The sequence below is a fragment of the Myripristis murdjan genome, chromosome 19 (assembly GCF_902150065.1).
Source record: "Myripristis murdjan chromosome 19, fMyrMur1.1, whole genome shotgun sequence".
In the NCBI taxonomy this organism is placed as follows: Eukaryota; Metazoa; Chordata; class Actinopteri; order Holocentriformes; family Holocentridae; genus Myripristis; species Myripristis murdjan.
Window position 1 is genome coordinate 14971579 of NC_043998.1, and position 143822 is coordinate 15115400.

At 40.8% G+C, this 143822-nt stretch overlaps 9 protein-coding genes across 12 annotated transcripts; 4 read left to right on the forward strand and 5 right to left on the reverse strand.

The window, feature by feature from the left end:
* Positions 1 to 4059: 4059 nt before the first annotated feature.
* On the reverse strand, positions 4060 to 15883 carry chatb (choline O-acetyltransferase b). The gene is made up of 15 exons (XM_030077312.1): positions 15789 to 15883; positions 15059 to 15186; positions 13995 to 14186; positions 13050 to 13168; positions 11125 to 11178; positions 10766 to 10946; positions 9413 to 9590; positions 9145 to 9314; positions 8958 to 9058; positions 8746 to 8874; positions 8527 to 8649; positions 8213 to 8354; positions 7886 to 7948; positions 7508 to 7645; positions 4060 to 5075 (listed from the first exon to the last, which is right to left on the reverse strand). The coding sequence occupies exons 2-15, from the start codon at positions 15104 to 15106 to the stop codon at positions 4809 to 4811; spliced, it is 1905 nt and encodes a 634-aa protein (XP_029933172.1). The 5' UTR covers positions 15107 to 15186; positions 15789 to 15883; the 3' UTR covers positions 4060 to 4808.
* An 888-nt stretch (positions 15884 to 16771) lies between these two features.
* On the reverse strand, positions 16772 to 19617 carry slc18a3b (solute carrier family 18 member 3b). Its single transcript, XM_030077308.1, has one exon. It carries the CDS (start codon positions 19136 to 19138, stop codon positions 17570 to 17572), a length of 1569 nt encoding a protein of 522 aa, XP_029933168.1. The 5' UTR covers positions 19139 to 19617; the 3' UTR covers positions 16772 to 17569.
* Positions 19618 to 24785: 5168 nt separating this feature from the next.
* rgrb (retinal G protein coupled receptor b) lies at positions 24786 to 29552 on the reverse strand. The gene is made up of 7 exons (XM_030077310.1): positions 29345 to 29552; positions 28523 to 28679; positions 27275 to 27396; positions 26660 to 26813; positions 26319 to 26436; positions 25481 to 25594; positions 24786 to 25358 (listed from the first exon to the last, which is right to left on the reverse strand). The coding sequence occupies exons 1-7, from the start codon at positions 29418 to 29420 to the stop codon at positions 25218 to 25220; spliced, it is 882 nt and encodes a 293-aa protein (XP_029933170.1). The 5' UTR covers positions 29421 to 29552; the 3' UTR covers positions 24786 to 25217.
* Positions 29553 to 32843: 3291 nt separating this feature from the next.
* lrit1b (leucine-rich repeat, immunoglobulin-like and transmembrane domains 1b) lies at positions 32844 to 36747 on the forward strand. The gene is made up of 4 exons (XM_030077306.1): positions 32844 to 33108; positions 33459 to 33919; positions 34253 to 34558; positions 34699 to 36747. The coding sequence occupies exons 1-4, from the start codon at positions 32975 to 32977 to the stop codon at positions 35760 to 35762; spliced, it is 1965 nt and encodes a 654-aa protein (XP_029933166.1). The 5' UTR covers positions 32844 to 32974; the 3' UTR covers positions 35763 to 36747.
* Positions 36748 to 37379: 632 nt separating this feature from the next.
* LOC115377506 (leucine-rich repeat, immunoglobulin-like domain and transmembrane domain-containing protein 2) lies at positions 37380 to 41510 on the forward strand. The gene is made up of 3 exons (XM_030077307.1): positions 37380 to 37827; positions 38052 to 38833; positions 39171 to 41510. The coding sequence occupies exons 1-3, from the start codon at positions 37601 to 37603 to the stop codon at positions 39956 to 39958; spliced, it is 1797 nt and encodes a 598-aa protein (XP_029933167.1). The 5' UTR covers positions 37380 to 37600; the 3' UTR covers positions 39959 to 41510.
* Positions 41511 to 42154: 644 nt separating this feature from the next.
* LOC115377502 (cadherin-related family member 1) lies at positions 42155 to 53919 on the reverse strand. 3 transcript variants are annotated; one of them, XM_030077301.1, is made up of 18 exons: positions 53722 to 53919; positions 53480 to 53482; positions 53267 to 53362; positions 52762 to 52907; positions 52606 to 52656; positions 52345 to 52434; positions 52069 to 52155; positions 51406 to 51522; positions 49695 to 49838; positions 49477 to 49555; positions 49179 to 49279; positions 48860 to 49063; positions 47823 to 47975; positions 47525 to 47689; positions 46720 to 46787; positions 45569 to 45797; positions 45193 to 45447; positions 42155 to 43876 (listed from the first exon to the last, which is right to left on the reverse strand). In XM_030077301.1, the coding sequence occupies exons 1-18, from the start codon at positions 53780 to 53782 to the stop codon at positions 43340 to 43342; spliced, it is 2586 nt and encodes an 861-aa protein (XP_029933161.1). In that variant the 5' UTR covers positions 53783 to 53919; the 3' UTR covers positions 42155 to 43339. The 3 variants fall into 3 exon arrangements, with proteins under 3 accessions (XP_029933161.1, XP_029933160.1, XP_029933162.1); XM_030077300.1 differs by having other exon boundaries at positions 53480 to 53497; positions 53722 to 53918; XM_030077302.1 differs by lacking the exon at positions 53480 to 53482.
* A 4327-nt stretch (positions 53920 to 58246) lies between these two features.
* Positions 58247 to 64488, reverse strand: ghitm (growth hormone inducible transmembrane protein). Its single transcript, XM_030077309.1, has 9 exons — positions 64365 to 64488; positions 63855 to 64008; positions 61906 to 62008; positions 61591 to 61702; positions 61354 to 61495; positions 61032 to 61140; positions 60540 to 60728; positions 59141 to 59312; positions 58247 to 58947 (listed from the first exon to the last, which is right to left on the reverse strand). The coding sequence occupies exons 2-9, from the start codon at positions 63990 to 63992 to the stop codon at positions 58860 to 58862; spliced, it is 1053 nt and encodes a 350-aa protein (XP_029933169.1). The 5' UTR covers positions 63993 to 64008; positions 64365 to 64488; the 3' UTR covers positions 58247 to 58859.
* A 918-nt stretch (positions 64489 to 65406) lies between these two features.
* On the forward strand, positions 65407 to 71574 carry LOC115378326 (uncharacterized). 2 transcript variants are annotated; one of them, XM_030078546.1, is made up of 10 exons: positions 65408 to 65576; positions 65689 to 65840; positions 66242 to 66361; positions 66894 to 67046; positions 67246 to 67368; positions 67642 to 67820; positions 67998 to 68203; positions 68538 to 68776; positions 68964 to 69139; positions 69580 to 71574. In XM_030078546.1, exons 1-10 carry the CDS (start codon positions 65423 to 65425, stop codon positions 70394 to 70396), a joined length of 2319 nt encoding a protein of 772 aa, XP_029934406.1. In that variant the 5' UTR covers positions 65408 to 65422; the 3' UTR covers positions 70397 to 71574. The 2 variants fall into 2 exon arrangements, with proteins under 2 accessions (XP_029934407.1, XP_029934406.1); XM_030078547.1 differs by lacking the exon at positions 66894 to 67046 and having other exon boundaries at positions 65407 to 65576.
* Positions 71575 to 72784: 1210 nt separating this feature from the next.
* On the forward strand, positions 72785 to 79485 carry chst3b (carbohydrate (chondroitin 6) sulfotransferase 3b). The gene is made up of 3 exons (XM_030077989.1): positions 72785 to 73070; positions 76831 to 77046; positions 77263 to 79485. Exons 2-3 carry the CDS (start codon positions 76967 to 76969, stop codon positions 78488 to 78490), a joined length of 1308 nt encoding a protein of 435 aa, XP_029933849.1. The 5' UTR covers positions 72785 to 73070; positions 76831 to 76966; the 3' UTR covers positions 78491 to 79485.
* The last annotated feature ends 64337 nt before the right edge of the window (positions 79486 to 143822 follow it).

Genomic DNA, 143822 nt, shown 5'->3' on the forward strand with positions numbered 1-143822 from the left:
CGCTTGGTGTTTTCTGGGCACTTGGTCGACCTGGTTCAGTGGTTTAACGGATGGAGAATTAAATTTGGGTCTTTCCCTAAAGACCTTATCAGATGCCAGTGAAACGAGGCCATCTGTTGGGAGTGGGTTAGTGAAGTGGCCTTGCAGCAGCTTTGTGCAAATCAGGCCAGTTGTTTCTCTAATTACTGTTGTGCTTGACACTGACGTTCATCAGAGAAGCCAAGCATGGTGTATCAATGATTACATGGGTCATAATTTGGGGTTCAAGCCCACAGAACTGAAACCGTTCATTTTTTTTTTTTTTTTTTTTTTCTGGTGAGGGGTTCTAGCCTATGAGGCTGAAATCTTCCTGTTTTTTTCCCCTTTGGTTAGTTATTATTTTCCTTTTAACACTTTATATTAAGCTTTGTCACTTAATATTTAATTATGTAATTATTTCCTCATCAATTGTAGTAGATTCTAATTGATAAATAACTTAGCTACACAGTACCTCTTGGTTACTGTAAAGGAATATACACTGATAAGTGATTAAAGTCAAGACAAAAATCTATTTAATTTAGCATTTTGTTAAAGTTTCTGCATTGTTTACCTATCTGGTAGTTACTGTAATTAAGATGCTAATGAGATATGCAGCATTTATGGTTGCTGATGGGATGTGACATGAGAATATAAGCAGGTACATCTTAGTTACTCTAATTACACTAATTATGTGGCTACATTTGTTCCTCCACTGCGTGCCATCTCGTGGAAGACAGGCCTGAAGCCAGCCTCACAGTTTCTCCACTGGCTTGGTGTGGACTTGGTGAATGAAAGTAGTAGGGGAATAGGTTTTGTACATTGTGGCCTGAAGGTGGCACTAGAGGAAAGGTTATGAGGTCATCAAAGTTGAAACTGTTCATTCTCTGGCTAGCATGAATGTGCTTTCCAAATTTCATGGCATTCTATCTGCACAATAGATTTTGTGATATCAAACTTGACATTTTGGCCTATAGATGGTGGTAGAAGGAAGGAGATGGTGACACCAAAATTGAGAGGGTTCATTGCCTGGGAAGCATGAGTACGATCATCAAGTTATAATCCATACATATTGTGTACAAATCAAATGTTATGCCTTATGATGGTGTGAGAGTAAAAGTAATAGGGTCACCACATGAAGAGGAATCTTACTTTGGGGAGGATGAACACGCTCACCAAAGGAATATTCCTCTTCATGTAGTGACCCCATTACATTTATTCTAGCACCACCATAAGGCATAACATTTGATTAGTGTGCAACATATCTCCAAATATAATGGGTAGATTGTAATTTGCTGAGCATACTCATGTCTCTCAGGCAATAAATCCTCTCAATTTTGGTGTCACCATCTCACTCCCTCTACCACCACACTTTGTAGCAATTATAGCAATCTGCTAATTAGATATAGTGATATGTTGTGCACAAAGTTGACATTTTGGTCTCAAGTTGGCATTAGAGGAAGTGTCACAATGTCACAAAAATAGACGGGGATCATCCTCTTGGGAGCATGAATGTGATGTCTCGACATGGAATGTTCTCATCAAATTTCATGGAAATCTGCCCAATAGATTCAAGATATTTTGCCCTGGAGTAAAAAGTTGGATGACACAGCCATCCTTATGCCCCAGCTGCCAGCGAGGCAAAAAGTGGGCAGCATGTCCCGTCCTCTGCCAAAATGAGCTGTCGATTTATTTGGGCCCAGCAAGAGGATGTGTCCAACTTTTCATTATAGTGTTTCTGATGCCACACAAGGATGCCATTGCCAAATTGGAGGCTTGGAAGAGCTGCTGGACCTCTCATAGCTCCTCTTCATCTATCTCTGTCTGTTGCTACACCTCGGCCTGTTTCAACTGTTTCTACTGTTCCTCAAGGCAGCCCAAATTAAATAAACAAAACATGCAGCCCTCGCAATCATTCCATTCATTCAGATTCCAGTAATTCCACTGATACTAGTTCTAATCAATCTGAAGCAATGACCTCAGAAACCAAACCTTAGATTCAGTCTGTTGGACATGTCTGGATCTTTCTCTTTAACGTAAATTCAGAAGCAAACTGTGAAGTCTCATTAAATAGATGGTCCTAATCACTTTCAAACTGATTGTACGTATAAAATCTAACCTCTTAACTTCCTATGCATTTGTATGACTTTGATATATTTGTATCTCTTAATCCGTTGAATGGTGATCAGGGCCTTGAACCCTCGGATCAGTGGAGTGATTGTAGATACATTCTGTTCTGGTTTGATGGATTTGAGTTTGTTGTCCATTTTCTTATTGAGGCATGTCTTAGAAAAAGAAAACACTGACGATTTACATAGTTTGGGGTCCATTTTATTTCTGGACTTTGATGTTATTTATATCGGTTTTCTCTATAGGACAGTTTCAATATAGTGTATTATTTCTCACACACAGAACAGTTAAAACAGTTCTCATAGATATCTCATAGATTCTGATGAATAAAATACTGTTACAGCCTATAAAAATAAATTAGCTTTTTTTTCTTTTGTCACGACAAGCATAGTTAAGAGTTTTCACCGAACATTCATCAAATATCAAGTGACTTGATGCAACACAATCTGCTCACTTTATCAATGAAGACTTTAACATTAACGGCCACTGACTTTTACCATGAGATGAGTGCAACAATAACTCGTTACGCTGCCGTAATGCTATAATATTATGCTATAATTGCCCAATTTCTCCACAGAGACCACTGCAATTCATAAGAGACAATAGAAAGCCATTAAAAACCCATTGAAAACTAATACAATGTTTTGCTTTTGCACATACCTCACAAACTAGACAACAATCATTGGCTAACTGTAGAAACACCGCAAATTACCATTAAACAGCATCAAACAATTCCGTATTATTATATTTGGCAGCAGTTACAGAAAATAATTTGCATCACTTGAATTTAAGGCATTAAATTATGTATGTGTACCCCTACATCATTTTACTCAGTCTTTATTTTATCATTCCCTGCATTTTTATCATTCCTGTATTGTTGTAGCTTTGATATCCCCTGCACATAATGTACATATAAAAATACAATTAGTAAATGAGAATAATTGAGTGTGTGTTTTTGGTGGTAGTGTGAGAACACATACAGTCTTTTGTTGACATGGCTTTTGAAAACATAGTGCACATTCACATTGTCTACTGATAAGTTACATAATGAACACTGATGTGATTTGAACATAGTACAACAAATACTTTCACATTTTCATTGCTGACTTTGAGCTAGAGACCACTGATCCAAATTAGTGACATGAACCACCACAGATCCAAATAAGACCCACAGTACACATTTGTCTACAAATCCAAGTAACAGTACATTTGAAGAGACATTTATGATCAACACATGCATGACATTTCATCCTACAGTTACTACAGTATCACTGAATATCAAAAATAGCAATGATTATGAATTCATTTCATTTTACATGAACCGCATGCATCTAATGAATTCATTTGATTTTAGATGGATTGCACATATACCCTTACATTACAAGCTATTTTGTTATTGCACAAAGTACAGCACTACTCTTCTTCTACCACTAAAGGTGAATAAAAAGCAGTAGTATAACACAGAAACACAGTGGTTTGCCTCATACAGTCACCACTGCATTTTTCTTCGACGGTATTACTGTTCATTTCACAAAGTATTGCTCATACTGGTTGACAACATCACAAGTGCCAATGAAGCCATATTATCATAAACCTGTTTTCCCTCCGCACATCGTTACTGTGCATCTCTAAAACAAACAATGAAATGAATAAATAATAAGAAGAAGACAGTTTGTTTGTATAGAACTAATGAAAACCAGCGTTAGAAAAGTGCTCTTCAAAGAGCACATAAAACAATAAAAATCAAACAATAAAACACACAAAAATGGAAGTGAAGATCAACTAACAAGAACAAAACAGGCAAGCAGGAAAACTGAATTAGTGGGAATAAAAGATAAAAAAAACAAAAAAAAAAAACAATGGATGAGTCAATACCTAGAGCCAATGCAACACAATAAACCACCATAGTTAAAATAAAATCATAAATCCTATGTGATCCTTAGCTTTTACAGTTGATTCTTCCTTCATTTGTATCTTAAAGTGTCTCATTAGCCAGACTTCAAATATAATACAACCTCTTTGGCGGACTAATATTGTCTCTACATGTCACTGTACATATCTACTGTAATGCGACAACAGTAAAATTGACTATAGCACATAAAAGTGGATCTGGTAGTGCCATGGATCCAGTCCATACCAACAACAATAGCACACGTGTAGTGACGCATGTTGGCACGATGAGGTTTATGCCATAATTTTCATAAGTCACTTGAATATAGTGTAGGTATATTATTTGCAGATTCCTCTCAAGTCTAATACACTAGGCTACTCTACATATCAGACATACACTGAGATCATTCAGTTCAATCATCCTCTGGCAGAGGAGTTGTCCTTCACATCAGTGCTGAAAAGCAGGCATGGCTTCAGTTTCCTAAGGGCAGCAGGCCAGTTGTTTTAGTCTGCTGAGTCTAGCAGAGTCACTGTAGACCCGAGATCATTCTGATGTCTACATAGACCCAAAATTGAAAACCTTCATAGTTCTCCATTTTCCATATATAATTTATATGTACATATATAGTTACATGAGATTTTTAAGGCTTTTAAAAGGGTCATTCACTATTGCACAAACAAAGACACACGGAGAAATCGCAACTAGTTAGTCTAAAACTAAGTCTAATAGTGCTGAGAGGAGCAGCTGAGTGGGCGTGATCTCTCAGTATGGCTTACTTCCCTGTTTTACGAGGCTGGCTGGCTCCCTGGCCGCTATCAGCCAGTTTAGAGGCTGCAGCACTGCTCCTATTGCACAGATCCCTGATCTCCAGCAGGCCCTCCTCCAGGGCTTTGACGAACACAGCCGAGCTCGTCTCGGTGCTCTCCCGGAAACTGGACACGCAGAAGATGATGTGGTCTGCCTGCGGGTTGTAGCAGGCCCCATAGCCGTTGGGCACCACCGGGCCGTAGCAGCAGAACATTTCCAGTGTGGTAGGGACCTGAAAAGGGAGCGGGCCACAGCAGGGGTTAGATCAGTTCAGTTCAGCACGAGAGCAGCTGTGTTTGACTTAGTATTAGAGTAGATTCATTTGCTTTCCACCCAGGGAATTTGGCTTTCATTATTCGGGTATCTGTTTACATCCCACCACTAACAAGGGCTACTGCTGCAGTCCGACAGGTGTAGAGATGGAAATCTTTCATCTGGGCTCAGTGGTGCTCACACTCCTGCACTTTAAAGTGGTAATCTGTAAGATTCCTATTTTTGTAATTTTGCCGACATGCTAAGTGGTCACTGTTGTGGTGGTTTTATACTTTACCTCCCAGAGATCATCGGCCAGTCAAACTGTACTGCTAAGACTGGTAGATTGGTTTCCTTGGATCTCCTGTTGATTAAGTTACTGTTCTGTAACTGTTACTGTTCATGCTGTTACTGTTCATGCTAAATACTCGGATCTTGTTTCTACTGGAAATGTAAAATACATCACCTTCCATGTGCTTGAACATGAACTGTGTTCATAACATACAGCAGATCATTACTTTAACCTTATGAATTTGAGGAAATCACTGAAACAGCACAGACTGTATATATCTCTACCATCGGATTAAAAAATCTGAACCAGTATATGAGAATTGTTGCACATCATTTTAAGTGATAGCACAAGCATTCCTTGGTCAGTCAGACCACAGCTCTAGCTTTAGGAGTAAAGTTAAATGCAGATGATCTAGAGAATAAACGTAATGCTAAGCAGAGCATTAAGTCTGGCAAGGGTTCCAGTCAGTTACAGACTATAAGACCAAGTACACAGGCCTTAATGAAGACCCCTAACTCTGTGATAAACTCCTTTAATATTCTGATAAGCAATCAGCAGAATGTACCAAGCACACTAGAGCACACAAATCCACACTTTGTGATAAAAAATCATGAGGTGAGAGTCATGCGCCTCAAACAAAATGGCCACAGTGTTTTGCTTTAATTGGTGTTATGAATCATGTGAAGTTCTGGGGTGTTTGGAGTGCATTGTTACTGTAAGTCCAGAAGAAACCCACTGTCAGTGACCAGAGGCCAGTGACTTGTGTTTGTTTGAGAGGTTGTTAAGCAGCTACAGTACTGCCGGTAGTCGAGTTGTAAAAAAAAAAACAGGGGGGATGGTCAATTTTTTTGACTTGATGAAAAGTGAGGGTGGCAGTTTTACAGGGGGGGATGGTTTTGACCGGTTCTATTTCAGGGGGGATACCATCCACCCTCATCCCCCCTCAACTCGAGTACTGAATACTGCCCATTCCACTATCAGTGTAGAGCTACTGTAACAGCTTTAAAAAGCATGCTGCTGTCTCCATTTGCATCCATTCGATCCTCTAGCACCAGGAGGCCGCCCGTGCCCAGACACAGATGCTCTTTATTGACTAACGCTCAGCATTCAATAAAGCCCTGCCTTTGAAGTTGTTCGATGAGCTACACACACACCAAGAGACCGGTGTTTACGCTATCACCAACATGGCCTTCAAGTCCAGGAGTCTTATTTGGCACTCTCCAGGGGCGTACCTCATCACCACTCCTCCTGTCCCTACCTACTAAAAACTTTGTGCCAAACTCAGAATCTGCTTTTGGAAGAAACAACCACAGCAGAGTTGTTTTAGGAATAATTAGATGGTTGTAACTATAACCACTGAACAATTTATAACTAATGTAATTAATTTAAGCTGGAGAACTTCCACGTTTCTGATCCCCATCACTTCCCATACCCTTAAATGTAAAGGCAACACCAATATCATTTTATAAAATCTCACCAGTATGTGTATTTTCTGTTCAGTTGGGATGGATTTTGTACGTACAGCAGGAGAAACTGACAACTCCACTCCTCCCGCTCCCTCCGCTATATTCTCTATCCACCTGCAACAAGTTATTTCTCTTTCAGTCCCTATGGGAGAAGCTCTTTTTTTCCAGTGTCATCACAGCAGTTATTCTGAGACCGCACTGGTGTTCAACTTGATATGTTTCAGCTCCATAAATCTTTAGCAGTTTATTTTATTGCTTTTAACTCCATTTTGATTGTTTTTATTTTGAAATTTGCAACTTTTTGCCACTTCATTGGCCTGTTAACCTGCCATACCTGACTTTTCTGTGTATTTATTGACTTTTTATGTGTAATTGGTATTTGGTATTGTGTGTGAGAATACAGACAAACTCATAGCAATTATAGGATTTAGAGACTTGGCCGGCACTCTTGAAGTGATAGGATTAAGTCAAATGTGCAAACACCAACTTGTTGCTTCTCCAGGCAGAGAAAGTTTTAAGTCAGCGAGGTGCAGATAGAAAATATTTAGCAATAACTCAAACGCAAAATTAATGCCAGTGAAATTAAATTAAATTAAATTAAATTAATTAATTAAATGCCAATTAATGTGTAAATACGACGGGATCATAGCTTACCTGACTGGTAGAGAGGATGAACTGATTACTTTTCACATATGTCTCATCAGAGAAGATTTCTGGCTTCCCCATGTTGAGCTCCTTTGCAATCTCACGAAGCCCGAGGAGGTGATTGTCTATTGCCATCCCTGTAATAGCCTGAAAAACAATCCATTATGTTTCTTTCCTTTGTTTTGTTTGTTTTCTTAGCTCAGATTCAGCTGAAGCCTTTCCAATATTGATTTTAATCAAAGACTGTATGTATTGGTAAGAATGGGTTTTAAAAATGTTCGGCTATTTGCCCATCAGCTCAGTAACATCTCTATCAGTTCACATTCAGATTCTGGTTATGTTTATTCAAGGCCAATAAAATGTCCACCCCTGGTAAGAGATACTCACTGCAACTGTGTAATCTGTCTGGGCTTTGATTGCATCCCAGAATCTTTTCATTTTTTCTGAATCCTATAAAAGAAGCAAGAAACAATATAAAGAAAAACACTGTTAGGCTTTAAACATTTATACAAGGAGAGGCAGTGGTAGAGCCACCAACCCTTTCTATTTTGCTAGATGTTAAGTCTTCTGGGAGATCATCTGTTAGTTGGAGAGGGGAGACTGGACTTGGTGTGAGGAGGTGGCCAGTAGCACCTGTTTCATCTAAGCAGGCCAGATGAACAGTAATATGGGAGTTGTTCAGTGATTGGGGCCAAAGTGAGAAAAATGACTCACGGTGAAAATGGCCTTCTCATCCGTCATGGACTTCACAAAAGCCAGGGCCTCAGGGGTGGCTGAGCGGATGTTGTCTACCCGACCCTCTTGGAAACGCCGAATAGAGGCACTCTCGTAAGTGGACACAAGCCTTCCATTACATCTAAGCACACACAAAAATTATTTCTAGGTTTCCACACAGCTGTTTAGCTGAATAAACTCCATGAAATAAGTGTTTTATTCACAAACCATGTAACATAGAATACTTGCTAATGCTAATGAGCAAGAGCTTTTTTCACAGCCTTTTAGAAATATTGACAATCTATGTACTCTACCTGTAAAATGCAAGTTGTAAGGCAACTTGTATAAATGCATCTGGACTCATCTTCTGTTTCTTGATGAATTCTTTCCCATAGAATTTGAACTTGTATGCGTCCATGTCAAGATTATTCACCAGTCTGGAAGAGAAACCACAGTGGGTTATGAGATCTGATATTTTGTTTGTGTAAAAATTCGAAATAATCACTGGGTGTGTATGTTTGTGTTGCTCTTGCCGTTGGAGCCTTCCTGTCGAGGCGGCTAAGAGTCCTTGGATGTGCGAGTTACATTTCCAGAGCAGCCTTCTTGGTGGAGGAAGATCTGCGATGCTGCTGGACCTCGTCAACTTGGAGGGGCTCGTTGTTCTGTTCACAACAACGTTCATGTCACTTTTACCATTTCTTTCAAGAGCACTGACTGCAAAACAAGAGGTGAAATGCTGACTTACAGGTATTTCATGAGATATTCAGAACACTGCACCAGGACTATCCCCTCGAATGGCGAATGCTCACACACCACTCCACATACCCCGTCCATTCCTACAACAAACTGAGAGAGAGTTGATTACCTAATGGATCAAAGTCTCCATTTTGTGCCATTAGCAGAGGACTGCAGTGCCATTAGAGTGGTCCTACCTGCATTGGCTTGTCATACCAGCGGTTCGCCCCATTCTTCTCCCGGCCTCCCCCATGTAGCATCAGCAGGGCCCGATTGGTATCACTGGGCTCCAACCCACTGGGCTCATCCAGACACACCACAAACAGACAGCTCTCTATCACCTCCAAAGACTTCCTGTTGGTCGGGTCTGGACAGGGAAGTGCGGGAGACCTGTTTAGCTCATGCTGATATATAGTTAGATATTTTTCGTGTTATACTCTGAGTTTGACATGTTTGACATGAGACCTTTTATTAGGACATCTCTGGCTTGCGCCCATTCCGTTCTCCCGTCGGATGTCAGAACACCAAAAGGAGGGAGTCTCTCTTCAGCATTCTCTGCCATTTTCACAATTTTTTCCAGCTGGGATAAAATCTCCATCTCGTTGAGCTGCTTGTTCTTTGCGACAACATCCAGCACAAAAAACTAGTGGCCGGAAAAAAGAAACAACAACACAGATCAGAAAAGGCTGTTCTGTCATTTAGTCTTGTGTATACGAGGTTATTATAACTGTGGTACAATACAGCTGAGAGAACACAAGTACCATTAATAATGGCGGGGGTTATCCATGGCTTTGTTCCTATGGCTATCTAAAACATGGCTCCTCTGCTGCAATCAGTTCAACATGCGACTCAAGGCTCTCAGACAAAGTGGCAGATTCAATCAAGTGTAATTTAGTTAGTGGTCTGTGTCTCCATAGGGATGGGCCCTTATGTGCCACAGATTGATAGTTCCCAGAAACATGTCCAGGTGAACCCTCCTGCAGCGCCCTCTGGCATGTGTTACAGGTCTAACAGTAATGCTCTTAGGTGTTTCTTGTTCAGACTGAAATCTTAATGTTGTGCCTGCTTTCTCATACAAAGATGCGTAGATGCAATCACCCTTTCAATCAATCAGTCAGTCCCAGAAATAAAAAATAAATAAACATTAGGACACAGATATGAGGATTCATTGAGCTGGAGTTCTGCATCAGTTTATCACAGTTGTGAAAGCATAGTGTGTAATTTCTGCACCAGAAAAACTGAGGTCTAATCCTGACTGAGCAAATTTAGCACCAAAGGAGTCACTTGATCACCTTTTGTTCCTGATTTGGTCTGCAAGAGTAGCAGCTATGTTCAGAGGATTTGTTACACTAGATAATGTGATTCCTTTCATCCGCTATTCTACTGGAGTTTGAATACTGAAACTGTGCTAAACTGTTACCATTCTAGGCATTGTAAAATTAGTCATAGTTTATGGTCCTTCTGCTAAACTAACGACACCTTTCATAACAAACCACCCACTGATTCAACAGAAGTGCATATCTGACACCGTGGACCTGCAGCCTTTGTTACCGTGCAACTTGGACTGAGGTCAGTTATGTCTTTTGATGTCTTTAATTGTAATACAACATGTTCAAAGATGACACTTCGGGCCAGAGTGGACATTAAAATGGACTTTTTAGCCAGGTATTCAGACTTTATCTTGGAAATCTCATGTTCATGTTCTGATTATTATGTCTTTTATATTCACTTTCAGTTGTGCCACTGTGGACTGGATGCTTTCATTAGCTGGAACTATGTCGCCCTATGAATAGCCTCCTCAGCAACCAGCGTCCTGACCTGGTTCTTGCATGCCACAATGATGTGCTCTGCCTCAGAGGAGGCCGCATTGGTCTGGACCTTCAGCGTGTCTCTCTTTAGTCCCGGCAAGCGGTAGGAGGTGAAGAGGCGGTAGTACTGCTCCATGCACAGGGGCGTCCCAGCCAGCTGGCCCCGAGCATAATCCACTGGCAGTGCCCGCCTGATAGCAGTGGAGACATAATGATCCATGTCAAATGAACTCTGAAGACTCATCTGGCGTCTTTTTAAGACAACAAAGTCCTCAATGGCTTCATGCTTTTTGGGCTGGAGAAATGATCAAGCTGAAGCTGAAATGCAGGTAATCCATTACATTTACAGTACAGGCAGGTTCAACTTACGTATCAATGAGAGCCTTATATTGCAGTGCTCCTGCGATGAGGCGGGCAGCAAATCTTCAGAGAGCAAAAGACAAAATAGAAAAGGGCACTGGGTTGGCAAAGGACAAAACATGAAAGGGCATAGTACTGGCTATAAAACGTAAAAAACATTATAGCTAGTTATAACCTTTTTTTATACACTATACAAATTTTAATGAGCATATAAGCAGTGGGCCAACCAGTGATCATGATTGCACACACATATTTCAGTGGAGCGGAGGTAATCACATTGAGGTAAATTACAAAGATACAGTGGGTGAGCTCTGTGTGTGTGTATGTGTATGACAGAAAGAGCGAAAGCGTGTGTGTGTGTGTGTGTGTGTGTGTGAGAGAGAGAGAGAGAGAGAGAGAGAGAGAGAGAGTAGGCGGTGTGGGCAAATAGGGAAAACACAGAGCCCTGTCAGGTCCTGTGTTGTATGTCATTTGTCTTGGTGTTATTACGTCCAAACCCAGATCAATACAGAGGAGGCGGCCTCAGCGCACCACACCCCTAAATGAGGCCTGACTAGCAGTCTCTACGGAGAGCTTGGCCCTGTCACTCCCAATCTAATAAGTGGCCCTGTCAGTAGATTACCAGCTGCTTGGGGTGCTCTGGAAACATTCACTTAGTGCGCCGCGAACCGACAAAAGCTAATGGTGAGTTACAGGGCTGGACGGACTGGTGTAATGTCTGGTGGACCACAGCTCATTTAATAATGAGCAGAGATTTAGCCAAGAGATGACGCTGGTGGACAGTGATTCTCTCCATGTCTGTAATTCTGATCTTAATCTGGGCCCACGCTTGCTGAAAAAAAAATCATAAACCTCTCAGCAGCTACAGAATTTAATGTTGTGTGCATTTTGAACTGGATGGGTGATGGGTGATGAAGCATTGTGGCTCGGAAACTAGAATTTATAATGTTGGGATGTGGCAGCACATGTCATTTAGTGGATGATTTCACTGAAAGTGCCTCAGAATTGTGTTATTAGTGTTATAGTGGTCACAGGAAGACTCCTATCTCCTGCTTGCATTAAAAAAAAAAAAAAAAAAAAAAAAAAAAAAAAATCCACCCTTTGATACTCTTATGCTGTTTTGACATTAACCTGTGACGTTCAGTACATCCCAAGACTTATTTTGTGATGCCTATTTCTGTTACTGATTTCCTGCATTTCCCAAAAAGCCTTTAGATAAAACGTAGAAAACAGGTATGAACTTGTCACACTCAGCTGCTGGTTACAGAAGCACTGACAGTGATAGCAGAGTGAGAGTTTTTCCAAGATGAGAATAAGTGAGAGTCATCCCTTTACTCAAAATGCAACGTGTCTCATGGCTGCATTGCATTCTGGTTTATTGAGGCTGCTGTCAGTGGTGGTCTTTCTGTATGATTGTTGGATGTTGGTGCAAAACAGTGAGTCCAGAAAGACGCCTTTGCTCTTTGATTCTGAGGGACTGAAACCAACCCCTCACCTTTAGCACTGATGTTTCAGATAGTTGTAAAACTTCCTGTCGTTAAACTCCAGTTTAGCTGCACTGAAAATATCTTGATGTAATGTGACGGTGAGATATGTTTGGCTGCTCATCCACAGGAATAAGAAAATTACACCATCAAACGACAAATGAATGGTAAAGGTCACTACATATAGTTGCTTTTTTTTAAAACAATGTTAAAGTGGTTAAGGGTGACCTTTCTTATAATGCCACATTCTTCCCATTGACCTGCAGTATGCAAGACTGTGTTGTTTAACAGTGGCAGCTCCTGTCTAATTCATCCTCATTGGACAGCCTCATCATGGATTCTGGTGTGTTACAGCTCACAAGTCTTAGAGGGAGGGAAAATAAAGCTTACACACCCTGCATACAAAAGTTAAAGTATGAGCTTTAACAGAAGTAAATGTGCAGCACATACCTGAGGGCATCTTTATGATCGCTGAACGTCTGCTTGGGAAACACCATGACAGGACTGGAGTTGACTGGTAGGGCCAACCTGTTGTTCAGATACATATCCTCAAGCCAATAGTCATAGACCTGGGAAGCACAAAGACGTATTCTTCAAATGCTGAAGACTTAACACACTTGCTTTGTTGAACTTTCTGCACTCAACTCGTCACTTTGCAAGATTCAACCTCTGGTCAATGAAGTGCAAAACCATTAGAGTGCATCACTGCCAGATGAAAAGGAGTGTGGGTGAGAGCCGATGTGAGAGTGGGGGTGTGATAGATTTCACTGAGCGGCATGAATTGTGGTCTGACTGATCACCCGAGTGCTTGAGGAGAGATTGAAGCGACAAATGACAAGTGGAGGCTCAAATAAATCTATATTGCCAGTTGTTTCACTTTTTGTCACATCTTTTATAAATGGGTTTTACAATACTTTTTAAAAAAAAAAATATTATCTTGATTGCATCATAATGGAGACTAAAGTTGAGGAAATGGGGTTTTCATTTTTGTACTTAACAGAGCAGAAAAAGGGATATATTTCAAAAAAATGCTATTAACCATTTAAAAACATCAACAAAACACCATTAATAGCACACAATCAAAACCGGTTGCACTTGTTTAATAAATTAACAGGTATCTTACATTTAAAGACTGGGCCCGCTTTAGAGATAGCCTGACTGAATTAAGTTTAGTACTAGCTCTTTATCTCTTTACAAACACTTTACAGCTCTAAACAGCTTTTATTTGTTCAGAAAGTTTATTCTTGCAGTCCCGATGGGCATGTTTTTTTTAAAGTGTGTTTTGTCCATAGGCCTTAAAGAGGAGCCAAATTCATGTTCCTTTCCACCTTTTTCTAGTTCCTTCACTTTGTTTGTAAGGTGAGGTAACACTGGCAGTTTTTTCTCAGAATTTACCCAGTTGGTTGTTTTGTCCCTCCTCTCGAGCAGTTTCTTCTGGAGAAACTCCCCGGTGCCTTCAGGAGCCCCGAACTTCTCCACGATGGCCTTTGTCTTCTGAAAGTGCTCATCCTTCACCAGGTGTTGAACACACCTGAGGTACAAGTCGAGGGTTTGCTTCAGCGGTGGCACAGGCACCTTGGGCAAGGCCTGGTGTCATAAAAACCATAGACTGGTATAAACACCAATAAGGAGTCATGAAAGGACCACAGCTATTCAGCATTTGAATATATTTTCCATGTTTTGGCGTCATTATTCATTAGTTAGAGGGCTAAAGGGGTAATTTCCCCCAGATCTTTTCTTTAATGATTATATTATTATAGAGCCTTAGTTAATAATTCATTGTAAATGCTTGAAGATATATTTGAGAATAAATTCCAAAGCCTCGTGGGACCTAAAAATGCCCTTCTTGTTAAGGAAAGAAAATGCAAATTGATTGTCTTCCCTGCATCCCTGATGTTTGATCATTTGCATGCTCGCACTGGTAGTTAATATTGTCCAGTACGCTGGAATTGATTAAATAAGTTGTCTAGTTGTGGGTTCATGGACTTTATGGGGACTGTGCAGAAATGTCTGGAGGGTATTTGTTCAGTGCACAGCAGTTTATGCAGCAACATAGAAGATATTTCCTTGGGAAAAAAATACAATAGAAATTGTGTGTAAATTGATTTGGTCAGCCAAATCCCCATTTAGAAGAAGGGATGAGTGGAAGTTCAGTACCAACCAGCCAAACCTCACAACACATAATGGTGAACTCCAACATTACTAGATGATGTATGCAGTAAAGTTAGCTAGACACTTAAATCTTAATTATGCTGCTGGTGATGGTTAATTTTTGCCCCTAGCGGTCGGTCGCTACAAGGGAGACAAACTGAGCCCCTGAACTTCAGCACCATGGACAGCAGCACCGCCCGGTTGAAAACTCGACTAAAGAATAAGTAGACAAAATGTGTGCTGGAGATGATATATAAAATGTAACAAAAACATTTATCCACTGAGAAAACGGTTTGAGTTTCTCATACCTGGCTGTCTGTGTGACCTTTAGATGTCTCTTTGTCCAGTATGGGCATCCTGGCATTCCAGTTCAGTCCAGTCCAGTGAGGGAAAAATAATGTGGAAACCCTCTGGAGTTGGTGTGAGTCAGCCTTACCTGCACAAAGCATGTTGAAATATTTGAGGTGGGATAAAAACAACACAAAACTGACTGGAATTCAAAATTAGACCAACAGAGAAATGAAATTTTGTAGTAGCCTATCAAACTCAAGCACTAGTTGACGTCCATTTTTCATGATCTGAAATCCTAATGGAATTTCCTGCATGTCCTTTCGAGTCCTGTCGCCCATCACTGCTAAAAATGTCCAACTTTAAAAGTCTCATGTTATTCTCCTAATCTTTTTTTTTTTTTTTTTTTTAATCTACCACTGATGTTTGATAGTTTTATGTTTCCAATGCAACTTCACTTTTCTTACCATAATAAGTGACAACATGTAATTGATACATCCAAGAATAAGAAATCACTGTGTTAGTTGATTCAATGACTTTCTTAAAAAACAGATTTCCATTGAAAGCTAGTGAAATTATCTCACCAAGTGGTATACTTTTAATATTTATTCAAAGAAAAAAAAAGACTGACTCAATCGTTAACTGACTTTTTAAGAGGGATATTTTATTGCAGTGCGCCAAGTTTACGCTCAATGAATAGGATATCTATTTTCTTTAATTTCTCATAAGAGGAAAAAGGGGTGATCTTACCTGGTAAATGTAGAGAGGAGGTCAAAGAGGCGTGTGGAAGATCACATTGCCTCCCACGTCCATTCCACTAAATCCCATATTGAAGTGTATCTCCGTTTACGCTCCCACGTCCCCACGCCTCGCCATAAGGCTGTGCCTCCACATTAAAGCGCGCCTTGGAAAAGATGCTGAAGGTGTTTGCGTCTACCTACCCCCTTGAGGCAAGAAACTCCTCCCATCGAAATCTATTCGCGGAACATATTATCTGACAGCTTGCGTCCCCCTCCCTGTCCACCTCTGTTAAAAAAAAAAAAAAAAAAAAAAAAAAGTATGTAAGTCGGGTTTTGGTTTGTCCTGCGCTTTCTCTGGAGTTTGACAGCCTGGTCACAGAGAATATGGGTCACACTTTTGCGCCTAAACGTACTTCAAAACTGTTGCCGTGGCTTTGCAGTTGTGTTTTCCAGCACCGTCAATCACTTGGATCCGTTCATTAAGCTTTTTATTTTTCATGTTGACATCCTGTGCATATGCGCGCTCCGTGTCTTATTCGCGCGCGCGTGTGTGTACTAAGTGGTTCTGCATTTTCCGTGTGTGTATGGGGATCAACTGTGCAGGTATAAGTGTGTGCGTGTGCGTGTGTGTTTGTGCGTGACAGTGAGACACAGAGAAAGAGTCTCGTTTTGTTTGTGGAAATTAAAGGTGTGAATGACACTGGAATTTACTCGGTCTCAATCCCCGTCAGCGCTATATTTCTTGGTTTGTTTTAGGAACTTAAAACAATGATCGTAATTTACAGAATATAAAGTTACCTGACTAAAATCTTTTCTCCTATTTTTCCCCGGTTTTATTCTAGTGTTTCTTGAGGTGCTAGATGCCAACTTAAAAAGCTTTTATGACCTTATTTCGTTATTATATTCGTCATTATAACGAAAATAAATTCAGCTCATGTTTTATTTGATTGATGTGAAACGTGAATAACAATGAAATGACTCCTCTCACACGGATCCAAACAGAGATTTATTAAAACGACAATTGATAAATGAATACATGTTTGCTCAGTTTAAGGAGACTGACTTCATTAGGCTACATTTTGACAACAAAATGTTTCGGCACACGCGCGTACGCACACACACACGCACACACACACGCACGCACAAGCACGCTCACACAAACTTTGCAGAGGTCCACGTATAATTTAACAATTTACATAGTGCATATCCACATATGTACAAAAGCAATTCATTATGATACAGTTCATTTCAAACAACATAAACTTCTAAAATAAAACAACAGGCCCAATAAATATGCTTTTACAAAATTAAAATCCACAAAATTTCGAAGAACCAGAAATGAAAATTTGGCCTTTGATGTGCAAGTAAAAAAAGTTTCATCAAAGACTAAAAATATAGGCTATTTTTTGTGGGGGAAAATGTGCTGTTGATAGTTGGTCCCTTATTTATATTTTCAGCATAATCTTTTACGTACATTTATCTATTTACCTTTTTACAATACTCTGTTATGCACACATATTCAACAGTAGCTGATAGATCTCTCACAAAACTCCAATTATATGTCCATGACAAACGCTACATATAGACTTATTCAACACAATGAAATTACAGTCAAAGAAAAAAAAAAAGAAACTTTGGAAAACAGGTCACACCATCATGATTTTGGTGACTGGGTGTTTATATTGCACATCAGTACTTACATAAAAGTTTAAATGACTATATCTCTTGTGCTTCCTCTCCAGTCTCTCTCACGGAATGTATCGGGAGGGGAGCGGTCAGAGTTTAGGTGGACTAAGTGTACTCTGGACCGGACGACTCGTCTGAGAAGGATCGCTGTGCTCTGAACGGGTCGAACCCATTTTCGTCTACAGGCAGGCAATTCCCTGCCGAGCTATAGCCCTTCTTCTTACCTTTCCTCTCCTCCATCTTGATAGTATCGTACAGCCCCTGTGGTGCTTCCTCTAACAGGTTATCCCTCTCTGAGTAGGACGGTTTCATTTGGCACACGTTGCGCAGCAGCAGCAGAGCCGGTGCGTAAAGCACATTGACGAGGCCCATACCCAGATTGAGTTGCACAAAACCGAGATTGTGCACTATCTGACCGGCTACTATAGGACCCATGGCATATGCAACTGAATAGGAAATATCCGCTATAGCATAAACACTACCATACACAGAAACGTGACGCACGTCAACCAAAAAGGCAAGCGTCGGCAGGAGGGCAGTGTCTACCAGGGCGATGCCAAAACATATGCCGCACAACGGGGCAATGAGCTGGCCAAATGTTTTGCACGCTGGAACTGTGCAGGAGCTTGCCCCTATTATAACCATACCCAAAGCTCCATAGAACCACTGCAAATTTGGATTCTGGGCTGCCAATTTAACTGTAATGTAAACGCCTAGAACATGAGGAAAGAAGGCGGGAAGCCAGGTCAGTCCCATCTCCCACTTTGACGAGTGCATGGTGGTCTCCATCCAGTTGGCTATGGTCGGCTCTAGAAAGGCCAAGGGGATGTTGCACACTGTCAGCGCCCCGGCCACCACAGCTATGTACGGGTCAATCATGAGTCTGTAAATGGGGGTGCCGACTGGCATGTTCTCTCTAGTCCTGTTGGTGAACGGCTTGATCACAGTCAGCAGCAGAAAGCCGTCCGCCAGGCAAATGGTGGCAAGCACGATGAAGGGCACCCTTTTGCCCGCAAACTCGTACAGGACACCCCCGAAGGGAGGCGCCACCAGGCTCCCGAAAGAGATGAACGCCAGCGCAATGCCAAGCGCCTTGCTTCTCTCTGCCTCTTCGGTGTATTTGTCAGCTATCATCGCGATTCCAGAGGTGTCTGCAAAAGCCGATCCCAGACCCTGTAAACTTCTGGCTGCAAAAAGCGTCCCGTAGTTCTCCGCAAAAGCAAATATGCAGGTGGATACGAACATGACAGTCAGTCCAATTAATAGAGGGATGTCATATCCAACCCTGTCTATAAAAGTTCCCGACAGGGGGTTGACTAACAGCTGCAAGATTGCTTTAGATGCAAAAAGTACTCCTATTTGGACGTCTAAATTGTCCTTGTTGCTTTTGGCTTGGTTTGTGCTGTTGGCGGAGGTGTTAGAGTGTATGACTACGTGGACGTGCTCTGACTGCTCACTCTCCAGATCAGCAAGGTAATCTGGAATAATTGGCACGATTACCATGTACAGCATATTGTCTAGCAGGAGAGCCACGCAAACAATCACTAGAATGATCCGTCTCTGCTGGTGAGGATCCCTCATCGCAGTGCCAAACTGCTTGGTTCTTTCGCCCATCTCGGACAGTTTTACGGCGGCTGATTTGGCCAGCCCGGAGGATCCCCCTTCTGTTTCCATGATGTGCTTTTATTGTTTTTCGATGCAAAATTGCAATTGTGCTTCTCCTGTCTTCTACCGAGTTTCAGCACCTCAGATGACACATTGATGTTTTCTCTACATTGATGTGATGCTCCCCGTTCTCACCTCGCCAGTGCGTGAAGGGAGAGGCGCAGAGGAACTTGGCTGCTTCATCGGTGGAGATGGGTTTCCTCAGCTTCCTCAACTTGTCCTCGCTTCAGCCACATCCGATGTTGTTTCATGATCTCCCGAGAAGTGACGTGGTGAAATCGTCGATTTTCTGCACCGTGCAGAGGCTTCGGTTACTAATCTTACATGGCAAAGTTTGTTTGGAGCAATTTGGCTACTTGTTTATAACACCTAGGATACCTAAAGTCTCTGATCCCGGTGTTCATTCCTCCTATCACCTGTGGCACTTTGCGCTCAGCTCTGAGACCACGGACGGCTTCGTGGCCATTGGAGCACATTAACCCGCAGGTTTGGCGATATTTTAGTCCTTTTTTTCTCTTCTTTTTCACCGAGAGCTGTGACGCATCACCAGCTTGCCCCCAAGTGGATCCCTTCGCCAGTTGCGTCCTTTATGTTAATTTCCAACCATGGCAGCAATCACTTTAACCAATAAGAGCCAGTGAGCGCCATCACGACTCTTGTACACGAGTGTGGAAAAAAAAATCTACCTCCTACTGCCCAGTGTGTGACTCTTGGCTTTTGCACTGGAAAAGATGATAACAGAAAAAAATGTATCAACATTATAATAATTTCTATAGAATACGCATATGCAGAGGTGATATGCCTGTGATTATACACCATTTCAGAGAAATAAGTTTAAAGACCCGATGTTACTTTTAGGATACAATGCAAATATCACATAAACACGCAGATGCACATCTGTATACACTGTAGGGAGCTAAACCCTTCATGTGTCTTTACGTGTGTATTACAGCGAGAGGACTGAAAGTTTAAAGTACTATAAAGAAGGACAACGATAGCCTACTGTAAAGTCATTGTGATGCATTGGAAGTCCTTACAGGAAAACAGTGCTGTTTTGTTAGGACTGTAATGGGTTAGTGAGTAAATAAATAAGTGTAGTAAATGAAGTATTCTAGCCAGTTTCAAGTATTCGTCAACAGAGTATTCCCTGAAAATATTATAATTTACTTCTTTAAATTGTACTGGAATATCCAAAGCACTATTTCCTAGCCATAGACGTGCAAACGACCTTGTGGAGTTGGAGGCATTTCAGCACCAAACTGCGGTGGACAGCTCCCCTTATCAGAGACAGACATGAGAAGCTGGACAGTTCATCTGTCACTTTTCATGATTCCACGGTTAAAACGTAGCAAGGGTAGGACAAAAAAAAAAAAAAAAGAGAAGATTTTTTTTTAAATTACTATTTTTTGTCATAACCAGATCACATGTATTAGTGAAACGCTTTTACATCCAGCTTCAGCTCTCTGTCCTGCCAAACAGCGCCGAAAACCTAGAAGAACCTTTTAAATTCTAGCACAAGACAGTGGCGACACCTTGTGACGAGTTTGTGCAAGTACATCCAGTCACTTTAAAGCCCTATCCAGTGATAGCATATAGGCCGGTGAACTTCCTTACGTCTTTATAATCTTGTTGATGGTATGCCTCCTCAAAATGACCATTTAGTACTTCTGAGGCTTTTCTTGTGGATTCATTTCTGTTTAAAATCAGCTAAATGTTTTGGGCCTAAAAACAGGATACTTAGCAGGATATTATGTCGGTTTATGGGCATGGGTTCATGATTCCCTTCATCCATTTTTTCCTCTTAAGGCTTATTATACGTGCCCACTAGAGGGGGCCGATGACTCATGAATAGCAAATAAGGGCCTTTTTCGAGGAGAGGTTTATTAGGAGAGGCTATTCTCACCACCACCACCACCACCACCACCACCACCACCACAATAATAATAATAATAATAATAATTCCATTCATGTCCAGACTGTATAATTTGCATATTTCTTTATGATCTTGCTAGTAAGTGCAATGCAGATTGCACTACAGTGATTAGTGTTAGTAATAATACTAGCAAACATTATCATTTTTGGTACAAGATAGATAAACAGACCTTTATTGTCATTGCAACAACTACAACAAAATTGGACGACAATCTTTCAGTGCTAAAAAAAACAAAAAACAAAAAAACAGCATTATTAAGTAGTGAGTTAAAAAAGTAGTGATTAAAAAAAGATATATAGATTCACATACACACAAAAACAAAACAATCATACAGTATATTGTATTAGGTGTTTACATATATTAAGATTACTGGAATGGGAAAAAAACAACAACAACAACAATGTACTGGTCAGGCAGTAATGCCAATATTTGCAGTAATCCTATGTAAATATTGGCGTTTTCCAGTATTTGCAGAGGATTACAGGATGCAGTAAAGGTAGTTCAGATGACCACATTAACTGCACATGAACAGGAGGATCAGCACATTGTAGACAGCAACAGCCTGGCGTCACTAATGAGAGTGGCTCAGCACAGCCACTCCATAAATTAAACCCTTTTTATATTGCAGTGCCACAGCACAGCCGTGCTGCTCTTCTTTGATCATCATACTGACTCACGAGAGTGACTCTGCACTTCCAGGAGCCAAAGAGATGTGACTGTGTGGATAATCTACACTAACTCGCTCACTCTAGTAACCTGACAGCAGGGTGACAAAATCAGCTGTAATCCAGGGTGTGACTTTGCTGTCTGCGTTGAGATACAGCAGCGGCATAGCCTCTGTTGTGAAGAGGATATATGCCAATGATTTCATGAACTTAACTGGAAGGAAGGCTGCCTAAAGGCCACTGACGTAAATATAATCTAATCCAGATTATACCCCAGTGCTAATCCTTTAAACATGATCTCAAGAAAAATATACCATGGAGATGGCACATCCCATGACACAGTTTGCATTTGAATAGAATAAACAGTAATGATGGTGGCATTACTGATGAACAAAAACATTTTCTTTGAGTATCTCACGTTAAACCTGTCTCCTTCCACCTATCAGCTGCTTTTGCCTGTGAACGGTAATGTGTAATGTAGGATTAACTCTGACCTTTATTCTTTTCTGATAAGTATCTTGCGCCTTTGGCCTGGGTGTTCTTTAACATAAACAAGTTGACTGGACATGTATATAATTGTGGTCAACGAAAAATCGAGAAAAAAAACATCCAACATTGCACTTATTAGGGCAATCCAAGGTCAATCATTAACTGAAGGTCACCAAGTGCAACCTGCTAATCAAATATTTTTGGTTGCTCTGAGGAAAATGCACACCTTCAGGGATTTTCACACTGCACTTTAAAAAGGACTTTGCTCATTATTCATGTCACTATGATCTGTTATGCACTGTTTTTCTTGCAATTCTTGCTGTAACTCAACAACTGATCACATGAACTTAAACAGATCATCCATGGGCTTAAGATAACGCACTCTTCAATCGTAATCCTCTTTTTAGAGGTCCACATGAATTTTATATTTGTGTAGAAATCTAATCCAGGTGCAGATAATAGGATTTAAACACTGCAATACATGACGCACAGGCTAAGAGTTGCAGTATGGTGAGGCTGTAATGATTGGAAGTATGTAGGAAGAAGTTCTGTGAAAACAAAGGCTGCTGACTTTCAGGCTTTTTGTCATTGTCAAGGTGACGGTGTATTATTCCAGAAATCCAAATCATAATGTGTTTGTAATATCAGAATCTGACAGAATCTGATTAAATAAATCCTGGTGGGTCTGAACATGCCACATGTGCATATCCATGTGTCATGGGACTGCTGCATGTGCCTTTGCTGCTGCACTGCATGAGATTGTTAGCCTATAGAGATCACAGATTTTTTGCAACATCTGTTTGTGACTAGCAGTGGCAGATTGGCACATGTATCATTACTGCACATGCACAGGCAGAGCCATTTTCACCTCACCTTGTGGTTGGCAATCTAAATCCTTACTACTCTATAAATGAAAAGGCTTGGACTCAGATAGATTTAGTCGCCTTTGTAATGCGGGGGAAGGAAGCTGAACACTGGGCTATATATGTCTCTGTAAAGCAGTTCCTCTTTCTTCTTTTGTTGATGGTTCTATGAACAGCTCTGGTAATTGAATTAGATCACTAGTTCACACACACACAGAGGCTTGTGATGCTTGTATTCACAGCACAGCACCCTTTGTCCCAGCCAACAGGACAGCCTTTTTCTAAGAAGTCTTTACTAATCTGTTGGATTTCACTCCTCAGCCTGTCCTGAAAACCAGCAGAATATCAGTCCAGGTGGGTAAAGTACAACCGAATGTAGAGGAAGCTACATCATTACAGCTAATTTGTAATATCTGCAGATGGAGATGCAGGATTGAGCTGCAAGGACACAAGTGCTACTACTGATAAAACTGAATTTTATTGAAGCTGCAGTCTGCGCTACAATAACCCACTTTTTTTCTGCAGAGTATGGGCAACGTCTGTGTCGCAAAAGACAAACACTAATTATTACTGTCACATTAATTTGCACTGAATAAAACATGTATTTTTAATGCCTTGTTTTGGCATGTGTCTTAATGAGTAGATAGACACATTGTGCTGCTCAGTAAATAGAAGAGCAAAGGTTCTCTGAGCATTTGGCTGCATAAAAATCTTCAGCGATTAATCAAATCTGTTCCGCCTTTATCCTGATTATTGCTAATCTATCTGGAAATCTGTTGTCTTCATGTTACTCTCCCATCAGAATTACTGGCAAAATAAAAACAGACTTGCATTGTGCTAAACTAAATAAAAATCTAGTCGTGTACAACATTTCATTGCAGTCCCTACTGTCAGTGATATCAGTAGAGTGAACTGATCATTTTGGGTGACATGGTCATTATAAAGCTGTTATGGTAGCTGGTGCACAATGATGACTTTGCAATTCAAGCCTTAAATACTATATCGCTCCGTACTAAGTAGGGAACAGGACTATTTCAGGAGTCTTAAATGGAGTCTCTGCTTAAATGCAGCCCAGAGCGTGCCGCCTTCAGCTCCTTCCTCATCAACACAGTCTGCTATTGACATTTAGAGGATTTCACCTGCTCACCGCTCCCTGGCACGACAGCCTGCCAGATAGTCACCACTGAGGTTACTGTGACAAGGACTTGGAGCAGTGTCTCTCTGTGGCTTGTTTCAGGAGTTCAGGTGTGTCACATATTTGGAAAGATGTAAATCTAGACCAGAGATGTTGCTAATACAACACAAGAGTGAAAAATGTAATGCTTTTGTACGTTTCTGGATTAGGTTTCTTGAACTACCCTATCTACATACACATTTCCCCACCTTTCCAAAATGTTTCTGTATTTATATAATCAACTACCATCTGGAAGCATAATTAAGTCTGTTTTGCTTCAGGTGAGTCAGAGCAGAAGCCTGTTGACTGCGGCTTGCATAATACAGTCTTAACACAGTGAATGCATCCTTCCTATAGATGGAGGTTACATCACCTCCAACTCTGTCCAGCATAGGCAATTAATCTGCTTAGTAAATGCCTCAGACAAGCATGCATGGCGGGATGGATGTTCACGTCAGCTGTAGAAACTAGACTGCTTGCTTTTAGCAGCGAAATGGTTTCTCAAGGACCAGAGCACTCCTAAATAATCAGGGCAAGTCAAAGACTGGCAACCCAGCATATTTATTGGAAGTGGTTAAACACAGGCAGAGAAACAGTGAAGGTTAGAGACACATTGAAATAGAAAGCATGCAAGAATTGGTCTTATGTGGCATTTCACAGACTCGCCCTGTAAGAATGCATTATAATGTATCATACCTGCAACACACACTGTGTGTCCAGAGGCAGCCTGCTCTGGTGACTCCAAACTTGGTTAGGAATTGTCCTGAGTTTCATTTACTGACTTAATGTTATGAAAATAAGGCATTTGTACAGTCTCTAGAAATAAGCTAATGGACTGGTTCTAAATGGCAGAGTGACACTGACTTCACAGCATTCGTACCACAAGTATTCTTCCAATGTGGAACCTATCGTGAGAGTGCATGGTGATTTTAGGTTTTGGCCAGAACGCAGCAGGAGTTTCCTTTTATTTGGATTTCTTAAGAACTGGATCGACGATCTTTTGTCCAGTGAGGAAATGCCACACCCCGCCCCGGTAGAACTCATTTCCAAAGGAGTAGAGGATAGCGTTGAAAATGGGGTTTGTCTTTGCGAGAACCGGAAGCACCTGTGGGCAGAAACAAGTCGTCTGTATTTATTACTTGATTTAAGTAAGATGACTGTTATTAGTTTTCAGCACAGTATCTCCATGTTGACGCTTATACTGAATCAAATGAAATGAGCTCTCACCATTCTCAGCTTTGGGGATATGACTTTCACATTCTCAAAGCAGGCGTAAATGCACATGAGGACGTAGGGGCCCCAGCACATCAGCATTACCCTCAAAGGCAAACTTGTGTTAAACTGGAACAAAGTTAATTATATAAGTGTTACTGCAGATATTACACATGCTGCATAATGCACTTAGGATAGACTTTGTACAGCTTGAGTTTGAGTGACCTGAAAACAAGAAAAAGAACATTTCAACTCTGTCCTTTACAGCTTAAATGACTTGGACTTTGTTAACTCACACTATAAATTTAAATTAAAAATATATTCCTACAGACTTACGAGGGCAAAACAAAATAAAGCACTGTAATTCCTAAGCCTAGTTATGTTTCATAGAGTGTGTGTATAGGGCAATGACGTGATCAGAAGTAAACAAATGTCTGCTTTCAGCCTGCCTGACATTTTTATCACCTGTGCTGCATTTATTTATCTTCTTATTTTTATGTTTTTGACATTTAAATATCTAAAAATATGTGTTCTCCACATTGTCACAGATTGCTGGATGAGTCTGGCATGTATCCATTGCACACGGTGTGGAAAACACAGATCATAATTTCTCCTGACACTTGATTCATGGAGTGACAACTTCAATAAAGTCCCATTTTGCCCACAAAGAACTTTGAACAGCCATCTTTTCCTGTGATTATAAGACCATCAAGGTCTCCTTTGTTTGCAGATTAGCTTACTCATATTACAGATTTACAACTCCTAGTTTATGCAATAGTTTATGCAACTTAAATGGGATTTGAAAGCAGCCGTGGCTATTTGTTAAACCCTATCAAACTCAGTGTGCATTTACCCTGTAGTGATGGATCTTCTTGAAGTGTTTGTTGATGGCATCATAGGATGACATCATGGTCATGGCAGGGAACAGCAGGTAGAGCAGCACCAGAGTTAGCATGTAGGTCATGTAGTCCCTGTTGAATAGAGGTAAAGATGCTAGCTTTACTGCCTTATTTTCAGCTAGTATGAGTACTGAGCTATCAACATGCTGCCAAGTAGGGCTTCAGGATCCTGACAAAAATAACAACTACACTAAGTACTGGATAACAGTTATAAGTCTCTTGTCGGCGTAAAAATCAATACTTTGGATTAACTCATGGCAGCATTATGTCATAGCAAAATATCATCTTACCGTACCTGTCTCCTTTGGTGTAGTCCAGCGTGCAGCAAGTCCTCATCGGCTCAAAGTCATAGACTCCCCACCCATAGAGAGGTACGGCAGCCCAGAAGATGGACAGACCCCAGATAATGGTGCTCATGGTCACAGTTGTACTCCAAAAGAGCTTTTGTCCTACACAATATCAACATGCATAGTATGTGAGGGGAAAAGTAAGTTTGCCTGTCTTTAAAGTGACTTCAAAGAGAAAAAGATTGCTATTTATCAGAAACGAAAGCAGGTATGTCCACCATGTATCCCATCTCTAATGCACTATTTCATTCATTCATTCATTTTCACATATGAAATCAATGCATTGTTTAAGTGCCAAGTGTAAGGTCAGAGTCACTGTGAGGGCACTGATACAACTGACATAGCATCTCATTCATTTCACTTAGTTTTCACATTTGCAAGATAAATGAAACAGGGTTTATTTAGTTCAAGAGTTTTCAATTATCACTTTTTCAAAAAATGCATGTTTTTTTTTTATCTTGGAAATTAAAAATGAATATATTAAGTAAGGGCATTACAACCATTACCATTTTGTCAATTTATTTTACAAAATGTTGCAGTAGGTTGTGCTTCACTGTACTCACTGGTGCAGTACTGGTGATATCTGTCCCAGGCGATGGCAGCCATGAAACTGATGGAAGCCAGGACTGATATCATTCCCTGGAAACCATGAAAGGCACAGCCATCTTGACCGAATGGCCAATGTCTAGAAAGGATAAAGAAACATACAGTGTATGCCATGTTCCAATAGCCAATACACTGACATGTCCAACAATACCCAATATTGATATTATAATATGATATGATTTATATTATCAACTAAAAGGAATATTTTAGCCATAAATAAAAATCTGGTCATCTCCCTCATGTCATTTGAAACACAGGTGCAGTTTATGTATCAGCTAACACTGCTGCTGTTTATCAGCCTTCTGCAGAAAACTTAAAATAACAGGAAAATGGTCCTTTTTTTGTAACTCCAAGTTACAAAAAAAAGAAAAAAAAAAAAAAAAAAAAGAAAAAAAAAAAGAAAAAGAAGAAGAAGAAAAAAAAAAGAAACATAAAATGCCTCCAGGCAGCATGTGGAAGTGTTTTGAAGCCAACTGCTTGCACTGTGGGTCCATATCCAGTATTTACCTCATCATTTTCTAGATTTTTAAACAGCTGTTCTGCATTGTCCAGCCATCACAGCTGTGCAAAGCAGATGCTGCCTTCAGATACTGCCAGAGATATTATAACTGCCAGAGGGACACGACTGTAGGAACCAATAAAGTGGTGAATACAAGATTTTGGGTAAGTCAGATTTTACCCAAAATGCCAAGACGGGACATCACATTTCCACTCTTTAATTTTTAGATGTCACACATATACAACAGCTTTTAGCCACTGAATTAAACAGGCTTACCAATTACAAACTAATGTGAATATTTTCCTCCTCATTCTGCCATTGTAGTACAAAGTACCACTTGGTTTCTAAAATAGTTACCAGATGACGTCAGTTTTCTCTCAGGGTTCATTTTCTTATGACTAAAAAACACTTGAATATACGACCTGTGCTTTGACAAATTGTTTGGCATCAGAAAACTTGGATTGTATTATTTTTACTTTTTTTTTTGGACATTAGCTCCAGCCACTTCAGTGCTTGTGAAGGAGGTGCAAGCCCGTGTTATGTAAACATCTCTTTTTTGTCACTTTTTTTCACACATATTGACTTAGACGCTTAGCTTAAGTTTCAAAATATCTAATGTAAGGATAGACCAATGTATCCTTAATTTTTGACATTTGTTTCATTTAATTTCCACAAAGTTTAAAATGCCAGTCCGGTCTTTTGGTACCTGAGATAGCTGGCATACGCAGCTGTTAGTCCGTTGATGTTGAGGCTGATGTCAGCCAGGGCGAGGTTGAACACAAAGAAGTTACTGGGGTTTCGCAGCTCCTTCACTCTGAGGAAGGCCAGGATAGTGATTAGGTTGAGCAAGAATCCAACCATCCCTGAAAAAAACAGCCCACAGTTACAAACAAAGCGAGAAATTTAAACACATTCTGCACATATATCCATTTGCATCACTTCTTCAATCACCCTTACTCAGAATAAAGTCATTCTTAATAATGAAAATAATATATAACAATTGACCATATATGAAAAACATAAGGGAGTTTGTTGTCTTATATGTCCAAATTAAGACATTATACAACATGATTTATACTGGTTGATGGAAAAGACACCGTATAAAAAAATGGCCCAACTATCCAGGACATTAATTACCTCTGACTCTAACATTATAATATTAATCGTCAGTGTTTGCAAAGAAAATATACACAGAGATCTTCAGTGCATTTAAGATCAAAATCACTGCCCTCAGTCTACTGGCATTAGGACAGCTGTGGATATGAGTAAGAAAATAAACACCATATGAGGCTGCTATGGTGTGAAGGTTTGAGGAGCTGGACTTTTCTGTCTTCCTGATGCCTGGGCCTCTATAAGGTCGTCAGCAAGACACTAAACCCCTGAATGTAAACTTTATAGAAGTTTGTATAACTTTAGTTGCCTTTAGAGTGAACTGTTTCTTTAATGGCTGCAGTCCATCCCGGGGCCCCAGCTCCAGCATGTCTCGCATTTTGAACAGAAACCAGTGGCTGCATGCAGGCTCACTTACCCCCAAACAGAAGTGCTGACCCGAATGTAAACATATCAAAATCAGTGAATCCCTCCGGTAATGTGTAGGCTGCCATGTTGAAATGTTAAAATGTACAAATTAAAGTATGCACAAAAAGAGTAGTTCCTTATGCAGTTCTGTGGTGTACCATAGATTTCAACTATTGGCCCCTTATAAAGGCTCTTTCACGTGAAAAAGCATAAAGAGGCTAATCTTACTAAATTCTTTTGCAATCCCCTCAGGAATGTCCTAACAAGCAGAGCAGGCGCTACTCTCACTCACTCGCCAAGAGCCTGCTGACACTTTGCACTGCTCTAAAGTTTGCACCAGTGCTGCGCAGGCCTTAGATCTCCCAGAGCAGGAAGACATTGATTTGTTTGTGGAGCGGCGAGCCATGCGGTTTGTAGGTCAGCAAAAAGAGCCGCTCTGGAGGAACGACCTTTCCCCAGCAGTTCAGCTGACCGTGATGTAATTGAGCATGATCTAACAACAAAGCAGGAAACTGAAAACTTGGAAGAGGCCGTCATGGTGTGTAATTTAATTGTTTTCATAGTAGCTGGAATTAACCAAATGTTTTTTTTAATCATTCATTCATTCATACAAATTGCTGATAGCTATTTCAACAGGTGGCCGTGTAAACCAATGTATGTATGTTTTAAATGGAGAAAATGCCACAAACAAACAGAAGCAAACAAACAAACCAACAACTATCTCCCATTTCAATAAAACAATAACTAAGTGTATATATATATATTTTTTTTTTTTAACAAAATAAGACCTCAGTACCTCAATGGCTGGGCCTGTTCAGTAAAGAATTGGTCATTAATGCCAAGTGTGTCAACATATCAAGACCTCGTTTAGGCTGTGCACTTGGTTTTCAAATGTTGACCAAAATAACACACACCCCTAAAAAAAAAAAACAGGACAGCAGATAAGTGACCTTTGGCACTGACTTGGCCTGAACCTTTTAAAATGTAACATTTGGGCCGACTCTGATTGCACCACTAATCTGTGCACAGATTACCACAAACTCATTAACTATGAAGTAATGATGTGTCCCAATGGACTTATAATACCCTTTCTCAGACTGCCCATATTGTCCTGGCCCAGATAGCTCTGAGCACAAGGTCCCATCCAGTCCCAGGCCTCCTCTCACTCAGCGAGACCCTCCATGGTGATGACTGAGCACACACTTGAATTGAAAAGTAGAGAAAAATCAGCTGTTTTAAATAAGTGTTTACTGGTGTGCAAACGTTTCGATAAACCAATCTGTTAATCTACCGTAGCTAAGCATGTTGAAATATGATTGGGTGTGAATCAACGCTTTAAAGAATTGTGCATTGTGGATTGCCCCAGCTGGTGCATACACTAACTCTCAATAACACACTGAGGGACTTGTTTATGAATCTGTGAAATGAACACCACTGAGTTCACCAGCATGCAAAAGTTACAATCCCTGATCAGAATATAATCTGCTCCATCACTGGACATAAAACATGGGATGGAAATATTGAAGTCTCTAATTTGTTTGCAAATATTGGATTATAGTGGTTAGTTTTGAATTATACCGCAGTCTAAAAGCTGCATGACGTTGATCCTTTGCAAAAATTAGTGCAGTTAGTTTCATAAATACATCACTGATGTGTCTAATCAAGGATGTGGCTTGTTTTTCTCCTTGTATTGTGTTATTTAATTTGTTCAGCACTTGCTTTATTTCATTTGACTTCTGGATGCATAGGGAGTCCTTAATCAATAGACCCTGTCAATAAGAGTCCAGGCCAAGTTGTTGGTGAATTACAAAAGAAAATTTGGGGACGTACCCTCGTTTTATACAGTCTGTGGACGTACCATGGCTCTCATTGACCTAAAAACCCTGTGTAGTATGAAATACACCCTCCAACGTGTAAATGCTTCTACCACCGTAGTGGCTACACGTAGCGTGTTGGCAAATAGTTAATTCCACAATCTAATAATCTGCTGGTTTTGCAATGAAACAAAGGCTGCACTGTGGAAATTGCATTGGTACCCACAGCCTCTGAGGAACATGAGCAAGACTGGCACTGGAAACAAACGTTTTTGTTCATCCTCGTGCAAGAATAAGCTGCACAGCAGCACCTGGCAGGGTGTTTTTCCTTGTGGGATGAATGTATGTTCCATTCTCAGAGGTCAGACAGCTTTTCCCAGGTGCTGGGACAACTATCCTGAAAGAAATAGAACAAAGATGTATTAATAAGAGATATAGAGATGACTAGATTAAAGGATTTCAAATCCCTCCGTACAGGCACGTCCTTAAACCACAGCACCTGAGAATAACCCCGAGACTGTGACAATTTAATCATCCGCATGCACAAAGTGTGTCACTCTTTCTCTCTGTCTGTCTCTCCCTGTCTCTCTCTCTCTCACTCACTCACTCACACACACACACACACACACACACACACACACACACACACACACACACAAGGACACACAATATGGAGGTGCTCTGCAGGATAGTAGATTAAAACTAGATGATATCTATTTACTCATCCATGCTTTAATAATCGGCAGTGCTCCCACGCTATTGTTTACAGGTGTGCATACAAATCAATGCAGAGTCCTTTTGTGAAGACAAAAACAATAAACAAGTGTTCATGTCATACATTTGCAAAAGAGAAAGCTGGCTTTATTTTAGGATCATGTGGAAAAAATGAGCTTACAAGCTTTTGGCCTTTTTGCAAATGATTCTGAATCTGGTATTTTAAAATAATGAGTGGCTAAATAGGGAAATATACTCAGTGGTTATTTTTCTGCACTAAGAATACAAGATTATTCATATTAAGGTGAGATCACTGATCTATAATGTACTTTTTAAAAATGATATATCAGTTGGTTGATGTATTTCAGATGTCTTTCAGCTTTGGCTACTCTCCGCTGCCATCTAGTGGCCAATTGTGTGTTTACAAACAAGCCTCTGCGGTGCGCTTATTTTGGGAAAGCCAAATTATACTAGTTCATAAAAATAAAATTGTTTCAGTAAGGATGTTCAGGGACATTTTCATAAGAAACGCCTACGCTGTGACAAGAAAAGGCTGTCTTATGAAATCAACTGAAACAATAAAAATATGAGGCAGGCCATTTTTTGTTTCAGGTTTGCAATAATGACTCCAAAGTTTGGCAGAATTCAAAATGTCCTGGAAAAAAGTCTTGATAATGAAACACTTAACAAAACCTGTAAATTACAAAATGATATCAGCTTAGGTCTGTTAAAATAGTGAAAGTGAAGTTCCGCCTGTTCATTATCATAAACCATATTCTGTCAGATCCTGTGGGTGCGTATGGTTGTATTTAAAGGGTACGGTATTTTTTGCCCATAATTAACCATCCAATCACCTATGCAAATGTGTTTCCCTTACAATTAAAGCAAAACTATGCAGCCTATCAGCTTCCAGGAAGCAATAATCGTGTGAATGAAAATAACCCAAGTCCCCGCACTAATCCCTGCCTATCCTTTTTATCTCAGCATTCAGACCAGTGGGAGCAGTATGGAGCGGTGAGCCTGCGGGACACGACGATGCATCCGAGGTCCGGTTAAAGCAAGCAGCACCGTCTACTTTTTCATTGTAGTGTAGTTTGATAGCATACAGTAGCATGCAGGGGAAGATGCTTCGATATTTTGCTGTGGGTTTTTGTGTGGCATTAGTTTGCCTGCCGCTGCTGAGCGCCTCATGTCCGGCCCAGTGTAGCTGTTATTATCACAAATTAAGCGATGGATCTAAAGCAAGGTAAGAAACTAAGCATTCACATTATTGCCGATCATTTCATTGTTTGGACATCTGTTTTATGTCTTGTGGAGTACTGCATTTATTTTAACTGCAGCTTTCTTCAGTCACTCTTTATATAGAAGGATTAACTGAGAGTTGCTCTTTAATCTTCTTTGCTTATTAGTGTACTATACCATGTTTTCACCAAACGTTAACAATAGAAGAATAACTAACAAAGTAGCTTGAAAATATTTTTGTTTCATTATCAAATCCACTCCTGCGTGAACCCTACATGTATCATCTTAATGCAAACTGGATTGCAGCCAGAGATTATTGTTTCCCATTATAATTATTCTTCATCTCTCCCGTAGGAGTGTGCTTTGCAATGATCCAGATATCACTGTGGTCCCTCCAAATTTTCCCACTGACACGTCAAAACTGCGCATTGAGAAGACAGCAATCACAAGGATCTCAAGCGAGAACTTTCACTACCTCAACAGCCTGGAGTTTTTGTGGATGTCTTTCAATTCATTGAATTCGCTGAATGTGGATAGTTTCCGGGGTCTGTACAATCTGAACGAGCTGAGGCTGGATGGCAACTCTCTTACCTCTTTTCCCTGGGAGTCTCTGTCTGATATGCCTAATCTGAGGCTTCTCGATTTACACAACAATAAGATTTCAGCTATACCCATTGAAGCAACCATGTACATAAAGAATATAACCTATCTGGACTTATCCAGCAATAGTCTGGCAACTATTCCTGCTGAGGTTCTCACAATGTGGCTGAGTGTGAAGCCATCCCAGGACGTCGATTCCTCCAAACTAATTCTTGGTAAGGATCAGGTTCCAGTGTACAAGGATACTGGAAAGTGTTTTTAAGCTGCCTTGCATGACCAGTAGTGTTGTTATGCAATGTACAGTGTCTTGACACTGTCAGCATTTAGAACAGGGTTAGAGATTAGTCTAATTATAGTTATGTCCAGTGTGTCAAGTTGTCACACTAGTTCTGTTAATTATAACCTACAACCATAAGGCCTCACTTTTTACAAGACTTGCTGCTAGTGGTTTTCCCTGTGGAGAGTGTGTGATCATCAGATAAATTATGGTGTCCTTTTCATTTATTGCGTGAATATGTATGACATTTATCACATTTTTTTTTCTGCAGGTCTCCATGACAACCCATGGATGTGTGACTGCCGATTATATGATCTGGTTCAGTTTCAGAAGTCCCCATCATCCTCTGTAGCTCTCATCGACACCAGGTTGCGGTGCGCTGATCCAGAGAGCTTGTCGGGGGTACTGTTCACTGAGGCGGAGCTGCAAAGGTGCCAGGGGCCTCGGGTCCACACCGCTGTCGCTCGTGTCCGCAGCTCCTTGGGCAACAATGTCCTGCTGCGCTGTGGGACGGTTGGAGTTCCCATTCCTGAGTTGTCTTGGACCCGTGCTGATGGCAAGAAAATGAATGGCACTGGTGAGTTCCACTACACCAATTCCAGATTTCCCTGTTTACCTAACATTAGAGCAATATATCTATTTTTGCCATCATGCAAGATAAAGTGACAATGAGATTTAAATCACACTGTGAACTTCTCTTTTTTTTTTTTTTTACAGTTCAGGAAGAGATCTCAAAGGAGGGAATCATCTGGTCGATCCTCAGTGTGCCTGCCGTCTCCTACCGTGATTCTGGGAAATATGTTTGTAAAGCAACCAACTTTGTGGGAACTTCAGACGCCATCATCTCCTTGGTCATCACAGATTCCTTTCGGTCAGAGGAAACAGGGACTTCCAAGAGAACCAGAGGGAAGAAAACTGGTGGCATTGGAAAGGCGGCGTACCAGGAGAAACTTATTGCCAGATACGTACCTCCACCAACCACCACGGCAGCTCAACCTATCATTGAACCCCTCAATGGCAAAGGTGTCACTGGAAAGTACGAGATTGAAAGCTACAGCATTTCTGACAGTGCTGCAGAGGGACAAGCCAGTGCACCTAATGCAGCTGGCTCAGGGGAGGTGGAGAAGGATGTTCTGAGTAATTTAGCAGCCAATGCCTCCTCCTTACAGCAGGCTCCAGAGAAAAGGATAGTGCGTTCTGTTAAGGTGATTGGTGACACCGACCACACTGTCTCGCTGAACTGGCGCGCACCTACAGCCAGTAACACCACAGAGTTCAGTGTCCTATATGCTATATTTGGCGAGAGAGACATGCGTCGGATCAATGTAGGTGCTGGCAAGAACCGCATCACCATCGATGGCCTGGTGCCAAAGACAAAGTATATTGCCTGTGTTTGCGTCAAAGGCCTAATTCCAAAAAAGGAACAGTGTGTTATCTTCTCAACAGATGAGGCGGCCAGTGCCAGTGGCACGCAGAAGCTCATTAATGTAGTGGTTATAACTGTGGCATGCGTGATTGCTGTGCCCCTCACACTGATTGTTTGCTGCGGGGCCCTAAAGAAGCGTTGCCAAAAGCTGCTGGGGAGACAAACCAAAGAAATGCAAGACTCCTATGTCACCTTTGAGACCCTTTCACCAGGGGCGAAAACTAAAGGAATGGAGGGGGAATATCTGACTAGGCTAAATCCTGACGAATCTAACAGGCTCCTCTCTGCAAGGTCCAGTGTGGACTCAGAGGCCACGGCCAGGACTGAAGGACCACCAAACGAATATTTCTGCTGATACCAAATGTATGCCTCAACATTTAGTGGATGCACTTTTCTTTGCAAGGGCCTGTGATGTAAATACTTACACCACTGTGCTCAGGGACTGGAGTAGTGAAACAAAAGGAGAAAGAAAAATCAAATGACCTCTTTTAGGGGTCTTCGAAGGACATTGACAGCTCTGTCAGTACTGGATGTATGAAATTGCTTATTATTTTACAGCCTTGTGGGAATACAGGCCACCATTGATGCGGTGAACTGCAAAAAGGGAAATTTACACTGTAATGATTTCACTATTTAAATGCAGTGTTTTTAATGTGTAAAAATGTCTTTTGTATTTATCATGCACTTTTAAAGGGGACTTTATGGAGAAGTATATTCGTGAAATGTTACCCAACACTGTCTGAAACCCATTTTAGACACAGGAGGACCTCTTCTGAGACTTAACCTCTGCATAAATCTTTATTTAATAAAATGGTGTGTTTGTAGAAATGATGAACCAGCAAATGCTAGCTTATTTTATATATCAGTCTATCTATTATATATGTTAATGTGCCAGGTTCAAATCCTAAAAGTACAGTATATTTTATAATGTACATATTTATGACCTGAGATATGTTTGTGTGTGAATGTCTGAAAAATAAATCATTTTTATATCAATACATGTTTATAAAATTTTTTTAAACATTTCTCCAAACATTGTTATTTAAATGTATTAATATTTGTTTAGAACATTAGCGGAGATTATATTTGAAATGTGCATTAGGAACTAGCATCCTATTGAATATTAATATAGGTATAATGCAGAATATTCACTCACAAAACAATGAATACATTTTGATGAAACATGCATCTGAACTGAATCTGGTCAGAAAGAATTTATAACTAATTATTTCCAATTGTTTAAACCTGGTGTATGTATACCTAATGCATGTGTGGGTGGGATCGGCACAGTTACCATAATGTTGGGTTGTTGTTTTTTTCAATAAAGTCTACCAAATCTACTTCCAAGTATTTATACCAACTTAATTACACTGGTTGTTTTGTCCTGTGTGGCAAAACTCACCTGTTTGGCGTTTATCAAAACACAGCATGTTAAACCACATTCAAACCAACCATAAAAGTATTTATGAGCACTGTCTGGCAAATGTCTTAATTTTATATGTAGCATAGTGCAAACAAGCCACTAACAATGACTTAACTTTGAAGCTACATCACAATATTATTGCGATATAAGCCAGGGCTATTGTGTAGATCTTTTCAACTGCACTCAGGTTACCTACATTATGTTTTTCTACCAATACAAAGAATCCGATCGTTGATAATATGTTTTCCTGTTGGGTGAGAGCCTGCATACAGCTTGGGCATCTGAGGAAAATGTATTTTAAAGATACAAACTACTCAGCACTATTGATGGTGTCTGTATTCATGCATGGTTTGTATGGGATTCTGCCTTTTCAAACTGAGAGATAACCAACATTCAGATTATTGAGGTCAGATTACAGTAGTTTCCAGACATCTGTCTCTCTCTCCAGCCCTCCCTCTCTGTTATAGCTAAGCCTGATGGGCTCCATGTCCAACCCTCTTAATACAGACAAGCCCCTGTCATGTCAGTGGTGGTGCTTTAGAAGAGCACAAATAAATTAAATTAGACTGAGCCAAAGCATGTTGGGCTATATGTGTGGATAATACTGGAATAATAACACTAATTCTTTTTTTTTTTAATGCTAGTGTAACTGACTGAATCTTAATTGTTCAGCTTAGGCAATGAATATTTGCATTATCTGAGGAGATCCTACAATAGTTACAAGTTACAAAGTGGCTCATAGCTAAAAATATGCATTTCCTGTGTCTCATATGTCATTTGGTGTCTTAAGCATTGCGTCAAGGAAGATTAAGGTAATAGGCTTTCTTCTACCCGGCCATGGGCTTGTCCTGCTCAAACAGGCCTATTTCACATGCATCTCTAGGAATATGGACACCTTTTATGTTGCATTTTGTACTGCTTTGTTGTTTTATTTCATCTCTCCTGGATCATCAACTTGTCTGACTGGCTGCTCCTGCACAAATGACTCCGTGGGAAGGTAAGGGATACTGAACCTGTACTGTTTTTACATTGTGGGTCACTTGGATGTAGGTTACAGGATAACCGTGGCTTTGTGTGTTATCGTAAACCTAACCTACTACACTACAACCTACAAACTACCTGTACAATTTTGTGTAGACAAATGAACTAGTGTTCAGTAACTTTAAAGATAAAACATACTGTTAATCCTCATTTTATGAATTGTTTCTTTATGCTATTTAGGTCCTTACTTTGTATGGAAACCTCCATGGGACACATCCCAGAGGATATCCCGGATGATTTTACTAAAATTCGTATTGAAAACTCCCACCTAACTGAGTTACCCCGTGGATCTTTCTCTAAATTGAGTGCTTTGGAGTTTCTGTGGCTCAATTTCAACGACATCACCCTGATGAACATCAAAAGCCTGGAGGGGCTGTGGAACCTGACCGAGCTGAGGTTACAAGGGAACAAACTGAGTTCAGTACCATGGACAGCGTTTCAAGACACACCAAAACTGAAGATTTTAGACCTAAAGCACAACCGACTGGATGTGCTACCAGAACACGCTCTGCGACACTTACCAGGTCTGACCTACTTAGATTTATCCTTCAATCAGCTTAGCGTCATATCAAAAGATGTCTTTATTAACTGGCCCCTTTACCAAACAGCAGAGAAAGCATGGGGGAAAGAAGGGTTGGTCTCAAATGTGGTTTTGGCACTTCACGACAATCCCTGGCTGTGTGATTGCCGACTAAAAGGCTTCGTTGAATTCATCAGGGCAGTCAGTCCTCCTATCATTCTGATGAACTCGTATTTGATGTGCTCGGGCCCCACCTCCAAAGCTGGGAAGTTCTTCCATGAAATCCAATTAAAAACTTGCATGAAACCTGTGGCCTCTGCCCCAGACATGAACGTCACTTTGCCACTGGGAGCAAATGCAACACTCACATGCTTAGTCAAGGCCAGGCCAGCTCCAACCATTCAATGGATGTACAGTCTGAAGATTATAAGAGGATTTACTGGTAAGAATTTTTTTTTTCCCCAACTTCCATCATCCATTATACTACTGCCAACCTGTAGTGACAGCACTTACCATGATATCATGCATACAGCTTGTAGGCTGCATCTGCTATATGAAGAGATTTCAGAACAATCGACTCCATGTAAGCCCAGTATATCCTATGGCCCACTTGCCTTTCACATGCATGTATTGCTGGCCTAGATTTCTGTGCTAAATGTGAGCAAATCATGTGGCACGTGGCTCTGATCTGTACATAAACACAGGACATTAACACTCTGACCTTGGTTTGCTGCTCCTGATGTGACATTATTTTTTTCCCCTGCCTGTTTACTCTACAGCTACTGAGACACATGTGGATGAGGAGACCGTCGAGTCCCAGCTGGTGATCCCCTCTTTTCATCTGGCAGACAGAGGGCACTACACCTGCACGGCCAACAACTTCATTGGGAATTCCTCCGTTGCCATCTTGGTCAACATCAAGTCCCTCAATTCCTCCGCTCCTGTTCCCCCACCAATCCCCATGTTGTCATCTGATGAAAATGTTTACATTGACATACGCATTGCCAAGCAGACAGTGTATGGCATCACCTTGGAGTGGTACGCAGCAACGGCCAATCCTGCAGAAACCTGGTTCACCATACACTTTGGCAAATATGATTCGCCCAAAAAGGAAATGATTTACATCGGCCCGGGCATCAACAGCTACTCAGTTAGTGACTTGCTGCCTGTCACCAAGTACGAGGTGTGTGTGACTCTGAAAAACCACCCGCCCCGAGAAGGCCAGTGCATTGTGTTTGTGACAGGAAGTGACATCAGTGAGCTGGAGCAGAGAGAGAGGCTCATCCACATCATAGTCATTGTGTGCGCCATGGTGCTGGCGGTGCCGGCCGGCATGTATGCCTGCACCACAGAGGCCAGGTTCAGCTGCATTGAGCGCTGCACAGATCTGTGGAAGAAGAGGAGGTGGCATGAGGAGAACCTGCCGGAAATGGAGAGGCAGGACACTTTTGACAGCCTGCACGCGGCCAGTGATGAAGGCCTGTGCAGGGACTCAGGAGAGGAGCGGATAAAGAGGCGGAGGTCTGAGGATAAATGCAAAGGAGGCAATGCAGCTCAACTCTATTAGCATAAATATAAAAAAATATACCTGTATCTGTAAATAATGCCAGTTTTCTGTCAGCAATATGTGGTAGGATGTGTATATAAATCATACAGGACCATACCAGTGATTTTACATTTTTAGCATAATATCTACAAAATGTATATACTTAATGTTTCTGCTAATATTTGCCAAAAGCAAGCAGTATTTTATTTCCCTCCCTTTTATCCAGCCATTCGTTTCCATTCTTTTCACCATGATACGAAAATGAACTTTCAGAGACTTCAGTCTTTCTTCACACCAGTATTCCATAACCATCATAAAATCCTGCACATTAGTTTTCCTAAAAGCAGCAGCACTGCTGTCTTTTGATGACTTGACATTTGGCGGAGTGAAACCGTCCCTCATCTGTTGGGAAATAGTCCCCGGGGAAACATTTGCTTTCCACAGCCAGTTATCAGCTCTGTGGTTTATGAATGGAGATGACTTTGTTAGCTTCAGAAGCAAAACATTACAAGATGGCTGTTACAACCAAAAATTCAAATCTGAAAAAAGGGATTTTGATTATATGTTGTGAAATCTAGTACCCCTGCATGATTTGCAAAATGGTGTGTTGCAATGTAAAATGTGGGTCAACTGTAGTAAATGGGCCAAACATTCAAAATCACCGGTATGGTCCTTTCAGGTGAAGATGAAATGCCTTACTCCCTTATTGTCAGGGAGACTTTGTTATTTATCTGTATCAATATACAATAAGAAGTCAAATGTTTGTTCTAAAATGTATTTGATACTTCTTTGGGTCACTTTTTTTCTTAATCTTTTGATACTGAGTGTAAAGTCATGCACTTCTAAATTAGTATCATATGAGCTTTTACCTGCTGTCTACTATTTATGTACTGTATGTTATTTCTTTGCTATTGTTAAGTTCGCTGTGCTGTAAAATGTGGGCTTGGTTGGCTGATGCTTCAGTTATGGAAATATAAGAGCTAAAGAAGATAGTAAACATGCTCATGATTCATTACTGTGACAATACTACAATTGCGATGTTGTTTCCACATTCCAGCTTCGCTCTCGTGTAATGGCATTGAATGATGTACGATGTGGATTAAAGGGGAGTTAAACTCGAATGCTGAGACATATTCTGATTTTTAGCACAATCGCTCAGAGGATTTATTACATAAGCAGTGTTTTCCTGTGCGTTTATACATACACTGCTAAGGAGATTAGCGCGCTTTTCTATCTGAACCCTGTCAATCCAGCATCTTAACCCAAGAGTACGGCATGATATTTCCATTTAATGACAGGTCCCGGCACATTGTGTCATCCAGGCAGATAGATTGTGCATCAAAAAGCCGATTGTTTTTTTCAGCATGGTTGATTGACAGGTTGTTTTGCTCCTGTTGGTGGCACTTTAACAGATAGAATATGATCAAAAGTTGTTTTGTTTTGATGCTGTGAAAATAATGATCATAATTATATCGCTATTGCTCATTGTGGAACTGCTACATCATATATCAGAGTTTGTACTGCTGATTTCGTTTTTTAACAAATTAATAATAAATGTTTTGATGGTTCTTGAGCACTCTCAGTTACAGATGAGTCAGGGTGGGTCTGGAGCAGGACAGAAAAGAATTAAATTTGCCATTTGAAAACCAAGTAAGCCAACTTAGTTCTGTACAATGAATAAAATTGTTAATAACTGGGTTCCCCAATATTTTTACACAAACGTGAGCAGAGAAGAGGCTCAGTCAGCCTGAGTCAAACATGTAGAGACGTTCGTTTTCATACAATGGAGTACAGGACTGGAACATATTTCCTCTGCCATTTCAAACTCATGTGAAGCAGACACAACTTTGAGTGAACATTTGGCCACAGAATCATTCATATAATGGCTATTGCTGGCAGGGTAATTTCTATGAAATGTTTGTGGAATCTGGTGTTATTGTTACACCTTGTGTTTATTGGCTTTTTTTTTGCTCTTAATTGTAATCACATTAAAAGTGGTATTTAATTAAATTATTTTAAATTGTGCAGGCTACTGACGTTAACCTGTGCTGCCACCAGATTACTAAGGCCCATGTTTGATATAAGTTCCACTTATAGGTGTTTCCTTTGACATTGTTTGTGATACATTGCTTTTTTCAGTAATTGATTTTTTTTTTTTTTCATTTGCTGAGCTGAACTAACTTCTGAAGAAAACTGCAGAAAACTGAGAACAGGTCTTGATTATTTTCAAATATTTATTCAAAATCAAGACAGTACAAAGACAATACAAAGATGTCACTCAAAAGGGACAGGCAAGTGTAATATATAGTTGATTAAGATATGGACAAGTAAGAGATATTCATTATAGCAATGAAATGACTGTAAATTGATCTGCCTACATTTGAAGGCATTGAACAATAAAAGACTGTGCTGATGACAAGCAGTTTTATACATTTAGCCTTAATTACACAGAATAGACACTATCTATATCTATATTTTTACAGGAAACATCCAAGTTTGAATACATAGCACTCTAAACCTGATGATTTCAAGCTCTGAGAAGCTATGACTAATTGCATTATTTACTTTGGAAAGATACATTCATGTGGAGGGCATGTCATGTCCATGTCATTTCATATAGCTTTGCCCACAGTAATGAAAACAATACAACGCTGTACATTCAAAATAGACTCATGTCATAGAAAATCATCAATCTAGGATAACACTCGTGTAAATAAAAGCAACTTGGTCAGCTTATTTCGTCTTGAAAGCCTACGGTGGCACATCATAATTGTACAAAAAAGCAACTTCTCAGCGCTCGAGCGGCTGATATAACACAGAAAAAAACGATTACTTCACAGATCCTTCAGCACTTCGTATTAAGCAGTGGTGGTTGTCATGTCTGTGTTATTCAGCTGCAAGCTCCAGTGAGCAAGCAAAACTGGATTCATTTTTAGGATATAGGGTGCAGTCCTACAATTACAGGGTCTTCAGCATGATACTTTCCAGGAAATAATGAGAACATATGTATACACAGTTAATCGTAGTAATCCTCTCTTCAGGCAATTTACAGTGGAGGTTCTTACTGTTGTTAACATGATGTAATCCTCCTCAAGATGGCAGTGTGTGAATTATCAAGGAGGATACTACACACAGACTCATGTTCTTCCCTCTGACTGGCTTGGCCAGGTCAAAAAAGGTTGCAGTGCAGTTCACCTGTTCAATATCCAGTATTGAAACATGATTGACTGTATCACCTTTCTGTTTCATGAATACTCAAAAGGTAGGCCAACCCCGGCAAATCATCACGTCAGGTTCAGGCGAGGCCTCTCAGACAGCTGATGATGTAGGAGCAGTAGAACTGCCACAGGGTGATCCAAGTGTCCACCAGTCTTGAAGAACAAAAAGGTTTGTTTGACAGAGTTAGCAATAACCTTGGTTGCTCTCTATGATTTTCTGCTCCAGCTTCATTTTAAGCTCTGAAACTAAGGCGGAGCTGATGTTCCCCTCTTTGCGGCGATTGGCTTTTGCTTTCTTGGAGCCTTTCGCTGCCAGTGCACCAGAGATTGTGGGCACTGCCCGGGGCCACTCGGTGGGCCGTGTGCTGCAGGGGGGTGGAGGGGGCAAGCTGGGGGCACTGGGTGGTGGCGGCTTTGGTCGGCTGCTGCGGCCGGTCTGCATGGGGTTGCTCTCCGGATCGCCAACGATGAACTTGTCTGCCGGGTTGTTCAGTTTCAAAAGGGGCAAGTTCCAGGGCTCTTGGTCCCTGGGTCGCCTCTTGATGACGCGACGTGCTGGCATGATCCTGTTTGACTTTGTGTTGCGCATGTACATAGCCGCAGAGACCAAGACAGTCACTCCTACCAATAAGCTAATGATAAAAGTGACCACACCTATAGCTCTCAATGGATTATCCCTACTTTTCATTAAAAAGACCCCCATAGGCCCCTTGAGGGTAGCCTGTAAAAGAGCACAAATACAATAGTTTTAATCAAGTCCAAGGGACTGAATTCAAGCGTTAAGTCACCATTTGTCTGAGGCATGCAAGCATGAGAGATGGATGAGCAAAGCACTGACAGAGGAGGCCCAGACAACATGTCTGCTAACAACATGATGCTTCCACACTCACACTCAATCATCCATTTGCCTCTGTCCTATGGGACTGCTGATGCAATGCTAAATCTACACACACCACTAGTTGTTGGGAATGCGTCTGGCAGTGCGGTGCATAAGGATTTCTCTTGGCATGTGCTTGATGAGAGCTGTACAAGGATTAACTTGATAGTAGTGCTGTGCTGCAATAGTTACTGAGGCCAAAACAGAGCATGACACACATTTGTGTGAAAAATGGAGATTAGTTGGGCAAATGTGAGTTTAAATGTCAAATAGAAGGCTCCACCTTAGTTGCTTATACTATTTAAACAACCACATGGAAACACTGAGTCATGCTTTGATGTAGAAAAAATATATATATTTCAACTGAGCAATGAGGGTATTGAGGTGGTCTAGAATATTGAGAATATGATTGTTTGAGTATTAGAAAACTATTAGAATAACTTCCAATCAAAAAGATTAAATTTAGTTCTTGGTATGGCAAATTAAAAAAATATAGACCTTTTATTATATTTTAATATAACTGCTCATAATGTGCTCCAGTACTCTTTTACAGACGATAGACGAGTAAAAAAAATAAATTCTCTTTGTAAAATTTGTGAATATATTTTGAAATAAAGATATAAAATATGTGTCACTTGACCCTGCGTATAACTTTAATGTAATTTCGCTCAGGGTTGATTCGGGACTTTTTCACTGCACTGCAGTAAAGGACTGTGGATATACAGACAGTTAATAAAAGGAGGGAAGTGACAATGCTGAAACAAATTCCAAAAACAGTCAGGGGACGCTTGCTGAGGCCCATGAAGTACGCAATAATTCGCGCTTTGATCTGAAAGCACAATACACAACACAGAAAGAACACCAACAAAAAACACCAAGAGTCATCTCATCAAGTAAGGTTAGGAAACTAAAAATGTATGGTGCATTCATATTTAACAATGAATATGGGGTAATGCAAATGATTGAAAGTCTTACAACGAAGATGCGATCAGTGAAAAATGAGTGACAGATTGAATGACACTTATTAGTTAGCAGGTGCAAAGCATAAGAGAATGCAAAAGATCATCTAGAGCTCATGCTGCGATAAAGGCAATAAAGGCTTGGCATCGATAGCGCTGTAAGCATGCTGAGATAGCTCATTGCAGGTGGTGGGGTCTTACCGCCTCAGTGATATCGATATTGACCACGGCTGTTGTGCTGAAGGACGGATAGCCTCTGTCCCTGGCCTGGACCACCAGAGACCACTTGCAGTCCTTCTGCTTGGTGATGTTCTGAACAATGGCCATGGACTTGATATAAGGCTTCAGCTTGATCTCCCCCGTCTCCGCATCGATATCAAACGCATTGTCGGGGTCAGCTTTCATGATGGAGTACTCAATGACGTTGTTAGGAGACTCTGCATCTTCATCCACTGCCTGAACAAAGAAAAAACAAGTCTGAATATGATGCATAACTGCCAATAATTTTACTGTATTTTCTCTACTGTGTTTCCATGTCCTGATTTAGAATCAGACCTTGAGACACCACATAACATACCTCTACTTTGACAGGTGCACCAATAATCATGGTCCTTTCCATGAGTTTGTGATCAAACTCTGGCGAGTGGTCATTCATGTCAAGGACAGTGACGAAGACTTCAGCCAAGCTGTACTTTCCCTCTGAATCCTCAGCCTTGACATAAAAGTTGTACTTGGACCTGACCTCTGCATCCAGCGTGGCCCATGGCTGGGTGTAGATGATGCCTGTTGACTGCTGGATAGCAAATCTGCAGTCCAGAATGGACACTGTGTTAATAACAACCGCAGTTTCCCATTTTGGATAAAATATTTTCTGCTCCATGTTTCCAATAAGCACTCATCTCATTTAACTGCACAAGAGATTACATTATATCCAGTGTATTTCTAAATGCCTCTTAGGCGGTCACTTCTGTATGTAAAGCAGTTTTCAAAAACTACACTTGTAAAAAGATAATGATTATTCATAAGCATGTCTTTCTTTAAAAATCTTGGTTGGAATACCATAATTAGGAAGAAACAACTTAGATCATGTTAATACCAAAAAGTTGAGTACATTTTTCAGAAACCACAATTGGTTAGAAAAGTAAATCTTGTTTTTTCTTAGAGACTGTGACGACAGCTCCTATTCAGCCATTTTCCAGAACCCGTTTCTACTTTTTCACTGTGAAAATTAACAAGTTGCTTTGAAACTGATAAATTTCACACAATTAACTCAACTCCCTGCCTGGAGACAAGCATAAATTTGCACTTTCCATTTACTGCTTGCTGCCTTGCTTTTCAAAGCAGCCATCTCCATGGCTCCAGCTGTCACATTGCATGTTAATTGGCTCTCCTTATGTGAGACAGGCCATGCTGTCTATTTTTTACCCTCCAATCCAATTAGGAGATTAGCCAGCATCTTGCTGCCATCTTAGAGTAAGCTGTTTGTGCAGCAGAGAGGCACAGGCTGGGCCAATTGCACTGTTTCCTGCATACCTCTCCATCGAAGAGACTGGTGTGTTGTTAACTAAGTTTACTCTGGACCCAGACCTGGATCTACTTAGCAGTTTAGTCAAGATCAGTCCCTTTGTTTGGAGTCATAGCCACTAAAAAGTGGCTATTTAGTCCATGAAATACATTTAGATTAAGCAGCTGATCTGATTCAATCCACACTGGCATGAGACTACTTACAAATCTGATCCTGATCCATAAATTGTGTATTTGACTTCGCCCCAAGGCCCCGAATCTGGATCATTTGCCTGGGGAAAAAAAAGGGACAGAGCTTAAAAGATGAATAGTTAGAGCAAATAATTCAAAGTGTGGAAAATAACATACTCCCTGAATGGCATTATTGACCAACTAGGTGTTTTTTTTTTTTTTTTTTTTTTTTTTTTTTTTTGTTATGTTGTTGTTGTTTTAAATCAGAATTGCAAAGAGCAATAATCATATAATACTTTAGTCCAGATGAGAAAAAACACAGGTCTTTGAAGGCTGTCCATTTGGATGATTGGAACTGGCCGAGGATAACCCAGTAGGGTCTTAAGCTCCTGTATGACCGGAGGGGGATTTTAACCCAGCAGGGTCTACCTACTATAAATGTCTCTCTCAGGGGTCAGCAGAGGAGTAGGGTATGAGGCATTAGCCAACACGGTTGACCTTGAGGGAAATTAATCGTTTTACTCCTCAGCGTGGAAAACAAATAGTCTAGTTGCATGGTACATAAACTGTCAAGTAAGTCAGAAATGTGCTGGTAGTTCCCTAATACTCCTACTTGAGGTATGAGGGAGCCACCACATGACAGTGTCATACAGAAACATGGATTTCATAACTGCCAAAAACAAAAACAAAACCAGGCATCACCGAGCTTTGTTGTCTGGCAACAACTTGCTTTTATCTAATGAACTGTACCCAGTAATATGCATTTACTGGGGCATTGGTGGATTATATAAAAATATTTTGGTGGGTTTAAAGCAGAGTTTAATCTTGACAGACTCACTGTTACAGACACAACGTTAGAGCCTCCAGGGGAGTTCTCCGGGACCCTGGCGATGTAATACTCTGATGTGAATTTGGGGATATTGTCATTTGTGTCCAGGAGGTTAATCACTATGTCAGCTGTCGCACTGAACCTCTCAGGCGTGTCAATCTCCACTGCCAGCAACTGCAGAGAGACAAACGCAAATTGTGATTAAATCTTCCTTTGTAATATAAATGATGCTGATAGCGATAGAGGGTAATAATAATTGTTTTGGTTTGTAACTGCAAAGACTCCAGGCCCAAAAGGAAAGTCTGACCTTGAATGATATGGTTGGTCCCTTTTCATAGTCAATACCAGATGAGTCTTCCACAATGATGGTCACCTGTGCTTCATTGAGGACAGTTTGGGGTACCACTCGCAGCACTCGGCTCGGCCCCACTAGTCTCAATTTGAATTTAGCATTTGCTCCCTGTAAAGAAGAATACACGTGCACTATGACTGAATTGCAACAAAGTTATAAAGAAAAAAGGTGCAGCTCTCAAGAAAGGGCTATGAAATCAAACATTCATCAGATAAAAAGTAGTGATTTTGGTCAGTGGTTTTCAAGCTGGGTAGAGGGGAACCACAAGATGATGGGGTTAAAGGGGGTCCCCAACAAAAGAAGGAATAGATTAATTTAACTTTCATGGCATTTTCTGGAAGTTACAACAAAAAAGGAAATGTCTAATAAGGATAGTTTGATCATAACATGGCTACACCAACATTTTCCAAACCTAACAATAAAAATTTTCTGGGATTCCTTCTGACAAAATTGTCTTAAACGTGTCCTTGACATAAAAAGTTTGGGAAATCCTGATTCAAGCAAGGCTTGATTGGCCTTCAAGGGAAGACATCTAGGACACAATGTTACATGAATCATTCAGGCAAAATGGGCTAATGGACATGATGACATAATGAGCAACATTTTATTGTGAGTTAAGGTTATTATTGAGAGCAGTCCCACATTTGTATTTAGAATGATATTGCGTAACAAGACATAATAATATGAGGAGGCTGTTAAGCAGCAGACATTTATGCAATGTTGTACCCAGAGGCATTAGGAATGCATCTGTCAGCATCTGACAAATGTAAAATTTAAATTCTGGATTATGTAACCATTCAGGTGATTCTCCCATTTGGAGTGTAAGAGGAGCAGCTAGACAGCACCCTGTCATTTTACTGAAAAGCAGTGACATAACGTTTGAAGTCAACATGCCAGACCTGTAATGAAAGGATGTTTTGTGACGGAAAATAGGAATCTTTAGAAATGAGTGCTGTAAGGGTGCGTGAGGATCAATGATGTGAGCATGATACCTGATCTGAGTCGTTGACAGTGATCTTAAAGCCCCTCAGGATCTCCCCTGCAGGGGGGTGCTCATTCATGGTCACCTCAAACGTGCTCTGTGGCCCGTTCTCTCCATAGAAGGTTGGGGGGTGGTTGTTGAGATCCACCACACGGACAGTTACCATGGTGATATCGTAGTCCATCAGCTGGTCATTTGGACCTATCTCCGACGCCTTGGGGTAAAATTGGATTGACAGACACCATTCAATGTCACATCTACCTAAACTATAAGATATAAGTTGTAATTCCAAAGAAACAAACTGGAGAGGCCCAAAGAACAACTCTCACCTTGACTTTAATTTCATACAATTCATTTTTCAGCAGGACTGGATGGGTTGCAAGACTGATGCAGCCGTTCGTGCTATTTATGTCAAAGACACCATCACTACCTGTTAAAGGATAATTGAAGGGTGTTACATGTGCGTGAGGAAATGGTAAGAATAGTTGAGCTTGAAAAAACGCTTCCAAATGCGCCAAAAAATGCAATAGATTACAGTGAATTGTGTTTGATGAAGATGTTCAATTGGAACAACAGACAAATTCAAATGTATTTCTTATTTTAACAGTAATACTTTCCCGTGCTTACCGCCAATAATAGAATAATGTATGGGGTTGGGATTGCCTAGATCTCCGTCTTTAGCATACACGGTGAATATTTCAGAACCCTAGAAGTAAAAAAAAATCACAATTCTTCTTAAAATATATTCACATATTTTAGCTGTTTATGTAGACAAAAGGAATAAAATGAAATCATCAGCTGAACTGAAGACTGCACGTTAATATGGAGAGAATGGAGGCACTTACAGGAACCGAGACCTCGTAGATGTAGCCAAAGTAAGGGGTCCCGACAAAGAAAGGGGGCGTGTCTTGGGCATCAATTACATTGATTGTTATGTTGGCGGTGGAGGTCAACACCTGCTGCTTCCCCTTGTACTTCCCTCCTCCATCCTGATGAAAGACACAGTGTGGCAGAGAGGAGAGATACACCAGTCTTACAACAGTAATGACAATGTTAGTGTTACACCATCTGGATGTCTAGTTGATGTTTATCCAGACCAGCGTACAGCGAAAGAGCCAGTAGGATGTTCAGTGACTTGCTCAAGGGCATTTAGAGCAAACACACGGTGGTTCAAAACTGTGACATTTGACAGGATGGTCTCAAGACACTGCGGCCAGCCTGGTCATGCCACACAGTATCTGCTTATTTCAGATATTTATATATGTACAGTATAAAGATATTTTTGAAATCACTAAGTAGAATTTTAATTTTAATATAACTCTACGCACATTTCACCCCTTCTAGATCCAAATAATAGAGAGAAATTTGTTATTTTTAAGAGCCTCCTTCTGGCTCAAAGTAACAAGCTGTCCAACTTGAGGTGGTTCGGCACAAGATGGTATTTCAAACTGGTACCTCGCCAAATAATATTATGAAAGACTTGAGGGCACTAAATGTCCTTCATTTGCAAAAAAAAAAAAAAAAAAAAAGGTTTGAAATTAGTTACTTACATCTGTCTACAGTGAATGATTTAGCATGCTCAGATATAATATTCTATTTAATATTTTGTTGTTCGGATGGAGACTCTCCATTTAAAATTAGTAGTAAAAATGATTGCTATCAATGCATGCCAGTCATTCTGAAAACTTAAACCAGTGCCTGGCTGCTTTTATGAGAGTGCCAAACTCAATTTCATTGTAGAAATTACAATGACAATAAATCTCCTTATGTCCTTATGTCCCTATGTCCTTATGAACATTGCTGACTTTAACATAAGACATTTGATTTTTTTAATCATTTACCAAACTGGAGGTTCTTGAGCAGCACTGGGGCCCAAACACTTGTTCTGACTACATGCACTCTCTTACTCACAAAGATATTCTCATCTAATATTAGAGCTACTTCTGTTGAACCTTGTCTGAAAACAACATTTTTATGCACAGAGCAGTTTTGATGGCAGTTTTTGAGGCTACTCCATGTTCCATGCATAGTCAGGCCTCAGCCGGAGAGGAACAAGCCTTCTCCCTCTGCCTCTTTATCATACTATTGCTCATAGTGCAACCATGAAAGTATAATATTACAGATATATATTTAATATTATGATCAACAGCCAATGAGATGTGAGTCCAATGTGAGTCCCTGCTGATATGACTTCATGTGTGTAATATTAGTTTCATTTCACAAGGTCAGGGTGGGTGGGAAGTTGTCTGGCATACACCCATTAAAAGCTTCCCGGGTCATTTGACATGAAAGACTCTGAAAGCTAAAAACCAGTGCTTGGAGAACTGTATCATCCACTGTTGGCAATAAATTTACTCTGAAGTAATTTTTTTTGCTGTTTATTTTCAGTTAATGCTAGCTCTGTTAACTCATCAAAGCAATTTCATGCAGTAAGTGATACATAATTTGCCTGTGTAGTCAGAATAGAGTGACCCATCAGCTACCTCACTGGCAGTGTGTGCGTGCAGATTCAGGATGTCAGGCCTTTATCAGAAAAGGACGACACCGCCCTCTCACCTTGGCAACCACCATGAGAAAAAGCGTGGGTTCAGTCTCGTAGTCCAAAGTCTCACCAGGTTTGATCCTGAGGACCCCGCTGTGCGCGTCAATGATGAACTTGGCAGGTGGCGAGCTCTGATAATGTGAGAAACAACACAGCAAACAGTGATTAGTATAACAGCGGACACACACGTGTTGATCATCTAATTCATTTTAGCCAACTACCGCTGTAAAACCCACTCGCTGTGAAAATGTTTGTATTTTCCAGAGGCTATTTTTCTCTTGACTTGCCTCTCACGTCAACCTTGACATTGTCTACACATCTCTGGCCCCGCATCAGGATAGATGTGTCTCACAGTTGACACATGAACAATGACAGCTACTGTGCTGTCAGATGTTGGCCCAGAGTGACCCTAAGCCCCTGTTAAGCCCTCAATGCCTTGCTCAAATGTAATTGAAATTTAATCCACTAAAGTAACACCATTTCCAGACTGCTCTACAGTATGAGATTAATCTTTCCCTCCACACACTGTTCCATTACTCGAATGCCCCTTTCCTCCCTCCACATGGCAGCAGCACTCCCATGATGTCAGCGCAATCTGACCTCTGGGCCAGCAGGCGTTATTACTGTGATGGGTAATGATGGGGCTGTAGTATTGACTGTTGATGGTGCAGTGTTACCAGGAGGAAGTATGAGACGCTGCCTCCAGAACCCATATCTTTATCCACAGCTTGAACTCTGAAGATGCTGCTCCCTGGATCAGTGTCCTGGTAAAGAGCCAAAACATGGCGATCAGAGAGAGCTTTCAACCGTGAACTCTACATTTTTTCTCCAGAGTTGAGTCTATTAGAAAGGCTTACAAGATGCCAATGGTGAGTTCTAGCAGTGAGCAAATGTGTATAACAACTACATCATCCATAGACTACGATGTAAAAAAAAATCCTCATTTTGCATACCTCTGGGATATCAGCAACATAAGGCAGGTTTTGGAATTCAGGGCGCTCATCATTGGCATCAGTGACAAACACTCTCACGGTCTCGATAACCTGAAAGTGGGGACACACAACACCATCTTAGTTAGATCCTTTTTGGAATATAAAACATGGCCTGAAGCTTATTAATCAGTATATTTAAGAATAGCAAGTAGCAAGTTTTGTTTTCCTTGTTATCATTCATTGTTTACAGATGGCAGATGCCTCATTTTGATTGGAACTCACTTTGTTGCGACCGTCTGTTATGCTCACAATCGCTGATATTTCATCTTGTTTCTACAAGAAAAAAAAAAAAAGATGTTGTCACTTTGAGCTGCACTCGTGACGTGATGTTGCTCCACAGCATGTCTCTTCAAAACAGAGCCTCTGTCACAAACCCACCTCTCTGTCGAGCTCCTGAACCAGAGTCACGTTTCCTGATTTGGGATCCACTTTAAAATATTCTCTGGAGCCCTTTTCAAAGGTCAGGGAATATCGCACAGAATCGCCCTCTGGGTCTGTGCCATTAAGTGTGTATATGTGTGTTCCTACATTGACAAACAAATAAGAGAGAGAGAGAGATACACAGTTTCTCAAAGACATGGAAAATATGACATCTTTGTGTTTGTTTCCATCACACAGAAAAGGAGGAGGAACAGCAACTGTGTTGTCCAACATGGACGGCGTGTTGATGATCAGGTAGGATGAGCCACTACTCATTCTGCTGTCTTCCCGTAAGTCTGGATGTACGTCACAATCCAAAAGGTATTACAGTGATCGGTCTGAGCCTCAACATAGTGGGTGTTTCATCACCACACTTCTGCACTTGAAATGAATGCATTTAAACTACACTGACGTTCTCGCACAATAAAGTTAACATTATCATTAAACTGTGTGTGTGACTCACCGATAGCTGTGTCCTCAGAGATGCTGAACAAGGCCATATTCCCATTTGTACTGCTGGGTCCATTGTCATAAAAATATGGGGCGTAGTCTGATTGCCCTGTATTGGGGACACAGATGAACATGCCCTGTGTTCATACAGACAGGCAAATTATACACACAGGCATTTTGTCTTATTCTGCTTTGAGTAGAGTTAACTGATATTTGTTGCACTCACTTGCTAAAAGGGCAGGTACTGAAAGCAGAGGGAAGAGGACAGAGGTTAAAATTGATTTTTTTTGGAATTAAGTTAACACCACCAGACATGTTATCGCATGTTATTTGTATCTAAAGCACATGCAGCATGAGCAGTCTAATAAGATGGGCATGCTCTCTGTGTGTCAGAGGATTATCCAGGTACTACAATACAAAGGCAACACACCAGCAATCACACAAAGACAAAAAGACAGCAGATCCTACCCAAGGTGAAGTGAACCAAGATGAGAAACAGTAAAATCTGCGTTTTCCTCTCTTTCTTCATCCTGGTTGGGAGGTAAGGCTTGGCAGGCTCATGTGGAAGGCTTGGGGAGGGAAGCGAGCGGCGAGTGTCGTGCCCTTCTGGAGGCGTCTCAGCGGCTCAGTGGAAGAGGCTGGAGCAGATTCTCAGGCGCTAATCCAGTGACGCATCCCTCACTCCGCAGACATCTTCTGCCACACTGCAATTGTGGCTGAAATATTACACGTGGAGGGAGGAGAGGTGCTTCATGTTTCACACAACACGGCGCAATCACACCTCAACACACGTGACATGGCACATGCCAGGCAAACAGAGGCTCTCTTCAGGATTTACAGCTACATGAAAAACTTTATGATGGGGTTTTCGTCCTACCATGGAGTTTTTTTTTTTTTTTTTCAGTTTTAAGAGTCTATACTTTTTCCTCTATTTCTAAGAACCTCAACCAACAACACATTTGTCTCCTGTTGCTGTGTTTTTAAAGCATGTTAACCTCTTCTTTAGTTTAATCACCTGTCTTAAGTCCTACTGGGCTAAGCCTCCCGTGCCCGCTCTCCTTGGCACCTCTTCCACAAAGAAAAGCCTGAGTTTCACCTGTGGGCCAGTGATGCATGTGGCCAAGAGGCTTCCTTTGACCTCTCCAGTCCACTCTCCCTGGTCAAGCCAGTGCCCTGTCAATCACCATCCTTTGAAACACAACTGATCAGTGTTGAGGGAGGGGTCTGACGTTCATGGAAAAATCACTCTCACAACTGTCGGATCCTGAGTTTTGGGTGAGTTTGATCAGTGTGACTCACACGGCTGCTTCATATTTTCAGTTCACAGTGGTGGAGGGTGACATGTTATCACAGATGTTTACCCCAGAGCACTGTCCACGTTTAGAAGAAACCTTCGTGGCACGGATCATTTGCAATTTAAAAGCAGGTGTTATGGAAGTGCACACTCGCACAGTGTTCGTTAACAATATTGATTGGCTCACTCAGAGGTGCAGTGCATGTGCACTTCCTCTGTTCACAGGTTTAAAAATAGCCTTTGATGTTCAATGACACGCTCATACAACGTACGCGCTCGCAGCCAATCAGACTCTTGCTCTATTCTCTAAAATAAATGCAGAATCCATGGGCTTTTTAAAACTTTTAAAGTAGGGGTTGACAGTTATTGTGATTAAATAACCATAAAAAACTATATATCATTATTGAAAATTAAAAGCTAAAAGAAAAACATATCAAAAATAAATAATACATTTAAAATTATTTACTTGCTCAAAAATACATATGGCAAATAAACCAATCTTATGAACTAATACGGTTATATTATAAAGGTGAAAGTCTGATGTGTAAACATCTTTATGCTGTATTGGATTACACAGCAGGAAGCACTCACTAGGGCACAGATGGTTTTCTTAAGGATCTGTGGGTCAGTGTGGGAGGGCTGTAACACACAACAACAACAACAACAACACTGGGTTAACAAGGACTGGACTAACCCGTGACCCTGTGAACTTAGCAAAAGTCTCTCTCTCACACACACACACACATATACACACACACTCACACACAGTCAAACCTAATTTAAGTGGTAAATACCTTGGACCCTGACCAAAAATTGGTCATCAATCTGAAAATGACTCACAGTGGGCACATTTTTATCCCCAGTAATGGCAGACCTCCATATGCTGAGGCTTTTCCCAATCTTATCCATTATTGCCCTTTTTATCCCTCCCATCTGCAGCGTTTTCAATACACATTATATAACTGGGCATATGAATCATACCTTCCCTCAACATGAATATGATCTGGGAGATTTAAACACTGCCTGGCAGCTGTGCTCCACGTGTATCTGCCTTAACGAAGCACCTGTATATTTACAGATGTTAGCATCTGTTGCAAGTGCCCTGGTTTTGAGGTTTAATTTTAGAGGAGCAGCCAGATGGTGGACAAGAGGATTACCACGCTAAGCCTTTGTCATCTGCTGCTACGTACTGACAGTTTATGGGTGAAAATACAAGGTAGACCCCCTCAGTGTCTAGTTAGAGCCACTCAGAGCGTGGAGCAAAAATGTGGGGAAAAAAAAAACAAAAAAACAAAGATGTAAGTTTAACGTCACTGAGTAGCAGCGGTGGAGAGGTGGGGGTGTGAAGTACGGAGCTGGTTCTGTACACTCGACTGCCTCTCGCAGATCTGCTCACAATTAATCTTGTTAAGGCTGTCTGAATGTTGTTTTAGTGTTAGCTCACAAGGCACCTGCATTTATCAGTGTTGTACATTAAGTCTGGGTACATTCCCCATCATAACTTAAAATAATTAACTAGATAGTTTAAAGTCACAAATCCCTTTTCTAACATCATCATTCTGCAGAAAATTGGAAAATGGAGATCATCGAAAACACGTCAAAATACATAAATTTGAATATTTTAGCATAGGCAATATCCTTATAAATTCCTGTGTAATAATTGAAAATAATCACTAGACAAGAATACAGAGAGCAGAGCATCATGATGGATATAGAAAAATCAAATTAGAGGGGGAAAACCTCCTCTGTGAATAGGTTTTGTCTAGATTTAGACCAGTGTTTCCCAACCGGGGGTACGCGTACCCCTAGTTGTACGCGAGCACATTGCAGGGGGTACGTGAAAACATAGGCGGAAATCCCGGGGGTGTCGGGGGGGACAAGAGCCCTCCATCCATAAATTTTGAGTAGTATAGTAATATTCAATGAAAGTGCAATGCAAGCGGTGCTAATTATAAATGTAAAATAGTGAGTTTTTAAGTGTTTAAAAGTTATGACCCCCCCCCCATGCCTCAAAGTGGTTTGGTCCGCATCCTGCTGCCGGCAGAGCGGCAGCTCGGTAACTTGCAGTCAGTCCGTCAGCCCGAGAGGCAGCAGCCTGATGAGAACTAGCAAGAAAACCTCCTCAAGTGAAAGCCAGTGAATCATTTATTACACCACTTGTTCACCAAGCACAAGGTTGTAATATGAAAAGCGATATTTTCCCCTGCTTGGTCCAAAACCTGCCTCTTTCAGCTCACTGTTTAAGCTAATAGCTAATGATTGTTTACAAGCTGAAGCGAGTGCAGGACTGTGAGGGAGAGAGAGGACAGACCACAGGAGGAGCAGATACTGAGCTTTTGATTCTTTCAAAAAGTCTGTCAGGATATTAATGTCAGAAATAGTTCATATTTTACTGATATTTTGAGTTTGTCTCTAGATAGATATCTATTTTTTGCATTTTAAACTGCATTATTTTGTGGCATAGTTTCATTTCATTTTCTTATTTGATCTAAAAGGGACAGTGTAAAGCTCAAACATATATTGTATGTCACTATTTGATGCCATATCTTGCTTTGTTTTTTGTTGACACTACAATAAATTTTTTTGAAGAATAGTTTGATGTAGTTGGATTATTCAAGGTATTTCCTGTAGTTTTAGAGCTTATTTTGAGTTTCTAGTTCTTGTAAAGCTACTTTGATGGACTGTAGTGGAAATAGAACAGTGATTAAAGAAATTAGGATTATTGCTTTTAATAGCATTATTTAAAACCTATGAACATGCTGAGGGCTCAGCACTTAATGGCAAATTTCAAAGGAGCATAAGAGAGTTCAGAGAGAGATGTACAATCGTGCCAGACAGCAATTACTCTCTGAAATTTTGCTGTTTACCCCCCCGCCCCCTGTAGCCACGTATGAGTGAGGGGGTACTCGTGGTCTGACAAAAAGGCTCAGGGGGTACACAAGACAAAAAAGGTTGGGAAACACTGATTTAGACTACCAGACCAACGATTCATTATTATAGTCTGCTTACAGAGACCACAAATGCAAAGATGCTTTTTATCATACTCATACTTTGACTTCAGATTGAACATGTGCAGGATACGGCTGATTTTGTCCCGGTGATCACTCTGTTCCTCCCACTTTTCTGACACACGCCTGTAAAGTCAGCAGCCTGTAAAACAGTAATGATGATGTGAATTTCTCCTTGGTGCTTTTGACTTTTAAACCCAAGTGCTGAATCTCAGCCTGTTGGTTAAAATTTGTCATCAGAAACACATGAACAAAAATAAAAATGTTTATTCTGAATAGTGATGCACCATAACTTTTAATCGTATTAAAAGGTTTAAAGCTTCCCCCGGGCTTCCTGTGGGCTAATGATAAGAATGTTTAGCAGAAAAGCCAAGAGCTTTTGAAGTGACATAATAGATGAAAAGGGCATGACCAGAACTAGGATGTAAATTTTTAAAAAAGACTAAGGGAATATGATTATGACTGCTAAAATCAAAAAACAAAAAGTGGCCTGCCTAGGTTAGGATACTTCAAATAAAATGTACATCTTATCATTGCAGATCTGTGTTAAACCAGGAATCACAGTATTCAGTGTGCCACACATGGTGCTTGTATCAAGAGCCCCAACCAAATTTACAGAGGTCTCTCAGCCCTACTGAAAACAAGACCTAACATTTATGAAATTGTTAAATGATGAATCTGTGACAAATCATTTAATTAACTTGCTTTATTTCAGTAATTCCATTAGTGAAATTATTTTAGTTTTTCACAGAAACATATCCTAGTGCCAACCATATTGATCCCACCACGGAAGTGCAATGTCAGTGTATATTGAAGAAGCAGGAATGGCAATCATTTATTGTTCAATGTGTATTGTGATTCAGGGGCAGTCTAGGACTGACTTTTGACTGTTCTGTGTCTCATGTACCAAGCATTCCCCCCATTTTTTCCCAGAAATCAGAAATGGAAACACACACAAGTGAAAATAAATAGAAAGAATACAAAACATATCTGAGGCAGGCCAAGTGATGTTGACAGACAGATTTTACCCCTGTGCATTCCTGGGATAAACCTGACACATCACCTCCAGAATCAGACCATCATCGATGTACAACAATGTCTTTTTTAATTGCTTAATTAGCAATATGCACTAGAAAGTGCAATCTCCTTCTTTGCACAACAGCAAAGCATACATGTTTACTTGCCAGTTGGATAAAAGTTTAAACTAAAAGATAACACCTGCTTTATGCTGCTATTCACATGAACATGACTGGGTTCATCTCTGTTGCAGGTTAAAAACTAAGCTGCAGTCAGACGGTTGCCGTTTATTTCCTTCTGCCGCTGCCACCGTTCGCCAGAATCATCACAAGCCTCATGAAGATGTTCAGTGTATCCATGTAGATCCCCATGCACCTATGAAAGAAGATTATATTGGCTATGATTCATATTTTCATGAAAGTAAGAGATCAGCAGAAAACTGTGTTTAACGTTACACCATTGTTAGAGAAATGATTATGAATGGACAACACTATACGATTAGATTAGATTAGATTAGATTGTTTACTCCATTTTCTAGTTCAGTAAAATGTTTTCTGGGGTGACTTACGCATTGATGGGGTCATATTTCTGCACGCCATACAGAGGGTAGGTCTCTGCCCTCTTGATGACCTTCTGTGTGTCATACAGGAGGAACATGCTGAACAGGACCAGACCTCCATAGACTGCCACAGAGTACAGGCCTGCTCCAAACGCCGAGGTGGGGGGCAGGAACATGGATCCTGGACAACACAGGAATAATAACTGAGACTGACACGTACAGCTTCTACACAGTCCCATGGTGTAAACATGTTAATGATGTATAGACCTAATTAGCAGTGTTAACTGGATGTGATCTCAGCTTTGACTCCCTAGTTGGTCAACTACCTCTCTTCTGTCTCCTCTATGGAGAACAGTATAACTTGGCTTTTGTCTACAGCACATGTGTCAAACTGGAGCCATGGAGGGCCAAGAGACAGCAGGTTTTCATTCCAACCAAAAAGTCCACCAGGGGATTTCACTGATCACCCCACCTTTAAGCAGAGAGAACGGACTAATCAGTGAAATCACCTGGTGGAGTTTTTGGTTGGAATGAAAACCTGCAGGCACCAGTTTGACACTCATGGTCTACTGGCACCAAAACTGGTATATACATACAAGTCAATGCCAGGACCATTTTCAAAACTGGAGCCCAAGCAGTAATGGTAGTAAAATGTGCCATACTTCCTTCTGCCACTGCCAGCAAATTTGTTTACCAGTACACTTACAGTATTGAGTTGTGATAAGACCGGGGGAAAAAAGTCCACATCATCTGGGTTTTGATGGGCAAAGAAAAAGATCCTTTTCACAGCAGCCATTTTAGGGTAAACACAGGTGTTACTAATGACATTAATTAAGTTTCTGTTCCTTTTAATGTAGCAGAGCTTTTCCAGGGAACCACTCTGAATAACAGAAGGACCCTGGCTCTGTTAGACCTCAAACGAACAGAACATTCATTAATGACATTAGCAACACCTGTCTTTACTTGCTACTTCATGTCAAATTGGCTGCTGTGCAAAGGGTCTACAGTTTAAGAAAAACACACTGTTCAGACTGTTGTGAATGTCAAATTCAGTGTAATGGTTATTGGAAATGGCAGCGTTCTCATTTTCATTGTATTTCTTTACACAACATCATTAGATTTTCCACAATAACAATTTTTCCTGTTCCATATCATTAAATTATAAAACAGCTAAAGTGAGAAAAATTATAATTAATGACCCTTTTTGCTTCATTTTCTTCATTACATGCTGCTGATGGAATGCACCATTTGTGCTCAATCTTGGCAACGCTTGGCATATTGGCAACATGGTGACCACGCCATAGTACAAGAAGTCAGCGCTTCTCCGTTTAGTTATGTGTTTGTTCACAGATGACAGAAGCTGTTAGTTGCTCTTTAGATGAGAAAGGATAAACTATGTTATACCAACCAAGTGAGGAGGCGAAGACGACTCCAAAGCCGACAGCCAAGGGCCCGCCCATGTTGAGGAACTTCTCACTGGGAGCACACATGGCCACTGTGGACAGACCTCCCACAATGCCTGCGGTGTACCAGGCTGCCCTCATCATCAGGGGTCCTCCCAGGAGAGTCAGGGGGGCTATGACAGCACCCATCACACCTTGGCAAGAGAAGAAAAACGTGGACCACTGAATACTGCGCTCACATCAAACAATCAAAATAGGTTTTCACACATATATCTATCAGTTATGACCACTTTTGTTCTTTAACATTAAAACAGATCTGAGCCAAAGTTTTCTGCCTTTCCAACTTCAAATACAAGAGGAGCTGATATTTTCTGAACCTTTCCTTCACTGCCCTCTAGTGTTGGGTTGAAGGAAGTGCAGAGAAGACACACAAGGTTGAATAAGGACAACAAAACATGACAGCACAATCATTTTGCAGTGTCCATTATCAAAAGTACCTGCATGGAGCATCCAAGAGAGGTGTTTAGGCACTGGGCTGTGCTCATATGAAATGGACCTGACCAGCATGCCAGCACCAATCATGGCAGCAAAAGTTGCTCCGATTGCCTGGGTTAGAATATAAGATACTCGTATTAAATATTTGCAATTAAATGTAACAACTGTCAAATACATCTAAGATGGAATGTGAAATATACATTACTAGATGAGAAAAAAGTTGATTTAAGAACAAACATAATGGCCAGAAAACAGAAAAGAAAAAAACTCAGACTTAATAACCAGACCATGACAGCTTTAATATGTATGAGTTATAAGGCTCACCAGCCAGGATCCTCTCATCATCAAACCCATGAGGGCTGGGCTCCTGCTCACTGCTACAGCAGACAAGGCTGTCAGTCCCACACTGCCTGCAAAGTACATGTAGGTGGAGTGGATCCTGTCCTTCACGTACTGCGGCCAGATCCTGAACCAAGGACAAGGGACAAGGTGAAGGTGAAGCATTCAGAAGACACAACAATCACTTTCAAACAGATGTTGGTACAGAAAGCTGTTACTCACACTGCTTTCTCAATGGCACCTATTTCATTGGACATGCCCAGTCCATAGTAGCACAGGGCACCAAGACCAACTGCTGCACCGCCTGCCAGGATCATTCTGCCCATGCTGTCAACTATGGACAGAAACATGAAAAGTTACACACATTTAAAACCATTTTCACTGTACTACGGTGTAAAGCTATGTGAGCTTATTATTCTCTGGCAAGCTTTTAGCCTGTACAATGGCAACTGCAAGAAGTTGGATATCATAGTGATATCCATCATAGTGATATTTTCATAATTGAGCATGCTAATATGTCATGGTAGTCGTAGTCACTTTTAATGGCAGTATCTGTTGCTGGCTCAAAAGCTGCTTCTTTGAGCTGATCCTTGGCTGTCCTGCCACGGCGGAAGCCAAATCTGGCCTTTGTGGAATAACCCTGGTAAAAGAAATACAAACATTACATAAATTCACCACTGATTAGGCGTCTGTATTATTTGACAAGAATTCAAAGCCCAGACAATCAGTCAAAAATGAATACAATCATGGGAGTACACTATACAATAATGCAACATAACTGACTTTTTTTTTTTTTTTTTTGAAAAAGTGTCAGTCATACAATGCCAGTGTCAGTCAAGGTCATGCAAACTGATTGATTCAGCGCAAATAATATTTCTGTTAGAATGTAAGGTATACGGTCACTAAAATATCAGTCGACTGGCCTATCTGCAAGGTTTTGACACAAACAATTGAAGAGATTGGACCCATCTTAAAAAAAAACTGAAAATTCATTCTAACTTAGAACACCAAAAATAACGAACAGCACAGGATAGGCAGTGATGAACATGAGACAGCTACTCACTATAAATAGCCTAAACATGCAGATATGCAACAAGTTTCCATCATGTTCTGTCACAGCCATCATATGTTTGTCACTGCGTGTAATGTGCTGTTTATCTTTTTTTTTTTTTGGTGCAGTAAGAGCTAGAATCAATTTTTCACTTTTCCCCAAGGTGCTTCCAGCATCGTTCATTGTTTGTGATTCTATCCTGGGACACACCATTCCCAAGTTTGTAAATCTGCCACTTTTCTATGGCTATGAACATGCTGCTCCAGGATCATTTTGATTTCTAGAGAAATGGTTTCAAAAGAAAAAAGGTGGACTTGATCATGAACCTTTTCTTGTTTAATATTTAAACACCTGTGACCCATTACTTGAAGACAGCTAAACACTAGGCCACCCTGCTGCTAATAACTAGTCTAAGGTATTCTGAAACCATACACACAATAACCACTTCATGTAACAAAATCAGTGGGGTTTCTCTAGCTTCTGATCAACTTCTATTGAAATTCTAGAGATCTAGCCTGCTTCTAACCTTTTTATTTATTTATTCCACCATTCCAAACTAAAATACATTGTATTGCAAAGTACATAACAAAAGATCATGTAAATTAAACCTTATTTGGATACACAACAACTCTTTTTCTGTAACAGTGACAAGTTGAAGACCATCAAATATTGTCTCTCTCTCCTCTTAACAACAGCTGTGTAAGTCTACTTACAGCCTGATGTTAGTGTGTTTACACCGGACGGAGATTGCAGAATCTTCATCGCAATTTATTTCATTACATTTAGTAACTGCTGTTTGTCTTTTTCTTATCTGCACCTCATTTCCTGCTCCTGTGAAGACCCAAATACCTCCATGGGGATTATCAGAGTTTCATTTAGTCCAAATCTAATCTATGTATTAAGCCTCCTGTTACCTTCAAATTGACATTTTGTAGCAACTGGGGTCAATTTGATCCCAGCAATTTTTTACTGCCACAAAGTTATAATAATAAAAATCATAACCTATGTTCATGTGTCAGGTACTTTATGTGTCTTGTTGACTACCTAAATAGGCCTTTAAATAAAACATAACACCCCCCCCAGCCCCTTTATAAATCAAAGTTCTTGTGGGAATCATGTCTTTCCCTCCCAAATGTCACATTAACTGTGGTTCTTACACCACTACGGGTGTGGTGACGTTTGGTTAGGGCCCTAAAGTACAGGGATTTTTTTTTTTTTTTTTTTTTACTATAATAAATGCATGTTATAGCTCCGCCGTGTCATCCAAAACAACTAAAGCAAATGAGATTCTAATGATGATATTTCATATATGTTTTACACAGCTAAAACAAGATAATAGCAGGGTTAAGTAATAGTAAACATTACAGAGACTGAGGAGATGTTACATGTGACGTTTAGGAGCATGTGGAGAAGCCGTGTGATAGACTTGACCGACCTGGTAAGGCCTGAGCAGCGGCGGACAGGCCTTCAGGGCGGACGTCCTGAGGGCCGGGGCGCCCTGTGCCAACACGGGCCGCAGCCCAGCGACCGGGACGCTCCTCAGGCAGGAGAGCCTCGCCACCAGCATGCTCATTTCTTCTGGGATCAACCTACACACACACACACACACACACACACACACACACACAGGCTCACAACCGGTCCGCTGCTACTTGCCAAGGTGAAGTGAAGAGCTAACTAGCCAGAAGGAGTACAATAAGTTATCTTTGACTGAGTGTATTCAGGTGAAGGAGGTAAACTGTCTAATTGTTTTGCCCGGACAGACGTTTGGCAATTAACGTTAGCTCGTCACCGGCTAACGTTACGTGATAAGCTACGTAAAGATTCCTCCTCGTAGGGACGTTTTGCTCGAGTCAAACCGGCTACATCAAATATTAAAATGCAGTATGTAAGTCTAATTATACGAAAAATACACAAATACTTAGTTAAGTTCAAAGGTCCATACCTAGAGAGAGCGGAGTTTGTCGTTCACCTTACCGAAGCGAAGTGCGCAAGTTACTGACGCAATTGTTTTGCAACCTTCCTGAAAATTCTCATTTAGTGCGTCATCACTAAGCGACGAATTATGGGATTTGACCATAGACGGGATTTGACGTTCACTTTTTATTTTATTTTTTTTTATTGGACATATATTTATGAACTTACAAATCCTCGTAGAGGACACATACAATGCATCACAATATCAACGTTAAACAAAATCAAAATAAAAAAAAAATAATTGAGGAATCGGGGTTTTATATATAAAATATGTACAGAAATGCATAATTGACCTTTTTAAACACATGGCAGAGTTATGAAGAAAAATCCACAGGAGAAAGAACTTCACAGAAGAAGCATGAATCAAAATAACAAGAAACGGGATATATTCCCCATAAATCTTTCTTGCTTTTTGCAAGAGTACTTTTTTTTTTTTTTTTTTTTTTATAAGAAAATTAAATTAAAATAATTTACAAACCAAGCAAAGGGAAGGCTTGCTGCAATGAATATATTTACCCACAAGAAGAATCACATTAATCATGTCAGAAAGTGTTAAAATTTAGATTATCTATATACAAATATGAGAAATATTAAAATTCGTAATATCATTTATTTTAAATGATAAACAACTTTTAACACCTAAGCAAAATCCTCTCGAAACCGGGCAGACAAAAACATTTCCTCTGATGTTTCTTCTGTCAAGTTACAAAATGTACAAGGGTCCACTTCAAATTTAACTTTAATTTAAGGATTCTGCACCCGGGTAAACCTTATGAATTATTTTGAACTGCGTATTTGACCTTTATATATTGATTGTTTCATCTATAACTTAAGTTTCCAAATCCGGAGCTTGCACCTTCATCCCTCTGTTATACTCATGAAATATTATGGATGTTAAAACAGCACCAATAAATTTGTTATTACATTTATTATCATTCAAGCGACAGTCTTTGTGGGGTTTTAAGTCAGGCGGGTCGTGTCTAGAGGGTAACCCCAGAATTGCGAAACTCTCTCGCAGCCTCGCGCATGCGCACTGGGTCCACCACAGCGATGGCCGAGTCGGGCGACACCTCCGTCTACTCCTGTCTGGCCGAGTTTGACGCACAGCTGCGCTCCTACGAGGACAAAACCAAGACCAAGTTTGTTGTTTTGAAGAGCGACAAACTGTTCGGAAAAACCGGCAAGTGTGACAAATAAACAACGTAATTCTGTGTATCTAACGTGACGTTGTTGTGGCTGTCGGCGCCGCTCCGTCCGTGCAGAAACAGATGAGAGCTGCTTTGTGTCCGCAGAGCTCCGTGTGGCCGGGAAGGCTGTCCACTGGCAGCTGAAGGCGGTGCCCTTTGACGGTACGCCCTTCGTGGTGCTCGGCACGAAAACCTTCATATGCCACCGGGGCCGAGACAAACATGCCGCAGCGAAAAGAAAGCGAGAGGAGAAAATGGTGAGGAGTCCTTGGTCACTGTAAACTCGTCCATATCATATGGCCATGATTTGAGATAGGCTGGGTGGCTAACTGCACCCAGAGATGCTACAGTTACCAGCAAGAGTGTAACTTTTCCTGTTGTGAAGTGTGTTTGTGTGTTTGTTGGGGTATCATCACATGTGTATGATGAACTCACATCTAAAAAGTGCAAAACCATAGCTGTTTAGTCACAATAAACCACATTTGAGTATGCAGGCAATTGTTTTGACATTATCAAGGGTTATTGGCATTGCCTGCATTTTCACCCTGGTCGACAACTATCCCAAACACGAAAGGTGTAGCCTGTCCAGGACAGCAGGAAGGCTCTGGTTCTGGTATCACTGACCTTATAAATGCAGTCTAACAATGATTTCTTTCAGGCGAAGCATCAAGAAGACCATGTGTATGCAGAGACCAGGCAGATGATGCAGACAACAAAAAAAACTGGTTGTCCTGCAGCCATATACGCAGTGCATATATGTAGATTTCCTGATTATAAGGTGAGATACTATCTAATGTGGGCTGCTCATTTGTCCTGGGGTAGACTGTGTTTTCAACATTCCTGTATAGGGCTGAACAATTAATCGAAATATTGAAGTTGCAGTATGGCCAGGTGCAATATCCACATCGCAGGATCGCAGGACCAGATGCCTAAATCATATTTTCTAGATATAAGGAAACATGTTTGCTTCGTAAAGAAATCAGAAAAAAAACACATTAATATAATTTTAACAGGATTTTCTGTGAGCACTAAAATTATGGTACAGAAATGATCTTGCCTGCTAAAATGGTGAATCATATTGAAATCTCAATAATTTGTCAAATGAATTACAATATGATTTTTTTGTACCATATCGCTCAGCTCTATACTTGTGCATTCTGTACACCCGGCCTTAGTTTTCTAAGCTCCTTTGTTCACTCTATCACTGTTATTTTTCCACTCCTGTCTTAGTAGACATATTTGCAATGTTCATACTAAATGACAAAAGGCAGAATAGAATTGAGTGCTAGTTCTGAGTTTTGTGTTTCTAGATAAACGAGGACACCCCGTATCAGAGGCGAGAAAAATCGGCAGCTGTGAGAAAAGCGCTGAGAGGAGACCCGTCACATGTGGGAACGGAGCAGATGTTCGCTGCTTATTTCCCACATGTGACGGAGCATAAAGGCCACCCCGTTGTTGGAAAGGTTTGTGCCTTATGCTGGGTTTGACCTTACAAGTTCTGGTTTCACTTCCCATAGGATTTCATTGTAAATACTTTATATGCAGTTGTGTGGCACTGCCGACTCTCACGGCAAGCAGCACAACAAGCTGTGCTTATCCATCAGCTACCTGTTTGTTGAAGATATTGCTGGTGATGTCAGTTTGATCTGCTTGAACTCATAGGGAGCAGAAGTGTGTGAGCCCCCGAGGTTAAATCCTCTGGATGAGGACGTCTGCAACATCACAGACAAAGTAAACCTAAAGCCCGGGACGAGGAAGAGCAGTGTAGACCAGCTGCATTTACAGGTAAAGACTGTGTTGCGGGTGCTGTTCTTCTAGACACACAACAAGTAGTAATGTGGAGATCGTGCACAGAGCTGTGTGTAAGTCTCTGATCACCAAAGAAAAGTCAGTTTTAAGCTGTTTGACCAGTTAAACATATAATAACATAATTGATGTATGTGTGAGAAGAATGGAAATACAGGTGTACCTACTACATACGTGTAGTTTATGACAGGAACTTATAAAAACAAGTACATACAGCACTTTAAAATAGTGTTTGGCCTTCATGTGTCCCAGGAGCTGGTGGAGTCATGGCAGCAGGAGGGATGTGCTGTTGAGTACAGGCGCTGTCAGGAGAGGGATGACGGCACCACTGAGAAGCTGCTCCTCTGTCTGCAGACCCCATGGCAGAGGAGGCTTTTGGAGCTGTACGGGCAACAACTGTGCTTGCTCGACGCAGCGTATCGTACAAGCAGGTGATGCAGTGATTGTGCCTTCATGAGGTCATTCATACCTACACCATTTTCTTCAAATCTGCATGACTATTCTGCCGAAATTATAATGTGTTGTTTATTTGTGATTGAATCCATCCTCAAAATGTTACTGGTGCACTGGAGGATGCGTAGTACCAATCTACTCAATTTGCCTTTTAGGTATTCAGTGCCGCTCTTCTTCCTCTGTGTGAGAACTAATGTCAATTACATTGTGGCTGGAGTCTTCGTCACACAGTCTGAAGTGAAGGAGGACATCAGAGAGGCGTTGGAGGTGTTCAAAAAGTGGAACGCAGGCTGGAACCCATCCCACTTCATGGTTGATTTTTGTGAGGCAGAAATTGGGGCTCTTGAAGAGGTGTTTACGGGTAAATATTTTAAACCTTTGATTTCTTAATTCAGTTTTTCAAGAAAACTTTTGCCAAGCAGATCAGACGATATCAATATGTTAAATAACCATTGCATCACTTATTGTGTCCATTACTTAGGGTTTACCCACACCAACCTGTTTATTACAAACATTTGGTACATGCAACACATTTTCATAACTTTGCTGTTTGCAGTTAAGTTGTATAGCGTACAGTCGATGATTATATTTAACAAAACTAAGGTACTATGAAATGTGGTGGAAAATGTAACTCTGTAGTTGAAACCAACAGTTTAATACTAACGAGTGAAAATCCTGTGCCTTTACTGTTTTAGATTCCAAAGTGATCCTCTGCGATTTTCACCGGGAGAAAGCGTGGATAGAGTGGACAAGAAAAAAAGATCATTCAGTGACCTGCCAGGAGGAAGTTTTGAAAATTCTCCGGGTCATTGCAGACTCTGCGACGGCTGAAGAATTTGAGAACACCACCCTCCTGCTTAAACAGCACCCAGACTGGCAGACAAATGAGAGGCTGAGCAGCTGGCTCTCCAGCACATGGCTTTGCCAAGCACAGGTTTGTGTACACTTCTGCTTCAAAGATGTCATTTTTGTTCCTGTACAGCAAAATGCTAAAAAGCCTCAAACAACACTTTATGCCAGTTCGCCTTTAAAAGTTGACAATAAGATCTATTTTGTGTTTCACTGATTCATTATGAATATGATTGTAGTATGGTTTTGTGACACTGTATGTCCTCAACTAGAGATGGGTTAATGCATTCAAGAACGAGGAGCTGAGGGTGGCTGTCTACGCAAACAATGGAGTTGAGAGACAAAATGAAACACTCAAACACTCGTACCTGAAGGGCTACAGGAGCTGCAGTCTCAGCGACACCATCACTGTTATTGTGCAGGATTTCCTGCCAAGATCTTATCAAAGGTAAGAATACAAACAGCCAACAAACCAGACAGTAAAATAAATAAATAAATTTTAAAACGTGAATGTAGTGTTACATGTTACTTGCATCTCCCTGCTCCCTTGTTGTTCAGTTGAATAAATGAACTTGAAGTAATTACACTGAATCCTCCTACCCTATAGTACCAAATACTAGCAATAACTTAATACATTCTAACAATATTCCTACTACTACTACTACTACGGATGATAATAATAACACATAATAACTTTTTTAAAGGTCTTATGAAGCATAAATACTAAAAATCTGTAAGATATTTATATGTGGTCTCTGACATTTATTCATATGAGTGTGTGCTGACGGACGAATTAACAAATGTGTCGAGTGTTAAAAGTGTTGAAGTACATATGGACATAACACGCATAATATATCATGTAATAATGCAATCTTTATCTGCTCACAGATACATTGAATTGAACGCCAAATGTTCAAGTAGTTACCAGGTATACAGCCAAAATGTGCCGCCGTACCTCAGAGACAAACCCAGAATCATAGCTGAGCACATCATGACAAGGCATCAGGAGTCACTGATATTCACAGAGGGACAGGTGACATCTGCAGGGGAGGACAGCTTCAAGGTCAGCAGTCAGACAGCACCGCAGCAGTGCACCGTGTCCTTCGGATCAGAGAGTCGGATGCCATCATGTACATGTAAAGACTGGCAGGAAAACTTGCTCCCATGTAAGCACTTCTGTGCAGTGTTCAACCTGGTGCCTGGCTGGAGTTGGGACAGTCTGTGCCTCGCGTACAGGGAGAACCCTCTGTTTTTGCTCGATGAGGTGTGTCTTGGGCACGCCACTGACAGCTCAGGTACCTCTGCACCATCATATGCAGGCTGCCACTCTACAGTGACCGAACCCTCCGACTCTGAGCAACAAACCCTTGGAGGCTGCCACTCTCCAGAATCGTCCTCCAGCTTCAGAGCAAAAGCATGGAAGCGCCAGAAGTGTGATAGTTTGTTAAAAGAATTGGCAGACACAATCTACCACCTGGAAGACGAAAGCTACATGGACAGGGTGATAGAGAGATTAGAGGACTTTCTGGAGGACGTCAGACAACATACTGGCTCTCTTGCCCTGTCGTACACACCCCCAGTCAAGAGGAGCTGCTCAGAGGCCGCCGAGCAGCTCAGGCCTCTGAAAAAGCACCGGAGAAAACCACAATTCCCTGGCTGCAGCACAGACATTGCTAGAAAGATGCATAAATCAATCAATCTTTAACAATAATCTTATATGTTGTAACATTAGCCTGTTGAAAGCTTGAATCCCGTGTTTTCTGTACAGGTATTCTTGTTTTATTACCATTGCAAGGATGATTGATGTTCTCCTTTTGTACAAACAGAAAGATGCAAAAATCAATTCATCTAACATTAGTATGTAAGGAGATCTGTTTTTTTGGGTTGTTTTTTTATTGCCACATTTTCATTAATTTTGTGTTGGGGGATATAATTAAATATCAAATAATCAGAAAACTTAAATATTGTTGCTGTGTTGTAATGTGGCATGTAATATAATGTAACAGTGTAATGTAACATGTAGGCTAATCTAAACACTACATCCTCTTAGACGGCACATACAAACAAGCAGTTTTAGGTTATATGGCTTTGAAATGAAAAAAAAAAAAGCATTTTGTCTAGATGTCAGATAAATAGAAAGTGCAATCAACAGAAACTCACTCATGTAGACATTCATAGGTAAGTCCTAAAGTAACATAATGCTGTTTTCATGGGGTGATATGCGCTCAGTGCTGTAAAGGCTGTCTCTACAGGTGTGAGGATGTGGAGGTTTCTTAATGGATGAGCCTCCAATGGAGAAAATGTGATGTGCTGCTACAGGACAGGACTTCTTACAACGGGAGGTTTCCTAAGTGCCTTTCTGATAAAGAAAACTCAGGTTCCCTCTGAGATGCCTCTGCAAGTGAGGAAACACCATGAAGTGCCCTGGCAATGGAGAGAAAATCAAAAAAGAGATGCAGTGCCCTGTAGTCTCCCAGTCAAGGTGTTCTGTAAGGCAGGGTTTCCAAAAGTGAGGCTGTGACAGTAGTCCAGAGCTGCCACCAAATACTTTGCAAAGTGTTTGGTGGCACTGAGTGGGACCTGGGAGGCAGGCAGCACAGCAGACTGTCTTCAGGTTGGAAAATTTACCAATTCTGAATGACCAAAAACAAATGTAAAGAAATGTACACTGCCTGTGCTTTTAGAGAAAGCTCTATCATGTTTTACCCTGGATACTTTGGTAAGGAGCCAGCTAACTGAACAGGTACCTTGCTTAGCTGATTCTAGAAATCTCTCCCTAAAGAAATTATTTTCGAGTAATCTGCACAAAAAGCATATAGGACTTTAACGTCTGGTGTGAATTGCTTTTTCACAACTCAGATAAGAAATAAAGTGATACAGATATGTAGGCCTATGGCTGTCAGTCCTTTCACTGTTTGCTTGTCTTGCAGACCTTTAGTTCAGATTATCACTGGCAGTGTGGGGTATGTATCAGTACAATAGTCAAGAATGCTCATTAAAAAGTGCCTTTACCTTGAACATTTTCAAGCATTGCCTAGTTTCAACATTTGGCTTTTATAACTATCCTTTTAAACAGTACTACAATATATCTTGTTTGCGTGATGTTGCGGTGGGTTAATTCCATTCAAGTCAAAAGGGCTACTGGTAGTGCTGTGTTCTTTTATAATACAGTTAGAACACATTATATTCAGTATACAGTTATATTCAATTATTACAATACAAATATTGTTATTTTTTTCCAGATGAAGACTATTTCATCATACATGATGCATCATAGCTTTTTTGTCTGCTGGTGGGACCACCTGTCGTGCAGCAGGAGCCGTTTTATTTTTTCACCCCTGCCCTTCAAATAGAGTCCGCCACTGGTTACTCCCTCTGTTGTAGGCTATTTGAACATTTGTCACAGTGCACGGTAATCTGAAATCTGCACTCCAGAATAATCTGTCCTGATGGTGCTGACAACAAATAAGGCGCTAAATGAAGACACAACTCGCAAAAATCCGGCGAGACTTTGGCAAATCTTGGGTTACCATCTAGACACGACCAATCTCATTTCTAGGTCTACAAGTAAATGTTCCATACAGATTATGAACGTGTCCCGGTGTACATTCTCCTTTTACTGAGTCCCAATTTTTTTTTTAGAGAAATTAGATTTGCCCGCGGTCTTGCACAAGTACGAAACATTTTCTTCTGGTTTTATTCAATTCATGGGAATGTTGGGACCATGTTGGGACGTACAAAGTAATTTTAACCACTAGGTGGAGTACTTTTATTTCCTTTCATTACCGGCTATGTCATATGGACGTAAAAAAAACCACAAACAAACCACAATGTAAAACAATGAATGAATGACTCTCTTAATGTTAAGTAGAGCACGCTAAGATACAGATTTTCGCTGACAAGTTTGGTTTGTTGTCTTCAATAATCAATGATATGTTAGAGCAGGAGAGACAAAGAGCACGCTCTGTGAGGGGACGTCCCAGTGCGCCTCCTGCCTGGGAGCCTTTTTTTTTTTTTTTTTTTTTTGGGCCAAAGTTTGCCATGTGATTCAGTCGCAACTGTAAACTTGTCAGTCACTTCAGCTGGCTCAGACAGGGGACGGAGCGGACAGAGGAGCAAAAGCCTGTGCTCTGTACCTCAGGGCCCCTTAAACATGTTTCCATCTGATCTCGAGGTTTCACTTGGAAAAATTATCCCTGATATTCATTTTGCACTGGACTCTTTTGTCATACAGCTGAACTAGTCTTGCCAAGAAATGGAATTACTTTCTACCTGGCGCCACACTTTGAGGAAAGGCTGAACTTCACGGATGATAGGATGCGAGATGCCATCACACCCAGAGGATTTGTCTCTGCAACTTGTTGAATCTCAAAAGAATGGTGGGTGAACCTGATAATATACTGAACAAGTGTACAAGCGCAGAGAAAGGTATACTAATTCTACTTTCTTTTTTAGGAATATACCAGCCTCTAAAATATCAAAGGAAACTATATTCCATGCACATCCTATTGCATTATTAAAAATTAATAATAATTGATACTTAAGGAAATGAAAAAAAAAAAAAAAAAAAAAAAGCGATTTAAAGCCAAATTTATGGTCATTATCACGTATTGCCAGAGATCTGGAAGGATGTTTTCAACTTAAGATTTGTCCTTTTGACCTCTAAGTGAAACACATTTCATTCAGCTAGAAGCTTGAGCTCTCAAATTGTCCATGTTACTGTGAATTTCTGCAATCTCACAGTAAAAAATGTCTGCAAATTGAACACTTCTGCATATCCACTGTTGTGGACTTTATAGTCTTGTATATTGTTTGTTTGTTTGTAAATGACTTATAAATATATAGAATGAGCACTGGGTGTTTTTCCACTGACCCCACACACTAGTACAAACTCACTGAAATCATTACATTGTCCCCAGTATATTCTATCAGCCACATTAACCACAGATCCTGCCTGCCTGCTCTGACCTTAATTAAACCTGTTGTCAGGGTGAGAATATTGATACTGTCATGTTAAACCCTCTCTCTCTCTCTCTCTCTCTCTCTCTCTCTCTCTCTCTCCCTCTCTCTCATAATTGCCACAGACTGTTGCACTGTTCCATTTGCTAAAAGACACAACCTGCCATGTATGTGACCATGCTCCCCACATGCTGCACCACAGTCTAGAAATAGAAGTGTGTCATGCTGAAGTTAATTTGGAGGCAGCAAACACTGAAAAAAAACTGAAGATAAAGACGTTCATGCATCTATAGCTCAGAAAACGAAAATGGTGTCTTTTGAATACCAGATTGGGATTTTTTTTTTTTTTTTAATTGGATTTTGTATTGTAAAACTGCAAAACTGGTTTTGGTTTGCTGATGAGTCATTTGCCTCCACATAAGAGATTAACATTAAATGAGGAAGTTATTAAAAGCATTAGTAACAAGATGATAACTGGTGTCATGGTGGTTTTTGTTATGATGAAATCTGTCACATGCCTTAGTGACGTGTGAATATTCAGCTCATGGTCATTTTACACAGCAGGTGTGTTTGGTGCATAAAGCTGAGATAATTGGTGCAGGTCTAGTTTACCGTTTAATTGATTAAAATCATATCCCATCTATTATCCTGGGGAATTGCTGATCTAGCTTTTGTGTATTTTTTTTTTTTCCAAATCATATATGGTAAGGTTTAATACACAGCACAACTAATGCTCTTAACTTTTTTTTTTTTTTTTTAATAAATCTCTCACCCAAAGAGCAGAAATCTTTTGTCCACTTATAATCAGTTTTTTTGGTGTCTTGCTTCACCAAGGCTCAGTAACTTTTTTTAAATTGCAGATGGAAAATACCAAATCCACCATAGATTTACTCATAGTAATGTAATTCATCCTCTCAGTGCTAAAAGACTTGCTCTGTCTTCTGGTAGCTTCCTCTGTATGTCTCTAATTGTACATGACAAGTAACATCTAGGAGCTTAGTGACTGACCCTCTGACGTGTGAGTGACCCTGGGAGTTTCAGTGCTGTGATCTCAGACCAAAGGGCCTTTAGAGTCTCCTCTGTGTAAGAGACCTTTGTGGTTGTGGCATGCGGCAGGGTGGTGCAAGATGGAGCTGATTTTTTCCTCTTGGTGAAAGCGCACCTCAGTGCACGGGCTGTTCACCCTTTGATTACACACCATTCCACGTCAACAGTGCACTACTGGAGCTGTAAACTTCCCATTCCTTCTCAGAGAATTTCACAGGCAGTGTCCAACCATCCCGTGTTTAGACTGCAGTCATTTGGACCGGCTACAGTGGTCAAAACTGGCCGGAGACAGAAGTTGCAACAGGACGTGAGAACTGGACCTCCAGACATATTGAACAGAAACTCAGGGGGATCCAGACTTATCTGAACATAGAAAAGTATGGTCATGCATCAGGATTTGGAGAAGAGTTGGCAGCTTTCAGTTTTCACTTCCTACATAGTGTTTCCATGTGAAACACAAACCTACCTTTCCGTAGAAAAGGTCGGCCTATATGTTGGAGCTCTGCTGATTAATAGCAGCAGTCTCTCTAATGGATTGGCCCTGCGGGTGCACTTGTTATCCTTTAACAGTGATCCATAAGAAATCACAGACAGAATCCGTACTCACCTGACACCATAAACAAACGTGTTCACTAACCCAGATGTCTGACGCAGGATGAAAGCTAACTCTGAGCCTGTCTGTGCTCCAACTCTCTCTTCCCTAAAGCAGTAGTAGCAATTCATTGACAGTTTCAACCTAAGCATTTTAGCTGGCCCATATATCAAATTGACACTTTGCTAATTTTCCTCAGTGTAGAGACTCATTTATTGGACACCCTTGCCATGTTATTGACCTTCTTCTTCTTCTTCTTCTTCTTTTTTTTTTTAACTGGCAGACAATGTAGGCAGGCTTCTGGTTAAATCCCAAGATTAGTTGGATCTGAGCCATGCTGCCATTATCTCAAAGGTAACCTGATATTAATCTTTCAGGAATTGGCAGGATATGCCCAAATAGTCACAATTAAATCAATCCTCATCTGTGATATGACTCCCCATTGCCTGCCAGGTAGAAGCTTATTATGCAGCAGACGTGCAAAAGTACAGTGTACTGGTTGCCCTGTAGTTTCATACCACCACAATTTATGGTTCTGTGACAAGCAGGTTTTTCCTACTCGATTTCTGTGCTTAGTACTTACAATTCCTGGTGTCTGTCATGTATCCTCCTCATTCTGAGTCAGTGTTTTAGAGACAGCATGGCATGAGGCAGCAGTAAGTCATTAGCCCATCACCAGATGGGTCATGTCATTGAGAGGCTCTGCTGAAAAGATCTTCCCCCACTGTTGACATGAAGCAGCAGCTGGTAGATTGGATGGGCTGGTCTGCCTACCTACATCAGTTGGAAATAAGCTTATCACACTATCCCAGACAATGAGGTCAAGGAAAGTTCTGCAGTTGTGGCATCGCAATTCATTCATGAAAATATTTTTTTTTTATCCTTGTTGCAATCTGTCACTTACACTTCAATAATACCTTCAGAGTTGTAATTCCACCCATCGTAACTAAGTGCCACAAAGACAGACTATCAATAAACATTGTTTTCACTATGTGTCCCAGCCTTCAGCACATGCATGGTGGGTGGGTATGTTCCTGAAACGCACTGGTGCACTTAAAGATAACAAAGGCTTCCTCGTGGGAAGGACTGAATTAGATTTCTGTGAAACATTCAGCCCTTTTCTATTCTTAACTTCTTAAGATATGATATTTTTGTCTCTGAGTAACGTCCTTGTCTTTTGGCTTTGCAGAATGCAGCACATCAATGCTGCGCAAGCTTGAATGCGTAGAGTCTGGAGGAGGGGAGGGGAGGAGGCAAGAGACAGGGAAAGAATCCATATAAGCAGGGCTTTGTATAGATTCCTTTATTGTTATGTACACTCCAAGCTGTCACCTCTGACTAAGCATCACCGAGGTGCAGAAAGGTTTTTATTGCATATGCAACAATAGGCTTTTAACTTCCCCATGTCTATGACTAGTTAAAACAAATTTCCCCTACACGTGCTCTGACAGAAAGAATTGAGACCAAGTGTGTGTTACTTACAGCCGTGCTCAAATGTGCAAAATGTGTGACTGACAGTTTGATGTTCATTTCATTTACAGGATGAAACATCGTCCACAATGGGGAATACAAATAACTGCAAGGCTATTTAAGAAGGCAACTGGAGTCTTGTAAGATTGGCAGAACCTATTAAGAAGCAGTTTGTAAAAGGCTATCCAGGCACGGCTACATCCAAGAATGAGGATCAAATACACAATATCCATTGTCTTTTTTGTGGCACTTGTTATCATCGAAAAGGAAAACAACATTATCTCCAGGTAAATCCATTTCAGTGATCAGTGGAGTGCCTTTGTGTTTTTCCAGCAGTTTCACCTAACCTTTTCCATTACTCCTATCTCTTTCGTGTTTTAAACAGCTATTTCACTGGCATTCCTTTAGCAACACAAAATGGCTGCAGATGTCAATGTCAAATATCATTTCCTTCTCTAACCTTTGCAGAATAATTTAACACTGTGATTCCTCCACACTTCCAGGGTGTCAGATAAACTCACCCTAAAGCAAATCCCCCAGACCCCTCTGCAGTCCAGCGGTTCCTCTCATATTTTGCTGAAGCACAATGGTTCCTTGACCACACTCAGCAAACTAGACTCTGCCTTCACACTGATGAAGCGGCGCCTTGTGAACTACACTGAGCGCCTAGAGCTCATGCCAAGAGGCAGGAGGCACATCCTTCTTCTGGCAACCACCAGGACGGGCTCTTCCTTTGTGGGCGAGTTTTTTAATCAGCAGGGTGACAACATGTTTTACCTGTTTGAGCCGTTGTGGCACGTGGAGAGGATGTTGACGCTGGAGACTGGGGGCACCAACGCCACAGCGGCAGCCCGGGCGTACCGGGATGTGCTCCAGCAGCTCTTCCTTTGTGACTTCACCCTGCTGGAGAGCTTCATCGATCCCCCTCCTGTGGACCACATTACCACCGGCCTCTTCCGCAGGGAGTCCAGCAGCTCCCTGTGTGAGGAGTCGGTCTGCAGTCCTTTCATCAAGGGGGTCTTCGAACGCTATCACTGCAGGACCAGGCGATGTGGACCCCTGAATCTGACCATGGCCTCTGAGTCCTGTCTCCAAAAGGAGCACAGGGTCATCAAGTCGGTGAGGGTCCGTCAACTGGAGACCTTGCGCCCACTGGCCGAGGACCCCCGTCTTGATGTTAAGTTCATTCAGTTAGTTCGGGATCCCCGGGCTGTTCTTGCCTCACGCATGGTGGCCTTCGCTGCCAAATACAAGAACTGGAAGCAGTGGGCCATGGATGGCGATGTACCCATTGATGATGATGAGGTGAGGAAGCTCAAAGGCAACTGCGATAATATCAGGATGTCTGCTGAAGTCGGACTCAGGCAACCACCATGGTTACGTCGGCGCTACATGTTGGTACGCTACGAAGACATTGCCCGGTTCCCAATGAGGAAGGCGACTGAGATGTACAGGTTTGCCGGAATCCCATTGGCTCCACAAGTGAAATCCTGGATCCTAAAGAACACGCAGGCCTCCAAGGAGGCCAGCGGTGTGTATTCAACACAGAAGAACTCCTCAGAACAAGTAGAAAAATGGAGGTTCAGTCTACCTTTCAAAATAGCCCAGGTTGTACAGAAAGTCTGCGGACCAACACTGAAGCTGTTTGGGTACAAATTTGTGAACAGTGAAGAAATGTTAACTGACAGGTCCATCAGTCTGATAGATGAAAAGGTATTCAGCTTTGTATAGACACTGACAAACATGAACTCTAAAACTTGGCACAGACAAAACCAACTGTTTGCAGAACTCTGGAATGGCTGTTATTTATTATGGACCAGTAGCCTCTTACAGAGAAACAAATATTTTCTGATGGTGTGCTATTTAAAGTTTACTACTACTATTTAAAAAAATACTAACAAAAGGCATTATTGAACAGAAAGCATATATGCTGCGTTTAACAAAGAAAATAGGTAGCTGAAACAATGTTGAAACTTTACATGTGGGTAAAGGCTGGTAGAAAGAGGATGCTGTCTTTATTTTTGCACTCATGGCCTCTAGCTTAACTGCAGCTTATATTGCAAGTCTGCCCCATGTGTAATTTCACTTCCTTAGAACCTAAGGGAGATAATTGTGTGCTTGCGAACAGTGACGAACTGTTTCAAATGCTCCAAGAAACTTATATTAATTATATTTTCATTTTGTCCAACAACTCCCGAACTAGCAACAGAAGTCGCTTTTATACCAAAGAAACTTGAAGTGAAATGTAATACACAGCCTAATGAATGAGCTGCCTTGTATAGTGATGCTTACTGCAGAGGAAGGAAATACCAGTGTTTTGCTATGTAATTTCTACGCATAAGATTAAGAAGGGATGTTGTTTCATGCTAATTTATTTTTTTCCTTCTGTTTGCTGAAAGGCCATTATGACTCCAGTTTCTGATGTGCTCCACAAATTCCATTCCCCCCTGCAGTGGGCACTTTTCTTGCACATGTGTACTGTAGGTTGCTGTAAATGCATGTTTTCTCATTGGCCAGAAGTTGTTTGAAGTTGTCCTTGTGACAGTGTCAGGACCCATTTTGTAAAAACAGATGTTTACAGTGCTACTGTATCCAGACATTCCAACTGCAGCTGGTTTGCAGGATTGTGTGAGTTTTGTTGGCTGGTCTCTGTCTGTTGACACAAGTCTCCTGGCTGGTGATAAAAAGAGGCCTTGACTCTCTGGCCTGCAAGACTGTTTGCTGATATGCCAGCCTGTTCCTTTTGCATTTGTTTGTCACAATAAATCTATCTTTTCATTATGTGAAAATCTTAATTTTCTGTGAGAGTACATTCTGACATTGTGAAAATATCACAGCTGATAAAATCATTGGAGCAACACGGTACACTAGTATGCCATACAGAGACTTGTAGTCTTGTATTACAGGGTTTCACGTTCAGCTGGCATGAGCAAAACCTTGTGACCTTAAATGATCACTGCTAGTAAGAGAGCCAAAGCAATGATGAAATAAGTGCGGGCAAATGTGGCAGAAAAAATGTAATATATGTTTTCCTGTGTGGTCCACATTTGCTTGTACTGATGTCTATTATTACAAGAGCATGAACAGGCCTGGGTGTAACAGTGTAGACACTATCACTTTAGTGCCAGAGAGGAAGCAATGCCATGCTATTAATATTTAAACTTTCATTGGTTATTTAGTTGTGGTGGTTTTGAAGTTCCGCCACCGAGATACTACCACAGCTAACAAAGCTTCATTGACTCATCTTTGTCAGTTTTATCCACAGCAAATGTTTAAGCTTTGTGCGAAGTGACATGCTTGTCTTCGAGGAAGTAAAGAGGAAGGATACTGTGGAGGCAGCTGCCTGACTTGCAGTGTGTTTACCACTGTGCAGGCTCAGCTATTTAAGGCTCCAAAGCTAGCAATTACCCCAACTTTACATATATTGTGGTCCAAGTCATTTTCCTCCACCTGACCCCACCCGCCTACAGAAACCATGGGAGGCTGTAGTCTGGGCAGTCCCTCCCTCTGGCTCTCCCTCTGGCTCTCTCTCTGGCTCTTTCTCTCTCCCCCTCCTTTTCTCCCTCTCTCTTTCTCTCTCTCTCTCTCTCTCTCTCTCTCTCTCTCTCTCTCTCTCTTCCACTCTCTCTCTGACATAAAAACAGCCACTTTTATTCATTCACCACCCCATGCCCTCACCCATGCCACCTCAATGCACTTGCAATACATTCATTCATCCCAGCAGCTCACTTTAGGTTCAGCTGGATGTTTATTTATCTGTCTTTTAACAATGGTGTTGCCAGCTCTGCAGAGTTTAGTGAAAACCTAATGAGGAGAAGCCAGGCATTCATAAACTCTTATATTGGAGTGGCTTTATGTGGGACATGTGTGAAGGGTGGAGTCACTGTATGGTTGGGGCAAATATAGAATAGAATAACCACTCTCCACTGAATTAAGGCCTTCTTCCCCCCTTTCTGCCATAAAATGAGGGCACTTAGGTAACCCCACCCTCCTGCCCTGTTATATGGTGCCCTGCCACATCAACCATGAGGGGTTTGAAATATGCAAAACAGCCGAAGCCGAAGCTCAGAGTGACGCTATGCTGTAGCATCTGTGATAAACAGACACACAAAATTGAGGTAATTCAGACGTGACTCAGAGCTACGCATAAAGCTCATGCTGTTGCGTGCGATAATGATGGTTGATGGGTGAAGAGGAGACATAAATCTAAATACACTGTAACGGAGGAATGCAATTCATAAAACTCAGGTTGTTGCATGTGATAATGACTGAGGAGGTGCGAGGAGCAGGCACGGGATCTCAACGCGTAAAACTCTTCCTGCATGTAATTGATGAGTGGAGGGTAGACAGTTTTCTCAAACACTAAATTCCTCTGTCAGACAAAAATTGCTTTATAGGGAAATACCGTATTATTGAATTTTCCGTCACCTCTACATCAAAAAAAACCCTCTTGATATGGGTTGCATTATTTCATGTGCTCACAGGTTCCCGTTTAGTTTGAAGCATTTTCCTTTAAGCATTGTTTATAGAGCCCCAGCAAAACTGTGATGCCTTAAAATTTGCATTGGATGCATTTTTTGGCCAATATCATGCTGCTTCAAATAAAATGCTGGCAGTAAAATCTGCTTTTCATCAACATTTTATGACACTGGATCAAGTGTCTTGTGATCTACTGTCATGCTGTTACCATATTAAAGTCTGGCAATTTTTTTATTTTGAGCAGGAGCAGGAAACGGTAACCTGTGGATTTATGGTGACTGGTTTTTTTTTTCTTTCTTTTCTGCGCAGAGAGCCATGGATAGTTAGAGAGAGATCAAAGATAAGAGGTGGTTTGGTCACCCTGCCACAGCTGCACGATGCAGCTGCTTAATGGCGTGAGCACAGTTTCTACCTCAGTTTCAATGGTAAAGTCAGATTATTATGCAAACCAAAGACCTCAGTTTCTATTATAAATGACCAAATGAACATGACACAGCCTCTTCACTGCAAATGCAAAGCTATCTAATGTCTGTTAATCATTCTGCAGGAAGTTGGCTATTGTTGCATCAGGCGATTTCGCAAAGGCACCGTTATTTGTAGAAATCACACTGGTTCAACCCTGTGCCTCTGTGTGACCACAACAATACATTTGGGACATAATTTCACTAAAATGCTGTCTAATCTTTTAACATTTCTATGACAAGACATCTGTTGTTTTTGTTTTTCTGTTTTCCTGTATGGACTCTGTTCTGGCTGACCAAACCACAAAAACCTACCGGAAATGGATGCCCATGAATACAGCAATGGAAATACAATTCACATAAATGCTCTCTCACTGGATTTAGATTCTGCACAGCAAGTGAAAAATGCCACAGAGATGTGGGTTCTGCGTGTGGGCAGCAGCTCAAGCTGTCTGACCATTACAACCTCCAAAGTATGTGTAAAGAAACAAAATAACAGTTACTGTGATGTGGTACTTTTAGGGAAGAAAAAAAAATTATTTTAACCTTACAGAAGAATGACTGATTTTTAACCTTGCAGTGAGGATAGTCAAAATGTCCTCCAGGGTGTGTTGACCACCTGAACACACAGATGGATATATTATGAGAGACTTTGCTTAATCAACCTGAAGAAAGACACCATTTTCCCCAAAAGCACATCCACAATACAGAAGCATTACGTTACCTTAGAGTTTAGCCCTCGTTTGAAGTTATTTGGAGATGCTTCAGGTTTGCAGAGGGTTGAATGACTAGCAGTCACAAGAAAAGGACTTATCTAATAGAGGACAAGTGGCATGTGATACACACCAGGGATTTTCCACCCTGATTCATTGCACTGTAATCTTTTTCTCTCCTGCTTGGGTTTTCCCTTGGTTTGCATGTGTTTTCCCTGGAAACCTCTTTATCATTTCCAGTATGAACTCAGTGTTTATGGACAGTTTTGCCACCCGTCAACCCAGACCCATGAGAAAACATTTGGGGTATTACACTTAATCTAAATTTAGATATCCACTCTGGTTTGAAAAACAAGAATATAGGGAACCAAGAGTATAATGTCTGTACAGACAGGAAACTGGCATGACAATATGTTGTAGTCACGGATTTTTAAAAATATGTTGCAATACAAAAGAAAGGGCACATTTCAGTTGATTTTCTGAGGCTACATTTGGCTTTTGACTGTAGAATAGTTGAGGAAATGTGCAATGCAAAGAATGACTGTGGGTGAGGGGACAGTAGTGAAAAGCAAATAACTGGGGTTAGGTCAGCAGGTGGTGCAAAGAAAACAAGAGGACAAAGCTCTGCCCTGCTCCTCACACTGAATAGGTGTCACTCTAATATTTGCTATTCCTTTTTTCCTCTTCGGAAACACACACACACACCCTCGATGCATACAGTTTAAACTCAGATTCACATTCCTTCCTTAGAGGGTGAATAAATCATGTGCTGCAGTCTGGCAGACAATGCCCAAATAAGATGTCTGGTAGCGCTTTTGTCACATTAACGTGCAGCTCTGAAAGCTCATAACATTTACAGTTTACCACATTTATATTCCTCGGTGTGTGATAATGACACTCTCTTGCAAAACACTTTCTTGTGCCTTTTGTGCTTTAGGCCTCATCAGCGGCTGGGCAGGGTCCTGATTCAGTGTGTGTGTGTGTGTGTGTGTGTGTGTGTGTGTGTGTGTGTCTTAAATAGCTCGGGTGTTGGAACAAAAATGCAGCTACTTGCAGTAGCAACTAGAATTAAAAGAATCGAGACCTTATAAAAATGTTACTTACAACCAAAACAAACAGACTTCCAGCCTGTGGACATTTTGTGTTCTCTCTGACCACGAATTATCCAAATAGTGCGTACAAATATAAAAAGTACCATTTCTAAAATGTGTGCACACTGTTCTACTATGGGGCTTAAAATAGGTTCCTCAAGCACAAGATGTGCGGCATTTGCATTTTGGAATGAAGTTTTGTGAAAGAGCCGTTTCCTCAGCCAGTCCTGGTGGGGAACACAAAGCTTCAGTCTTTCCTTACCCTTAGAGCACATCAATACCTCCTTTTGTGCGAGCACCAAGCTAGAGTGAAGAGGTCTTTAAAAAAATTTAGAACTACTGAATAGATTGCGCCATTTGTCCCACACTCCCGGCACAGTTGGCAGTGCTCCAAATACCAAGTAAGTGCCATTCTGCTGAACTATAGTCCCCCCCCCCCCAAAAAAAACAAGCATGATAGTTTGGGGAAGAGCAAGGTGGCTAATGAGAAGCATCTAGCCCAGAAGGAGCAATACTCATATATTCTTGTTTAATGAGAAACGTTTCACATTAATCCCAGCATTTCCAGTAGTATACGCCGCTGATGCATTTACCAATTACAGATCAATCTCCTGTCTTGAGTGTGTAATGACAGGGCTTTTTCTCCAAAGACGCAGACACCATGTGAGGAAGAGCCATGTGATGCTGTCTGCATCCTCACCACAGGACGAACAGATTAAAGGATGCAAGAAACGTCTTGAAAAATGTTTGCGCAGAACACCAAAGTGACCACTTGGAGGAGATCAGCTGGGATCCATCTTTAGACGTACGGCAGGCTAGCACAGGAGGAACTGAATTCATTCAAAATTGTGGTGTTTGTTTCGATTTTTCTGTCTACTTTGATGTTTTGTCATTTTACTGTCTCTTTGCCTCCAAAGAAAAAGCCACACAAGGATTCATTTGTCCTACACACGCCGTAGTGTGTGCCACTCACCAAGGAACGGCGACAGTTTATTTTGAGGACAAGATGAACAATAATTACAGGCTTTTAATACCCTTTTGTGTGATTCAGAGTTGAGAGTTGTCATAGCAAACACAAACTGGAGTTTTTTTTATATTTATTATACTATGATAAATTTAATAAGGACCCCTTACAAAAATAGCAGAATGTGCTGTATTAATGATATACTTCTGTCTAGAGAAGCTGGCCACAACCCACTGTGCTAAAATAAAGCAGACTGAACGCACCCCTGTCTTTTATGTAATTAAAATTGACAGGGTGGTGCCACATCACAGCATGCCAGCATGTCGCTCATAATTGAACAAAATGAGGATCATATGGTCATTTGTAAGTGTAATGTTCTTAATATGCACTTAAACTGGTTGTTAAACATTTATAGAAAGTGATGAGAGAAATGAAACCACCTAGATATAAATGGGACGCAGTTTTAGAGGTGTACAAAAGGGCTCATGTGGTGAAGACAGATGTATCACGAGATGTGCCCTCAGTGTGCACTTTGCGGAACAGAATTCACTGTAGATGAATGAATCTATGTATAGAAAAATACACGAGACAGACGTCGAGGCTGGCCATTGTTTTAGTTTTTCCTTTCCCCCTGTCTTTTGTCCTGCACCAATTCTACAAACTGGCCTGTAAAAATGAGGAAAAAGGAGGCAACATGGCAGGAAACACGCCAGTCATCCCAGAGTGGTCTCTCTCTCTCTCTCCCTCTCTCTCTCTACAGGGCCATTCTGTGTGTGACGGGGGCAGCAGCGAGGGAACATTTTCATACCTTTGCCCCGACTGTTTCTCGTGCACAAAGCCACTCTATGTCTACCGCACAAGGCCGCAGTCTTGAGGCCTCTGGTGGGTGCAGATAAAGTACGGGTAAAATTCCCCCCCAAAGAAAAACACATTATATAAAGAGACCCATAAGGAGCTAACATTTACCTTCTTTTATTGCATGATTCGTATCAAAAGACGTGGTTGTCTCCCAAAAGAGCCTTAACAATAGCTTCCCAAGTTGTTTCCATCCCAAACACTGATCATGTTGTTGTATAATTAGAGGCAAGATCACACGTTGCAGGTACACACTGTAAGATTAATAGCATTTTCATGAAATGTTTCACTGTTCACCCAATCAATACAGGTGTACATGCTCTTAAACAAAGAACAGGGAAGACCTATATGAGGACAAACTGGACCTGGGCTGCACATACCACGCAGGCCAGCCCCCGCTAGCCCTGCAGCGACATGGCCTCCAGCTACACAAACATCTGTGTGGCACTAGAATGTGCAGAACAGGTGGTAAGGCCGGGACCTGTCATTAATGCCTGATGACAGATGAGCACCGATTGATTGGTGTGAGAGCACTTTTCTTCACAAGACTGACGGCGTATGGTTTCGTGTTACCTGTTACAGTGAAGGAATCATGAAGTACACTGTAGAGAGTTTGTGCTTCATGAGCTGCAATGATTCGGGTCCTTTGGGGTCCCACAGAAAAATGGAGAATGGCTTAAATGCCCCTCTATTAATTTTAATGGTTATCACCGTAATACTACATATCTGTACCGGGCCCCTCAGTAATGCCCTATCTATCTGCCAGTCCTTGGGTGTAAAAAGTTTGAGAGCCCCTCTCCCCTCCCCATTCCTCCTCTCTTTTAACTACCTTGGTAGGTTGTGTTAGTTTCTGCAGGAAAGAGGCCCCAGCAGGGGAAAACACATCCCTCTTTGATTTGCTAAGAGGAAGGACTCAAAGTTTGAAGATGTTGATGGAACACCCGGATTCTTGTGTTTACCATTTAGGTGTGGCACAATGGACCTGTCGAGGCACAGCGTGAACCCGCTGATTTACAGTGGTGCCACCTTTACCCAGGCTCTGTCCTTTTTTCGAAGAAAGTTTACTTTAGAAAAACTCGGTCCACACGAGTGTTCCTGTCAAAGGCACAAGAAGATAATATTCAAAAAAATCGAATTAAAATCGGCATGAAATAAAGAAACACACACACAAAAATCTCCATCTCAACTATTTGGTCTCATAATCAGCATTAAAATCTTGCGTTTTTCCAAAAGGAAGTGAAAAAACAGCCACATGGATGGCACAGCACATGCAGTTTCAATGCAAATCAACTTGTCTGCAGAATTCTATTGTATCAAATGTCATTTTCTGCTGATCTGCTTTATTGTTGCAACATATTTCTATTTGTTCAATGAAAAAGTGGCATTGTCTCATCGCACTGGCAGATTTTTCACTTGCTTCATAAAAAAAAACAAGATTTTAACACCAAACATAAGATTAAATGACTTGTTAAGATGGAGATTTGTGTGAACAAAGTCTGAGATTTGTATTTAAATATCACAGTCAAGCCACAACAAGTAAAGGATGTGATAAAGAATGCAAACAAACTCCCCTTAAGTACCTCAGAGCGGCCTCCCACATGGGATGCGGTCTAAATGAAAAGTGGCTGACCAGTTGCTCACAGGCAGATAAGTCATGCCTGCCCTTGACTTGCCTCATTCCCAGCTGCTGCTAATCACACCGCTGCCAGACATGTAACCCAGCGGCCGATAATCTGATGGAGCCAGCTTGAAGTGGGGGGGAACGGTGGCCGCCGCTGCAGGGCCCTCCGACTGCCTCAAATGGCTGATGCTTAGCTGACTCAGACCCATTCACTAAACTGGGGCTGCAGCTCCTCTGGATATCAATGTAACCATTCATTCCACTCATTATCAAATCTTAACTTATCTTAAGACCGCAAGGGGTTTATTTTCTTAATGAGAGTATTACGTGTATGCAAGCTGATGATTCTTCACTGTCACAGCCGGCAGCCACGTTGAATTCAGCGAAACGTTAAACAACAAGCCGTAGTGTGGATCTAAGTAACACAGATGTTGAATGTTTTAAACCAAAAAGTACTGTGTTTGGATCATTTATTACATTACAGTGTAAGCCAAATCTGAATCTTGTAATGACGTATGAAGCCACTCAGTAGGTAGAGAGGCTTAAATTTGCTCTGCATTTCTGACACTTTACACAACGAAGTGACTTGTTTAGATTTAGTTTTATCTCATCTTGTGTTTGGGTCCGGTTACATAATCAAGAGAGGAGTGTAGATAAGATCAAGCGGCCTCAAAACAGATACGTGGCCTTGGCTCTGCCTTTAACAATAATATAAATATGTCATGCTGGAGTGGTTTGCCTTGGTTGAAAGCAGAGAAAATATTGACTGGTTTTGTCCTTGTTTGTAAAATGCAGGCATCTAAAACATCTAGGTTGTTTATATTAACAGCGGACATGTACCACCAATAGATACCCTAACAAGAAATGCCATTATATATAATTTTGCCTGTTTAAATTCATTGTACAAAGTTGGTCATATGAGGTCATCAGAAATTATGCAAATTCTATTTTAAGAGGTAATGTATTTTATCCTATGGTGCATCGCATTTGTTTTTACTATTTGTGTGATACTATTTAATACGAGTACATGAGTGTGTTTTGTTTCCACCATGCATTTACTATAATGGTAATATAAATTAATACAATCTGTTCAAAGGATATTTACTATTCTGACAATTATACTTTTAATTCTTCTTTATTTTCATTTTAATGTTCAATTTTACTCTGACTATTTATGAGATTCTATAAATAACTTTTAAATTAAAGACTTCTAAAGTAGCTATATACATTATGAATATATACCTCATACAATAGTGTATACAATTTATGTATACATTTAATTGTCTAATTGATGTAATAATGTAATATAATATTTTAAATTTTGCACGGATGTAAATTAAAAAATTGTCCTGTTTTCAGTATAATGGCAAATAGGGATCCTAGCTCCATTTTATTTTTTAAAGAAAATATTAAACTTTGATATCAGGATGATGCTTGATATCAAGAAGCTTCATTTTATTGTGAAATTTGACATAATGAGCAGTTTTTAAGTGCCATGATCAAAATAAAGGAATAATAAAAGTGCTTCTCTTTATAGACTCTTCACTGGGAGAAACCAAAGTCAACTCTGTAAACGCTGGAGTGCACCTCATAAAAGAGATAATTCATATGTTGGTGTTTTGACTTGCACGTCAAGCTAAACTAAGTTCCCGCTGCGAGTCCCACAGCTCAATTGCAGACCTTCAGAGTGCCTCGGAGCTCTAGGTTTTTACGTGCCAACTTTAAATACACGTGCAATCACCAACCATCAATTAAGCGTCAGCAGCAAAGCAAAAGCAGTGGTCGACGGTTTTACAAAGTTGGTGATTTTAACAAAAATATTGAGCCAGTCTTCAAGGAGTGAACAAGGCCTCAGTGCTACATACAACATGTTGCCTGTGTCGACATGCTAACAGTTTACCATAGAGACCACCGGAGGAAACCAAGGCAGGAGGATGAGGAGCCGACTGTGCACCCACATCTCCACAGTGAAAGTCACGGAAACAATTAAGTTAAAATATCATGTATAGATTGCTTTCCTGTGTGTGACGAATGAGTGTCAGCAGTCCTCACAGAAAAGTCTAGTATTTCTCTGTCCCTGTAGAGGTCAGTCTACTCCAACATTAAATACAAGTAGCTGCATCTCTCTCTCTCTCTCTCTCTCTCTTTCTCATCCTTTCCTTCCCTCCCACTTCAAAGATCACAATCATAATGATTCATATCCAGTCAATAACACATATTCTTAACTTCTCTGAGTGTTACAAAGCAGAGTGACATCACGATGATGATCCCCTCCAGCAACTTTTATAGTCTAATTTACAGCCTCACACACGCTTGGATATACTGTGCTGACAGATATATGGGAAACTGTGAAGAGGCTGTGCTGAGTAACAGTGACTCCGCAAGCTTGTAAACACCATTTACCATTAAAAAGAGAGAGAGAGGGTAACATTTGATCTCACTGTTTCCTTTTCTCCACAGTTTTAAGCACAATTGCGTGAAGGCCCGAGCATCACCGCCTAATTCTGATGTCCCCTCCAATTTTCTGATGTGCTAAGTTTGCACAATGGCAGTCTTAATTGTCATTAAAGAAAAATAGTCGTGGGCTTCCCTGTCTGAGCCATCTGCATGGTTTCTCCTGTGATTGCTTCCTGATTTTCTATAGCAAGGAAGTGTGAGGAATTACCTCTTCAAAGGGATGTGTACCCCACCAGCACTAATCCCTAGTTAATGGCCAGCAGAATCAACAGACCCCAACAACCTCACATCCTGCGGAGGTTTTATGTACATAATTCTTTTGCCAATTTAAAAACACTGAGTCCCAATTTGTGAAAATACATCAGCGGCATTAGGGCTTGGTTTGGACACATTTGGCACTGTAATTGTGGAAAACATCCCCGGGATCGGAATCCTCTCCCCGTCATAAGATTTTACACAAATGAGGGTCAAATGTGGAGGGATGGTTGGCATCACCTAGGAAAAAACTCATTTCTTTGCCGTTGCTACATCTGAATCAGACCATTCAACTCAGACAAGACGCGTGATCACTACATATTAAGCAAAGACCCCCATTACTGTGTCTGTACCTTAACAAAGCCAATAATAAGAGGGCAGTAATTAGTTTCTTCCTGGCAGTCCTGAGGTGTCCCGGTGACTCAGAGGAATAGACACAGCTCTCCCTGGTGGCCTCAGGCTGAACCAACAGACCATTATTTGTCTCACAAGCTCCCAATTTATCAAATTAAGCAGAAAAATCTGACTAGTGCAGCTGATTGGTGCTTAGGACAAACTTTATCTACAGTATAAACTCTATAGACACTGTATGGTTGACAAAATGACATGTGCTGCTGTTAGTCTTTAGGTTAGGTGCCTTCAGCATCGTTAAGAGTCAGGGATTTTGAGTGCAACCTTGGAAAGATGTCACATCAAATAACATTTCCACGTTAGATATGAACACGCAGACTTGTATGCAAAGTAGGGTTCAATTAAGGCTTCGGCGCTTCAAAGTCAAATATTTGCTCTAATACAGGCACAATTAATTGGGATTAATATAGTGAAACATGGATGTTGTTGCGGCACACATGTAGAACAGATGCCACTGAGCCTTGGGGAAGCGCAAACACTTCACTTGCAAGTCACTGATCTCTCGAGCTGCTCTGTAATGATTTAGCATTTGTTCAAATTATTCAGACATCACAGTTTGTGCCATGTGACCTGTCAGTGTGAGTTACAAAACGGATAAGGCTTGAGAAGTTTGACAAGATGCATTTTTTTTTTCTGAAGGCTATACACTGTATGTACCTCACAGCTTGGAACAGAAGTCAAAGCGTCAGAGTTGAAAGTAGCTGTGTGCATATTGAGCAGAATAGGTTGAGAAAATGCTTGGAGACCTTGTTGAAGTCAGCGCGGCTCCACTGACATTTGTGGATGGGACGCTAATATAAATCAATATCAATTTCAGATGCTAACTTGCAGGATGAAAAAATTTTCCTGCTATATCACAACAAATAATTTAACATTCTTATATCAATTCAATAAATGCATGCATTGCTGTGTTATTTATTTATTCACCTAGATGAATATATGGGGTTGATTGTAATTTCTCAGAAATGCACTATAACATCTTTCACTGTATTATGGACAACATAATTAGAGTTGTCATTAGGAGAGCCCTCTCAGCCTGCACACACTTTGATTGGTAATTTCTGAATTATTTGTTCTCCTCTTCCAATATTTATGCTCTCCCTAATGGATATCAAGACAGTTTTCAACTAATGGTGGAAGAAATCCCAACCAAGCTCAGCAAAGAGGCCATCTATTGGTCGGGTCAGAAATTGTTGAATCTTTAATCGCCTCACCTTTTGGCTAATTCATAATTTAGTGAATTGGGAGTGAAGCATTTAGCTTTTCCTGGCTATGGCCCGCTAAATGAAATGGTGTGGAAAGTGTGAAGTCATTAACCTGTTACAGGTATGTTCTCTCCTAATATTGGGGATAATGTATTTCCACCCAAGTGTGACAAAAAGAGGGAGATGGAACTCGTTCGCAGGTTGGAGCCAACTATTCATTTTAGAAAACTTCATTTTAGGACGTTAGGTTATAAAAAGTTAATATAATTTCTAATTAGGGGAAGATATCCCTCCATATCTGCCTTGTGTCGCTTTCTGAGTGAGGTTTCCACTCTGTTGCTTGTGGACTGATAGAGGAAGAGTACAAGATAATTTCCTCCCATTCTCCTGTGCATATCAGACTGTGTTTATTTTTAGCATTAAATTGTGAACCTCGGCATCGTTTCTTTGCCATTGTCACTCAAATACACACCTAAAGATAAGATTGCATTCAAGCATCTCAGTGTCAAAAGATTGTCGGCCAGCTGCAATTCTTTGCCCAGGAGTAAAACACTTCTTTTTACTTCTTTTTTTTCTGATCATGTCTGATATTCTAATAGTTGTGAATGTAAATTCAGTTCAGCACTGATTTGTACATGTGTTGTTGAGGTGCACATTTCATAGTGATACAGTCACAGCAGCTTGTCAGAGAGATTTGTTCGCTTTGAGGTGATCTGTCATCGCTTGAAGTCATCATGAACCACAATTTATGGCAGACAACATCATTTACAGCTGCAGATAAAATGGATATCTTTGCAATAGATCATATAATATTGCAATCGAGTGTTATATGTTTGGATCAGATTTTTTTTTTTTTTGTATCAAAATATGTTAACTCTTTGCAAATCCCACATGCATCTGCATACACTTAATGTTTTCATGAAGCCCTGCTTGTTGGCATTGACTCAGTGCAGACAAGCCCATAACTCTTGATGTTTATCGATCCTTCAGCCTCTGTTGAATTTATTTCTACAAGTCTATACAAATCTGTTTCTGTGCAGCCTATTGTACTAGAGGGGTTAATGTATTATACAAAGTGTTCAGATCAGGGATTAGATTTTCCCCCAATTCCATCAGTCAATTCACGGTGCTCTCCAGGGCATTCATCATTTTGACAGTTGCAGATAAGGCAATTATTTTCCTCAAGCAACTACAAAATGTAGACAAGTGCTTCTGTGACCGTGTGTCTGTTTGAGAGGGAGCACAAATATTATTCCAGCAGTCACTGATGGCACATATTGCTCGCTACAAAGTGATCTCCTCTGTAACACAAAGGAAACAGATGTTATGAGCATTTGTGTATCCTAATACGCTTCAACATCCCAGCTTTTTACAGTGAGCCGAGGCTCCACATCAAACGCAGACCCAACACGACGCACAGGCAGATGGTTTGATGTTAAGGCCTTGTTTTTGCCGCTGGAACTATTATTTACTCAATAATAAAGACTACAATAATTTTCTGTTGTTACACTGATGTAATTGTTACATACTAATGTGATTTATTTTCCACACTCATTTTCCTGAAAATCAGCTTCATAACAGCTGTCAGCAGAGACGTCGACATGATGCCATTTTACAAAAAATATAACATAACATTTTTCAATATTGTATTTGACATAAAATTTTGCTTTTCTAAAATACAAAGCTGTGGTTGTATAGGAATATATAGCTTCAAAATTTCCATTCTGTCTTAAGTCTTAAGTGCAGTTAAAGAACATATGACATAACTCACATATGTGTGTGTATATATACCCAAGCTGAACTGAATATATATAAAAAGGAAAACAAAATAAGCTGTAACTAGTCCCCTTCTTGTTATTTTTTTCTGCATGTAGCTTTGCATGGCTCTGATCTTTAAATGATTCGTATGACAGGATATTGGCTGCCCGATCTCTGTTTCCTCAGCATTACTGTATATATTTTATTAGCTCAGATGAATCGGGTATGAGGTGACGGGAGAGCTGCCTGCCTGCAGGACCGTGTGATCTCCCCTACAAACCCCTGGGGGGCAGCAGAAGACCTTCATTTCTGCTCCGCACAGCTCCTTATGGCTGACTTACAGCACCAGCGCCTGCTGCTGAGGCTCAAGTCAGGACACGACTGATCATACAGCAATAAGAAAGTCACTGAAACTAGAAACTCTTACAAACAAGCAAAAAAAAAAAAAAATCAAAAAAAGCTTCTTCATTTTCCTCTGTTTGTTTGATTGTTAGTTGGTTAGTTTAGTTTCTTACTTTCTTGCTAAAATGAAATTTAAAATACAGTATTGGTGCTAAAACCTCTGATTTAAACATTAGCCACAGTCAAGAATTAAAATCTAGGCTTAAACAAATAACTGAAGACCATGTATTAAATCACGTACACCCCATTGAGATATTTAGAAATGTCTATTTATATAAAACTAGTAATAAATCAGTATAAGAAATAAATCTGAATACTTTGCAAATGATCTAATTTTCAAATGAACAAATGAAAATAAGACAATAAGCAGCGATGATTATGAGATTGACAAGAACATCTAGAATCTTTTGTCAGTCCTTGTGTAGAAATATGTTAACACCAATATTTGGGCTAAATAAGGGCATCTCTATGGTTAACAACATGGGAATAAACAGGAATATTGGCTTGAAATTAAGGGAATGTCCAATATCCAAACATATAAGAAATGCCAAAAAATACAGGAACTTTAATAAGGCATTCCTGCTTAATTGTATGTGTTCTTGGTGTGACATAATAGTTTTATAGCAGTGTTATAGGCGTATCGTTTGGAGTGGAGGGCGTTGCTGGCTGGAGCTGTGGGTTAATAAAGGTGAGAGAGCAGAGGGAGAGCAGCAGGATGACGTCTCGCTCCGGGTCGAGCTCTGTCATCGCATGAAAGTGGGAACTTGTTCTCCCATCGCTGTCAGCACGTTTTAATGATTGTTGAGCCCGGCCAAGCTGTTCCTCCCTAAAACTTTCCCATACCAAGTGTCTGATAGATTCATAGCTTAATTATTAACTTGTGCTTTAATTCCTTTGGAGCAACATTGTTCTCAAATTACAAGGGGATTTTTGTCAAAGGTGGGCTTCAGATAACAGCGACTTTGGCAGCAATTTAGCAATAAAACAAAGAAAAGAAACCAAAAAAGAAGAAAAACTGCAATGCACTTCAAACTAATATTTCTCTAATTTCACAAAATAAATGAATTAATAAATAAAATATTGGAAATTACAAAAAAAGATTCAAAATGGTAGTTAGTTAGTTAGCCCGCAACTTAAAGATCTTCTTGTTCTGACAAAGCAGCAGCAAACCTCAGATTATTTTACGACAGGGTGGCTGCACACATATTTTACAAGAATGAAACATTAAAAGAGACAAAGAGTGGAAGCTGGAGATTAAAGGAAGGACAAAATATACTGTGCAATAAACCACACCCATGACCTTAACCATCACCAATAATTGCATATTTCCCCAAAAGAAACATTATTGCCAGACACTTGACCGTCTCCTCAGGATTATTGACTTAATAATATTGATTAGTGTATGTTAGTACAGCAATTTGAACTTAAATGTCAGTTGAATGTATGCATTTGATTAAGTGATTGCTTGCTGGTAATTTATTCCTTTCTTATTACAGAGCTGCACATCTATGAGACACATGTCCAACAACATAACAAATCAATTTGTGCTCTGATCAATTGGAAAATAAAGACAAAATCTGCTCAAAAAATGCTATTTGTGCATCCGTCGTGAATACGCAGCTATGCTAGTTAACTGCAATCCAGTTTTAAAACATCATGTTGCAAAAACAGCAATTCTTTCAGAGTGGGAATTGGGGCAAGACAGCTAAAGGGAGGCAAATAAGCAAAAGAGACAAAAATGTGATTAAAAGAAAAGAAGAAAAAAACAGTCTCATTAGTGGTGTGACAAAGGTTTCATGGGGCCGTCCGGCTGAGCTGCTGCGACTATAAATCAAACACAGAAAGAAGGCCAAGGCCTTTATGGGGAGTGCCACCCATATATTGACTGCACATCACAGAAGCCCTCCTATTGTAGGCTGGATTGTAAATCCCGTTTCTTAAAGATATATGGGACTTTTGATGTTGTATCAGACCTGCCCTGTGTCCAGCCTGGCCAAATGTTTGATTTTTCCCCCTCATACAATCACATTATCCTGAAACTGTTTTAAAGGCAGCACAAAAAATAAGTATTACCACCAAAACATCACTGAAAACTACTTTACATGTACAGTAATTAAACGTGCACTCAAAAGGTGGCCACACAAAGCCGAGCGCATATACATGACTAATATCTAGAAATGCACACATGATCATCAAGGTCAATAAAAATGTCCACACATGAAGTTAGCTTACCCCTTTTTGTCTGAGAGCGAACCTGCTGCCCATCTGTACGTCTGTGACAGGATGCATGGTGCATGTAATGAATGAGTCTGCTGGTCCAGGCTTCTATAGGCTTGAAAAGTAGTTTTACTAAAAAAAAAAAAAAAAAAGAGAGAGAGAGAGACAGAGAGGGAGAGAGAGAGAGAAAAGATCAGCCAACAGATGAGGAGAAGAGAATCCAAGCTGAACCTCGGATCAGCCCCTTCAAACTGTCCCACCAAAGACTTTCGGCCCAGCAATCTTCATCCGCCAGCCAGTGATTCTGTCTTTAACCTCTCATGAGCACTGATGAAAAAATATAAACATATGCTTCAATACTGTTTCACTTAATGCCACCACACCACCTTGGAAATGCATTTTCACTGTATGGATTTTGCCTAAACTATTCCTGTCTTGAGTGACTTAAAATAAGTTTACAGTTAGAATAAACACAGGCACACACACTCACACCTATACAAACACATCCATACACCCATGCATGCATGCCAGCACAGGAACATGAACATGCACATGCACATGCACACACACACACATATATATAAATGCCCTCTCCTTCAGTACCATTGATTCTGTTTTGAATAGTGTATTTTCTCCTCAGTCTAGATAGTCTTGCTACTGCCCATGCTGTTAGTGCACTAGGCATTTTCAAACTCTTTACATCCATTACATTCCACTAGGTAAATACCTAATGCTGGAAACATTTGTCAATGTATGCGCCTGGCTGAACAGAATAGATTATTGGGGGCTGAGTAAAATACACTGCATTTCCAAACAGCACTATGCCTGTGACATATTAAAAACTTCTCACACGACTCTGTGCAGTTTCCCCCCCGTGCCAGGGATATGTAATATTTCAAAGAAATGTAAAGCTTGCAAACAATAAACATTCTTGGTGAAGAATAGGAAAGTCAATATTTCAAACAACATGACCAACATGGGTGTTTCTGCCCCTTCAGCAACAATGTACACCACTTTTAACCCTCCGCATGTTTTAAAGAACTAGAATAATCACAAGCGCAATTATAGGCACAGAAAGATCCTTCCTCAATTAAATCAAACCTGATTGTACTACAGTACGTTCACATTCACCCCGATTTACAGTGCAGTTTATTTCATCACTCATTATCAGCTCTGAGAAACTTCTTGAAACCAGATTTGTCAGCCTCTCCAACAGCTTCTCTAAGTTTTTTTTTTTCCCTCTCTAAGCTGCGGTGCAATTATCTTACTAAAACTAGGGCAGAGCAGAATAAGCCCATTTTGAATAAAAAACACACTGTCATTTGTGATGGAACCTGTTGCAAAAATTGGTTCCAGCTTATCCCTCAAATTACCAAAAGAAAAAAAAAGAAGAAAGAATTAAAAAAAAAAAAAAAAATTAACAGGGATAACCAACTCATCTAGGAGCCTAAAGTTGCCTAAAGAGTGATGAAAAGGACCAGTTTGAAGCTCATTAATTGGATTAGCACTTCTCTAAAATGGCCTGTATGAATATGCATGGGACTGTGGGAAGTCTATAATGTGAAATCCTATAAAGAGCTATTGAATTTTTTTAACCCTAAGGGAACTGAAGCCTGTGCTGTACATTAAATGCAAAGTTTCGGTTTAATTTAGGGCTAAACATCTCTGTACAATATATATGCATGGCAGTGCATACTTTGCAAGCTGAAATTATTATGTCTAAATTATGACTGTGGGCAATATATTGGCCACTGTAACAGCTATTGCCTGCTAATGAAATATGACACAAAACATACATTTATATAGTTCTTACTTATCTGTGACTACATTAATTTGAATGAAAACTTAATAATGCATCTCTTAATGTCAGTTTGTCAGCCTCTTCCAAAATGTACCTATCTATGTCCATTTGCCTCTGTGTAATTGATAGAGAATGGGACTCTTGTGGCGGACCCTCCTCAACAGACATGCACAATAAAGAGCAGGGACTGCGAGTGGACAGAGGTGATGCTGGGTCTCTTATTTGGCTGCGTTTCCATTCATTCCTTCAATATTCCATTCCTGGTTCTGCTTCATGGGCTTGTCTATTGTGGGGCGCTGAATGGGAGACCGCAGGAGCGTCTCTGCTTCCGTTAATTAGAGCTCTTTGCAGCTTCCGCTCCTTGAGAAGTCAAAGTTAAAGCAGAGGAAAAAAAAAAAAAAAAAAAAAACTTCTGTGCTGCCCCAAACCTCAGGCCTCCATTGTGGCATCAAAGACATGAAAAGGTATAGTTTACAAATGGCTTGGTGGTGGACGGTCGCAGCGTTGGACGGGGCGGAGAGCAAGAAAGACAATGGAAAGTGAGGTTTTTGCTCCCCAAAAGACCATAAAGTCATGCTAAAGACAATATTTTGGTGTAATGTTGGCGCTGGAGGAAATAGCTTCATGTCACATTGCATTGAGCTACAACTATGGAAAATTCCAAGGACTATTAAATGCATACTGACTGTGCAGGAGCCCCCTCTTGTCTTTACAGATGAAATGACCAATTCATGTAGGCTTAAGTGATGCACAGGAAAAAAAAAAAAAAAAAAGTCCTGGGGTCTGTTATGACATGTGGCTATGGGTGTCCTTTTATACCTTGAGATTCCCTTTGCCTCATTAGTTAACACACTTTCTTAGTTTTGAACAATACCTTAGCTTGAGTTCTCCCAGCAGAAATCCCCCCGCTCAGTCGATATTTCCAGGGCCTGCAGCAGAGTTTCAGAGAGAAGGCCCTTTCCCCCCTGTCCTAACAGCTTTAATACTTGTAATTATCTCTTGCTGGGGGAGGCTGGAAATTGGATTAGGGTGGTGAGTCTCAGCTGAATGAATTACCTCCATCTCCCCACTTGGTGGGCCACACACTGATAAAGTGCGGAAAAACGGATTTGGATTCAGCCTTAGCATTCATGGCTTCCTTGTGGAAAAATGAAATTTTCCAACAGAAGGGGCCAGTGTGCCAGCAGTATCTGTCCACAGCATGTTTCATCTGGTCCTGCTCTTCTGGAAATGCAATTACCTGCGTTATCGGGGCCTAAATGGTGACAGTTTGGCAGGGGAGCGGTTCCACCTGCCAAAGGCATCATTCGGCAATGTTTTTGTTGCATTCAGTATTCTCTCAGTTTCAAATTATCCCCCCTTATTTCCACCTGTCAAAGGCAAAACAATCCGTTGATTTGTTTACAGGTAGAATTATGTTGTTAGGGCTAGAAAAGGAGTGGAAAAATGAGACATGCGGTCCCTAACCACCAAAAATATGACTACGGTTATATAACTGCTTTTAGCTCTCTTTACCTTTAATGCCATCCTCATAAACTTTCTTGTGTTTACTTGAAAGCTCTGGTATAATCAAACATTTTGCTTTATTTTGGTGGATCGCAGTGTTTCTAAAGGGCCATATCTCAAGGCTTCAAGCAGCAGAAGTACTGTACAGTGAACCAGAGAAAAGAAACAAATGGAACAGCCAATAACAATGTTTTATTTTTGTACTGTATCCCAGCCTTCACTTGAATGACTGCACATACAGTACAGTACAGGTTGATACTAAATTATTTAACAACATCAATTCAGCTAATGTTCTACATGTGTTGTTTCTCTCAAAGGAGAAAAGCTAAGCTCTTTCAGAAGGTCTATTAAATCAATATGTGGGAAGGCTTGCCACTGTGGATAACTCACCTCCAATGCATTGCACAAAAAAACAGAATGTCTGTTTTTGCTGCAGCCACTGCAGTCCATTTTTAAATGTATGTTCTTTGCAATGCATTGATTTGAGCCAAAATACATTAAAAATACTTAAATTCTTGTATTTTAGCAGCTGAAACATATTTAGTCAAGCTATATTAACATTCAGTATATGCAAATGAGTCAGTGTAACATTGCTCAAATGTGTCCTTTTCATATTCTTTTTACTGTTTCAGGATATAATTGCCAGATAACAGGTTTGGAACAAGGATTATAATATATATTATCAAATATTCCTCTCAATTTAGTGTCTAAAGAAGGTAAAATTGAATGAAGTGCCTCAAACTAGGCTGAACCAAAGAGTTAATGCTTGGAGGAGAAGTTAAAGACTTTCACTTTGTGTGGAATTTAGCCAACTTTGTTTCCCCGTTGTTCGTTAAACAGTCGCTTCAATTCGGTTTCATATTTTACTTCCTGCTGTGTCATTGTAAAGAATCAGATCAAACGGAGGACAAACTAGCCCTCCATACCCAGCGCTCGCTATCAGAAGCCCCCCTCGTCTTTTCCACTTCCCATTCTTTTAACCCCCCACTGAGGACAATCCTTGAAGGTAGATAAAAAGAACAACAAAGGATAATTAAATCTAAAAAAGGGGGGAAAATCTCTGCTTTCTCACACAAACAGTTGGGGATAGATTTCAGCACAGTGAGGGTTTGGCTAATTTATACAATGGCCTGATGGGAGTCCTTCAACATTTACACTCTGGATGGGATGTAGATGGGTAAAGAGAATACCTCATTTCTCCTCTAATCGCTACATGTTCCTATTTTTACTGTTTGTCTTACCTTCTTAAACCTACTGAATAACCTTTTTCTTCGCCCAGCAAAAACAAAACAAACTTTTGTTGCATTTGTTAACACGGCACGATAAAGCTGACCATCAAAAATCCAAATTCACAATAAATTGCGGCGAGATTATGGAATTACAGCTCTGCTACTATCAGAGGAGTAAAGATTGCTCTGACGTGCCTTGTTGTTCCAACTCAAACCTGCATCCCATCGATGACAAATCTAAAATTATAATACTGTAATGCTTCACATAGACCCAGCTATTTAGGCGTGAATTTAATATTCATTGCTTTTGCAGCTTGGTTGGTTTTAAGGTGCTATCACCCTTATCCACCCTCCTCCCAACCCCACCCACTCCCCAACATCACCGCCATCTACAACCCTATATCCACCAAAATAGGGGCAAATGGCAGTCACTGGGACAGACACACACACACACACACCCACACACACACATCCAGCCGTCTCTTTGTCCCTCCCTCCTTCACTCATTTCCCCCATTCTCTTTCTCTGGCTGCCTCTCTCTGTCCCCCATCACTCTCCCTGTCCTTGTTTTTGATCTTCAAATGCTGGTAGGGATAATGACTACAAATCAGGGATGAAGGTGAGTGATCACAATGTGGCCCACCCATCCCAGCTGGCCTTTTTACTCCCCTCGTATGATGCATCTTCCTGACTCTTTCTGAGAACCCGGTGAACTACACCATGAGGGTTTCATATGGAGTTCAGAGGGGGTGAATTACATTTGGGGAAGGTCTGGCTTTCAAAGACCGGCAGATTGGTTGAGTCCTTCATTTGCAGCATGTCAACAATTACCCCCTATAGTTAAGCTTGGACAGTGCGATATAGTGGAATTAATTAGTTTGATTATTTCGATTTGGAGAGCTATGGCTCCTAAAGAGAAATCCCGGGTCCACTCTCATGTCATTTGAAGAATTTCCGCAGAAACCTTGGCAGACAGCGCTGACAGACAAGGTTAGACAATTCTTGCCCAAAGGGCTGCGGTGGTCCTGGACACCTCACCACTGGAGTCTAATTAAAAGTGCAGCTACTTTAAGATCTCTGCTCTGTTTACCCGTCAAAACACTTATTAAAAAGTGCCCTGGTACCAGGAGTCCTATCCTTTCACATCATAAGTTTTTAATGGGCAGTTTAGATGATTCATGCCAATCAAACATCTGTTCTGCATTCCCCTTGTCAAGAGGAGCACCTGTTGACCTCTACCTGACCTCCGCCGGTGAGCAGCATGGCGCGGGGCTGTGGTTTCCTATTTCAGGCTGCGAGGACAGAAAAGACCAGGAAGCTGTAGTTTTATGACCACTGTTTACCTTTGTGGAGGCCTGCCTCTTTTCCTCCTTTTTTTTTTAATGTGCCCGGCAAAAAAATGTTTCACTAGGGAGCAGGAGGTGAAATTTTTCTCATCCAAATGGATGGCAATTTCCCACCATTTAGCACCTGAAGGTAATTAGCTTGAAGAGATTGCGGAGTGAGAAACACGTTCATGGAACATTAACTCTCGTACATTCTCCAGTTGCAGGGAATTAATAGGAAAGATTAAAGTTTAAAGAGAGCAAATGCCATTACCTCACAAACCACCTCTCTGTGGCACCATCTTGGGCTAACTTTTCCCCCTCTTTTTAATAAGTCTGTATTTCACAATGGCATCGGGGTCTGGATTACAATAGCAGGCAATAAGAGGTGGAAATGAGACAGTTCTGCAGGTTTGCAGTGTGGTTGTATGTGTGATGATGAAGAGCCCCAATAGCCTGCAGCTTCATTTTTCTCCATAACAGCTTCTTGCCTGCTTTCTCTACTCTGTGATACGATATGCTAATAACCAGCCTTTCTCTGAACAGCATGTTAAATAAATGTAAATGCAAAACCCAATTTAATAAAGGTCTTAATGGTAAGTTATCGCCCCAAATAATACATGTCCTGTTAATTACACAGCTCTTTCTAATGTGGTTCAACACACAAAGACTTTATAAATGTCTGTTTGAAAACAAACTACTGAATGTGCTCATGTATGTGCTGCATGTGGCATAATGTGAATGCCCACATGTGTGTTTATTCATCTGGGGTTTAAGCATGTTGGCTGCAGTGACGAACTGTATTTTAAAGATGATCAAAACCATATAATAAATCATACCTTCAGATTTAAGCGCTGAAAGAAATTAAATTGAGACATGGTGGAATTTATTGCCCAGAAAATCCCATTCTACTATCTGATTTGAAAAGTCCAGTCCTCCAAGCTCTTGAAAATCTATTTTCCACATTTTAATACCCTGCATAACAGTCCTCATAATTCATTCGAGTGTGTTAAGCACAGTTTTATTAGATCTGAAACAAATTTTGGTGGGGGATCCTATAGGCCATTAACCATGGAGTAATTTTATCCTTGTTTCCTTAATGATGCCATAATGGCGAGTGAATTTCTTAACTAAAGACCAAAGAACATTTTGAAGGTCAGCTTCATCTGCAGACTCCTTCATGCGCTTCTCTGAGAGATTGGAAAAGTCGGAGATTTTTGAAGAGTCATTAATAACGCTAAAGCTGAAGGCCTATTTGCGTTCTCGCTTTCTACCTTTTAATGTTACAATCTTCCCCTGCTCTTTCTCTCCTTTTCCTTGCTTCCCTCTGTTTTGCAGTTTCTCTCATGCAGAAAGAATGGAGTGCTGAATGGGAGGGCAAAAATGGCAGCGCAGTGACATACAGATCCCAGATGTGGTGCCTCAATAATTTAAATTTTATGCCTTTGTTATCACTTTAATCATTTTCTTTATTCGTTTTGTTTCAGTGATCAGAGAAACACTTGATAGGCCAAAATGCCATGGGAACAATTTTTATTTGGTGTGTGGTGCAAAGTCTAATTAGAATTAGAATTTTGCTGAGCCTTGAAATGGTTGGTACTTTATCCTGATCGCCTTAGATATTGTTCCAAGTCAGTCATTTGTCATAGTAGAGCATGCTGGGAAGGCTGCTGCTAATCAAGGCTCCATCTCCTCCACTCTTTTTCTGCTGCCATTGCACCTCTGTCCAAATAAATGCTGTTGGGTAAGGATGAATGCAGTCTCTCCTTTGACACTGAATCTTGTGGGAGCCCCGCGCTGCAGCCCTCAACACCACGCCATGTTAAACCAGACTACAGCTTTCAGAGAAACACTCAGGCAACTTTAAATTTGTTTAGTAACCTCTCTTACCCCAACCATTACTTTGATGAACTATTTGAGGTCACTTGATTAACTTCTCTGCTCAGAATCTCCTCCGAGTACAATTGTAAATGATGGATGATGGGGGGAATTAAGGCTTTCAATGTGTAGGGTGACATACAGCAATATGAACTTCTTATTCTTCTTTTTTTTTTTCTTTTAACCGCCAACTTTGGGATGGTCTAATTTTGGAGCAAGTGGTGTCCCTTGATATTCCTCATTCATGTGATTGGGAGCTAAGACAGATCTTGTGTGCTAATTGAAATGAATCACGCCTTTATGGCAATGTCTCTGCAAGGTCACTGATCCTTCCTGTGGGTCCCCCCTGTAAAATGACACACCTCTGAGCATGGCCGCTCCACCCCCTGAAGATTAGCCACATAAATAAATTAGACCTAGGGACAAAGGAGCACTCGCTCCCATGTGAAACGCCGCCGCTAGTGGAGGAGGCCGCAAGCAGTGGCACTTTTGTCATTGTCTGTCGGGGACAGACGAGTATTCCCCCAGAACTGTACAGCCATTTCATCCCCCAGGTGAGCCAAGGGTTCTTTAAAGAAATTGAAGCCGACAACCGTTAACATTTAGAAATGTACCAATAAATGGCTTTTATGCAGAGAGAGCCCGATGCCTTGGTGGCGCACACTGTCAGAGCCATTTTCAGGAGAGTGTCAGGTTGAGTGAAGCTGTCAGAGCGAGGAAATCCTCCCCAAAATAAGTCCCTCTCAAGACCTGAAGCACCTATCAGTCTACTGAAAAAAGACAAAGGTGGACATCCTATACAAAGCATTGAAATTAAATTAATTCTATATACTGTGTGCTTGAAATTATAGTAGCAGCTACACCAGTCGACAAAGGGACTGTTACTATTGCAAGTTAATGAAATACAGGCTAATGATTAATGTTATGCTGCTGCTTTCTGTTTTAATCATTTCAAATTTGCAATATAAATACCACATGAGTGCATTTTCTATTGTGTAACTGTAAAGTTATCAGTTAGATTTGTTATATGGAAGTGGCGAGTTGAAATATAATGACAAATGATAAATACATTGTAGCATTCTTATTTTCTTTAAGCGCCATTCAAATACATCTAAACAAATTATTTAAGACTTCATACAGTAGTAGACGTCCAATGTCAGCCTCAAAGGACCTGCTTTGTTCAGATCAGCTCTACATGAAGAATTGCCTGGAAGCCACAATTTCCCTTGGGCTCCTTTCTTCCAAATGTTCAGAAATTACCTTGGGTGGAAAAAGACCTAACATGGCAAAATGTACCTTTAATAGCCAGAGACATTTTCTTTTTCAGCAACAAGTTTAATTGGAAAGAAGTAGAATTCACTTTGAACAGGCAGAAAAAAATAAATCGGTGTGACAAGATGATCGATTACCTGTAACTCTACCTGACACAGAAATTAGGGTTTTTTAATGATGGGCTGCCTCTTCTTGGACATGAAATTCAAATGCTCTCCCAAAGTCTACCTTCAGCCATCACTTGTCTCTTGCGCTTGTACGCTCCAAACGCAGGCACTTTGTCTTTGTCACCGGAGAAAGGACATTGTTATTACCGACATGCCTTTGTATTAACCAATTTCATTCTTCTACAAGTAACATCTCATTGGCTTTACCTGCGCTGCTGGCTCACATCTATTCATAGCACATATGAATAAAATAGAATACTTATGAATTTTGTTAATCTCACTAATTAATTTCTGTAGCTTTGATTGTGATTGTTATTTTTACAGTTGCATATTTTAAAAGGAAATATTTCTGGAAAAACCTACATAACCCATTTTCATAATCATTATCTAACAATTGTACAATTGCCCATGTACATTGATTGTGTTCATTGACACTGACATTGATATTTGCTCGCAACATGAATACGTGCGTATTGTTTGCACCTAAAAATCCTGTCAATAAAAGTAAAGAAGCTACAGTTTCTTGAAGCAAATGAATGTCAAAGTCCACGCTAATCAAATAAACAACTAGCCACTCGGCAGTGCTGACTGTATGGAATCAATGATCAAGTGCAGCATTTCCTTCCTATTTGTTTAATATATTTTGACACTAAAATAACCAGCCATGAAGGGGTACTCATTTACAGTTCATAAAATCCACATATTTCTCATTTATGACCGTAGGATCTGCTTAATGTGACACTTTTCTTGATCAAATTATGGGATGAAGTGTGTCAGAGGAGGTGTAAAGCTCTCAGTCGGGGAAAGGGAAGGGGAGGGGGAGGGTGGGGGGTATGGTGGTGGGGGGGGTTGAAACTCGGTCCCCTGTGAGTGTAGTGATGCAGCTCCCAGCCGGCTGTCCACATGGCTGGAGGTATTGATCCAGTTATCATTGCTAGATCATCACTGTATAGACTCAGCACAGGGAGCTGGGACCCTGACTGAACTGAACTGACTGACTGACTGACTGACTGACTGACTGACTGACTGCACAGAGGAAGCCAAGATGCTGCGCTCCGGTCCCAACCACGACAACGGCAGCCAGGCAGAGAAAGTTTGAATTCCGCTTGTCTGACCAACCAAGATGCCACCCAAGTATGAAAACACGCATAAGTTTGGGGAGGAAATAGTTCGAGAACATCCTGAGGAATGTAATGCTTTGGAGTTCAGGATATTTGCGACTAGGGCGTCCATAAACAAATGTGTACAACCTTCACTTTTAGTGTCTAATATTCCAACAACAACATTAGCATGCTCTCAAACATGCAACGCTCACATAGCCGGATATACTCCAAGTAAAGCCAGAACATGGCAATAAGAGAAGCAAATTGCCCAGGACATGCAAGGTATGGCTCTCCTAGAGCAAGGGCTATAAAACTCACCTCACCTCACTGAGTTATACGCTAAAGCCCAGATATTTCATTTGCTTGATCACTTTGCCTCATCATAATCACTTTTATACAGATTTATTGCGGTGCGGGTCACAGTGCAGTGGAGGTGCAGCATTCTCCAGCTGTTTATGCCTCCTAAGAGCTTTCTGCTCGCCCGGCTCACATGGTCTTTGTCTTATTTAGAAAGAAGAAAATGTGAAATATGACAGGCGATAGTGCCCTCATTTGTTCTGTAGATTGCCTCACACACACCTCCCCACATGTCGGTGCCAGTCCCGGTCTACCGGCACCTCCTATTTCTCCCCCCACCATAAGCACCCTACCCCCCATCACCACCACGCTCCACCACAACCCCCACTGCTCCCCTACTCCACAAGTCTTGTGTGCTGTCCCACCCTCGCCACAGCCTCCACGGCGAGGAGGAGGTGGGCAGAGGGCCGTGGAGCACAACCGCCACCACCAGCATCGCCTCTGAAGGATAATGCTGTTTATTGCATTTGTCAGGCGAGCGCTGCAATACTTTGTAAGTCTATTGCCCACTTACTGCCGTGCACTTTAAGCTGGTACTGATGTGCCTCTTTTGTGTGGTTCTGCTTGTGTTATTTGGTAAATTGACTCATGACCGACGCTTGGAAACAGACTTCAAAGAATTATAACGTGATACATTCCCCTGTTCTTTGTCCCTGTTGATCTCCATTTCTTTCTTTTTTCCTCCTTGCACCCCAGAAAACATTTTCCCTCTCTCCCTATTTTTCTGCTCCCCTTTTTCTCCTTTTCCAGTTGAACAGCTAAAGACCGGACTAGGACTGATGATTAAAAAAAAAGTAATTCCATTAAATGTTTTTTTTTCCTTCTTTTTTTTTTTTTTTTTCAAGCCGCTGGAGCCCTAGTGTACAACTACCATTATTGATGATATCATTATTATGTATAGGATCCCTCAGTGAATAATAACCCATTATCTTTCATTTTTCCTGTTTTTGTCACTGGATGTTGGAAAGGTTAGGTAATTTATTTTAATGTTAAAACTGTCAGGCACCAACACAGCCATGTCTTGGTTCCCAATACATTCTGCACTTGGGGCCATGATTGGTTTTAAACCAGACTACATCTTTGACCAAGCTATTCCCACAAATCTCAATGCAATTCTTTTCCCTGCCTGTGCAATTGAATTGACTTCATATTGAGGCAAAGTTTTCCAACGCTATTAGTTAAGCTTACTTTATATAACATCAGTTTGAACCATCTTAAGTACAACAAGAGCATTATGTTGTTAAAGTATTTATATTAAATCCTGCATTGTTACAGGAAAATAAGGCCACTTCCAACTGATCCACATATACTCCCACCCATAGACAAAGGAAGAGGAAAAATACTCTGTACGCTTCAGTGCATTTAAATTTATACAAACTCCCTCCTTGACAGTGATGAATGTTACACTGTATTCTACAATATGTTTAATGCATAGGTCTGTTAAGTTAAGTTTTCTATTCTACCGCTGTGCAGGGGAGTCACCTCTGTAGTGTACAATATGTAGCTACCAGCCACAACAAGAATACATCAGTCAGCATCTGTATAGGTACTTCATATTGTAGATTTTATATTTTGTGTGTTTAAAATTCACAAAAGGTGGTATTAGAGTCAACTAAATATATAGCCACTCATCCATTTAAAATGTGTATTTAATAAATTCCTATATTTATCTAAACATGGATAAATATAGGAAAATCAGAATAATCCTGCACAGTTTTCACATGCATGGGGAGTTTTATTGCTACATCGCAAAAGATAAAAGATGGACATCACAATAAAAGTCCTATTCCACTGAAATCTGTGCAGGGTTATTTTGATTTCCCTGTTTTGTTTTTTTTTTTGTGTTTTTTTTAACTTACATTTGTATACTCAACATGGCTTTGTTCATTTTTTATTATTACAAATGCATGCTAGATAGAGTTAATGCTTTTGGTGTTTGCGCCATGAAACATCGGAACGGAAATCAAATAACCAGTCCCTGCGACGTCTTCACTGCCAGCTTAACACAGAGGGCCCTATTGGTTTACATGAGTGATAACACAATTCTTTAATGTAAAGAACAAATTGCAAAACATTTTGACACTTCATCTGCATCACAGCGGCAATGTGGCAAAACTGAAATGTAGTTGTTGTAACACGTTGGTGTGTTTGCTCAGGTAGCATGCACCATCAGCACTGGATGTTTGTGTAGCAGGAGAGAGGGAGGGAGAGAGAGAGAGAGAGAGAGAGAGAGAGAGAGAGAGAGAGAGAGAGAGAGGGAGAGGGAGAGTTATCTGTGCACACAATACATAGTCACTCAGGCAAGGCTTATAGATTCAGGGAAATTGATTCCATGTCAGGATATCACACTTACCAAACCTTTAGAGTGTGGCACCTTGTATCCAGGCCTGGCTTGACGTTGACACAAATACTCTGTGGCCCATATAAAATCACCTCCACAGACAGTGTTTTACAGACGACCCGTGACAACAAAAGAGCATAAGAGAGGTCAATTAATTAGATCCTGTGCAATAAAATCAGCTGGATGAGAGAGCCATGAGCAACATGTCTGCAAGTCCAAGTTTACAACCAAGTTTTATGACCTTCATACTGATCCAATATAACTCCGCATTGGTAGTGTAAATACAATTAAGTATAAACGTGCAATTAAGCAAAACCTTTAAAAGTGTTTTCATTTTGGCGGTTGTGAAATGAGTGGGATCACACTGCAAAGTTTTTGTGTTCGCAGTCTTGAAGGTGACAGTAATAAGTGATGTTTTACAAGATTACACAGATGTAATTTATGGCGTTTTGAAATGGCCAGGATCTCGTAAATACAAAAGGCAGGTGTGCAGTAACCTCTTGATGAGTGAATAGAATAATATGGCAAAACATCGCCCTATTTGTATTTTGTCTGCAGTATCTTAGTGTAGCTGACATGGCATGGTAATTTGCCAAGGCATTACTTTAAAGTGCACCCTGGTAATAGCGCTTTAAATGGTTGCACATAGAAATAAGGTAGTGGTCTGTGGTATAATGTAATCTGAACACAAGGATCTGAGTGCAAAGGCTGCTAACCTGTAGCAGAATGTCCTACTTGTCTCTGCCCATGAGTTTACTGCACTACACCTGCTTGGTTTAATACAGGTGAGTGCGAAAAGTAATTCTTGTATAGGCTCTTTTTAATGAGTTTGCTGGTGTACAACCACATACGCCACGGTGCAACAAAAAGAAACTGTGCCTGTGAATCAAATGCAAAACGTTGGTACAAACTGCTCATTCAGGGCAAAATCTGCTCAACAACTTTCTATCAAACAACGCAGATCAACCAAAGTCTTCTTGTAGCGGTGCAGCTTCTTTATCCTGTTATGAAATGATTGAACATTTTTGGTTGTTTACTTGTTTGCCCGCTTGGTTTGGATAAAACTCCACATGTCCTGAGATGCTTTCCTTGTGTACTGCCTTGACAGTGACGCCACAGCGCAGTGTTGAAGCAGCAAACTGCACCGGCGTTATATTCCTTCTTTAGTTTTATGAGCCATACAAAGGCAGGGTGATGTAAGGGCTAGTGAACCCTTCAGACTAGAGTAAAGAGTATAATATGTAAACAAAGCTGCTCATAGGCACCTTGATTTACAGACCTCCCTGTCCAATGCACAGGTCCTGTTCTCTGCTGAATAGGCTGAGCCAGCAACACTTTGCTGACGGTGGGAGCTCTGATGCATTTTAGCCAGCAGCAACGTCTCAGCATCTGATGCTGTATGATTGTAGGATTTAAAGGTGCACTATGCAAAACTGAGGGTTGATCGAGATGAGAACTGTTTCAAATCAACTGTCAAAAAAAAAAAAAAAAGGGCCATCGGTGAGAACCATATAGACTCAGCCTTCAAATTCCAGGTTTATTCCATGTCTTTTGTCAATTGAATCTAAAGGGTCATCATGTCAATAAAATTTTACATTACACGCATTTAAAGCAACTGAACTTTAGTAGAGTGTTGGGTTGTAGCGTGATATGAGTACATGGTGGTGACAAATGCAAACAAAGTGGGTTTTGCCAGTATAAAACAACTACATTTTGGGGGAGAAATTAAATGGCTCTTGTCTTGCTATTTTCCAGTTTGAACTGGCCAGTAGATCCGGCAGGTAGCATCCGCAGGAAACGTCCGCATTGCAAACTTGCACCACAAAGAAATGACCTGATATTTCTTTGGCACATAATTGTAATTGCACACACAATTAAAATGGGTACCAGGCTTTGCTGTTTTTTTTTTATTATTATTATTTTGGCATAATCCACTTTGTTCACATTTGTTTATGTGCTCAAAGTGTTATTTTTGGAGCCTTTTTGCCACGCTATGTAAGTGAGTTCAGAGATAGCAATACAGTATTGTGGATTAGCAGCCCAGGGGAGCACAGAGCAACTAATGAGGATATTTCCCCACCATGTGGACTCGTATAACATACCAAACCAACACCTAAGAAAGTTCAATTTTGCTTTATGCACAAAATATACCAAAATTTTACCTTGCAATAACTGAGGGGGGAAAAAAAACCTGTGATGTGACATGCTACTCACACTCTCCCACAAACAGACACACACACACACACACACACACACACACACAGACTTTCACCCTCCCCAACAAGGAAACCACTTCTGTTGTCAGAGATCAAGCATATCCTCAGACTCTTGATATGCCATCTGTATCTTCACCCCTCCTTGAGATTAAGTAAGGTGGGGTAACCAAGCCGCAAAAGGTTTTTAACATCTGCGCTGGGCCGCTGTAAGTGATACTGAGGAGTTATAATTAAAGGTTCCGACTGAGGGAACAGTGTTTAATGTGGAGCACCCCTCTGCTATCCATCTGAAGTAATGGGGTGCAATGCCAGCACCCGACTGCCACTCCCCAGGCCCCGTTTCACTCTCTCATCTCTACCCCACCTCTGATGGATGGGGAGGACCGGGGGCCAACTCTGCACAGACTTCGACTGATATTGTATCACACAATCTCTCTTGCTTTTGGCTTTCTTCTCCTCTAAGCCCGTTTTGCACGGCGCGCGAATCGCAACGCGCGAGAACCAAGGAGTGACTTATTGCAGATGGCAGCGTGTAACTTGATTGAGCGAACGTGAATATGATGAGGAAGATCTTAAGTAGTCAAAATGACAAATACCGGCAGAGCTGCGTCTCAACAGCTTGACCTTTCCAATGATAGTGGAAGAAAAATAAACTCTGCGATGTTGGATAAATCACACGCAGATAATTTGCATTAGCAGACATGCTGGCTTTTCATGAAGCCTGTGACTAACATAGGTTCCTTATATGAACATAATGCATTCTAATAAAGCATAAACTGACCTGCATGCTATAATAGCAGGCTTATGTTTGACAACAAAATAGCTCAAATTGCAGTTTTAGCCATGACAGTTAAGTGTTTGTCATGCTCTAACACCAGATGCAATGCATGCTGGCTGTGTCTGAATTATTCGGTGCAATAGCTTCAGCAGTATCTGTATCTGTAATGTATTAGACAGTCTAAAGCTGAGGAAATTCAAATTCCTTGGTGCCAATTTCATCTGTTTCTTTCCCTTTTTTCCTTTTTTTTTTTTTTTTTTACACTGAGAACAGGGTGAGTTCCTTCACTTGCTTCAAACACTGTCCCTCATTTTTCATGTCTGTGCCAGAAAATCAGTTGTGACAGGTAAATTCTGACAGTACAGAAAATCTAGCCTCAGTCATTAGAGTTAATATTATGTTTCTTTGGCAATCCCTCATCATTTTTGGGCCTCATTGACTATTTTTCTTTATAAGATATTAAGTATTCAAACCTCATTTACATCCTTATTTTTCAATTTGCTGCCGCAGTAGTTTAATTTATTCCATATAATTTCTTTTTCTGAGAGGGACATTAATCATTGCCTGTTCCTTTTAGTGCCTCTGGGATTTTTTTTTTTTAAATCAATAAAATAAAGGCTCTTCCTTTGCTGAATATGATAAAACATTTTGCCAAGGGATATCAGCGTCCCAGCTTGGCTGCTTGCTTCTTCTTGTTTTATTCATTTTATGTTCCAGGTCTGTTTATTTATCTTTTGGCCTAATGCGCGTGGTTGTCATACACACGTACATAGAGGGAGAGGTTGGTCCAATCAGAAAAAAAGGGGGGTAGGGGGATGGATGGGGGGGTTGAAGGTGCAGCCATTCGTTTTATCATTCCCAGTGAGTGGCCTTCCCCCTGATCATCTTCATAAGACGCCACATGATTTTTTCCCTTTCATTTTTAATAGCTGATGTGGGATAGTCAAGTGTGAAGAAGGGGGAGGTTGTTATAGAAATTTAACTATCCTTTACAAATTGATTCACACTTCACCAGCACACAAGGTCCAGTAGGTAAATTACCAGGAGGACACAATCTTAATTCTCTCCCTCCATAGCATTACTGCTTTGTCCAGAGCTGATCATGGCGTTAGTGGATGTAGATGGTTGTCGGACGATGCTTGGCCATGGATAAGGGGTTTTGAGGATGCTTTGACTCTTGTCTCTGAAAGGGAAACATGTTTCGTGGAACTGAACGTCTGTAAATTTGTAAATGCGCCCTTTTGGCTGCTATTACTGGGCATCGTAACCTATAAAGACATCTCACTGTCACACAACGAAACACTTGTGTGAGTGCGCGCGTGAATGAGTGAATGATCGATCCGAAAAGCTACAAAGCTTTCAAAGTGTACGGAGCCAACTCGTGGCTAAATAAATGGCGGGGCCTGTCATTAATGGCTGTGCTCCTCAAAGGCAAACTGCTCATTAATATGGGATGTTAATCTATATTAAATCATTATCAAAATGGTCGTCCAAAAGAGTTCAAGTCAGCATTTTCCAAACTTCCACTCTTAATGACATCATTCTTCTGCTGTCATTAAGGATATTAAAAATTCATTAAGAAGAAAAGTACCGCTGAGTGGTGACAAATCAGTGAGCATTTCCCCTTCAAGACCATCTAAAGTGTGGCAAAGTTTGATGTATTTTTTTTTTTTTTTTCAGTTACATCATATCGCTTAACTTGAGGTTGTCAGACACCGAGAGATGTCAGAGAAATAATTCAGCCTGTTGAAGCACAAATTTGTGAATCATATTTGCACCTACCTGATGCATTTACAGCAATTATGCTTGATCTGCGGTTTAGGAGTAAACATTTGACTGGCATTACGGGGAGAATTCATGAGTCAGGTTTCTGGAAAATCAATTAAATCGAGGCACAGATTTGGAGAAATGCAGTAAAATAAAATGACATTCCTCCAAACCTTGCACGTGTGACGTGAGTAATTTCCCAGCCACGGAGAAAAATAAGATCTGAAACCATTTTAACTGTACTTAAACACATAATTACTGCAATTTCCTTGTTGACATGTACAATTATGAGCCATTCTTCTACAAGTTAGACTATACATGATGTTTTTGAGTATATTTGCTTAATATCTGAAGGATGAAATTTCTATCATTTCTCATATTCCTAGAATTTAATTATTTTGGACAACCTACTTTATTTGAGATTCAAATTAATTAGCTGCAATTATATGTTGGAAAGAAAAAAAAAACTTAGGGCTGCTTTACAGTGCATGAAACACAGTCCTTAAATGTCATGATATCAAATATTTTTATTATGGTGACAATAATAAAACTTTTTTTTTTTTCTTCACTGGGGTGAGCCACAGCAACAAAGGGATTGTTCACATTCTCTGGTTTGTGGTGTTTTATAAGCTAATACCTGCCCATAATGTGTTTGTACTTTACATCTCACAGTACTTAACATTTGCACTCCATTTTGTCGGTCAGGGCCCAGTGAGTATGTACAACAATTTCATTTATGCTATAGGGTTCTCTCAGCATTTTAATGGTTTCAACTGAATACACATCTCGGTGGATATATGTACACAGTACGCTGCATTTTATCGATGTAAGCCTATGTTCAGTGCCACCACGGCCCATTGCTCTATCAAGTTTGCTATCAAGATGCTGAAGCCTCGGTGCTTCGAGTGGCCTGTCCAATTCATCTGAGTAAAACAAGTCAAGTCTTCGACCCCCACACTCTCCCCACCCACCACATGCATACACCCACAGTCCTCCTGGTTCCTCTGCTGAAAGCTTTCCACAGCTCACAGTACAGTGCAGCTGCTTTTACACTTACTTGCATTTATGATTTATACTTACAGCAATCATGACAATGTCAGAAATCACCATGTCTGTCCTCTTTGTCTGTTATGTGTCAGCTGGCATGTCAGTATTGCACTGCAAAGCCAAAGAGCTGAACTGTGCAGAAGGAGAAATTGAGCATATTAAAACTAAGCTTGTGCCTTTCAACACGCAATAAGCACTGTTTGCATTTGCACCAGTCAGAATCAGACACATTTATGTTGTATTAAAATGGTAGTCTGTGATTTATTTTCACTTATTTATTTTATTTTTTATTTTTAATGTTTTTTCTTTGGTTGCATCTTTGGTGGTGAGATTACTGCATTTTTTTGCACACCACTTCCCAGACATCACCTGCCAATCAAACAGTGTGTCCATTACTGTGATGTTTTGTCCCCCCCACTTTGACCCCACACATTTTTTGGTGTGCGGGTCAAAGTGCTCGAAACATGATAGAGTTCAAAAAGCTTGTCACATACCAAAAATGTTCTAGGTAGACTGATTAAGCTTTTAAGCAAAATGTATTGTTTGCTGCTTTCTTTGCACTTGCAAAAAATATACTAGAAAAATTCATCTTTTTGTTTGTGTGTGTGTGTGTGTGTGTGTGTGTGTGTGTGTGTTGAGCAATTTTGGTGTGTGGCAACTTTTAACATTTTGAATTCTGCAATTATTTCTGCACCAGCACCCTGACCAGCTCCACAAAACAGATACTTTCCTATATAGTTTGAATATGAGAGAGATTATTCCTATAGAGGCTTGAAAGTATATCGGCATAATTTTATGCCAACCACTATTCCAGCCGCCTTCAAAATCATCAACATTAGTTTTGGCCGTGTGAAATGAAAAAAGGGAGTGGTAATGACAGAATCTGTGCCCTGCGCTGATGGCGGAGGCCTGCCTTGCTCGGTAGGACACACATGGACAGTGGAAAGGGAGGTGGCTGGGCACAGGAGTAATAAGGCTGATGAGATCTTAGCAGGGCGATCTGATTCCAATGTGAATTAGAGCTAAAGAGAGCTCCCTGCCGGGCTCATGCTTAGGACAATCTCGCTCACTACCAGACATTCATTGTTAATATGACATTCCCCAGGATCCTGGCTAATAACAATCTCAGATGGTGGGGTCTTTTATGACTGTAAAAAAAACAGCCATTCTGCCTTTTGCTTAATGTTTATCTCTCGGGAATTGCACAGTGGCACGGCACACAGCGATATACGATCTCTTTTAATTCTCTTTCTGGGCTGTTTACACTCGGAAGAAGAGCTTGGAGACGGTGGAGGGAGGGGGGGCTGCTCAGCAGACATGCACAGCAACGTCTACCCTACAGCAGCTAATGTTTCAAGGCCATTATATCCTGATTGGAAATCTAATAAACAAATCATTGATCATAATGTGAGCCCACACCAAACATCAGGGGGCCTGAGAGCCGTTTCTGTTATGAGCCCCGACCCAACTAGATACAGATATATAATGATGGCCTCTGATTTACTGGTGACGGAGCGCTTGTAACTCTGTGACCTTCCTGCAATTCTGGCAAGTTCTAATTAAGGCCTTAGCCTCTGGGATATTCAGAGATTTTCCCCATTTCTTTCTTTTCACAAATTCGGTAAATATATTATTGAATCACATTATCTGCTTTACTTGGGTCCCATTACTCATGGAGAACAATCTGTAATGATAGTCTATCATCAACGTGGTGGGTCGTGTTGCACCATTGATTCTATTCCTCCAAACAGCTTTTATGTTTATGAGAAATCGCCCTTAGAGCAGTCTGCATTGTATTTCCCCCATCTTCTTCATGTAATTATATATTTTGTTCCAATTGCAGAGTAAAATTCACTATTGATCAAGGTGGGCTGCACACACACGATCAGCAGGGCTATCTCCTTATTCATGGCAAGTTTTTGATCGTCTGTAGTCAGAGAACCAATATCCCCAAGTTGAAAATCCATCACAGTTGTTAAGTCCATTGCACATCAGTGACAAACTGATTGAGGTCATCTGCACTTTTTTTTCCCATCATGTCCAACTTGAAATATTATAAGTGACATTTTGCAGTTTAAATTTCTGATCTCAATTTTGTGCATTTTGGTGTGAAAATGTTAGCCCTGAGTCGAAAATAGTAACCAGAAATGGTTAACAGTAGGAGCAACTTTACTGAATTATTTATTCAGTGTGCAATAATAATGAGTGGTATTAAAAACCCTTCATCACACATACAGTAGAGTTAAAGTGTTGCATTTGAATTTACAATGAGGAATACCCAGGACATTCATTATGGAAGGCTGTTTGTTATTGTTGCATATGGGCGAGAGCACTAAATCAGCTCCCACAGGACGACTGCTCCACCAGGACTGAAACGGCTCTGCTTAACCCTTGATATGTCTGGCTATAAATTCTGAGTGCCGCTCATCTGTTCTTGGTGAGACAGTCTGCTTAAATACAGGATTGGACATTTAAATGATTTCACTTGTGACAGGCCTGCTGTGACAGAATAACAGATTCTGCTGAACAAATAGGCCGTGGAGGCTGCCAGGGTCCCAGGAGTCAGCCTGAAGCCTCGGGCTCTGTTTTGTAAAGGACTTGTTTCAGTATGGCAGCACTTCTGGAAACATATTGGCCTTGTTACATTGAATGAAATGCTAATTCTCGCAGACTGTCTGGCTGTGGGTCGTGTGCATGTGCTTGTGTGTGTGTGTGTGTGTGTGTGTGTGTGTGTCTGTGCGTGTGTGTGTCTGTGCGTGTTTGTGCATGGGAGGAGCTGAATTAATAGAATACATTTGTTAATGTAAGAATCACAATCTACCACAAATGAGGCACTGTAAATAGTAAAACTGAGTTTAAAGATGGTTATGGGTATTAACTGAAATTGTTATCAGGCAACTGTCTGCATTGGTCCCAATCTTCAATGCAATAAATGATTAAAATTTCTTTGGCTCCTACAGTAGAAAGCAGTGAACTTTAAATTAATTTCCAGTGATATATTTCAATTCACGGTGGCCTTGGATTACTCTAGCATTACTCATGCCTTATTTTAAAAGGGTGTGAATGGTGCAGCTTGTCCTTTGACGGCCTGGATAGGTGGGAGTCCCTGAAGGCATTATAAGTTTATGATGGTATGATAAGGAGTAGGCCAGCATCTGTTTAAAACAGCCAACCCAAGCTCTTTCTGAACTTACCTTTCTTTGTGTGGGGAATTGGACAAAAGCCATAGTTCCCTCTGGTCTGTCAAAGCTATTCTATAATCAACCAACCGTGGCCTTCCCCTCAAAGAATAGGAAGACATTATTCAGCTTCCTCCTTCTGATCTTGGGGCCACAACAAACCATGTAAGCCATGGCTGACTGGTTAAAGGGAAAAAAAGAGGAACACAATGTCCTCCTGTCACCAACTGCAGATACAGAGGCCGATGAGCCAGGCACCATGTGACCCACTGGCCGCCACCGCAGCCATGGTGGCCACACCACTGAGCACTGCCACACAGCGAGAGGCCTTGAACCTAAATACACTCACTCCTCTGTGAGGTCAGATGTCAGAAAGAAGGAGAAGGCTTTTTCAAACCATAACTAAAAGAGAGGGATGTTTCTTAATCAAAGCTATCAAAGCTTTCACTGCATAATTAAATATTTAGTGTATGAATTGACCAGGTAATAGTTATCCAAACATGATAATGTGATACTGAGCTCAACTGTTCCCAGCTGCTATCACTGAGGAAGAATTGCTGCTGTGGGAAGCCTGAAAAGGTAAAATATAAGAGCTTATTTTGTATGCGCGGTCAGCAAATTGAAGCTACCACGACACCAGAAGCTTTGCTTGAGCTCATCTCCACGACTGACTGAAATGTAGAGACTTAACACTCACCCAGAACATTTACTGGCTGGATGGTCTCAGTTTGCCAAACTGCATAAGGGGATTTTAAATTAAAGAGGAGGCAAAGTCTCAACGCTGCTATCCTCATGGGGACTGCCACATCAAACAAGAGCAAATGGATGTGAATTCTGTACTATTTCACTTAGCGCGAGATAATCCACCACAGACACATTATAAAGACTTCACAATAGGCTACATCTCCTTGAAAACCTTAAGAGGTATTTCTTAGGTAGAATATTTTCCCTTTTTTTCAACAAAGCAGTTGATTCCATTCTTAAAAAAAATAAATAAAATAAAATAAAACTCCAATGTTCATGATATTATTAGCACATAAAAACTTATTTCTTTCACCTTTCATGATTTCATGACTTTTTTTTTTTTTTTTTTAATCTTATTTTGAATTACCAATACAAACTAGGAAGAAAAGCTTGAAAATAATGAATGTAAAGCTTGAATGACAGCTCTTGTGGCAGGATGGCTGTTCATGTCCTCATATGTTCCTGAACTCATATGCAAGTATGTGTGTAAAAAAAAAAAAAAAAAAATGGAAATCAGTTATTATTGTGAGCTCTGTCTTCCCAAATAAAAACCCCATTTGTCGCAAAATACAAGCATAACTGCAGCCACTTCAAAACTGTTATCATTCCACTGTTAAGTGTTGATTTTATAAGTCTACTGCCAGTGATCATGGAGTAAGGCGCTGAATGTTAAATAGATAAAGAGCCCCATGGCAGAGGCATTGGCCCCCTGTTACCACTTAGCCCTATTTGGCTGGCCTCACTCACACTCATAATTAAGACCCCCTACTGTGAATATAAATGGCCCCTCAATCAATAGTGATAGAGAGAAATAAAGAGAGGGAGACATGACGACCATGGGCATATCTCAGGGGCAAACATGATAGCATTATGAAAGGAGCAGCTTGAAAGCGGCTTTTACTCTGACAAGGGAGCTAACATTGTAATTGTCCCTCGGGGGAGCAAGAGTCTCTTGTTATTAGAAAACAATTTCTCCCTTTAGGCCACTTCTTCTTCAGCCTCAGGGCACATTGATTTCACATTTCAGTCCTGCAGTTGGTTATCCTCCACCACAGTCTCGTGTATAATCAAGGAAAGATGCTAATGAGGTTAGAAAGTTGTGTTTCTCGGTTCTGATGAAAAACTGGCATTAGATGTGCAGATTTCAAATGTTCCACAGGGGCGACTGAGTGTATGTCTTCTGGGAACAGTGTCAAGATTAGTAAAAATAAATAAATAAATAAATAAAATAGAATAAAAAACATAGCTATGTGCAAGAACTGTAGCTGAGGTACAATTAAAAAATGCAGTTTTACCATAAGATGCTTATTGCAGTATAATGTGGGCATTTTGGTTGGCTGGGGAAAGAATGTGGTTGTGCACTGCTGCCTTTGTTGGGCTGTCTGCGCCTTCCTTTGTTCTGGTGGTACCTTTTTTATGTAATTTACACTGTCCTGTGCTAAACATACATCATTTCAAATATTTACCTCATTCCCTGGCTAATTTCAAAGGTTTATTTCCCAAAATGAATCCTCTTTGTCAAATCCATTGATCCTTGCAAATCTAGAGCAATATCAGTGTTTGTATAATAAATTGACCTGTAATGTAGATTATGTTAAGGGGAGAAAGAATGAAGAAAAAAAAAAGAGAGAGGAAAAAAAAAATGCCCATTAACATTTTGCCTTGTGAGTTTGTGTGGTTAATTTAAAACATTTAAGGCTGGAAATGAGCTTCTCCATCAAATGTCCCACTTCCATTTACATTTCTTGCATACAAGTCAATTTGTGGCTGCCCCACACCATAAATCATTGCCACCGGAATGCTGTGTCGGTACCTCTAGACATTACCCTGGCGCATGGTACTTAAAAAAAGCAATTTAGAACTCCATTTGTTCAAAAAACAGTGTGCTTTCCGCAGACCCACACTTCTCTCAGCAAAATGAAGATTAAACAGCATTGCCTTAAAGAGTTTTATTGTATATGAATGTCTTGCAAATTGTTCTAGTTGTCCTTTTTCTTCTTTTCTGTGATGTATTTCTAAATGGAGAGAAATAAACAGGTATTATCTTCTTATTACTGAGCAATGGGTATATTTTTCATGAAACTGCGTGTTTTTTCTGTTAAAAAGGCAGAAGAATATGACGTTGTTAAGCAATCAGGTTAATTTACAGATATAAGGCTAATATAATCTTTAGTTTACAGGTATCTTTGCCATCCTCTGACCACGGTGCCCTGGTACAGAGAAAGTAGAAATAAACAGAGAAAGTAGAAATAAACCTAGAGGTCTGTTTACTGTGCTTCCATTCACCATCAGTAATGGGCTGATAAAAGAGATGCTATCTGACCATCCAGAAAGCAGTGGTCAGTAAAATAGGTACAATATTGTGTCACATATCAGGAAATAATTGATGACCCCCTTCACAGGGATCTCAAACGGGGCATTGGGAAATCATTTTCAATCTATGGCTTAGCAGATGAAACAAATGCTTCGGGCTTGCTTTGTCAATTCTCACTCCTTAGGGTCAAACAAACAGCTTTTCCAGGGCCAGCTCAAAGGCTAGTGTATGGGCAGCCAAGCTGAAAATGTCCCTTGTCCTCCACAAAATGATACAATGGAGCATTTCATATACCAACAGTTTGTTATTTGTCATTGACAAAGTTATAATAAGAGGAGCCTTCATATTCATTGACCAGGTGACCCTTACATTCCCAAAGCCTCCAGCTCCATGCACACAGGCTCCCTGGGCCATGTCGACTGCTTCATTAATGTCTTGGCCAACTGGTTATTAAGACACAAAGGAAGAAGAAAAAGAGACAAAATGGAGGGAAAGTAAAGCCTGTCGCACAAAACATATATCCCACATGGAGACACACATAACATTTGATTAGCATGTGCACATAACTGTACACAAAAAAATCAATACAGCTGAGTATCGCGATATCATTTTTCACAATACTGCATTTATTTTTGAGCCCTTAACAACGATAAATGTATTATTTATGCAATTGTTACTATGTTAAGCACATGTATTGTGCTCATTGTGGCCTAATTAATTGGAATGGTAAGTTTAAGTTAAATTGTTTTGAGTCAGTTTATCACCTGATTTGTCAAAGAATATTGGACATTTTATTAGTCTGCCCAGGTGTTATGCTGTATTTTAATGCTACTTATACACTTTCGGTCAATTGTGCAGAGTATAGTCATATATGGTTCCCTTTGTATTCTGATATGTATTGGATTGTGATTTTTGTGCCAAAACCCAGTCCTAGTGCCCAAATTGCAAAGTACACCTGCACACTGCACATGTGCACAATACACCCATATAATGCTGCATTTATGCTGAAAACGGCAGTGAAATGTGATGACACTGACCTTAAGGCCAATTAGTGTTTTAATGGTCTCTTATTTGTTTTTAGTGTCAGTGTGTTTGTTGTCCAGTCAGCAACTCCCTGACTGATGAGTTTAGGCTGTCCTCAGAGCTGCCACGGGCCAGACAATGGGCTCCATGGAGGAAATATTCACACGGCCCACACAATGGCTAGACATAATGCTTTACTGCTGTGACAATGACTCATGAACGACAAATTTAAAAAATACAAAAGAAAAAAAAATGTTGTTTAGGATTGCTTTAATTATTAGTTGTTAGTGTGTACACACACAAATCAAAAATGACATATTCAATCAATCTAAATAGATGTAGAGTGCTCCAGACACACTGCTCTATTTTCTATATTTTTTTTTACCTTTAACATTTTCTTGCTAAATTCATGATTGTCTTTATGCAGTGGCGTGGAGGATTTCATGACTGGATTTCAAATTTGTGCTGAAGAATGTGAGTCATCAAATAATAGCATAAAAACAAGATATCAGGGATTACCCCCAAATCCCTCTGAAACAGGCTTATCTGGATACAGTGATAAACTCTAAGGTGAGCAACAATAGGCTGTTAGCCAACAACGCCTGACATTTAGTGCAATGAAATAGTCGCTGTTGTTTTATTTCAAATTACAAGCAAAGAAAATAGCTCTCTCAAACTTTTCAAACACCCCCTGATGTGATGCAGAATTCCTCCTCTGCTGCACTGGGAATGCTTTCCCATTTCCTCGGCTGCCTTCAGCTGGCTTGTCGCTGGCCGTGGGGGGGAATCGACCTGCCACGCGCATGGGAGCCCCACATCTTACACACTTCTGTGTCCACAGGCCTCCTGCTCGCCTCTGTGAAACCAACAGTTTATTCTCTACCAGCAGGGCCAGGAGCAAGCTCTGAGGGGGTGCATTGTACGGCATTACCAAGACAATGGCGCCATATGGGGAACAGAAGGATCTCCCGCTCGCCTTTTCAGCACACAACAAACGGTGCTGCACATTATGCATGACAGCGGTCACTTTAAGGTTACAGTTTTTAGCATAACAACTGATGAAAAAGGAAAAGTCATTTTATTCCCATTTAGGGCTATTATTGGCACGGCGTAAGGGGGTGAGATTTATTGGGGTTTAACAATACCCCTCCTAGTCAACATATTGGCGAGGGCTCGGGGAGAGATAATGGTGCTGCATCATGTTCATCAAATCAACATCTTGTCAAAGGGAGCTGCTCTGCTGATTTGTGGATGTTGACACCTGCCTCACGTGACGTCTGTGTGCAGCACTGTAAACTGATAGCTGCTTTAAATACATATCTCTGCTCAACATAGGCGCCTAAAATAATAATCCAAACAGCAAAATACACGTACGCCTTGATTTATCTTGCTGAAAAATCCGAGAGATGCGGATGTGTCTGTGTGCAAACATAAACGTGACGTCACATGCAAGGCACTGCAAAATGATGCAATTATAAATGTCTGAACATCTTGTGTGTTGATTGGAGCATCGCGGATCTTGTGATGGTAGACTGCAGATCCAATCCATTCCTGGAGTATGGCATCTTCACACACAGTCAGCAAAGCAGGAAAAATCATATGGTGAAGTGTTGCTTGATCTACGACAAGTGCATCAATGCCAAGAGACTCTTTCTCTCTTTTTTTTTTTTTTTTTTGAGTAGATACTTTAAATATCCTCCTCAGTGAACGGCTGGATTCTCTCGAGATGGGAAGCTGCAGCGATTCAAGATTTTATAAACAGAATAATTAATTCAGCTGAAGGCATGTAAAATCATTTTCATACATGCAAAGGAAAGTGTGTAACTACGCCTTTTGTTTTTGCCAAAATAATTTCAGAGAAAGTTGCAAAAAAATATGCATTTGAAATTATTATTGATACCAATGGTGTCAGTAATTATAGGCCTATCTACATGTAATGAATTGACCATCCTCATAATCTGGCTCATAATGGCTTTAGGACACCAAAGGGTCCTCTAAAGGAGATGAGAGCCTATTGATCCTCAAGATAAATGCTCTTTGGAATGTTAATAGTCTAATTTGCTTTAATGATTTCTCCTAGCATTTCCCCAGTCAAGGACAGGATAATATACACTTAAAAAGGGATTCCAAGCAGAAGCACAGCAACTGGACGCTTCCTGTATAAAAATGTAGGGCATTTGAGTCGAAGCCTTGAAATTGATGATCAACCCCACCATTAGTTTGTCTTTATTTGCTTCCTTCCAAGGTAATTATCATGGATTAATGCTTTTCTGGAGTGTTGTGAGAGATAACATTAGCAGTACCCATTTCTGCAATGGCCTAATAAACAGAATAATAATGTTTCCAGGTCTTCTTTGATGTGGCACTAACAATAACATGATCTGGAGGAGGAATACTATGCTTAATGCATGGTTTTATTAATTAACTGTATCAAACATAAATCATCCTTAAGATGCTTCTGACACATCACACTTTGACAAGGAAGATAGCATTGCACTTGTCAATTTTTGTGTGAAAACAAGTACTAGAAACACCTCTGTACTGAGGCCACATTTTAATTCTGTATCAAGTGAATTTAAAGCCTTACAGTTTTTGCCTTTAAAGTTCTGATTATATCTGTCGATAAATATTTTTTCTGTGTTAGGTATAAGATGTTTTAGGATTTTAGCCCACTCTGAGAGAGTTTTAATCTCAGACAAAGGCACTGTGGTATGATACACCAGAGACAAGATGAGCTATTGCTTTAGCAGTTTGAGGCATAAATGACATTGACTTCTGGGAGATGGAACTCTTTAACATGCTCTGCACCAACTGAGTCACATCTGCCGTTGACAAACAGCTAAGGAGTAACCTGAGTCTATGTTCTCTTTACTGGCAATTTTTACATTTTATCATTGAAGTCAATGAGCCAATCTGCAATTTACGCCGTGGAGAGCGGGATGAGTGTATTCAGAACCCGGTCACACACCCAATCTCCTACTAAAGAGCAGCGATAATGTAATAATGCCTCACTGATGTGCCAGGCAGTAATGGTGCTGAACATCTCCCATTCATCCAACACTACCTGATCATTGCTTTAACGGAATAATACATTATGGCTGGAAATAGCTGTAAACCTCCAACTTTATCTTGGGAATGTGCACTCCTTTTTACCTCAGGAAACGTTCCTGTCCCTCAGTAATAAAAGGCAGAGCTATCAGGATGAAATGAAAAAGAGATTGAAACCCTTCTGTCTCTGACAGATAGGCAATGCACAGATACATAGAGTATGGCCTTCCTCTTATTTGTAGCCTACAGGCTGTTTGTATTGTTATGAAAATAGGCATTATGAACTTATGCTTTTTCCCAGAGGAAAATGAAACACTGGAGAATGCCCGCTTTTTCCCCTTATGACTATGAAATAGTTTTGACTGACCGTTATTTCACTCTGTTTCTTAGCCCTGTCAATTTTTCCTTCCTTGACAAATGACACTTAGCCGTCTGTCAATAATGGCCTCCGTAAATGTGCTTAAATGGGCCAGGGCAGACCAATGTTATGACTGTTCATCCTATTAAAATTACTTGCTGCCTTACATAATTACACAAACCTGCTATATGAAGGTAGCTCAGGCAAGAGGAAGCACAAGGTATAGAGGTTAAGGTAAAGATGCATATAGAACCATGTCAAGTTATAGAGGTTTAATTGACATACTGAGCAAAGCTTCAGGATAATTGAGAAAAGACAGAGGCTCAAGAAGGTGACATCAGCCATTAACCTTATATCAGGCCATTTTGTAAATCAATGTCACTCACATTTAATAACAAGTGTAATCAAAGGAATTATGCAAATTTAATTTGATGCCTCTTGCATTATGCAAATCTCGGCCAAATATAATGAATCCTGACACCTGACCAGCGCAGTATACAGCATGGGTGGTTCTCCTTGTTAGGAACTGACTACTGACGGTGTTTGGGGTTATGAGGAAGAAGAGACAGACTGAGGTGAAAGAGGAAAAATGAAACAGAGGGGAGAACTAATACATTGCTTTTGTTAGTGTGTTACAGTAATGTATTTTGCATTAGTAAAAGACAATAAAATCTCATAGAAAAACCTATAATTCCACATGCAAGCTATTATGAATGCCATTCAATGGGAGTCTTGTCAAGCTACTCAGAAAATGTTTCTATAATGGGATAAACACACTGTTTGAGGCAGAAGTGATTTTCTGTGGATTGTATTAGTGACCAACATGTCTGCATGACCTAGCCACTCTGGCACCAACCACACAGACACAACATTGCAAGTGGTTCATAATAGCAAGGGGGACTCCTCACATCAGACACAGTCAGCTGGTTCACTACAACCAAATGTTACGGAGTAAAACAGCATGTCATGCTACCATTTGACACGGTAAAAGAAGATCAGATGAGATCCATTGCAAAGTGCAGGAAATACTGTAGCTGGGCCTTTTCAACGTTCCTCTACAGCCCACAGTACCCAAATACCAAGCAGAGGAGGAGTACTCAGGCTTGAAAGCTGACACACTTACAGAATAATCCTGCTGTCTGCCCTTGGAGGATGCAAGGACACTCATATTTTTTGGATACTTTTCCCCTATTGATGGAAAGTCAGTATCAAACATTGTACTACCTCTGTTCAGTGAACACGGCAGTGCTTTAGTGTCTTGCATATTGTTATATGACTCAACCAACCCATAGGTGTGCTGACAGAGAAATTTTAGAGTGCCATGAGCTCCCCTGCCCCAGCAACTTGTCAGACAAATAGCTGCAGGATGCCATGAATGAATGCGAACCAAATAAGGAGCCATTAAGCCATTAAATTAATTAATGATTATAAGGCAAAAAAAAAAAAAAGAGAGAGAAGAGATATAAATACTGACAAATGCATGCTGAATGGGAATTGTAGAATTTGAGAAAATAAAAATCATCATCTTAATAAATACATAAATAAATAAATAAAAAGTGCTATATAGTCATAGATGAGATGAAAGCATTGAATTGTGCTTTAATAGCAATGGTTTTTTTCTTTCACTCAGTTTAGAATATTTTTACATTGTCATTTGCCCCCCTCAGAAGCTGTGTTATAGGATTTGTGCGACTCAAACGGTCTGTGTTACTAAGGAGTCCTTTACTGTGCAGCACTCCAGGAGTAAAATGAGCTTCGATCTGTCCCAGAGGTAGCCCATCAAGAGGTGGGGAGGTTAGTTAGTCGTCACGGCCATCTAGACCTTGGCCTGTGAAAGCCTGCCAGAATCAATGCTAATTATGCTGCCATCTGCGAGGTGGCTGTGCTAGGTTGACACCTGTTCACTTCCAAGTGACGTACAGAAATTCAATCAAGCTGGGAAACAAGACTCTAAAACTGCTGAAAAGGGAAATGATTGGTGAAAGTATTGACGGCACCAATGGGTGGTGGATAACCAACTGTAGATGGGATACCTGTCATACTGAGGGTGGCTTGACATAAAACATCCAGTCATTTGGTACTGGCACAAACAGAAATGTTATTTGTAACACCTTATTACTCCTTTTCACGTGTTGCCTACAGTACATCCCCCGCTGAAAATGTCTAATTGACCCTTTCATTCCGTCAGCACACTCGTTCCTCCCCTGGAATCCCAAGTCAGCCTATGTGTGTGATAAATGTGAGCGGGCTGAAACAACAATGTCCCTTTCCAGATAATTTATCACGCAAAGACAATCAGTCAGAGGACTTGATTAATATTTTCTGGGGGATCTTTTCAACTTTGGAGGCTGATCCAGCCAGCCACATTAGCCGGAGTGGTTGCAAGAGGAAACCAATAAACTGGGTTTGGGTGTTTGCTCACTGAGACCAGGGCCCTGTCAATTCTTTGCCCCTTGAAAGAGATCTGCCATTAAGGGGACATGAGAAACAAATGAGGCCAATTTCTCCTCCAATGTCCCATCTGATATGTCAATAAAGGCCCAGCAGCCGCAGGATGCTCCGAGATGGATTTTTCCTCGCAGCCAGACAATCAGTGGAATACATCTAACTTTCCTCTGATAGGTGAATCACTCAGACAAAACCAATGGACTAGCGTTAAGTAGCAAGTGCAGATCTGGTTGCAGACAAATGTATGAATGAGATTTACTCCCAGGGTTTTGTTTTCCATCTTACAAGATAAGATAAGCCAGGCAATGTGTTTGAATTATGTTTGTCTATCACTAGGTATAAAATTGGAGCTGCCCAGACTTCAAGATCTCCCTTATAGAGTACCAGCAACAAAGCATTTGATCTGTCACCTTGTTCAATCATAGCTGGCATCAACCTAGAGCTGTGTTATGACAGGTTTGTAAAATGTTAATTAATTTCAAGCAGAGGTGTTGGCGTTCATTCCACACGGCAGGGGGAGCGACACAACTGAGAGATATTAACAAATAGAGCTGAAAATGCTTTATTCAAAAGCTGGGTCATCCAGTCGTCCAATCAAATTAGCCTTTTTGTTATGTTAAACAGTTGTCATGCCGTACAGTCCCAGACTCTTTTACGTTAAAAACCCTGGGCCAGGGTGAAATGGAGCAGCAAAGAGAAAATGTTAGATTTTTTTTCCTATATAAATTAATATATTGCTTATATAACATTGTAAAGTCCCACGCTAATTAGTTTGCTAATACCAATCTAAAAAGCAGTTAGACCAATCTTTTATACAGCCATGGCCCAGGATTGACAAACAAAAAATTAGAATGGATTACAATTGGAAATAACATTATAGGCCCACATGTGTGGTTGCAATGCTTATATGTAGAATTATAGCCTCATCTGCTGAGCCACAGCATCGATAGGCATTCATTAAGTATGCAGCTCATAAAGTCAAATGTTTTTCAATAAATATCATGGGAACGAGGCTCGAGATACTCCACATTCAGAGACTTACAATGGCAGCATATGTTGAGGTGGATTGAGTCCTCAGGCTCCAATCTGGCTCTCTCTCCCTCGGACTTAGAAGATAAATTATGTGGGCTATTTTTCCATTATGTTAATCAAAACACTCGCCATATGCATTACTATTATTAGATTGGTAACAGAAGACATCCTGTTTTCAATGTGAAATTGTGAGACTGAGCCTTAATTGATCACAAACACACTTCTGTTTTAGGATAGTCGAAGATAATTCAACAGCTGGCCTTGTTTGTGTCTCTTGTTAACATGTTATATATGTTTTATGAGGTGTCAATTGATATTGTTGCATATTACAGCAGCAGTCAAATTACAAAGATGTCACAGTTTACAATGTAAAACATAAATGACAAATAAGATAATCTTGCTTTCTGAAATAACAAAAGCCTTTTAAGTATACAAGATGCATGCCGTTTTCTTTTCCAGAGCCGTTTACATGTTATTGTAGCGACTGGAGGATGTGGTTTATGTGACTTTGAGTAAAACAAACAAAACAAGTGGTGCAATTCTGGCTCTTAACAGTGCCTGAGAATGTGTGCTGGGCCACTTGAGCCATGCTAATTGTTTTTGAGATATACGTAAGGTCTCAGGCACCATCTTAAATTCCAAGGTTGCACTTACAGCCTCCTGGACGTCCTTGACTGGAGCCAGACGCAGGCCTAGAGAGGGCCGTTTGGCCAACAATGTCATTGTTATGGCCTTTGTCATCTCAATTAGCAGGCGGGTGCTAAAACACAGGGCTCTAAATGGTGGCATCAGTGTTAACCTGGGACACAACACACTGCCCATAAACCCCAGCACTTATGCCTACTGCTGACCATGCTGTTTGTCTCTCATTACCTTCAAGCAGCAGAACAGGGCCCAGAGGTTACACTAATGACCCACTCTCTCACAAAGTTACTGCAACTATTTTGTTGTCGTCAGATGGAAGTATGAAATGACACAATCAAGTTATTTTCCAAAGCAACCCGGGCCGCTCAGCTGGATCTGTCAGCAGTTTCAGTGTTTTAGTCATTTTTCCCACATGTTCTGAAGTAGGTGGTACAGTGTGCCTCTGAAAAGAAACTCAGTTTATCATTAAGAGTGCGTTTCCGCCATCAGAAACAATGGTTGATTAAATTAGGCCCATTTTAAGGTCAATGTAGTTCTTTAATCAGTTGTCCCTTTTGATCTTCTCAGGGAACAGTGCTCCTCAAACTCAGTTCTTGGTAATTGGTCCTCCTGACTGGCTCACTGTCTGTACTCATATGCTCATGGTTTAATGTTTCCAACATTTCGGCACAGGCAGAGCACATAATGCTGTGCATGTTTAACAGTCATTTCCATAAGTAAGTGCAATTTCTGTACAGTTTGTTCCTGTGTAATGAAGTGAAATCTTGTTTGTATTCCCCCTATTTCACAAGGAAACCCACTCAAGCAGCTACATGGGAATTAAAGCAGCTAAAAATTAAAAACCGGCACTATCTTTAACTGAATGTCACACTATTAGGAAATAAAATCAATTGCTCGCATACTAAGTAGTTCTGTTTTTGTTATTTCTGATTTTATATTCAGTGGGAGCTTTTTTTTTTTCATTGTTATTGTTTGAGTCTATAAGTGACCTTAACAAGAAAAAATGCAAATGATGTGCAAGAGAAAATGGCTAACATTTATTTATCCTCGCTGTTCTCTTGTCTTGTTGGTGTCATTAGAACAGTTCGCTGCGTCCCATTCTCTCCCATTATCTCTGCTATCAACGCAGCACAGCAAGATTCCAGCAGGGCTATAAATACTTCCCCTGGACCACATACGGCTAGCACATCATCTCCCAGACACAGCTTAATGATGGAAAAAAAAATCTAATGTCTTTTTGCCCCCTTTCTTCTTCACATTCTCACAACACCATGAAAAAAAAAGTCTGCCAGCTAGCAGAAGTTACACATACATTTAGTTTAAAAGATACATTTGCACCTAAGTACCTGCAATGTCTTTTAAGGTGTGAGTGGGAATGATAGATGTCTGTCTGGATCATCCACTGGCACAGGTTCTTGTCGATTGCACCAGGGTCACTGATGCTGGCTCCACAAATCCATTAGAGCGAGAATGCAAAAAGGACACTTTATCTGAATTCATTATAAATGGATCTATATCTTATGTTTAGGCCAAGGACACGATTTGTATCACAATGCAAATATCTATCATTAAATGTTGACAGTTCATTTTTCCTGGCAAAGAAAGAAAAATGTTTTCTGTGCTGCACTCTTTCTGCGCGGTTCTTTCCCTGATGAGGCAACGCCAAAGAAGTTGAAGCCGATTTGTTGTCCGAATTGAACGGTTTGTCATAATTTCATAAGGGGAAAGTATCCAGTTTCATCATTTGCATGTATTGTAACATTACAGGTGAATAGTATGACAAATATCCCAAAATATAAACACTAACAATGAATATACAGTGCACAGCACTGCTTGTATTTATTTGTGATATAAGAAAAACAATTCTCGGAATCAACTTTAGCCGTCTCTATGTTATGCTAATATAAACACCACCAAATTGTAATATATAATATAAGAAAATTGCAAATACCATACAATTCATAACAAAGACAGAGTGATGTGAAAGCAGTGAAGCTGTGAAGAGGACACAACTAACTTTTCTGGCTACATTCAAATAAAATGAAAATAAACTGGGACTGTGTGTGTGAGGTTATCCCCATCAGATCAGCAGTCACCCTGCCTAACCTCTCCTTCATAAGAAATGAAGCATCATCATTTTAGCGCAGTGGCAAACTTGTGGGCAGTTTGGCCGACGCCGGGACCTGAAATGCTGAGCACATGGCTGGGCATGTCAGTCAAAGAGCAAAAGGAGCATCCCGTTGTGTCACTATCTAAATAATGGCTATAAAGCGTAGCTAACGGTGTCCTCTGAAACGTGCTCAGGTGGAAAGAACTAGACAAACAGAGACAGCCACCGCAGTGCTCCCTGACACAGAGGACAAAGTGAGGGCCTCATTTCCTCCCTCTAATCAGTGTTTACATCCACCCCAGTGCCAATGGCTGGTGACTGAGCAAGACGTGTATCAATCACCAATGGCATCCTAGCCAGGGAGGACATTCAAAACACACACAAGTACACACACAAATACGCACAAACACATGCAGACGGACTCACACGTACACACACACACACACCAGCCTGGCACCGTGGAGAGCCATAGCGCTTTCATGGAGATCTTAACCTCTTCCTCTTCCTTAGTGTCCTATAGCTCATTCTCTCCCCTCTCTCTCTCTCTCCCTCTCTCTCTCTCTAATGGGTGCAGAGAAATTACAGCTAATTAAGGATGTAAATGGTGGCGGAGAGTGACAAAGAGCTGCCTCCTAATTCTGCATTAAATTGTCTCTTACCTCAGCAGAAAAATTTATCAGAGGAGGCAATGTCAACTTTTACTGGGCTGGGTTATTTGCATTTCTGCATGCATTAATTCGGGGATGTGCAGCGCCTACAGAGCCTGACAGAGGGTATGAACTGCTTCACACACACCAGTAGGATGTTATGGCTGTCTTCACCCTGAAGTCCTCTAGCAAGCAAGCTGTAGTGACATGTGGACAAGGTAAATGCTGGATAAGATGCACATATATAGACACGTCAAGTATGTACGCGACTGTCATTTACTTCATTCCACAGATGGTTTACAAGGTCAAAGCGTGGCCGTAAACACTGAGTGAACGCGGCTCAAGTGGTAAGAAACACCGTGCGAGGAAGAGGCTCGGGTTAGATGTTGTGGCTGGACGCATTAATTATCTCTGCGACCATTCTTGAGGTGAAAGCAGCGGACTTGAGGCCCGGCCAACAGAAGCAGTCCACACGGGCCGTGGAGTCAGAGGGCACGGCGGCAAACATGTGGTAGGTGCCAAGCTGCAGGGGCTGAGAGCCGGGCATAAGGGAAAAGCCTGATTAGAGATTTATTACAGCATTCCTGCAAAGTCATGCAACTGGCCATATGCATCAGTGGCACACAGGATCTCAAAGTGTTTACAGAGTTGTACTATTCATACAGGTAACAACTCCTGAATTTGAAACATGGAATACTCCTCGGCTACGACCTTAGGTGGCCCAATAGATTGTGTTTGCTTGGCCATTGATTGACCCCCAAGTGAAGGACCTCATCATTCTCTCAGCTGTTCTTACGTTTCATCCAGCTCAATCCATTTACATTTAAGCACAGCTCTGCTCGGCCTAATTAGTTCCATGGCTCCATTAGTCTACATTGTGGTCAATCCATTCATCACTTTGCATGTTAGTTAAAAGCCCATTTCTCTGATCCTGTCACTGCTCTCCCCCTATTAGTTTTTTTTTTTTTTTTTTTTTTTTTTTTTTTTTTTTTGTAAAGGAGGGTGAGAAAAGGATCATGGGTAACTAATTACCAAGTAGGCTCAACCTTGTTGTTAACTTTGTACTAACATTTCAGTCAAACTGTAGATTTCATTTCTCGTACATGAAAAGGCCCACATTGTGATAAACTAATAGTAATTTAGGTTTAACTTTGAGTTGATGTGCACAAACTGGACAAAAGATGAAGGTTATTTGCGGTATGGAAGAAACAGTTTAAATAACATGTGAAAAGGATGTTTTGTAAGTCCTGAGATTTAGAGACACATAGAAAGAAAGAAAGAAAGAAAGAAAGAAAGAAAGAAAGAAAGAAAGAAAGAAAGAAAGAGAAGGAGGGGTGGTAATGATCCCTGCACTGAGAGACTTGGCTCACCCACTGGCATACTGGCTCACATGGTCCACTAGCTCCAAACTTGCTGAGGTCTGAAACTCACATTATGCCTCAAAAAAGGCAGGCAACCAGGACCTCAACACACTCGAGCTAATTAATTCTCAATCATAATGAGACGTTATCATGTTTGATCTACAGTTCATGTACACTAAGGGTATATAACTACTCTCTGTTATCAAGTCGAAAAACTACAATATTCCATGACAAAAGAAAAAAAAAAAGAAAAAGACTGACCAGATCTACCTGATTTACCTGTATTTCATTTTCACTGTTGTTATTTTTACAACACCGGCATGTAGGACCTAAAGACTCTCGAGTATCCTGATTCTCAGAAGCAATGCAAAACAGAGAGTGCTTGCAGCAGAGATCTTTGGTGAGGGTGAATCCTGCAGAATTGTATGTTCAAATCCTTTGTGTGTGAGTAGCTCTGGTGATCCAGGGGTTGATTATTTCCCATTTGTATTCACTTTGCCCTCACCAGGTCATCACAGCTATAGAGTGTGCTATCTGCCGAAGACAAGCGCAGTGAGGATACCTCTCAGGATGATTCAATACGTGGTATGCAGAGAGGTCCCTGAAAACGAAACTCATTTCCAGGCCAAGCAACCCTCACAGTCCCCAGCAGGGAGACATGAAGCAATCTCAGGCCCATGATGCCCTCCCACAGTACCCGGTGCCCTTTCACTCCCACATCCTCCTCGCAGCCTCGCTTCGCTTTCATCGGGAATCTATTTTCCCCTCTCCCTCCTGTAAGGTAACTGGATCTGAAATTTTTACATCGCTCCCTCACTCACTCACTCTCTTTCTCTCTGGTTTCCTCTTCCCATGATGGATGAGCTCCAGTCTGCGGTGTCTCAGCCTGTCCATCATGCCCCGCGATTAGGAATTAAAAATTGCAAACGTTTCACAATAGCCACCCCCATTTTTCTCCAACCGCCCCCCGGCGCAACCCCGCCTCTCATCCAACCACACCTGCCACACCATCACCGCCACTGCCACTGCCACAACCAAAGCCACACTGCTGCCATCTACACCACATCCCCATGCAGCCTAACACATTATCCCCAATTCAGATGCACCAAACACCTACATTCATCTAAGCGAGAAGAAGAGGAAGAAAAAAAAAAACCACATCATTTATTTTGTACTTCCCAGATAATTTACTTTTTTTCTTTCCTTTCTACAGGAATTCTCCATTTCCCTATAAAATGAAAATTCATCTAGAATTACATCTTATGTCATCATTATGTTTATTAAGCGTGGATGATGTATATGAACAGCGCTGGCTTGCCGCTGAGTGCTTAATGATGCATAAGATTAAGCCGAGGCTCTCAGCTGCGCTGTGACTCCCCTCTGGTACCCATACTGCCGAGGCATGCTGGGAGTACAAGCTCCAAACGGCCATCAGGTGAAAGGAACTAACATCTCTCTTTTTGTCTGTGTGTGAGCGAGAGTGAATGTGCGTGTGTGTACATGTGGATAGTGTATATTATTGAGTGAGTGTGTGTTGGTCTGCTCTCCTGTGCACGTGTAAGTGCTGTGGAGGAATGGTATACTATCATCATGCTTTATAGTATCTGTCCACCTATATTAGAAATAACTTGCTTTTGCCTTGCTCACTGTGCCCTTATCATGCTGTTTTCCCTCTTCCTGTCTCCTCCCTCTTTCATCCCTTGTTTCTCTCTCCCACACTGCCCCTCTATCCATCCCCAGACCCCCTCTCTCTCTCTCTGTGTCCTTTCTCCCTTCATTTCTCCTCTCCCCTTCTCACTGCCACGCCGCTGTTTTGCCGCAGCAGTCTATGACAAAAACATTATCCTTCTGCTGCTAAACAATCCAATAAACCTCTCCACAGGGAGGAAGTTAACCTCTTGTCTGTTCGACTGATGCCTTCCAGACCACGTGACGGCTGCCACAGTAAATTCAAATCATTAGTCTCCTCGCCCCCCATCAGAGAAAAAAACTTCTATTAGTAATGGAGACCTCGTAAGAGACCTTCCGCGGAGAGCACTGCCTTCCCAATTCCCAGTGGAGAAATCCCGCGCAAAAAACTAATTCTACTTTTAATAATCTGTCATCAAGACCAGAGGCAGTCATAAATTATGTGGGGAGCATGTGCGAGAGCGAGCCACAAGAGGGAAATCAGGGTAGAAAATCAAAGCCCAAGTTTGACAAACTTTCCTGAAGATAAATAATAACTTACAAACCGGATTAGTTGTTAAGTCACAGCTGAGCGCACAGTCAAGCCATTCCAATCAGCCAATGCAGATGAAGAATTTATAGGTAGAGCCCATCATTTGTTTTCCCACTCTCCTCCCTCTTTTTATATGCATCCCACCTTTTCTCATTCCTGTCTCCTTCAAGCTTATTATATTCGGGGCCTGTTGTCACACCCTGGGCTGGTTTTATCATTAACTCCTTGTGTGCCAAACACAAGACTAAGTGTGTACACATTTTTAGGGTATGGAGGAGGGTGGGGGTCCAGGCCAAGGGACATTAAAGAGGAAGGAGCGCCTGGCTTCTGTCGTAAAGTAAATACAAGGGAAATGGAGTCCCCTCACCACTCCTGCTGTATTACTCACAAATGAGAAGAGTTTACAGAGGGTTTAGCTGCCACTGCAGCGTTGTGGGGCCTCCAGACCTTAATTGACCACTAAAACAAAGGAAATCATCATGGGAGATGTAGGAGGGGAGAGATGCGTTTGAAACATGACCAAGGGGCTTTGAGGCATTGTGGGGGAAAAGGGCTATCAGCCGCAGGGGTCTGCTCTTTGTTCCAGTGTCGATATCTCTGTAAACTATCGACATGCATCATAATCGTGCCCTTCTATCAAGTGCAGGCTAAAGAACAATCTCCATTAGGTGACAGTGCCCCGGCAGGTTGATAAATGCTCCCTGACGAAAAGGAAGGAATTGCGTAAAATAAAGAGGCATGTTCCAACAAGTCTTGTCAAAATGGTATTGATTTAATCATCTGCAGAAATACACATTCTTGGTTAGTGTAGCGTGCAGCAGAGATGGCAGCAGCAGCCGCGGCTGGGATACGCTTTACAGTTGTTGACGCGGAGACGCTCTCCCTCATTGGCTTTGCAGGTGATGAAACACACGCTGAGCCGCGCTCTAATTTTTTTCTCCCTCTCTCTCTCCCTCTTTCCCTCTTCAATCAGATGATTTTTTATAAGAAAGTGTCGGCAAATCTCCTTTCTATTTTTATTTAGGGCCAACAAATGTCATGTAATGTGAGTGGGCGAGTCTATATGTAACAGTTGGCCATGGCCAACCTTCTCCTTGGCCTCTCAGCAGAGTGCAGAGGCGATAGATAACAATAGCCCTCCATCATCCAGACACGCCAATGGTATTCCTGTGGCCAGAGTGAGCTGGCCAGAGGTCTGGGAGTGTTTATTTAACATCGGGGTGGTGGAGAGTGTCTCACCTTGGGACAAATGGATCCCCTCTCCTTCCTCCTTTGGCAGCTCCAGAGTAAACAACACAGCAGAAAACGGAGGTCTCATTGCTCTGAAGTACAAGTTCATCAGGCAGCATGGTTGGTTCATCACTGGTGTCACACTACAGCATCACAGCCTCTATAAAACATGGCCCGCCTCTGCATTAATGCCCGTGTTTGTGACATAAACAGTACAATACATGTGCCAGTGTGACATGAAAATCTGGTGGCAGCAACATTGGTCTGAAATCAAAATCCAAGCTGCAACACTGGCAGCAAAAAGCAGTTGTTTTCTTACAATTGTAATCATTTAGAAGGTTAAAGGGGGTATTATTATCTCTGCACAGCCCATCTGAGCAGTGATGAGGTGAACACAAATAATGTGCGTCCCCTACAGAGGGAAGATGTGTGGCTGTGGCCGCTGGGGGTTGGAGACAATCCCACAGTGACCCGACCTTGACATGTCTGAGTGAAATGGTGGCGGAGGCTAATACCTCATCATATTGAGTTTGACTTTGAGCTCACTGTGGTGGGCACCATAAAACAAAGGATAACAGTGTGGACAAACAGTCGTAAACTATGGTCAATTAACATATACTACTAACAAATAAAGTATGTGGAGCCTCTATTGTTTGCCTAATTAGGCTATGTTGAGGAATATAGAATATGACAAGGCTGGCTGGCGCTTAAAATGTTGCTATTGTAAATATACAAAGGATTTCATTTTAGAAAAAAACAGATAAATGTAACAATTTTTTCAGAATTTTAAAGCAAAACATTTCATATACAGAGTGTTTTCACTAAAGAAAAACATAATCTAAAATGACACTGAAAATGAATGTGGCACTTTGATTTTTGGATGCCTACGTTAATAATTTGAATATGCCATAACAGTTCTCAACAATACAAAACAAACAACAAAACCCTGAAGTCAGCGGAAGGGAATCCTACACGAGGGTGTTGTAAGGTGTTTACATCACAGAATGAAATACGTCCACTCCTCTAAATCTAGGATATAAGTCATCATATCAAGCCAAGACATGAGTTTAAAGCATTATTCAGTCCAAGAGGACGAGTGGAGAGGCGAGGTAGACGCCTCGTGTGAGCACTCTCCTTTATATATTACCTCATGCTCCAAAGTAAGGACAAAGCGAATGAAGATGACTACCCTGTCACAGAAAAAACAGATGAACCAGACAGACCTGACTGAACTGTTCACTCACCGTAGCCTGGCCCTGCTACAACATACAGCAACCTAATTAATATCAATTGCATTAAATCCCTGTTTTGGGTCAGTTGCCAATTCAGCAAAATACATACATCCACCCCCCTGCCGTATCTGTGTACACTTACTTTCAAAATCACCGGCAAATTAGTGCGATTTTGACAAATGGCCAGAGTAAACACGCTAATTTAGCTAATGTGGAGCAGAAAAGGTACATTTTTGGCAAGTCCTTCAATGTCCAGCTTAGTGCAGCACAAATAAAGTGCCTCTTTCCTCGTCATTTCTATTTAAAATCGAAGCATTTTGCTCAATAGTTCCGTCATATTTCATGCATTTTTTCAGTTTGATTTTTGTTCACATTATTGTACAGCAACACATTAATTCCATTAACGTAAGGCCTAAGCTAGTAACGTTACCATTATGCTAACCTAGAGGAGCTGCCTTAACTAGCTTTAGTGGTTTAGACATGAAATTAAAGGATAATTCTCACTATTTTCCAAGTTTTTGCCATTAAGGGGATTAATGGCATTCTTCTTGGCCTTACAATAAAAATAACCTGGACGTATGAAAGCTGTACAAATTTCGACAAAATCAGCATTCATGATGAAAAAAAAACATAAAATGGAGTTGTGCATTTTTTTTTTTTTCATTTCGAGATTGAACAATAGCTAACTTTGAGGTCAAAATGTCCCTCATGACTGTTAGTAATTAACTGGGTAAATTAATAATAATGTCAAACCCAACATCATCTGGGTTTTGTTTTGTTTTTTGGGGTATATTTTTATGTTCTGAGCTGCATTTGTTATGAACCTTATTATTAACTGTTATGTGTCTTAGTTCAAATGGGTTTGGATCTTAAATGTACAGTCAGAACTTCAGAAGCCAAATGAAAAAAAGAAACAGTAATATCTGGGACAAAGTAAAAGGAATATAGTTTTGTTTCCCTGACTGGTTAGCTCCATTGCTAACTGTACTTTATGTCTCCACTAAAACGCGGACGTGATGTCGGGGGATTTCAGACAGAGGACCTGAATAATTCCATCTGTCTGATCTTCGTACGATGTGCTGTAGTGCGGAGTGAGTAAACTGCATCATCAGACATATTTGCTGGTTGGTTAGCCAAATAGAGGCTTGTTTTGTCCACAATTTTCCCTGTCAAGCCTGTCATTGTTTGTGTCATTTCTGTTTCAGGTCACAGAGCAAGAAAGTGAAAAAAAATCCCGACATGACAGGTAGGTCCTATCTGACTTGAGCCAGCCTCAGAATGAGCTAATATTCATATCAAATGGCTATTAGATGAGGGGATCAGTTAGGCTCTCCATTCTTCCAACAGTTAAGGCAATCTTAATCTTTATGTCGATAATGAAGATGTGTGTGATATCAACTAGTCAGGGTAATTAATAGGAATGTCAGTGACATTGTATTAATAGCATCATGCATAGCATCAATTTAGCGTAAATTGCCATTTTGACAAGCCATTTTAATTAAAACTATCACACAAGCATTAAAGGACCGTGGTCGTCATTTTGGGAGACTATCAAATAATGTTACCATCTGGTATTTTTTGCATGTCTTCTCCCCGCTAATTATAAGTGATACTCAAAAGGTTAGAGGCACTTTGGCAGATGCAATGATCACCACCACACTGTCCCTGCAATAACCCACAGGACATTACACACCATGCAGTGCAGGTATGAAACAGCGGCTTACGGCTGTGTTATAACGCACGATAACCACGACACGCAAGAACTTTGAACGTCCTAAGAAGGCCATTTAAATTCATCTGTCTTCATATTATCTTTTACCTCACCAAAGTTACAAGGTCATGTGATGCATGGGCTCCAACCCGCATGCATTTCAATCTTCAGTGAGCTGTGATCTAGCCATGGAATCAATCTTCCTGACCACTCTCGGAGCCCAGGAGTGAGCTATATGGGCTCAATTCCTGTGGGCTGCTCCAGGGATGAATAGAAATAGCACTCCCGTACAGTAGCCTCGCAGACAAAGTCTTTACAAGAAATGCTGCTTTCCCGCTCATCCACATGCATCAACTCTGCTACTCCAGAGAGGACAAGTGCTCTCTGCATGTCAGTGGCTTCCACAGTTCTGCAGAGGCCACCTACTGCACTGAGGAACAAAAGCCTGCTCCTCAATACTGTTTTCAAAAACACAGGTAGGCTGTGTTAAGAATCTGCAAAGGCAATCAGTTCCTCCAGTAGGTTATAAGAATCTGTTGGTCTGTTTAAATTTCACACTGTATTTTGTGCAGCGGTCCTGATGAGTGAGCGAGTGAACAAGACAACGACCAAGAGACTGAATCAGTGGCCAGTGCTGTGATAGTTTGATTAAGGCAATAAATACGTCAGGCAGAGCCCATGTTTACACCGTACGCTGATTATATTAATGCAAACATAACATCACATATATTCATGTAAACATATATGAATCCTCTGACTTTATGTTCATTGATACACCAGTTAAAAGATGTTACTGTGATTGCTTAAGCACATGGTGACAGTTTGTTATGGGTTGTTTTTTTGTTTGTTTTGTTTTTGTTCACTAAAAATACAAAAGGTTTTGGAAACCTTGCTACAAAATGGAATTAAAAAATATGCATTAATTCTTACCCAATTATTAACCCTAATCCAAACCCTAACCCTACACAGGACCCTAGGGAACATAGGAATTACTTTACTTTCACTTTCACTTACTTTCATTTGCAATATTTAATAGGAGCTCTACCTGATTGTCTGTCCATAAATAAACAGTCCCCCTTTGTTTTTGTTGTTTGACTTCTATGTTGACAGTTTTGAACATTATTAGGACATTTTTAGCCAAATTTGAACTTTGTAACTCGGACCTCCTCTTCCTCAGCTTCTTTACATATGTTCATATAGCAGAGACTAGTGTGTTTTTGCACAATTTGTACAGAGGCATTTTAAAAATAAATAAAAAACATGGAGAGAGAAATAAAGCTATGATTCCAGAATTAGTCATATATCAGTGTGGACATGGCCTCAGTTGCAGTTATTGAACTGTGGTCATACATTTGACCATGGTCAGCTCATTTTTTTCTCTTTTTTTGGAGGGGGGGGTGTACTGTCTGTAAAAGGCTGGACAAACATGGCAGGAGCCAGATGTTTACAACCTGGCTCCTGTTATTATGGCCTGGATTATTATGGGGGGTTGTCAAATTTTGGAACCATATGTATGGCTTATATTTAGTGCATGAGAGACTGAAAACATGAGTAAAGGAGGTTTCAAATGAGCGAGTGAGTGAGCAACAGATCAGACAAGTGAGTGAGTGAGGGAATGATTGAGTGAACGAATGAGTGCAGTAAGTGATTGCAGCGAATGAGAGAGTGAGCAGACTGACCTCTCTGCTGACTTGTGTTTGCAGTCACTCTTCCTGGTTACTATGCGTCATGCTTTGTTTCATCTGACGTGCAATTATTTTTTCCATTAAACACACAACATGTATTTCACTTAGTTTTTCTGAATGAAATTTCAATCAGAGGCCATTACACCTCTTCAGACAGGGAAAGTTTAGAAAAATAACAAGATGCAATGGAAAAGAAAATAATGCTCTGTCAACGGAGATGGAAAACACAAAAATAATCATTTGCGAGAAGCAGGTGATGCATATGTTAAAGTGTCAAGAAGCAGAGGAGAAATTAATAGCTTTCTGCCATAAGCATTCTCTGATAAATATGATTACATTTGCATACTTCATTTTACTCTTGATCTGCTGTCTCTGTGATTCCTGTGATTCTCATATGCTGGTTCTAAAAGGGAAAGTAATTTCCATTACTGCTCAATCATGGAACAAGTATTTCGGGTCTCATTAGGGATTTTCCTGCTGGTCGTCCACTGACAAAATCAAAAGATGAAATACAGCGAACGTGTCTCACAAAGCCGTGTTGGATAACTGTAGATCAAAAGCCACGGAAACGGTGAAGTCACTTGTTAACGTGGATGCGACATTTAATTACCTGGACTATTTCTGCAATGTAAACACTGCATTGTGAATAATGTGTAAATCAATGATTTGGGGAGATGGTTGTGGGGTGGGTGGTGGATGGGTCTTCTAGGGAGTGTTTTGTGCCTCATTAACTTGTCAATAAGGCCATCGGACATTGTCTTCTCTTTGCCTTGATGAGGAAGGCAGTCCATTGCACTTTAACGCTCCTCCGTTTGCCCCGCAGCTTGACATGAGGCCAAAGTTCCCGAAGACGGAGCTCCCTTTAACCTCACACTTCATTCTCACCTTTACATTAAAGCAGTATGTTCAAAAAACAAAGATTACTGTCATTTCCATTATGGAAAAAATACAATTGTGTATGCATTAAGCTCTTTTCATCTGTGTAATAGCAATCTGAGGTTTTTTTTTTTTTTTTTTTTTTTTTTTGTACTTTGTTCAGATGTTGTGCTTGTCATGTTTTCGCCTTAGGTCACTGAACATATGGGTGTCCCCGGGTCTGAGTGTGCGCTTTTTATCAGTCTGGAGACATGCTGTGATTGAGTTATCTTTTCTCAATCTAATAATGCACCTGGGTAGTATGTTGCATCAGGGCAAGCGGGGTGTATAATATCCCCAAGCAACATAGTAGAGGTTTTTGCTTCCATATTGCAATTAGGCCGAATGTAAACATGTTATCTCTAGAACTTTTATCTTTTTTGGCTCAAAACTGAACATATCTTGAGCTAGGTGATGTTGAGATGGCTGTGATTACTGTACAGGCTCTTGTTATCACCTCATGTGCTGTCAGTTAATTTCTAACAGTTATCAAAGCTGTGAGAAATAGCACTCACTGCTCATATAATATTTCCAAGGAATCACTATTACCCAGTTGTAGAAACCGCATTTCAACATTGTTAACATTTCATGTCTCCGCCATAGATTGGAATCGACACATAGATACATGGTCTTCGTATGGTGATTCTCAGGGCGGCGATATTTGCACTTTTCCCCTGCCGTTTTCCAGTTCAGGATTCCAATTAACCTGTGCAAAGCGTGACGCCAATCACAGGACGCTGTATTGACAACGGGCATGAAAAGAATAATGCTGTTAGGATGATGTAGCTTACTGTGGGGGGCTCCTCCCTCACTGGTGACAGAGAAGTTTGCTCCAGTCATTTATCAAGTCCTCTCTGGCCACCGAGGGGCTGGCGAGTCCCAGGGCCGCCTGCTGCTCGGGGGGCCAGCATGCAATATGTGCATTTTAGGCCTCTGGTGGGCTGGCGAAAACTGCTGATGTGCTCACTGCTGCTAAGTTTGATGGATTTGTTGTTGTCATTTGCTTTGGTTCCGTTCCCCGCAACAAAACAAAGGGAATCATTAACTCTTTTGTGCTGCATGGGACTTTTATGGGTTAGGGATAATGCAAAACGAGATGGGGTACAGATGGGGTCAGCTGGAGCGTTCTGTTGCCGGAGCCTCCCAGAATGGGGCGTTGAACATGCATGGATGAGTCTGCATAGAGAGCTGATTACAGAATGATTTAGTGACCACTGATATCCCCTTTCTTTCTCAAGCCCCCATCATCGGCCTCATTTCAGCTGTAAGAGTGCAACTGGCAGTGCTCACCACTTATATTTATAGCCAGTCGCTGTTTAGCACCTCATGCAATGTTCTGGCCAGGCTCAAGACCAAGCCATTACAGTGCATCACCGTTAGAGGCTTGCAGTGTTTACTGATGCAGGCTTGGCAGACGACTGCTCTACCATTTAGGGCTGCTGCCACGATTTCAGTGCACTGTAAACCCGGCTAAGTGCAGTCAA

Coding starts and splice junctions, on each gene's coding strand:
- chatb (XM_030077312.1), bottom strand. CDS start 15,106: ATGCCCATACTGGACAAAGAGACATCTAAAGGTCACACAGACAGCCAG. Junction 14,187..15,058: donor AAGGTCACACAGACAGCCAG/GTATGAGAAACT, acceptor TTATGACACCAG/GCCTTGCCCAAGGTGCCTGT. Junction 8,650..8,745: donor TCGACAGGAAGGCTCCAACG/GCAAGAGCAACA, acceptor TTTCTCTTCCAG/ACTGGTGAATAATCTTGACA.
- slc18a3b (XM_030077308.1), bottom strand. CDS start 19,138: ATGGAAACAGAAGGGGGATCCTCCGGGCTGGCCAAATCAGCCGCCGTA.
- rgrb (XM_030077310.1), bottom strand. CDS start 29,420: ATGGCAGCCTACACATTACCGGAGGGATTCACTGATTTTGATATGTTT. Junction 28,680..29,344: donor GTCAGCACTTCTGTTTGGGG/GTAAGTGAGCCT, acceptor TGTTTTTTTCAG/GGATGGTTGGATTCTTGCTC. Junction 26,437..26,659: donor GACTACACCAAAGGAGACAG/GTACGGTAAGAT, acceptor TCTATTCAACAG/GGACTACATGACCTACATGC.
- lrit1b (XM_030077306.1), top strand. CDS start 32,975: ATGCAGGGGAAGATGCTTCGATATTTTGCTGTGGGTTTTTGTGTGGCA. Junction 33,109..33,458: donor AGCGATGGATCTAAAGCAAG/GTAAGAAACTAA, acceptor TCTCTCCCGTAG/GAGTGTGCTTTGCAATGATC. Junction 33,920..34,252: donor TTCCTCCAAACTAATTCTTG/GTAAGGATCAGG, acceptor TTTTTTCTGCAG/GTCTCCATGACAACCCATGG.
- LOC115377506 (XM_030077307.1), top strand. CDS start 37,601: ATGTCATTTGGTGTCTTAAGCATTGCGTCAAGGAAGATTAAGGTAATA. Junction 37,828..38,051: donor ACAAATGACTCCGTGGGAAG/GTAAGGGATACT, acceptor TATGCTATTTAG/GTCCTTACTTTGTATGGAAA. Junction 38,834..39,170: donor GATTATAAGAGGATTTACTG/GTAAGAATTTTT, acceptor TTTACTCTACAG/CTACTGAGACACATGTGGAT.
- LOC115377502 (XM_030077300.1), bottom strand. CDS start 53,782: ATGAAGAAAGAGAGGAAAACGCAGATTTTACTGTTTCTCATCTTGGTT. Junction 47,976..48,859: donor CTGTCAACGACTCAGATCAG/GTATCATGCTCA, acceptor TCTTCTTTACAG/GGAGCAAATGCTAAATTCAA. Junction 46,788..47,524: donor CTAACGTTGTGTCTGTAACA/GTGAGTCTGTCA, acceptor TTTTTTCCCCAG/GCAAATGATCCAGATTCGGG.
- ghitm (XM_030077309.1), bottom strand. CDS start 63,992: ATGAGCATGCTGGTGGCGAGGCTCTCCTGCCTGAGGAGCGTCCCGGTC. Junction 61,496..61,590: donor GGTGCCATTGAGAAAGCAGT/GTGAGTAACAGC, acceptor TCCTTGGTTCAG/GATCTGGCCGCAGTACGTGA. Junction 60,729..61,031: donor CTCTTGGATGCTCCATGCAG/GTACTTTTGATA, acceptor TCTCTTGCCAAG/GTGTGATGGGTGCTGTCATA.
- LOC115378326 (XM_030078546.1), top strand. CDS start 65,423: ATGCGCACTGGGTCCACCACAGCGATGGCCGAGTCGGGCGACACCTCC. Junction 65,577..65,688: donor CAAACTGTTCGGAAAAACCG/GCAAGTGTGACA, acceptor TTGTGTCCGCAG/AGCTCCGTGTGGCCGGGAAG. Junction 67,047..67,245: donor GCCACCCCGTTGTTGGAAAG/GTTTGTGCCTTA, acceptor TTGAACTCATAG/GGAGCAGAAGTGTGTGAGCC.
- chst3b (XM_030077989.1), top strand. CDS start 76,967: ATGAGGATCAAATACACAATATCCATTGTCTTTTTTGTGGCACTTGTT. Junction 77,047..77,262: donor GAAAACAACATTATCTCCAG/GTAAATCCATTT, acceptor CCACACTTCCAG/GGTGTCAGATAAACTCACCC.